General features: G+C 45.1%; 5 protein-coding genes across 9 annotated transcripts in view; all 5 read right to left on the bottom strand.

Moving 5' to 3' along the window:
- TAF10 (TATA-box binding protein associated factor 10) overlaps nucleotides 1-872 on the bottom strand; it is a 1,474-nt gene extending 602 nt beyond the window's left edge. Inside the window, exons 1-3 of the mRNA XM_069555173.1 lie at nucleotides 550-872; nucleotides 257-411; nucleotides 1-20 (exon numbers count right to left, since the gene is read on the bottom strand). The exon at nucleotides 1-20 is cut by the window's left edge and continues 45 nt beyond it. Coding sequence (XP_069411274.1) covers nucleotides 1-20; nucleotides 257-411; nucleotides 550-781 — 407 coding nt within the window. The 5' untranslated portion in view covers nucleotides 782-872. The remainder of the gene's footprint in view (nucleotides 21-256; nucleotides 412-549) is intronic.
- Nucleotides 873-1,672: 800 nt separating this feature from the next.
- TPP1 (tripeptidyl peptidase 1) lies at nucleotides 1,673-9,585 on the bottom strand. Its single transcript, XM_069555166.1, has 13 exons — nucleotides 9,468-9,585; nucleotides 9,283-9,354; nucleotides 8,898-9,037; nucleotides 7,483-7,633; nucleotides 7,145-7,272; nucleotides 6,809-6,987; nucleotides 6,444-6,642; nucleotides 6,108-6,296; nucleotides 5,793-5,862; nucleotides 5,203-5,323; nucleotides 4,960-5,118; nucleotides 4,666-4,791; nucleotides 1,673-4,465 (listed from the first exon to the last, which is right to left on the bottom strand). The coding sequence occupies exons 1-13, from the start codon at nucleotides 9,509-9,511 to the stop codon at nucleotides 4,325-4,327; spliced, it is 1,719 nt and encodes a 572-aa protein (XP_069411267.1). The 5' UTR covers nucleotides 9,512-9,585; the 3' UTR covers nucleotides 1,673-4,324.
- Nucleotides 9,586-10,332: 747 nt separating this feature from the next.
- DCHS1 (dachsous cadherin-related 1) lies at nucleotides 10,333-47,675 on the bottom strand. The gene is made up of 21 exons (XM_069555605.1): nucleotides 47,453-47,675; nucleotides 31,170-33,080; nucleotides 24,404-24,592; nucleotides 24,081-24,312; nucleotides 23,742-23,978; nucleotides 22,391-23,416; nucleotides 21,976-22,169; nucleotides 21,669-21,765; nucleotides 21,407-21,564; nucleotides 20,337-21,201; nucleotides 20,009-20,248; nucleotides 19,787-19,912; nucleotides 18,770-18,979; nucleotides 16,162-17,040; nucleotides 15,924-16,037; nucleotides 15,544-15,755; nucleotides 15,301-15,455; nucleotides 14,972-15,102; nucleotides 14,573-14,856; nucleotides 14,082-14,220; nucleotides 10,333-13,407 (listed from the first exon to the last, which is right to left on the bottom strand). The coding sequence occupies exons 2-21, from the start codon at nucleotides 32,958-32,960 to the stop codon at nucleotides 10,796-10,798; spliced, it is 9,891 nt and encodes a 3,296-aa protein (XP_069411706.1). The 5' UTR covers nucleotides 32,961-33,080; nucleotides 47,453-47,675; the 3' UTR covers nucleotides 10,333-10,795.
- An 18,498-nt stretch (nucleotides 47,676-66,173) lies between these two features.
- MRPL17 (mitochondrial ribosomal protein L17) lies at nucleotides 66,174-69,055 on the bottom strand. Its single transcript, XM_069553395.1, has 3 exons — nucleotides 67,442-69,055; nucleotides 67,063-67,131; nucleotides 66,174-66,733 (listed from the first exon to the last, which is right to left on the bottom strand). The coding sequence occupies exons 1-3, from the start codon at nucleotides 67,613-67,615 to the stop codon at nucleotides 66,458-66,460; spliced, it is 519 nt and encodes a 172-aa protein (XP_069409496.1). The 5' UTR covers nucleotides 67,616-69,055; the 3' UTR covers nucleotides 66,174-66,457.
- Nucleotides 69,056-70,194: 1,139 nt separating this feature from the next.
- On the bottom strand, nucleotides 70,195-137,627 carry LOC138420282 (interferon-induced very large GTPase 1-like). 5 transcript variants are annotated; one of them, XM_069553389.1, is made up of 4 exons: nucleotides 128,492-128,619; nucleotides 116,984-117,131; nucleotides 111,871-111,940; nucleotides 90,715-98,256 (listed from the first exon to the last, which is right to left on the bottom strand). In XM_069553389.1, the coding sequence occupies exon 4, from the start codon at nucleotides 97,800-97,802 to the stop codon at nucleotides 90,987-90,989; it is 6,816 nt and encodes a 2,271-aa protein (XP_069409490.1). In that variant the 5' UTR covers nucleotides 97,803-98,256; nucleotides 111,871-111,940; nucleotides 116,984-117,131; nucleotides 128,492-128,619; the 3' UTR covers nucleotides 90,715-90,986. The 5 variants fall into 5 exon arrangements, 4 of the variants coding, with proteins under 4 accessions (XP_069409490.1, XP_069409492.1, XP_069409491.1 ...); XM_069553391.1 differs by lacking the exons at nucleotides 116,984-117,131; nucleotides 128,492-128,619 and adding an exon at nucleotides 137,473-137,627; XM_069553390.1 differs by lacking the exon at nucleotides 116,984-117,131.
- Nucleotides 137,628-141,855: the final 4,228 nt, after the last annotated feature.

Raw genomic sequence — 141,855 nt, 5'->3', positions numbered from 1 at the left:
CCAGTCACTGCATCAGGGATCTGAGAAATCAATTAGACGACTGTAAGCGTTAGCCCTGTGTACAGCGGGGCTGAGAGTCGGGGTAAGGGAAATGGAGGGCAGGCCTGGCTATCAGGAAGCTCCCAGTTTGGGTGGGCAGAAGGGAAAAATCACAAAAGCTAGGAAGAGAAACACAAGAGGATGCTGCAAATCCAGATGGTGTGGCAGAAGCTGGCGTGACAGCGAGTCATTAGCCTTGTTCAGGCGGGAAGCCCACCGTAGGCGTGTAATCCTCCAGCTGCATCAGGAAGTCCACTAGAGGCGTGCTGGACACCACTGGCTTCACCTCTCCGTTGGCCGCGCTTGGCAGCACGTAAACCCCGTTAGACATGGCCCCCTCCGGGGGCGCCGCGCCGCCGGTCGTCACTGGAGCTGGAGGAAAACCAGCAAACTGAGACACGGAGGTGGGAGGCTCGAGGGTTCCGCTAGGTGTGTCTTACCCTCTGCCCTCACCCGCCGCTGGGCCCAGCCCAAAGCGCGGCCCTCGCCCTCACCCGTCCCGGCCCTCACCCGCCCCGCGCCGCTCGGCAGGCTCCCCGGCCCGCGCCGCCACGGCTCCAGTGCCCCCTGCCGCGGCTCCAGCCCCAGGCCCCCCTGACGTCCCCGCGGGGCTGGCCTTGTTCTCCGCGGCGGTGCCGGCGGGCAGCGCGGCGGGGGCCGAGACCGCGGGCGCCGGGCCCGGGGCCGAGGCGGCGGAGGCCGGCGCCGCCTCGGGGTCCGCGCCGGAGCCGCTGCAGCTCATCGGGCCGGTGGGAGAGGCGGCGAACAGAGCCGCTTCCGCTTCCGTTCACCTTACGCACACACCAGGGGTGACGTCACGCGCCCCACGACTCGTTCCTCCCACGCCACGTTCGCTCCTCCCTTAGGCCTCCTTCCTTTATTCCCCGCCCATCCAGCCGCTACCTGACAAAGGCGGGAGGGCGGAGACCAAGTGTTGCGGAACTGGGCTGGCGCGGACATTTCGCGTCCGGACCCGCGGTTCTCCAGTGTGGATCCGCTGGGATGGGAACCCCTCAATGTCGAGGATTCTCTTCTATGGGCTTGAGGCCCCCTCACCCAGCCTGACGTCTAAAATCCTTGCTTTGAGGCTCATCGCCCCGACACCTCTCTACTGTTGGTCGCCTGCGTGTCTGCATCTTTTCTAAGTTCCTTTATCCAGCCTTTTAAGGGTTTGTAGTGGAGTTGAATAGCCTCTTTCCCCGCCAGCTGCCCAAAGTGAAGGTAACCGGACAGCTGACACAGTGCTGCTGCAGATGGGGAGAGAGGTACAGTCCACCGTCCGTATAGGTGGTGAAGGGTTGGTAGGATTGGTTCCGGGACTCCCCCGACTCCCGTCCCCAACCCATGTATACCAAAATCCGTGGATGCTCAAGTCCGTTATATGAAATGGCATAGTATTTGCACTGTATACTCTATATAATCTCTAGATTGCTTATAATATCCAATGCGATGTGAATAGTTTACTGGTGCATGGTAAATTCAAGTTTCGTCTTTTATAATTGGAATTAAAAAATATATATATCTTCAGTTCACGGTTGGGTGAATCTGTGGATGGAGAACCCGAGGATACAGAGGGATGGCTGTCTTTCAGTCTTAATAAACAATTTATGTAAAATCACGGCTAGTGAAAGAGTGGGGTTTTCAACACAGCAAAAATTTATTTTTGTCAGTCCTGAGCTAGGGTCTGCAAATACAGAGTCAAGTAGGAGAAGGTTCTACTCCTCCGGGCACCAGTGGTCTTGCAAAGGGAGGCATTAACAGTTAAACTTGCCATTTCACCAATATATGGGAGTTAAAATACTGGAGGTAGACACAGGGTGTGCAGTGCAAGGGAGGAAGGGAACTAATAGTTGCTGCCTACATCTGTGTGTTAGGCATTCCATTAAGTTTATTCCACTTAATGATTTCCTGAATATTAGAGGCAGGTATCAATATCCTCACTTAACAGATGAGGAAAAAGTCTCCAAGAGTTGAACTTACTTCCCCCAGCCTCTCTTTAGTCTATATCAGAACCAAGAATCTAGGACTTTTCTGTCATACCCACATCAACTAGCTTCAGGGAGCCAAAAGATTCACAAGAGGTGAGCTGAGTTTTGAAAGAATTCTGGACCTCAGCCAGGCACAGGAAGCCAGGGGTAATGTTAGGGCAAAGAATATCTTGAGCAACAGTGAATGAAAGTGCATGGAGGGGAGTGTGGGGAGACCGGGAAGGGTAAACAATTTGTTACTTGGAAACAAATAGCAAGTAAAGAGATAGGTTTGTAAGTCATGATAAAAAGCTTGACCTATATCCAGTAATCTTTGAAGGCTCTTAATTAAGTAGATGACCTCATGAGATTTGCTCTGATAGTTGGTTTTGGGGCTTCCCTTGTGGCTCAGTGGTAAAGAACATGTCTGCCAATGCAAGATACCCATGTTCCATCCCTGGGTCAGGAAGAACCCTGGAGAAGGAAGTGGCAATCCACTCTGTATTCTTGCCTGGGAAGTCCCATGGACAGAGGAGCCTGGTGGGTTATAGTCCATGGGGTTGCAAAAGAGTCAGACACAACTTAGTGAATAAAGAACTGGTAGATGGTTTAGGGAAAGGCAGGATGTAAGGGCACTTCTTGCAAGGGCCTCAATTCAGAGGAGCGGGAATATGGCTCACAGCTCATGTAGTAGCAGTGGAGCTGGAGAGAAGTAGATGAATTCAAGATACACTTTGGAAATATAATTGGAAGAACTTTTGGGTTGATAAAGATGTATTTAAGAGATAGAGTCAGTAGGACTTGTTGACAAGGAGATGATGGGAGGAGGTGAAGGAAATGGGAAACTTGGATGATACTTTAGGTTTCTGGCTCAGTTGGAAGTGTCAAGCATAGTGTTATTTATAAATAAGAAAAGAGAACAGTTTGGGATTGGGAAGAACGGAGATGAACTATTGAGAATTACACATCTTGCTTTTGAGGTATCAATCCCTGTAGGATGGAAAGTCCGATTTAGTGAGATGGTGATGGCTGTGGATGCCAGTCATTGATTTGTTTCAGTGGACAATGAGTCAAGTGAGAAGAGCAAAAGACAAAGGATAGAGCAAGGATACTACATGGATTAGGTATGATTAGCATTTACACAGTTGTACCAATGCAAATCCTGTATGCAGCTCAGACAAAAATAGAATTGTATCGAGAGGACAAAAGAATGGGTGGTGCGGATTTTGAGTGATTGGGACAAGGAAGAAGAATGATCACAAGCTAATAGGAAGTCAGTAATGGCTATAATTGGGCAGGGGGAAATCAATAAACAGCAACATAAGCATGTTATTTAGAGATAAACTAGTGGTGGAAAACATGCCTGCCAATGCAGGAGATTTAAGAGATGCAGGTTCCATCCCTGGGTCAGGGAGATCCCCTGGAGGAGGGCCTGGCAACCCACTCCAGAATTCTTGCCTGGAGAACCCCAAAGACAAAGGAGCCTGGCAGGCTACAGTCCATGGGGTGACAAAGAGTTGGACACGACTGAAGCGACTTAGCACACACTAAAGAATCATCAGAAACAGTTGAAATGATTGCCTCAAGTAGCAGGAAATGGGGGTAGATATATAAGGCGTGGCTATTTTTTAGCAGTAAGACTTAAAGAAGTATTTGACAATGTGCCCATATACTTTGATAAAATAAAAACCAAGAGTTATAAAATTTTACAAAAGGATAGAGCAACAAAATACAACAACGTTTAATGAGGAAGCAGAGAAAGAGAAGGAGGGAAAAGGGAATGAAGGAGGAAGAGGGAGTGGTCAGAGAAGAAGTTAAGCCCTGGAAGCTAAGAAAAAAGAGGCAGTAGGCTTCTATGACAGAGAGCTCACAAAGCAAAGGTTGGGAGTATTTCTTAGGGGGAAGGAAAGAGTAAAACAGTAAGAGTAGAGGTCTCATGGCAATGAATTGAGGAATGAGGATGCAGTGAAATAGTGTACACAGTGTAGAAAACACATTGGAAAAGCCTGGTTGAAAAGAAAAGAAACGGAGCAGGGGGCCCTGGGGGGTGGGGGTGAGAGTGGTTGTATGCAGGGGATCCTCCCAAATAGTGCTGGTTATGGCACCTGTTGAGGAACCTGGGGCAGGGGGACCTGAGTATGATGGAACAGGTAGGGTTGGGAGTCAAGTCAAGCTCACAGCATTTCTGGGTTAGGGAGATAAGCTGTTTGTGGCAGTCAACGGTTGAGGGTTCAGCAGGGCCTCCAACACTGCAGAATAAGGGACCCAGCCACCTGCTGTGGGGCAGAGGACAGGCCAACCCTTCTAGCAGGAGAGGGTCAAGGGTTCATTAGTGTCTTCAGCAGAGCTGGGAAGTTGGGTGTTCCCCAGCCTGTCACAGGATCCCAGCCAGGGCCAGAGCAGAAACCTTGACCCTCCACCTCTTCATTCAGACAGGACTCATGGCAGCCACGGGTTACCTAGGGAGAGGGTGGGCATCAGATCTGGACCTGCTGATATTAACAGACTATAGCCCCTTACCCTGTATTCACAAATCCCAGAGGCTATCCCACCCCATCAGAATTGCCCTCAAGTTCATCTCAGCACTCAACATACTCTTAGGAGTATGAACGTTGTTATTTCATATGAAAATGGCCACAACCCTTCCTTCCATACTCACATCAAAGAGTCCTGCCCCACGCTGCTGGTAGAGCCTTGGGTTGAGAAAACCTAGAGGGGGTAGCCCTCTGAGGATTCTGTGTTCATTTATCAGGGATAGGAGTCCCCCAAACACTGGAGTAGAGGCCTGCAAGGGTGAGCGTGCAAGTAGAGGTTAGGGATTCATAGTGGTTGGATTTTTTGGGAGGGATGGGTAGGAGGTCTCTGAGGAGTCAGGGGTTCTGGGTGCAAGGTCTTGGGGTTGGAAGGTAGGGGTATTCGCTGGGTGGAGGTTTGGAGCCAGACTGATTCTCACCGAGGTACCAGACACCCATGGAATGGGCACATGATTGCTGACCACCCAGTAGCCATCAGAGAGTGCAGCCACGTCTGGGTAGGCGCGGCCACTGGCATTGAAGTAACTGGATGGTGGCAAGTGGGGACTGGAGCTCAGGTACCGGGTTACAGCTTCCTCCTGAAAGACACTCTTGAGTAAGTACCATCTGCTGAACTGAGGATTCCACCCATCTCTCCTCCACCAACACAAACACACACATACCTGGTACGAAGGCTGTGGGAACACATTGCTGAAGCCGCCACCACTGATGTAGTCAACAACCTCATCTGTGATTCGGAAAGGGTTTTGGAAGGATGTTCCTCCCACCGTGGTGACATAGGGACTGAGGGAAGAAGACACCACTCAGAATGTAGCAGTTCTAAGACACCTCCCAAATGCATAGGGCTGGGTGAGTGTGGCCTGGGTCTTGCTGGAGGGACTGGGAAGGCACTCTGGTGAAGTATGTACACGGGGAAGACTGAGAGGTTTGTGGCCCTCAAGGCATGGTCTGAGGTGACTGTGCACACTTCTCCCTACAAAACATCCACCAAATCTCCCACTAAAATGCCTGTGGACCGAGGAAGCAGAATACTGGGATCTCTGTCCTACTCAGGAGATTCGGGGCCTGGGACCTTTGGGAAGAAGTGGGGGCGGGGGGGGGGGGGCGTGCAGGAACCAGAGGAGAGACTGAAAATACTGCATGATCACAATCAGAGCAGGTACGACTGAGTGCTGACCCACAGGAGCACCTGGTGGGGTCAAGGCAAAGGTTCTAGACCATGAAATCACAAGTGGTGGGCTTGGGTGTTTACCTGGAGGCAGGGAAGCTGGGACGGAACTGGTGTCTGCCAGAGACAGACCAACACCCGGCCCCACTGTCACCTGGGAGAGAGACCAGGTTTAGCATTCAGTTTCATTGGTCAGAGCTTGGAATGTAGGTTCAGATGTCAGAGAGGAAATTTACATGTTATTACTGCAAGAGGTCAGAGTTGAGGTCAGGTCAGTGGTCTAGGTTGAGTTCAGATTATGAGTTAGAGATCAGGTCCAGGAGTTACTGTGGGGTCAAAGTTCTCATCTTGAGTGGGCAATGGGTGGTGGGGGGGTCCAAGTATAGAGTAGGAGGTCACCTGAGGCAAAGAGCAGGGTAAGACCCCGAGCCGCCGCCTTCATGAGCTCAGTGTTGACCCGCTGGATGTAGGTGCTGCTGAGGGAGTCCTCGTCATCGCCGTAGCTCACGGTGTGCACGTATGGCAGAGCTGACTCATTACTGAGCAGCAGAAGCCACTGCAGGAAAGGCTCCTGTGACTCATGCCGGCCTGGATATTTTTTGGAGAAGAGGGCAAAAGGGCAATCATTTGGGAAGTTATCAGGATCTCCTTCTATCTCATGGAATTCCCTTGAAGGCGCAAAGATCACTACTCCCCCACAATTCTGTCCCCACCAGTCAGTCCCCTAGGCAGTACCAGGGCTACTGTAGACCCAGGTAGAGATGTTGGCACCAGCACTCATGAGGTACTCCACATCAAGGCTGGCCTCAATCCCAGCCCGGCCTCGGCCCTGTTGTCCGACCACACGGGCTACGGATGCCTGGTGTGCAAAGTCCCCACCGAAGAGGCGCATGAACTCAGCCAGGTCTGAATCGTGGAAATACTGCTCCAGGAACTACAGAGGGAGTCAGAGGAGATTCATGGGTCAGAAAACACAGCCCCAAGGGTCAGGTCGGGGGATGCTGTTCCAGATCACAGGATTAGAGTCGGAAAGTCAGCCCCAGGCTGGTCAGGCACCTTGAAGAGGCTGCAAGGATGCTGAGGCTCCCTGCATGGCTCACCTGAGCACAGGCTTGACTGTTGTTGGTTGTGCCAGAGCCCACATCTTGTGCCGTCAAGTTGTAACGCTTACGGATCACGGATGGTGTCACTCCCAGGTGGAGGCCAACAGTCCCCGGCACCTGTGGCTCAGGGCGTTGCCTCAGAGTTGATGTAGGGGGAAAACGATGCAGCCCCCCAACTGTGGGGAGGAGTCAGGCTTGAGGAAGAGATCTTTTAGACTCCAACCCTCATTTTACCACTGTGATCCCACCCACACTCACACCCCCTGTGGCACCTAAACTTCTCCCATCCCTGGCTCTGCCCTTCCAACCTCCACCAGCCCCACGGGGTGTTACCAAAGTCCACATGTGGGGCCAAGGCCTTTGGGAGCCGGTAGGGATGTGGCGACCTCACAGCATGGGTCTCCGCAGGTCCTCCCACATAGTGATGAAACTCAGCTCCAGGGAGCAGCAGCTCTGCCTGTCTGGAGGTAAAGAGTTCAGAAAACACAGGTCAGAAAGCATGAAGCAGAGCAGAAGAGGCTGCCTGAGCATCACCGGGTAGTTAGTTGTTATCTTCCCATGCATTTTCACCCGCAGCACCTGCAAACTCTCAGCTCCCTCCCCCTGGTAGGGAGACAAATCTCCCTGATGGGGTGATCAATACCCTCTGTGAGGCAATTATCTCCTCTCACCGGACACTCAGCCAGCAAGTCAGAAAGTCCTGTGTGGTCACTGAGTGGCAGTTCCGGGCCCCAGCTGCCAAAAGCCATTTCTGGACCGTGTGGAGGGTCAGTGGTGATGGCCGGACCAGTTCAGCCACATCCTCTAGGGTCAGGTACTTGCCTGCAGGGGGTTCAGTAGAATTGCCTTCATTCATTGCTTTTCCAAATTGCTCGTTTTGGACTTCAACCAGGAGGCACTGGGACATCCTAGGGAAACTGGAGTAGGGGCTTGAGGGATGGGTGGGAAGCTTCTAGTAAAAAGGCAGGCCATACAGGTGTAGGCTCAACTTGGGGGAATATGGATTTATCCTAAAGGAGAGTAGGTTGCAAATACCGCATGATCATGAAAAACAAATGAGATTAATAGATTAAAATGTTCTTTTGGGGGTTGGGGGGCGTGCCACACAGCTTGTGGGATCTTAGTTCCCCAACCAGTGATAGAATCCAGGCCACAGCAGTGAAAGCACTGAGTCCTAACCCCTGGACTGCCAGTGGAATTTTTTTAAAAAAAGTTCATTTTAAGTTTATTTCCAATAAAAGTTTTCAAAACTTTCACGACCAGTTATAAGATGATATCTAATTTAGCTCAGATCTTCATACTTACTGATTTTAAGCTGAACATGGTGAGTCACTGTTCTGCATGGATCATGCACACACCTCCTGGGTGAACCTTAGATTGCCCCCTCACACGCTTACCACTCCCACTCCTTCCCCACCACAAGGGGCTTCCTCGGAGGAAGCACACGGTCCAGCTTGACCGTTGGAGCAAAGCACCGACTCTTGGAGGAGACTGTGAAGTTTAAAGGGAGTGGACTGGAGGGGAAGAGATGGCAGACCAGCGAGGTGGGGTGGGCAGCAGTCCAGGTGAGAGAGTAATCAGCTGAGTTGGTGGCAACAAGGAATGATGAGAGAGTGGACTGTTTCAGAGCTGGAACTGACAGCTTTAGGGTTTGAGTGGAGGAGAAAATGAGAGTGAATTTAGCAGGGGTTGGAGGTGAAATCTGAGGTAGTGAGCTAAATTTACATGTACTGGATGCCACTTCCCCACTTGTCTGGCAGCTGGCAAGCAGTAGAGTCATAATTTAAATTCAGGTTTGATCACCAAGCCTGTGCTCTTAACCATACCCACTTTGTTTTTTAGCCTGATGAACAAAGGTGGAAAGTTTTGGAGGGAAGAATGTGAATTAGTTTTGGACAGTACTTCCCATTCACTTTTTTATTCAGAAACTCTTCAGTGAAGGTCACTGCCATTCATCTGTCCTATATCGCCCCCTCCACAGGCCCTAAGAGCACGCCCTTGACATGACCTGCACTGTCCCATGCTCAGCCCAGCCCCGTGTCCCTCCACTGCATCCCACATCCTGCCCCGCGGTCCCGCCAAGCACCGTAGTGAGGAGAGCCAGGATCCGACACAGCCTGCAGCAGCTCGGACAGTCTCTTCACGTTCTGCTGTCTCAGGGCAAATGTAAGACTCAGCTCCTCCTCAGGGTCCGCACGGCCCAGGGACACCCAGCCAGGGGGCAGCCTGCAGGGTCAACGGTAACACAGCCTTCATTATTAAAGTGGGGATGGGAAGGTTCAGAATTAGACCTAGATTTGGAGGAAGATTCAAAAGCAGATTTGAATCACAGGAGATGGATGATCAGACTGAGCCTGGGAACTATGGAGGGGGCTACCAGGAGCTGGTAAGCCAGTGAGGGAGGCTGGAACCAGGATAATAGGTGCAGGACAAGCCATGGGGAAGGGGCGGTCAGTGCTAAGTCAACTCACCTTCTCTGCTGGTCAGGCTCCGGGCTGTAACTGCATTTGCCAGTGACAAAGAGGGCAAAGAGCCCTAGGAGGCTGCAGGGACAGCACATGGGTTTCAGCAGGAGCTGGACTGTTGCTGTTCCCACCCTCCAACATAAACTCCCTCCAGCGTGATTCCCTTCTCCCGGAGCCCCCCCGTTTCTCACCAGGATCGAGGTCCCATTCTGCCTTTCCTCTCGTCTGCTGTCATGTGACAGATCACATGAACCCTGTAGTCCACAACCACCTCTGCCTAGGAACTAGTGACGTGCTGGCCCCGCCCTCAAATGGGTGGTCCTGAATGCTGAAGAAGCCGTGGGGCGGCCACTCAGATGCTCCCTCTGTGGACTGTGAAACACTGGGTGAGCCCAGGCTCAGCTCAGTGTAGGCGGTGCTTAAGAAAGGGGCTCTGGAGGCCCATAGACCCAGAGATCCAGGTCCTTACAAGATAAATGATATCAGGAAAGTCACAGCTTTTCGCAGCCTTGGTTTCTTCATGAAGAATATGGAGACTGTTAGGTTAAAAGTGCTCTGCCTCAGCAGATTGCACTGAAAATTTACAGAGATAAAGCAAACAAACCCCTCAGAGAGCCTCACATGGCAGAAGCTCAACAAATGTGAGCTGTTATTATATATGAATATATTAGAGTATATATAATGACCCCACAAAAAAACAAACCACTTGGCTGCTCTTGTATCCACCCCCACCTCTTTGAAGACCCTCAAGCCTAGAGCTGGTCATCTCCAAGTTCTCCCCAGTCAGCCAATTCCTCTCTGGATTGCTGCCACAAGCAAGCTCCTGCTGTCTGCCTTCATCTGGCCTCCTGCCCATGTTAGAGGGAAAGGTCAACTGCAGAGTGATGTGACAGCCTCAGGCTAGGCTTGGGTTCCTAGTGCCATCCCCACTCCCCCACCCTAGGACACCCCTTTGTCCATCCCACTCTGTGCCTCCTGAGGTGTCTACAAGGTGTCAGGAGCCTTTCCATCACTGCCCCGTCCCTATGGGCCCAGAGAACAGATCCGGACACTGGATACAAACTGCAGTTTATTAAGGCTCCAGAGTGAGAATTGGCACTTGATTCTGGGCAGGGGCAGGGGTGTCAGTGGAACCCAAAGGAGCTGGGCCCGAACAAAGTTGCAGGGGCTGCCCCCACTCCCCTACCCCCCAATAAATAAAGTCTCAGCTCCATCTCAGGGTGCTGGCACAGGGCAAGAGGCCCTCACTGAGGGGAACCCTGGGGCTGCTGCCTCCTTCCTCATCTCTCTCCCTGCGTCGGACCTGGCCATAGGTCAGTGCCCAACTGGGCCTCGTGGTACTGGGGCTCTGCCAGGGCTGGGGCAAGACGTGAGACTTGCCCCTACTGGAGGACTCTGGGGTGGGGAGCTGGCCTCCCCCGTGGCCAATCACAGTCCGAGGCTGCCCGGGCAGGCTCAGATGGGGCCTGCATTGGGGACACTGTGCGCATCCCAGGTCGGGGCCCGGCCCGGGCCACACCTAGATATGGAGCTCGGTGTCGTCTGGTGGCTCCAGGCCAGACTCTGCGCTCAGAGCTGAGGCTGAGGGGCCCTGGGCCACCCCGAACGGTGAGACGACAGGTGAGCGAGCGGCCAGAGGAGACAGTGAAGGTGAAAAGCTGGGGGACATGGCCGCCGAGGACAGGGAGCCTTCGTGGCTGATGGGGGAGCGGTGAGAGGCTGGTGGGAAGACGGCCCGGGTTGCGGCCGTGCTGGCTGGTTTGGGGGGCACGGACTTGGCTCCTGGGTGGGCCACGGCAGTGATGAGGGGCGGTGGGTCAATGCGGGGTGCCGGGGGACACGGCCGAGCTTCATCCTTGAGCCGGGCAATCTCTGTGAAGACACTGGCCAGCGGCTGGAACTGAGGGCACCAGCTCAGCAGGTAGTCCCAGTTGTAGCTGCCACGGAGCTCCTCCTCACCGGCCACAATGGCCGTCAGCGCTCCCGCCACACAGGGCTTGCCATCTGCTGGAAAGCCGTAGTCCCCGGTGGGTGCGGGGCTTAGGCCACAGCCCCCCAGGAAGGTGGTGGCAGTGGCTGGGGGGCCGTCTTCTCGGTACAGAGTGGCTCCTGCACCCGGTAGCAGCAGCCCTGCCTTACGGCCCTTATACCAGGTGTCGGGGGCAGGTGGCTCACAGGAGGTGTCACTCAGTCCGTCTGCATCCTGCTGGATGCCGGAGTCAGGGCCGCGGGCAGCCAGAGAGGAGGCCACACTGGCCACTCGGGGGAACTCGTTGATCATGCGGATCTCGTCATCTTCCGCAGCCTCTGCTGAGCCTCGGCCACTTGAGTGTGAAGGGTCCAGGGAGCCACCGCGGGGGTAGGGTCCTCCAGCTCCTGGCCCACCGTAGCTGGGAAGAGTCTGGTGATACAGGTGCTCTGAGGGCGGTGGGCTGGGTGGCTCTCGGCCCAGTTTCTGCAGCGAGCCGCTAGCCAGGGGTGCCGCCTGGGACATCGGGCCAGGCGCCGCCTCAGCTTTGCGGCTCCGGGCCCGCACCAGTCCCAGGACAAGGGCTGCCAGGGCAAGCACCACCACGACTCCCAGAGAGGCCGCCACAGCTCCCACCAAGAGCAGGTTGAGGTCAGGTGCCAGGCCCAGCGCAGTGTGGGTGATGTCCACAGTCACGGGCACTGTGGCACTCCGAGAACCGGGCAGAGGCCCCCTTGCCACCACCTCCAGCCTCAGCTCCCGTGGCGCCTCACGTCGGGTCCGGCCCCCACCCCCGGAGGTGCCTGTTCCGCTGCCTGGTGCCTGGCTGTCCACCCGCAGGTACAGGGCACCTGTAGTCTGGTTGATACCAAAATAAGGGGATGAGGCAGCCAGCGAGTACAGCACCAGGCCGTCGGCACCTCCATCCTCGTCTGTGGCCTGCACGTGACCCAGGCTGTGGCCACGCCGTGCACCTTCTGGCACCTGAAAGTGGAAAGCTGGAGCCAGGAACACTGGGTCATACTCATCCTCACCGGTCACCAGCACTGACACGGTGACTGAGGCGGACAGGTTCCCAGCATCTGTAGCTCCCACCAGCAGCTGGAAGCTGCCAGTGTGCTCGTAGTCAAAGGCCACTCGTGCCCGCAACTCCCCAGTTGAGCTATTCAGCGCAAACGCCTCACGGCCCTCAGGCCCCGGCCCAGCCTCCAGCAGGCTGTAGTGGAGCCTTCCGAAAGCCCCGGCATCCCCATCAATTGCGTGCAGGGTGGTAACGAGAGTGCCTGGAGGCTGGTTCTCAGCCAGGCTGGTGCTGAGCAAGCTCAGAGGGAAGGCGGGGCCGTGGTCATTCACGTCCTGGACCTCAATGGTCACTGGTGCCAGGGCAAAGTGTGCCCCGGCGGGGTCGGCAGCCTGCACTACAAGCTGATGTCGAGCCTGGGTCTCACAGTCCAAGGGGCGGGCCAGTCGCAAGTCCCCGGAGCTCTCATCCAGCTCAAAGAGCCCCAGGGGGTCGCCTGAGCTGAGGGTGAAGCGCACAAGGCCATGGGGGCCCGGATCAGCGTCGGAGGCCTCCACGTGCAGCAGCTCGGCTCCCACAGGCGTGTCCTCAGGCACCGCCACACGGTAGGCCGCTCGGGTGAAGACAGGTGGGTTGTCGTTGACGTCCAGCACGCTGACGGTGACTGGCACAGCCGAACTTCGAGGTGGCTGCCCCCGGTCAGTTGCCGCCACAGTTAGGTTGTACTGGGTTAGGCTTTCAAAGTCTAGAGGCTCAAGCAACACCAGGCAGCCCAGGGCCCGGGGGCCTAGTCCATCACTCTCCCCAGCCTCCGCCAGCCGGGGTTCCAGCTGGAAGACTCGGCCCCGATTGCCACTGACAATGCTGTAGTCCACGGTGGCGTGGCTGCGGCTCCCGTCAGTGTCTGTGGCCTCCAGGGTGAGCAGGGTGGAGCCGGGCGGCAGATCCTCAGTCACAGCCACGCGGTAGTGTGGCAGCGTGAAGCTCGGGGCATGGTCGTTCTGATCCTGAAGCTGCACGTGCACTGTGGCGCGGGCGGCCCGACCTGGCACTCCGTGGTCTCGGGCTTCCAGCACCACGTCCACCATGCCTGGCCCTTCATGGCCCAAGGCCACTGTCCCCACTGTTGTGAACAGGGTCCCTGAGATGAAAACAGAATGAAGAGAAATATGCCATCAGCAGAGACCATGGGTGAGCAGAATGACCCTCCGGGGATGGGGAATTAGCCTTGGAAGTCAGATTCCAGGGAGTGGCCTGTGTGCTGGGAGATTATGGAAGCGGCTCCAGGATTCAGAGAATGGCTTCCAGACATGCAGTCAGGACAGTGCTTAAAACAGAGACAAAGGGGGACTTCCCTGGTGGCCCAGTGGATAAGAATCCACCTGCCAATGCAGGGGACACAGAAGGGTTTGATCCTTGGTCCAAGAAGATCCCACATGCCGCGGGCAACCAAAGCCTGTGCGCCACAGCTACTGATCCTGCATGATGCAACTACTGAGTTGCATGAAGCCTGAGTGCCTGGAGCCCATGCTCCACAATGAAGGAAGCCACCACAATGAGAAGCCCATGCACTGCACTGAAAAGTAGCCCCTGCCCACTGCCACTACACAAAGCCTGCGAGCAACAGTGAAGATGCAGCACGGCCAAAAATAAAAATAAAATAAAATAAAATAAAAAAAGATACAAAAGCAGGGAAATGTCCTCCCTAGGTCAGAGATCTAGGAGTCAGGACTTCAGGCAAGAAATTCTAGGGATGAGGTCAAAATATGCCCCAGCACAGTCAAAGATAAGGGGTAGATGCCAGGAAGGACACACCGTTGTTAGGGTCAATGCTGAAGCCCTCAGCAGGGGAAGCCAGGTGGTAGGAGACGTGACCGTTGGCGCCCGAGTCCCGGTCAGTGGCCGAGACGGAGAGAATGGCACTGCCCGGGGGTGTGTGCTCAAGCAGCATCACCTGAGGTGTAAGACAGAAGTTTACGGCTGAGCCTCTCAGCTGCCTTGCTGCTCACTCAGCCTCTGTTCTGCAGCTTGGTCCCATGAGCTCTGCAGGGCACCCATTCCAGCTTGGAGCCCTTACACCTCTTAATATTCAAATTGCCGCCCTTCCCCCATTTCTGGGCCCTGAATGCAGAACCTGGACACACTTCTTAGGACTGAGAAGGCTGGTTTGAGATGGGACCTTTATATCCCCCAAGCTCTGTCCCCAAGTCAGTTCCAACATACAGCCCACCGCAGCTCCTTCTAGCATTGTCACTTCCCTCCATCATGAGCAGCCCTGGGCCCGGGGCGGGGGTGGGCACTGGCACCTGGTAGAGAGTCTGTGAGAAGGCAGGGGCGTTGTCATTGACATCCTCCACGAGCACCGTGAGGTTGGCTCGGCCCTCGTGAGGCCCGTCGTGTGCCAGGAGCTGTAGGCAGTAGCGGTCGCGCTGCTCAAAATCCAAGGGGCCCGTGAGGGAGAGGCGGCCTCCATAGCGGCCGACACTGAAGGGATCCTGGGGCCCAGAAGGGCTCAGAACATACCACAGCACTGGTCCTGAGTCCACATCATTCCCTGTTACCTGTGCGATCTCCGAGCCTAACAGTGCATCTGCAATGCATGGCACAAGTGTGTCTGTTACAGTTGCAGACAGTCCTGGAGCCCCATGGTGGGCAATAATGCTTCCCTACCACCCATTACACCCCTCACTTGACCCAGTCCTCACCTTCTGACACTCGGAGCTCCCAGGGCTGGGGGATGGTGGGGCGATTGTCATTGGTGTCGATGACCATCACCGTCAGGGTAGCTGAGCCCACCAGGGCTGGGCTTCCTCTGTCTGTGGCCATCAGCACCAGCCTGAACACAGAGCACAATCAGGGGGTGGGGCCTGGGATAAGCAAGAACCCTGGGCAGGGACAGGAGGGCTCAGGACAGGTAGCAGAGGGGAAGGGGGGAACTCAGGATGTGGCCTAGGGATTGAAAGGGATTTAATGCAGGACTCGAAATTGCATGGACCCAGGAAAGAGTCTCAGGGTCTACAGAGCCAAGCTTCACCGTGTTTCGGCCCATATCTCGCGGTCCAGGATAGCTGTGGTGGTGATAGTGCCCGTGGCTGGGTCTACATGGAACAACCCCCGGGCTGGCTGGGATGCGGCCAGACTGTAGGAGATCTGTCCACTGGGGCCTTGGTCCAGGTCATCTGCTTCCACCTGGTGGGAGTAGGAGGCTGCTGGCACTGGCCTGGTGGCAGACAAAGTCTGCCCAGCCCTACCCCCATCTTCCTATCACACCCCACACCTGCAGCAGGGGTCCCTCCAAGGGCCTGGACTCTGGCAGGAAGGCCACGTAGTGGGGCTGCAGGAAGCGGGGCGCATTGTCATTGGCATCTTGCAGGGTTAGGGTAAGCACAGAGAAGGCATAGGCTCCTCCACTCTCCGCCTGCAGCACCAGTCGCAGCCGTGGGTTTGCCTCAAAATCCAGCCCCTCTGCTGAGCGGACTGTGATGGCTCCTGGGGGAAGACAGAATGGATCACTGCCAGACCGCCTGCTTGCCCTAGCGCCTCTGTCTCTGAGGCTTACCACTGCAGGGCGGCCCCGCCTCAACCGAATCTCCTGGGGCCCAAAGAGGAGCGCCCCCAGGAACCTGTCCTCCAGAGCCCCCTGCTCCTGCCCCTTACCTGTACTAGGCTGGATGGAGAATGTCCCTTTCTCATTCCCACTGAGAATGCTGTATGTGATGGGTCCACTTGAGCCCCCTGCATGGATAGCCTTGGGGGAGACAACGGGAGTCCCTAAAGAGAGGAGGGCCATGGTTGAAGTGTGAGCACTACACTGAGGGAGTTTGGGAAGCATTTTCAGTGAGCAACCCCAGCCCATCCAGGGATACAAAGCTGGGAGACATGGTTAGGGACTCACCTGGGGGTGCATTCTCACGGAGCATGGCTTCACTACTGGTCCGGGGAAAGCGCGGTCCATGCTCAGACTCCCCTTGCAGCCCAACAATGACCACACCAGTGGCAGAGCGAGCTGGACGGCCAAGGTCAGTTGCCACAATGAAGAGGACACGATCTCGGGGGCTCAGAGATACAGGGGAGCGGGACACACGGATTTCACCAGTGTAAGAGTCCACGGTGGTGCCAGGAGGTGGCGTGCCTGCTAGCCGGTACAGGATGGAGGCATTGGCACCAGCATCACGGTCTTCAGCTCGCAGAGTGGCCAGAGGCAGAGTTGGAGTGCTGAGGACAGGGCCTGGGCGGGGCAGGCGCAGCCTCAGGGGACTGGTGGGGAAGGTGGGCGCATGGTCATTGACATCACGCACTGTGATGGTGACGGGCACTGTGGTGCTTAGGGGCCCAGCAGCTGCACTGTCCACTGCATTCACTGTAAAGGCATAGCTGGGACACTGCTCTCTGTCAAGGGTGGTGGCTGTGCGCAATTCCCCAGAGCTGGGCTCTAGCAGGAAGGCTCCTGCTGCACCTGTGCCCAGGTAGTAGGTCACACGACCATTGGCCCCCGCATCAGGATCATGAGCCTGCAGCTGCAGCAGCAGGGCCCCTGCAGGTGCGTCCTCAGGCACCTCCACAGAGTAGGAGGGCACAGGGAAGGCTGGGGCATGGTCATTGGCATCCAGCACTGTCACCGCCACAAGCAGCGTAGCGCTGAGAGCTGGCTGGCCTCCGTCCCGGGCTTCTATCTGCAGCTGGAATGCTGGCTCCACCTCCCGGTCCAGTGGCCTCATGGTGCCAAACTCCCCAGAAGCTAGGTCCAGGACAAAGGCTCCTGAGGGGTCCCCATCTGCAGAGAAGGGCATGCACACAGGAACATACATGTGGCAGCCCATGGGAGAGAGGGTTATTTACAGGCAACAGGGAAGAAAGAGAGAGAGGGAAAGAGAGAGGGAGAAGGGCAGGAGAGGGAAAGTGGAATAAAGGCAGAGAAACACAGAAGGTAAAGGAAGAAACTACAAAGTAGTTTTTCTCAAAGTGTGGTCTGGGGGCCCCAAGAATCCCCCTGAGACCCTTTTGGGAGTACATAAGATCAGAACTATTTTCATAGCAATACTAAGACATTATATGACTTTTCCATTCTCATCAACTCACAAATGCAGAGTGGAGTCCAGATGCTACATGACATATGATGATGTCATAATTTGGATGGTTAATGGAATGTGTGCTTATGTAATGGTGTGATTTCCAGAATATTCTAGGTAGAAAGTTTAAAGCATAAATGTGTTTTCATAGATTCACTCAGCTTTTGTTAGCTTGTGTTCAATCATACTTGCTTTAATCTTTGCAACCTCATTATTGTCCAACAAAATGGACAGTAAATCTCCTTGGGCCTGTGCAGAAATACAGCAAGTGGTATGCTTCATCAGCTTGTTTTGCAGTGATATTTAAAAATGTTCTCAGTTTTAATACCAAATGTGGTAAATAATGGTATGTGTTTATTATATATTTTATATGTTCAATTATTATATCATATTTTATTACATCAATAAATGCTGATATCATATAAGCCAAAGTTCTTTACAGCTCTTAAAAATTAAGATATAAGGGTTCCTCCATCCTACACTGTTGGTGGGAATATAAACTGGTATAGCCGCTATGGAGAACAGTATCGAGGTTCCTTTAAAAACTAGAGATACCATATGATCCTTCAATCCTATTCCTGGGAACATATCTGGAGAAAAATATAGTCCAAAAGGATACACGCATCCCTCAATGTTCACTGAAGCACTGTTTACATTAGCCAAGACATGGAAGCAACCTAAATTTCCATCCACAGATGAATGGGTAAGAACATGTGGTGCATATATACAATAAGATATTATTCAGCCATTAAAAATGAAATAGCGCCATTTGCAGCAACATGGATGGATCCAGAGGTTGTCATACTGAGTGAAGAAAGTCAGACAGGGAAGAGAAATATATATCACTTATATGTGGAATCTAAAAAGAAATGATACAAATTTATTTACAAAACAGAAACAGACTCACAGACTTAGAGACCTTAAAGGGGAAGGGTGGGGAGAAGGGATAGGTAGGGAGTTTGCAATTGGCATGTACATGCTACTGCATTTAAAATGGATAACCAACAAGGACCAATTGTATAGCACAAGGAGCTCTACTCAACATTATGTAATAACCTAAATGGGAAAAGAATTTGAAAAAGAACAGATTACATATATATGATAACTGAATCACTTTGCTGTACACCTGAAACTATCACAACTGTTATAGTTAATCAATTGTACTCCAATATAAAATAAAAAGTTTAAAAAAATAATGTTAAGGTTCCTGAGATGAAAAGGTTTGAGAACAACTACTCTACAGGGAGAGACAATCAAGAAAGAAAAGATACAGGAAGATAAAAAGAGACAAAGAGGGAGATCAAGTACTGGAGGGGCATAGAAAGAGATGCTTGGAGACCCAGAAACATAAAGAGAATGACCCAGGCACACTGGGTTTGGGACACAGGCCAACAAGAAGTAGCCCTGGGCAAGTAGGTACAGGAAGGTTCTCACCCAGGATGCGGTACTGCAGCTGCCCGTTGGCTCCCACATCCGGGTCAGAGGCCCGCAGCGTGGTAAGGGTCTGGGGGTCCTGGCCCTCGGGCACCTCCAGGGAGAGATGGGCACTCCCAAATGCTGGGGCATGGTCATTCTCATCCTCCACAGCCACTCGCACTGTGACATGGGTCAACAGTGGAGGTGAGCCCCCATCCCGGGCATATACTGTTGGGAAGCAAAGTCAATGAGATTTATCCCGCTCCCATGGAGGAGTCCACACCACATGTGTTCACCAGGTACACACAAAAATCAGAATATGTCCACCTTTTCACACCCACAAGCACACAGGCACGCATACATATATGTGGTGGTATAACAGGAAAGGCACTAAATGAGATAACAAGAGATCTGGGTTCAAGTCCCAGCTCTGCCACTTCCAAGATGTGTTAGCCTGAGCTAGCCTCTTTGGTACTCAGTATCCATATGCTGCTGTTATTGCTGCTAAGTCGCTTCAGTCATGTTCGACTCTGTGCAACCCCACAGACGGCAGCCCACCAGGCTCCCCCGTCCCTGGGATTTCCCAGGCAAGAACAATGGAGTGGGTTGTCATTTCCTTCTCCAATTCATGAAAGTGAAAAGGGAAAGTGAAGTCACTCAGCCGTATCCGACTCTTGGAGACCCCATGGACTGCAGCCTACCAGGCTCCTCTGCCCATGGGATTTTCCAGGCAAGAGTTCTGGAGTGGGTTGCCACTGCCTTCTCCATATGAGCCTCTGTTAAATGGCTACAGTGTAATCTGAGGGAATCCTAGAAGGCACAGCTGTGACATTATGTATTTGAGAGTTAGTATAATCACAGTGGTGACAGCCTAGAAGTCAGTTCACCTTGTACTCTGACAAACTCCCCCAAAGGATTAAAAATACAAGCTGTGCTGTAAGAGGTAGAAGTTTCTTGAAGGTACTTTGGGGGTCCTGCCCATGTAACACTGGTGTTTATGCCACCTCAGGCTTTGGGGAGCCTGTCAGTGTATACCTGTCAGGTTGATCTCCTCCTGCTCCTCCCGATCCAGGGCCCGAAGAGTGGTAAGGACCCCAGTGTCTGGGTCCAGGGAGAAATTTTCGCCAGAGATGCCTCCATAAGTCACTTGCCCGTTGGTCCCTGAGGAGAGCCAGCGTGGGGTAAGATCACGGGGTGAATATACCCTTTCTTGACCCAGTCCCTCCCTCTTCCAACTCATCCCCTCCTCACGCTTACCCAGATCGGGGTCGGTTGCCTGCAGAGTGAGCAGAGATGTTCCAGGCGGGCTGTTCTCCCGCAAGAGGACGCTGTACTCCAGCTGTTGGAAAGCGGGTGCCTCGTCGTTGACGTCGGCGACACTGACAGTCAGAAGCTGCGTGGCCGAGCGCGGTGGGGAGCCGTGGTCAGAGGCCACCACAGTCAGCACGTACTCAGCTCGCTGTTCGCGGTCCAGAGACCGCACCACGGACAGCGCTCCTAGGTGAGCGGTGGGCAGGTTGGAAGGAAACACTCGCTCTGTATTAGCATCCTCCTCGTCCCCATCCCTCCTAGCGGTCCAACTCACCGGTGCTGGGGTGTAGCCGGAAACAGCCGTCCGCGCCAGCTGCCAGGCGATAGGACACCCGTGCGGCCTCGCCCAGGTCGGGGTCCCGGGCTACCACGTGCAGCGCCGTGGGCCCGGGCGGCTGATCCTCAGGGAGGCGCACACGTGAGGGCGAGGCAAAGACTGGAGCGTTGTCATTCTCATCCGTGACAAAGACGCGCGCGGAAACGCGTGCTGTGCGGCGGCGGCTGGCGTTGGCGGGCCGGTCAGTGGCTTCCACGAGCAGCAGCAGAGCGGGAGTGGTCTCCCGATCCAGGCCTCGCGGGGCGCTGAGCGCCCCGGTGCGCGCGTCCAGGCGAAGCGCGGGCACAGGCGGCTCCTGGCGCAGCAGGCGGTAGCGCACATCGCTGTTGGGGCCAGGGCCATCGGCGTCGGACGCGCGGAAAGTGTACAAGGTCGCGCCCGGCTCGGGGTTCTCTGGGAGCGCCAGCGCCAGCGGGTCGCGCGCGAAGGCCGGCGCGTGCTCGTTCTCGTCCTGGACGCGCACCTGCACTCGCAGCAGCCGCGCGCCCGCGCCTCCCGGCCCCTCGGCGCGCACCGTGAGCGCGCGCCAAGCCGGACCCGCCTCGAAGTCCAGGGGCCGCGCCAGGTACAAGCGCCCAGTGGCCGCGTCCAGCGCAAAGGTGCCCTCTGGGTCGGCGCCGCCCACCAGTGTGTAGGTAAGGGCGCCCACCCCTGCCTGCTCCGGCGGCGCCACAGAGCCCAACAGGGAGCCGGGCCGGAGCCCCTCGGCTGCTGTCACGGTCAGCACGACAGGCACAGGCGCCACCGGGTCTGGCTCTGAGGGTTCCGGTGGAGGCTCAGCCGAGCGAGTGGAAGGAAGCACCTGTTGTGGACCCGGGAAGGAGGACGGAATCAGGGGGACCCAAGTAAAAGGGAATCTGGGCTGGCCTACTGAGTAGCAGGAGGGGCGGTCAGAGTAGCCTGTCTACAGGAGAGGGCACAAGGGCTTAGGAAGATGGTGCTCTGGGCAGGGGGGCCCACGTTGGTGGCAAGGAGACCGGGATAGATTGGAGGAAGGGCAGCCATACCTGCACTAGCAGCTGGAGGCTGGAGCTCCGAGGGGGGCTGCCTTGGTCATGAGCGCTCAATGTCAGCACGTAGTGTGGCCGCTCTGCTCGGATCAGGGGTGCTGCCGTGAGCAGCTCTCCCGAGTGAGGGTGCAGAGAGAAGAGCTCTGAGCCAGGACCTGGGGACAGGCGGAGCAAGGATGAGGGCTTCCATTCCAGAGCTGGGCATATTATGAGGACAGGCTATCCACCACCAACTCCCTTCTTTCCACTCCCCATATACCAGTTAGTATGTACAGGATGGTTCCATTCTCCCCCTCATCTGGATCCTTGGCCTGCAGAGTTGTCACCAATGTTCCTGGAGGCACACCATCTGGTACCTGTGGGAACACACAACTCATATACAGTTGTCTCCCTCCGTTCTTGAGACAACCCAGGATACATTCCGCTAACCTCTGTGCAGACAAAGCCCCCTTTCTACTCTCACACCTGTTCCAAGATGCAGTTTCTTTTACCTCTATCTACAGTTCTAAGCAGACACCCACATTCTCTCTTACTTCTTCGAGGCAGGGCCCTGCAGCTTCACATACCTGTATGGGGAGGCCTCCACCAGCAGCCCCTGAGGCCTGCAGAAAGGTGGGGCTGTTGTCATTGAGGTCAAGCACTGCGATGTGCACGGTGCCTGTGGTGCTGCGCGGTGGGCTCCCTGCATCCTGAACCTGCACCAGAAGCTGGTAGCTGCTTTGCCGCTCGCGGTCCAGAGTTTGTAGTGTGGTCACCTCTCCTGCAAATGCAGGATAGACAGAGAGCATGTATGGGGTAGCCAGAGATGAAGAGCCTGGGGTCTGTGAGAGGCTGGGGTTGGGGGAGTGTGGAAAAGAATGCCTGGGGAAAACTCTGGGCTCAGTCCTGGTCCCCACGACCAGACTCCGGGGATCGTGTCTGGGTGTTCACCATTCTGAGGATGAGGCTATGGGATCTCAGATTTTGGGTCCCAGTGCTCACCAGTCTGAGGGTGGATGCGGAAGGCCTTGCTGTCTTCTGACAGCTGTCGCAGGCTGTAGGTCAGACGTCCATTGAGTCCTGAATCTCGGTCAGTGGCAAAGACCCGACCCACGCTTGTCCCTGGGGGCTGGTTCTCAGCCACAGCCAGGAAGGTGGGCTCCTCAGACAAGCGGGGACTGTGGTCATTCTGGTTGAGGATGCTGACCCTCACGGTGGCCGTGGCTGTCTGCTGCCCCAACTCAGCTTTGGATCCAGACACTGCCATTACTTTCAGTGTGTACAACTCCTGGGCCTCATGGTCCAGTGCTGCCCGCACCCACAGCCATCCACTCTGTGGTTCCAGGCCAAAGGGGCTGCCTGGCCCATCTGCTGCAAGGTGGTAGGTGACAGGGCCCCCATCTGGTGCTCGAGCCTGCACTTGTAGGACTTGAGTTCCAGGGGTGGTGCCTGAGGGCAGGTCTACACGGTAGGTAGGGCTGTCAAAGTGGGGAGCCAGCCCACGGGTCCCCAAGTCCTGTACCACCACCCGTAGTCGAAAATGGCTGGTGCGAGGTGGGGAGCCTCCATCCCGGGCTTCCAGCTCCAGTTCATGGGCTGGCCCCCCTGGAGGCCCCAGAGGTCCCATAAGCCGTATGTGGCCTGTGGTGGGGTCCACAGTGAAGGCCCCACCACCGCCAGCAAGCAGGGTAAAGGTGACTCGACTGTTAACTCCTGAGTCGGGGTCCAGAGCCCGCAGTGTGTAGATGAGGGTCCCTGGGGCAGTGCTCGATGGCAGCAGCACTGTGTCTTCAGGCGCAGGGAAGGCAGGGGAGTTGTCGTTCACATCGTCCAGCAGCACGCGCACTCGAGCTACAGCGAACGCCGGCGGCACTCCACTGCCTGCCTGCACCTCCAGCTCCAGCACTGGTCCCAGCAGCTCCCGGTCCAGAGGGCGAAGTGTCTGTAACAGCCCAGTGGCTCCATCTAGGGAGAAGAGTCCTCGGGGATCACCCCCCGATAGGGCAACGGTCACAGGTCCCAAGCGACCTAGGGAAAAGAGAGCAGTCAGAAAAGAGATGGGGACACCTTCTAAGTTGGAGCCCAGACTCTGATCCCCAAAAGGGCTAGGTAGTGTCCACATCCGGGCCTTTCAAAGTATTAGAGGAGAGGCAGGTGTTGGCAGAGAAGCTGGGTGGCACTAGGGTGATATTCGTGTACCTGGGGATGAAGCAGAGTGCCTGCACCATGCCTAAGGAGGTGGCGGGGACTAGAACCAGAGTGTTTTGTATTGGGACTGTCAGTGGTGTGATACCCGAGGGTTACATTGGGGTGTCTGGGTATGGCACCACGTGGATATAATGATAAGGGATACCTGGTGGATTGTGTGCCTGGACTACGCCCACACTGGTGCCTGGTGCCACATCCTCTGGCACAGAAAAGACATACTGAAGCTGCTCAAATACTGGTGGTACAGGAGTTCCAGGCACAATGCTGATGTTGACTCGGGCACTGGGCTCTGCCTGCAGGCCACCTCCATCCCGAGCCCCGATCTCCAGCTGCACCATGGAACTGGCCCGTCTGGCCAAGGGCCAGGCTACCGTCAATAGCCCTGGGAGGAGGGACAGAAGTGGAGATGCATAAGGAAACAGAATATCACTGGAAGGGTTGGGGTGGGGGGCAGGTGGGGCCCTGGGAATGGGAGGATCCTTACCTGAGTGCTCGTCCAAGGCAAAGAGCGGGGGGCTGTTGCCAGCCAGGATGTGGTAGGAGAGTCGCCCATGGGGTCCCTGATCAGGGTCATGGGCACGTACCCTCAGCACAGCTGTGCCTGGTGCACTCTGGGCGCTCAGACTGGCAGCATACTCCCGTGGATAAAACTGAGGTGGGTTGTCATTCTCGTCTGACACAAACACCTTCACATATACCATAGACTTGAGGCCTCCCTAGTGAGACACGCAGCCATTAAGTCAGGTGGGTCTTGATTGGCCCTGCTGAGTACCCTCCCCCCAACCTGCCCACAGTGTGCCCACTCACCCCATCCACAGCTGTCACTGTGAAGTCAAAGCTTGAGGGCCCCTGATCACGGTCCAGGGTCCGGGTCGTGCACACATCGCCACTGTGGGCATCGATGCGGAACGGGGGAGACCCTGAGGTCCCAAGTCCGGCACCCAAGGAATAGGAGAGGAGGCCAAATGGGCCACTGTCCGCATCTGTGGCTGTCACCTGGGGAGAGGCTGGGGTGAGTGATGCCCCATCTTTTTGGCCAGAAAAGCCATAGTTAAGTAGCAATTAGAAGGAGCAGACCCTTGGCCAGTTGGTGCCCAGAGTCTTTGGATGGTGGATACACAGAAGGGACTAGTAGGTTACAGGCTAAACTCTAAACCCAGCTCAGATCTCACCACTTGCGTTAGCTTCCTATGAGCCTCTGATCACAACATTTTTGTCAACTGATCGATATATAACTTTGTTTTATGTGTGTTTCTGTTTAAAGGCACCTTATTTAATATATATTGTTGGCTGACTAACACTGAACTCAGGGCTAATGGCACAATTCATATCTAAGTGAAACTGACATGTATTTTCTCTATAAGGGACAGCACAGCCCTCTTGCTTTTAAGAACACAGACAGCACTTCAGCACTACAGTTGGGGACGATTTTAAACAGCAAAATCACCAAACAGAAAGCACAAAAATGTGAAAAATGTGGCACCAAATAGACCACGAAAAGGACCCTTGTTTACAACATAAGAGCTGAAACATGAAGGCAGGGCATTGCCTTGTTCGACCTCAGCCGGAATGTGCTCATCAAGAGACTTGAATTTTCCATCCTTCTGCACATGTCCGGGAATGACAGTGAAAACTCCAAGAGTGTGGATTCAGGGGATGAAATTTTAGACAGTTGGCGAATTCACAAATACAGAATCTGCAAATGGATGAGGAAAGCAAAGTGCTAAGGGCTGTGACAGCAAGTTCCAGGTGGGTCACAACAAGTTAATAAACATCACCAAGTCTCAGAATCACTCCAAGCAGAGAACTGGCTGACCTACAGAGTTATTCAGACTGCTGTCATAGGCCTTCTCTTTATTGAGTTTGGTCATTAAGTGGGATCTGACTGATCGCTGGGCTGATGAGGGTCTGCTCTGTGCATTTATGGATGTGGCTTATGCACCCTTCACATCCCTCTCGAGCCAATCTCACTGGAAATGAGAGACAGAGAACTGCAGGTCTATAGGACAACATTCAGGTCATTAAGTTCCAGGGGCTCCTCCAAACTAAGAAATAGGGAAAGGCTTTCTTGGTGACTTCTCAGACATCTCCCAGTTTGGCTCAGGTAAGGTTTATGATTGGACACCAAAGTCAGGAGCCTCTGAACATTTCAGAGTCAGATCAGCGGGAAACGCCATTCCAAAAGCTTCAGAGCTTAAGACAGGGCCAGGTGCGCAGTAGGTACTCTATGTAAATTTGTTCATTGAGTAAACAGACATTTGGATTGCCCTGCCTTACAACAAAAGCTTCTTTCAAAGCAAGTTTTATAAATTGGGTGCACATTAGGCCCTCAACAGTGGGTTAGCTGGTGCAGACTGCTGTAGCTGTGACAAAGTACTCTTTGTGGCTATGAGGGCCTCAGGGTCATGATATGCTATGGAAAGGAAGCTGGAGAGTTCCCCTTTCTTAGCCAGAAAATGTTGCTCAGAGAGAAGCCGAGCCAAGGACTTCTGATTGTTGCCCAGGCCCTTGACAGAAGTGATTTGTGCCATTGTTTACCCTCCTGAGAGACACTAAGACCTTGCCATGCTGAGCCCTGGAAACAGCTCCTGCTCTAACTCTTTACTGTGGCCATGGGCCCGGATATCCCAGGAGACAAACTTCCCCTTGCATCCATCTGGTAGGCAGCAGCACAGCTGCGGCACCATCTCCAGAAGCTGTTAAAGACCTCTGCCCTCTGACTCGCTGCAGGAAGAAAGCAATAAATAGTGGTCAAGGAGGTTGTCAGGAAGTGACCCCAAAAGGCACAGGGGCCAGTGACTGGAAATGACCAAGGCAGAAGTGAGTTTTCTGGCCTCTGCAGCCTCTGCTCAGAGGTTTCACTACAAAGGCACAGCCTTCATTGTCAGCAGGCTCTCAGCCCCTCTTCAGAGTCCAACCTTGGTCAGCTCCCTCTCCAGCTCTGCCTGAAAGCTGTAACTAACCTTACCTCTCTCTTGTTTCCACGGCCCCCCTCTCCCACCCCCAGCTCTCATCAAATGCAATAATGCAAAGAGGAAATAAAGACCTTCATGTGTGAACTCTCTAAAATTCCTTCTAGACCACAAACTTACTGCATCTGCTCCATGCTGACTTCCTTCCCAGGAGTCTCTCCTGCTTCTCCTGCCACTGCTTCTCCACTGCCCAGCCTTCCTCCACCTTGCCTTACTCTGTCTGTTATACACTGTTGTTCCCTGGAACCTTTCCTTGGCATCTTCTTCTACACATTCTCTGAGTGCCTTCTCTTCGACTGCTGTGGCTCTGATGATGATCTGTACTTTGACCGAGACCACTCCTCTGTGCTCCCAACCTGTACATCCAGATGCCTGCTCAACATCTCCACTTGGATGTCCCACAGGCACCTTAAATCCAACCTGTCCTAAACTAAACTCATGATCATTCCAACCTTTCTCTAATGATTCTTCCATCTACGCAGCTGCTCGAGCCAGAAATCTGTTCTTCCCTTTTCCTCTGCCGACATATCAATCAACTGGGGACCAAGTAAATTCTCATTATCCTTCTTATTTGTCTATTCCTCTCCATTACCATTATCGCTGTTCTGACTCAGGCCTGAGTCGTCTCTCCCCTGGGCTACTATAGTTCCGTTTTGATAGATGTCTAACCCTCCAGTCTTGTCCCCTCCACCAGGACTTCTCAACCTCTGCATGACTGACATTTTGGACCAAACATTTCTTTGTTGTGGTGCTGTCATGTGCATTTTAGAATGCTTGGCAGCATCTCTATCTACTAAATGGGCTTCCCAGTTGGCTCAGTGGTAAAGAATCTGCCTGTTAATGCAGGAGATGCAGGAGACGTGGGTTCAATCCCTGAGTCAGGAAGATCCCTTGGAGGAGGAAATGCAACCCACTCCAGTAATCTTGCCTAGAAAATCCCATGGACAGAGGAGCCTGGCAAGTTGCAGTCCATGGGGTCGCAAAAAGTCAGACACAACTGAGCGACTGAGCTTGCACGCACACAATCCACTAGGTACTGATCGATCCCGCCAGTTGTGATGATCAAAAATGTCTTTAGATGTTGACAAATGTCTCCTCCAGAGGGCAAAATCACCAGCTGTTGTGAACCACTGTTCTGCACTAACAAAAGCATCTTTTGAGAGAACAAATATGATCAAATTATTCCTCTACTCAAAAAGCTTCAATGTCCTTTAAAGAAAAATGCTCACACTCCTTGGCTTGGCTTCACTCCTTACTGTCTGGCCTCCTGCAGTCTCATCTCCCACTCTTCCATCTCACACCTTAAACTCCAGAGACACTAAGCCACTTATAGGCTCTTGAACAAGCATGTCACCTCTGTATGGAACCTTGCCCTTATCTGGTTCCCTCGTCAGCTCCTGCTTATCCTTTGTCTCAGCTCAGAAGTCCTTTTCTTTGGGAAAGCATTCACACTGCCCATCTGTAACTCGTATATATCTCCATATGGAAGTTTCCTTTATCGCAGTAAAACCGTTTCTTTGCATATGAATCTCCCCTCTAAACTGTAAACTCCATGAATTAGGTAGCAGTTACTCAATCATTACTGTATTCTGTGTCCCTAATGACAGATATTCAAATGAATATTGAATGAGTCAAATATTAAGCCTTCTTATAAAGGTTATGAACACCCAGTGGTCATTTTCACCCCTGCTTCCCTAAGATTACTACTAGTAAAAACTCCAGGAAACCACCTGGAGAGATGCCCTCTTGCTTCAGGCACTAGTGAGGAGGGAAGTTAGAAGCCACAGCCCACTGGTCTTGGGCCAAGAGGGAGAGTAAACACATGGGAGAGTGGGTGGAAGCTGGAGAGCAGTAGGCAGGCAAGCAGCCACAGTCTGGCCAAACGGGAGGTCAGCCAGGTCCAGGCACTGGCCTGAAAGTCTAGGCAAACAGCAGCTCCTAGAAGATGATCAGGGGTCTTCTGAGACACAAACATTTCCTCCTAAGAGATCTCCCTGCCTCTAGTCTCCTCTCCTGCATCCACAATTCTGTGGGAGAGCCAAAGCAATCTTTCCAGAAGACATATCAGATTCACCTAGAACTTCTCGTTGGTTCCCTGTGATTTTTAAAATAAAGTCAAAGCTGCTGATCCAACCCCTGTCTACTCTCGTCTCCCCATAACTCTCTCATCAGCACAGTTGAGGCCAACCTGAACAATGCTGCCCTTGAACACATATCATGGTGCCCTGTAGCTTTTTCTGTGGGCTTGGAATTCCCGTCCATATACCCCATATTATCCCCTTGGCAAAGTATCACCGCTTTTGCAAAGGTCTGCCTCTAGGCTTTCATAGCGCTTCATATGCCACCTGATACATCACTAGCTACTGGTGTATCTCCTTGCCTAGACTGTGACCTGCCTGGGAACAAGACTGTCTCCTTTCTTTGTTCTCAGGACCCAGCACAGTGCCAGGCCTACAATGCTAAGTTTTCAGTGTATTACTTACCATTGATCTAATCTATTTTCACCCTTAAAGCAAGTTAGCTTCCAAACTAACTAACAAACAGACAAACATAAAACATGGGATTTCCCTGGTGGGTCAGTGGTTAAGACTCCATGCTTCCACTGCACGGGACATGGGTTCAATCCCTGGTTGGGGAACTAAGAGCCCACATGCCACGTGGTACAGCCAAATAAAACCCAACGACAATAAAAACAAACAAACAAACAAACAAAAACACAATGCTGGAGAGGGTGTGGAGAAAAGGGAACCCTCTTACACTGTTGGTGGGCATGTAAACTAGTACAGCCACTATGAACAACAGTATGGAGATTCCTTAAAAAACTGGAAATTGAACTGCCTTATGACCCAGCAATCCCACTGCTGGGCTTACACACTGAGGAAACCAGAATTGAAAGAGACATGTGTACCCCAGTGTTCATCGCAGCACTGTTTATAATAGCCAGGATATGGAAGCAACCTAGATGTCCATCAGCAGATGAATGGATAAGAAAGCTGTGGTACATATACACAATGGAGTATTACTCAGCCATTGAAAAGAATACATTTGAATCAGTTCTAATTAGGTGGATGAAACTGGAGCTGATTATACAGAGTGAAGTAAGCTAGAAAGAAAAACACCAATACAGTATACTAACACACATATATGGAATTTAGAAAGATAGTAACAATAACCCTGTATGCGAGACAGCAAAAGAGACACAGATGTATAGAACAGTCTTTTGGACTCTGTGGGAGAGGGAGAGGGTGGGATGATTTGGGAGAATGGCACTGAAACATGTGTAATATCATATAAGAAATGAATTGCCAGTCTAGGTTCGATGCAGGATACAGGATGCTTGGGGCTGGTGCACTGGGATGACCCAGAGGGATGGTTTGGGGAGGGAAGTGGGAGGGGGGTTCAGGATTGGGAACACGTGTATGCCTGTGGTGGATTCATGTTGATGTATGGCAAAACCAATATAATATTGTAAAGTAAAAAAAAAAAAAACAATCTGTAGTTGAGGAGGGAAGGATGAGGGGAACAGGATTTTTAGGGCAATGAAACCACTCTCTGTGTGTTATACTGTATGTCATTATATATGTCCATTATACACATACAATATACTTTTATCCAAACCCATAGAAGGTACAACACCAAGAGTGAACTCTAATGGACGCTATGGACTTGAGTGATAATGATGGTTATGTAGATTCATCTGTTGCAGCAAATGTACCACTCTGGCGGGGGATGCTGACAGTGTGAGTCGGGGCAGGGGCATATGGAAAATCTACACCTTCCACTTAATAGTGCTATGAATCAAAAACCGCCTCCCAAACATAAAGTCTTAAACAAAGAAAAAACCATCTGATCTTGCCTTTTCTGGACCAAAGAAGTTCAGTGACCCTCTCTGCCTTCCAAGTAAAGTCCTAACTCCTCACAGCTTGGTGTCCAAGGACTTCTGCAATCTGGCTTTGGCCTGCCTTTCCAGTTGCATGCCTCCCCACCCATCTTGTCCAGGCCTGACTTGCAGGAAGTCTGTGGCTCTCTCAGCCTGTCCAGGGTTCCTGCCCTGTCCTCTGAGAGGTCTTCCTGGACATTGGGTTCTCACTGAATACTTCCTGTTATCTCTCATCCCTGTGCCTGATCCCAAGTCGCATTAGGGCTCGCTCCAAGGGCATGGACGGGTGTATCTGCCAGGACAGTCAAGCACTGGACTAGGATTGGAGGGCTCTGTAAATGCTGGCATCTGCCCTGGGGAACAGGAGCCACATGGGTGAGCAGAATCGCCATCTCTGCCCTTGCAGAACAGCTCTGAAACTTTAAAGAGTCCCCTCTCACTTCCTCACACCACAAGACACATTTCTCTGTATCCAATCTTAATTCTCTCAACCCCAAGATTGCCTGGCCCAGCTCCTGCACCCTGCTTTCTCATCTTCTCAGTAACCCTCACCTTCTGCAGAGACTGTGCAGCTCACTGAGTAAGACTGAACCCTCTGGCAAATGTCACCATCAACAGCTAGCACCTCCAAGGCTTGGTTCCTGCTCTGAGGTCCCCTGCGACCCTCTGATCCATTCCCACCCACAGCACCACTCCGCTGTGTGTTGGGGGGCTTACCCACCTGCAGGAAGCAGGTTCCCGGCTGAGTGCCCTCAGGCAGCGAGGCGTTGTAGAAAGTCCTCTGGAACTGCGGCTCGTTATCATTCACATCTTGCAAGACCACGCTCACTGTGGCGGAGGAGGAGAGAGGGGGCAAGCCCCCATCAGTGGCCACCACGATTAGCTGTGGCTGAGGTTCCAACTCATAGTCCAACAAAGCAGCCGTAGTGACAATGCCTGAGGTGGGGTCTATGGAGAACCAGCGGGTGTGGGCGCCTGGGGCCAGGCTGTAGGTGACCTGACCGTTGGTGCCCTGGTCAGGATCCCGGGCCGTCACCCGCACCACGAAGCTGCCAGGCAGGGCAACTTCAGGCAGAGGCTCGGGTCGGTAGAGCTGGCGGTCAAAGGCAGGCGCATTGTCGTTGACATCAGTGACATGTAGCACAAAGGCAGCCTCGGCCCGCAGTGGAGGTGAGCCTGAGTCCGTGGCGGTAACTCGCAAGTTGTAGGCATCGCGCTCCTCCCGATCCAGCCGCCGAGCCACACACACCAGGTAGATGACGCTGTCCTGGGTGCTGAGAGCAAAGTGGCCCTCTCCACCCTCCAGGGACACATTGACATGCGCAAAGTCACCGTCATCTGGGTCTGACACAGAGATTCGAGCAACAAGCTGGCCTGGGGGGGCAGCCTCAGATACACGGGGGGAGCCATCTGCACTCAGGAAGATGACAGTCATGGAGGGCTGATTGTCATTGGCGTCTCGCACATGCACGGTCACAAAGGCCGAGCCCAGCTCAGGGTGAGCCCCTCCATCCCGAGCCTGCACCACCAGTTCGTGGACCCGACGTTGCTCAAAGTCCAGCGGCCGCTCCAGCCGCAGCAGCCCCGTGTGCGCATCAATGGAGAAGGGTCCGTCACCCTCGCTCTGCCTCCGGTTGATCTCATAAGTTACAGCCCCATTGGCACCTGCATCGGCATCAGAGGCATACACCTGCAAGACCGGACTGCCGGGGGCCAGGCTCTCGGACACTGCAGCATGGTAGCGGCTCTGATTGAAAGCTGGGGCGTGGTCATTGATGTCTAGCAGTGTCACGTCCAGTAGGGCCTGGGCCCTCCGAGGGGGTGAACCACCGTCGTAGGCCTCCAGTTGCAGCATGTAGTGTGAGCGGTTCTCTCGGTCCAGCTCTCCGGTAACTACCAGCTCAGGCACTGGGGCCCCATCCGGACCAGGGCGTGTCTCCAGCCGGAAGGTCTCTCCAGCCCCATCACCAGACAGGGCATAGCCCTGGGTTCCCAGGTGGCCAGCGTCGGCATCACGAGCAGGCTCCAGTGGGTAGCGGGTGCCAAGTGCTGTATGCTCAGGTATCTGCAGGACAGCCCGAGCCTGTGGGAAAGCCGGAGCGTGGTCATTGATGTCAGCCACTCGCACAGTAACTTCCACAGTGGCGCCGTCAGGAGTGACTGCAGTGAAGCGGTAGCGATCCCGCCGCTCGCGGTCCAAGACACGGGCTGTACGGACCACCCCACTGTGTTCATCGATGGCCAGGTCCGTGCCCACCCCACTGCCCTCCTGGGCAGAGATGAAGTACATGGGAGGTGCTGCTGTGCCCGCTGGAAGCCCTGCACTGATGTCCCCGATCAGCGTGCCCGCTGGCTGCTCCTCATCAATCTGCAGGTCCAAGCTCCCAGCCTGACCCCAGGCACCTGGCGCCCCCGCCCCCAGGAGCAGCAGCATCAGCAATGATAGCAGGGGGAGGGGCCTGGGGATCTGCATGCCCGGGCACGAAGGTGCAGTGCCCCGCTCCTTCTGCATGGCAGGGCCAGTCCAGCTGTGCCTTGGGATCCAGCTCCAGGCCAGGCTCCAGGAGCAGCTTGATCTCAGGTTTTGGATCAGGCCCAACTTGGACCCTGGCTCCAGCTCACACTCTCTGACCTGGGAGAAAATCAGAAGGAAAAAAGTCATGATGGGGGAGGAATCAACAGTCCAGGGAGGCTGGGGTCCAGGCCACACCAGTACTGAAGTGTGTTCAGCTCCCCGTAGGGCCCTCATGCTACCTCGTACCATCTTGGGCCCAGGAAACTCCTCAGGATCCACCACAGCTTTTAGCTGACAGGTCCTATCCATCCTGATTCCTGTCCCCCACCTTCCCCCAGCAGATTGCTTTATTCCTATTGTTCAGGTCTGAATGCCTTCAGATTCCCTTCTTTCCATCTCTAGACTTAAACATGTGGCCAGTTCTTTCTCATTTTTCTTCTCATTCAGGACTAATACCTCAATAACCATGTGCTTGGCAATGTCATCTGAACCTCAACCTTTTCCTCTCTGCCAGTCTTCTATTAACATTTAAATAGGTTGAAGTCTCTCTCTCTGTCTCCTTTTCCCTCTCCCCCATACACACATACACACACACCCCTTTGGCTCTACTTCCCTCTCTACTCTATTCAACAACAGATTGAGTACCTGCTATGTAGAGAAACTGAGGACATACTAGTGAATAAAGAAAACAGTCCAGGAACTGGACAAGTAATTAGCAGTGTGATGTGGGCCTCGAGGGAGAGGTGCAGGAAGCTGTGAGAGCAAGGAGGGGCTGATCACAGTCAGGAGTCAGCAAGTGCTTCTCTGAGGAATAGGTGTTAGCTAGACAACGGTGGGCAGAGAAGGGGAACAGAGAAATGAGAGAAGACTCAGAAGAAGGAACAGAGAGGGAGGCTTAGAGTCTACTGTCAAGAAAGGGCTGAGAGTGTCTGGGGGTAGGTAGGGCGTGTGTGTGAGGTACAGAGTGCTGAGGCAGAGGGTATGAAATGGGGCAGGGGCTCAGAGGCCATACTGATGATTTGAACTCTATGCTGAGGACAAATGGTAGCCATGAAAGATTCTAAGAGAGGGTACTGCAACATGACTTACATCTTGTGAAAATCACCACTGCTGCCCCTTTGTAAACACAGGATCACACAGATGGGGAAGTTATCTTAGGACAGGCCTCAGGACACAGCAGGCCAGGGTATGTCTCTGATGGAGACTTGGATGAGTGTCAGCAATGAACATGGGGAGAAGTGGATAGCTCTGTGGGAGGTTTAGCAGGTAGAATGGCCAGGGCTTGATGACGGCTTGAAGGCAGAGGATGAGGGAGTGGGAAGAGTCAAGGATGATGGGCAAATTTCTGGCCCGAACCATTGGCTGAACAAAGGCATCCTTAACTGGCCAAAGAGAGAGAAAGAAATCCAGGGAAGGGTGGTGCCAACAATGCTAAGGGAGACAGCGTTTCAAATACTGCTGATATTCAAGGAGAAGGAGGCCTAACGTCCCAGGAAGGCCTTTAGTGACTGAGAGCAGAATCAGTGGAGAAAGGTTTGTTCACTTCCCCCAGTTTCTCACTTCTCACATCCTCCTCCATCTACGCAGAGAGGCTTCCTCTCCCATGACACTGCTTTCACTAAGGTTCCAACCATCGCTACTCTGCATCCAATGGACACTTTTTCATCTTGTTGCATCATTCTGAAATACTGAGTCACTGATCACTGGCTTCTTGAAGCCTAGTCCTCTTCGCGTCACACGGTGACACCCCACCTCTTGCTTCCATTGTGCTTCTATGCCCACTCTTCAGTCTCCCGGGCAAGTTCTTCCTCTGCCCTAAAAACTGGTGCCCCTCAGGACTCAGTCCAGGGCCACACGCTTTCCCACTTTTCACACTGCCTTGGTGGTCTTATCCCCTCCCACGCCTTCAATTAAAAATGTTATCAGCCATTTTGTTTTCTTTGTTGTTCAGTTGCTCAGCTGTGTCTGACTCTTTGTGACCCCATGGACTGCAGCACTTCAGGCTTCCCTGTCCTTCACTATCTCCTGGAGTTTGCTCAAACTCATGTCCATTGAGTTGGTGATGCTATCTAACCATCTTATCCTCCTGCCCTCATTCTTTCCCAGCATCAGGGTCTTTTCCAATGAGTTGGTTCTTTGCATCAAATGGTCAAAGTATTGGAGCTTCAGCTTTAGTATTGATCATTTTATGTCTGTTTGCTGATGACTTTGCAATCTCCAGCTCTGGAGAGTGCTGGAGACACGTAACCCCCCAGAAAACAGACTCCCTTACAAGGTATTCCTAACCTTCACCTCAACCTGATTTTCTTCCTCCCTTCCCTTTCCTGCGAACAGCATCATCACTCAGAAACTCTCCTTGCTTTCCTTGCTCTTCTTCAGTCAAAACCTGACTATCTCAGTGAGACACATCTCAAGCCTGCACTTTCCCGTTTTCACACTGCTGCTGTCCAGGTCCAAGCACTGTCATCCCTCCTTTTGATTCCTTCCACGGTCCTTTATCCTCCCTGTGCCTCCTGGATTGGACCCCTTAATCCATGTCCTCCTGACTGGAGCTATCCTCACAACTCTCACCAAACCACCCCTGACAAAAGGTTTCCACTGGTTTGCCGTTACTGATGGCAGAAAACCGCTGCCCACTCTGGATAAAAAGAAAGCAGATGCATACACCCAAATTGTGTCTGCAGTTTTAAGGGTTCATGGACACTAAGTATAGAATGTCTATTCACAAGACAAAGCCCAACCCCCTTAATATACCTTCCTGACCTGAGCCCTGCCATCTCTCCACTCTGCCTCACATTCACTTTCCCCCACTGCAGCCTGCGCTCCTACACTAAACCCCTCACCTGTTCCCCCCGCAACTTCTTGCCTTGTATGAACTATGCTCTCGTCCTGGGATATCCTTTAAAGATCCTGTCCAACTGGCCATCTCCTGCTCGAACTTCAAGATGCTGTCTTCTGTGGATGTTTCTATGCCATCTCTTTGACCTCCCTGCAGTGCCTACTGAGTAGCCTACTGGGCTCTCACTGCTTTGGGTGCACACTGACAACAAATTGCATAGCAGCCCTGTTTTGCTCATGTGTCTGCCCAATTCTCCTCTCCTTCCACGCTGAATCAGAAGATCCCTAAGGGCAGCAGCTTGAGGGTCTTAGTCTCAGGTTCTCCAGCCTTTGGTAGAGGTATCGTGAGAGCAGGCAATCAGTGCAGAATGAATGGCCAGAATCTCATAACTGCACACCACCGCCTTCACCTACTGACAGAAGGGGAAATGTCCCTGGACATGCCAACTCTGTCACACACAGATGCGCCTGAGCCTGTGCCCCTGAGGCACCACGGTCAGAAGTGTGGCCACAGAAGTGGCTACTGAAGTGTGTTCTTTGGTTTTTTGAGATTTGCTCTGCTCTAGGACTTCCTGTCATCCCCAGGGATAAGAACTTCTGACCCTCTACTTATACTTCCAACCCCATCTCTTCCATCTGTGTGAGGCAACGAAAAGAGCTGGGACCCTGAAGTTTCAGTCCAGTCTGAATGTTATTTTCCTAATCCATATAACGGCCATGGTAATGCCTAGTATCTGCGGTTTTGTGAAAATCACAGGTGATGGAAATGGGAGCCCAGAGTTGGGCACTTTGTAGGTGCTCTCGCCTGGGTTCCCAGCACCATCCCTGATGAGGCTCCTCATCCTGGCTTCAGAGTTGGAGGGTTCACTAAGACCCCTCTTCCCAGAACTCAAGTCTGCAAAGCCTAAGGAGCTGCCACATGGAATAACAGATCAGAGGAACTGAGAACAAGAAGGGCGGAGTGATCACAGGCCTGACCAGAGAGGGGAGAGGCTCAGTGTACAGAGGTGGTGCACCAGCCAGGGTCGGGGATCTAGGCCTCCAGACTGGGGTAAGGGTCAAGGGTTAGGAACGGGTCCTATTCATTTAATCAGTCAGTGCAGAGAAAGCAGGGTGGGCAGAGATGATAACAGACAGTGAGGTCAATGTACTTCTTACATTCTGCATTAGGGTTCTCTGCACCCAGAGACAGAATGTCAGCTGTTTGAGGGCCAGGACTGTATCTTAATCACTGTTTTGTGTAGCACAGGGCATGGCACATGATCAGCATGTTGTCTGAATGAAAAGATGCATGAGTGGTGTGAGGTAACTCTCAGGTGAGTGATCAGCGTGAGGAGGCATCCAGGCCCAGGCAGATGTCCCTTCTCCCAAGTCGTGCAGACCTTGGTGCCCTCCTGGTGCCCTCCTGGGTCCCTGTCCAATGCAAACTCCCGCATACACCCTCACAGTGGACGCACAAAGGTGCCTCCTCATGAAGTCACAGGCCCACACATAGCCAGGCACACAGATGCACAGACTTGAGTATGGGCAGACCGGCACACTCCATACACACTCACACTCACATAGACAGTCTACTCTTACATATACAGAGATACCCTTCCTCACACATACAGAGAAGCAGGTTATCACATACACACACGTTCATTCACCTGGAACCTTCCTCCACTATCCACACATGCAGGCACACACAGGCATGCTTTTGTCCACCTAGACACACACACACAGAAAGACACCTTCCCACAGGCCTCACGTAGACAAGCACGCGCACACACACACACACAACACCCTTCCTCTCATGGACACAGGCAGATCACATTCACCCCTGCGCAGACTCCCGCTGGCAGACCGACCCACACGCCGGCACGCTCTCACACACGCTGCCGGGGCACTCGTGGTCAGCTCTGCGGCTGCAGCTGTGACCTTGAGGTCCCTGGGGCCTGTCTGGACTGTGCCTCATCACTTCCTCCTCCAGGGCTTCCAGCTCCAAACTCGAACTCCAGACTCTCTCCCGAGACTGTCTCATCCTCTCTCCAACTCTCTTCTCAGCACCATCTCCCCATCTGTCCAGGGTTTTTCACTGCTTCTTCCCCAAGACTTGCTCCTCCTCCCTGTTCCTGTTTCTTTCCCTCTCCAGGTCTGTCCCACCCCTTCCCCCAGATCTGGTCTAAACCATCCATCTTGTCTGTTTTCCCAGTCTGTCCTGCCTCCTACCCAGATCTGTCTTCTTTCTCCCCCTAGACTGGTCACAGTGCTTCCCCCGCCCAGATCTCCTTGCTACATGCCCTCGCCCCGTCCCGGGTCTGTTACTCTGTCCTCTGGCTCCATCCTGCTCTCCCCCTCTAGCCCCACATCTGGGCCTCTGGAACCACAGCTGGTTCTCATTAGGAGGGGGAGGGGCAAGACTGTTCATTGGGGCCTGCAATGTGATGTCAATCCACACCCCACCTCCCCAACACACACACACAGCCTGTGTGTCTACAGGACCTGGGAGCAGGGGGAACATGGGAGAGGAAAGAGGTGGGCTGTGGGGGAGTCGCAGGGGGACCATAAGGGAAGGGTGCTCCAGGAGGAGGAAGAGGAGTGGCCCGAGGTGCAGCGGGGAAGCAGGCTGGGGGAGCTGGCACCTCGCAGGCCTCCTCCCTCAACTTCCTGTCCCAGGGCCAGGAAGGGGCAGGGACCAGAAAGACAACAGGGTGAGGAGGGGGCTGCAAAAGGCAGACTGGCCCAGAAGTGGAGGAAGAAGAGGGCAGCCTTGGGCAAGAGGTGGAGGTACAGGGCCAGGCAAAAAGGAGAAAGGAAGAGAGGCGAGAGTTCTCACAGGGGATGACTGGGAGCAAGACTCGGGGAGAGTGAGTGTGTGTCGGCAAAGGAAAGAGTGAGGAGTTCACACAGAAAGGAGAGGCAAGTCAGAGACGGGAACAGCTGGGCTGGAGTGAGGCGGGGCATAAGTAAAGGAAGGAGTTAGGGCTGGGGAGCGGGTGTGGGGAGCAGAAAAGAGGAGAGGAGGAGTGAGGACAGGAGGGAGAGGAGAGGGCTGACAAGCTGGCTCCCCTGGATGTCCCCTGGACAACCTCATGGATGGGCAGCTGGGCAGTGCCCGGGCCTGGCTCTGTCCCTCCCGAGGACTGGTTCCCATTAGGTGCCTCAGGGAGAGGCCGGGACGGATGTGAGCAGAGAAGGCAGAAGGAAAATTTCTTTTCTGAGCTGTTAGTGTGCTGGCAATTCATAGACGGTGCCTTATTTAATCATCTTAATCATCCTAACAGCCCGGGTCAGGGAGGCGTCCCACCTTTCAGTGAGGAAACTGGGGCTGGGCGTGAAAGAACTGTCCTGAGTCTACACAGCCTTCTCTTTTTTTAAAATAAAACATGTATTTATTTAACGATTACTAATCTAGTTGTAGATTGTACCCACTCCAGCTGCATGGCTTCCCCCTCCCCCTGAAAAGTTACTCTTCAGAATCAGGTTTTTATCATTTCTAGTATGTCTTTATCACTTCACTGGCTTTAAAGTTCCCTATTTCTTGTGGTTATCTTTACAGTTTTAGCATCTAGACTTAGCTTACCAAAACCTGAAGTGATTATTTTTGTCCTCCTTCTGACATAGCCTTGCTCTTATCCCAGGAGTATGCACTCCACATTGCCTGAGATTCACGGAGAAGAGAAAGATGGAGTGAGGCAAAAATTACAGGGGAACTGAAGGGAGAGACTTAGCAAGACAATGGAGACCTGGAGAAGAGGACCCACAGGAGGAGGGGCACCAAGGACAAGGTGTTTGTAGCCCAGGTCAGTAGGACCTGGGACAGGGTAGACACAGAAGAAAAATGTGAGGAGGTGAGGTTGACAAGACTTGGCCACGGATCCTTCAGGAAGGGTGAGGGAATAGAAGAGCTCTAGACTGACTCCAGTTAGTGCTGGTCTGATGACTAATGTGGGGCTATTAGGATACCACAGAGGAGAGCCATTTTGGGGGTGCCTGTTGGGGTCTTGTCATGGGGATGTCCCTCACACAGTTAGATTTGCAGGTCTGGAGCTGAGGAGAGAGGTCTGTTTGGAGATATGGATTTGGACCAACCAAGGAGTAACTGAGAGCCATGGGTGCAGAGACCCATCAGCTAGGATGTGTGGAGAGAAAAAAGAGACTAGGACAGAACCCTGGGGAAGAGTACGTTCAAGGGGCAGCCAAGGAGAGCTTGATTCTTCTTGGAGAAGAAAGAGGAGGCCGTACCTCAGACATTAAGGAGACAGCATTTCAACAAGGATGGAGGGGTCGGAAGTGTCCAGTGCTGCTGAGAGGCCAAGTAAGATGAATACTGAGAAATGACCATTGGTTTTAGCAGTAATAAGGTCACAGTGACCTTGGGGAGAATCATTTCAGGAGACTCCTGAGGGAGCAAGCCTCCTGCAACGGGAAACGACAGGGAATGAATGAACTAGCCATAGACAAGATGTCAGCACAGATTCATCCTTCAACACGTGCTTACTGCACACCTAGAAAAGAGGCAATGTGTCACGGTTAGGAAGGAGAGGACAGTGCCGAAGACTGGACTTGGGCCAAACCACTCTGGGATTTCTCCCCAGCTTCTCACTTGCTAGTTATGTAACCTTTGGTGAACCATTTAAATGTTCAGTGCTTCCGTTTGCTCGTTTATAAAATAAGAAAATAATAACACTACAGTGTATTTGCAGTTAGAACAGTATGTGGCATAAAGTAGGCATTTTATAAGCGCACTGCTGCTGCTGCCAAGTCGCTTCAGTCGTGTCCAACTCTGTGCGACCCCATAGATGGCAGCCCACCAGGCTCCCCCATCCCCACAAGCATGAGCTATTACTACAGTGGTTAGGAAGATGGGCTCTGCTGAGTCAGATTCAGACTCTGCTGCTTATGGTGTAATCCTGGGAAAATTGTTTAATCTTTCTAGGCCTGAGTTTTCTCTTTTGTAAAATGGGGATCAAAGTTCCTGCTTTATATAGTTGATAGGGGAGTTAAATGAAAAAATGCCACAAAAACTTTAGCATGGTGGCTGGCACACAGTGAAGGCTCAATAAATGTCGGCTGCTACTGTGTGCCAGACATTCACAATAACCCTGGGATAAGTGTTATTCTACAGGTGAGGAGACAAAAACTCAGAGCAGGTAGCAGGGAAATATCTGGAACACAGCTCCGACAGACTCCAAAGTTAGTGCTTTTTCATCTACAACATTGCTTCTCTGCTGGAGGACCTGGAACAGCCTGATAAAGGGTCATGGAAGTGGCCAGGCAACCGAACAGGGAAGGTGCCTGAGGAGAACTCTGGGTAGGAGAGTAATTCCAGCGTGTGTACGCGGTGGATCAGAGGTGATCAATGACAAGGCAGTTACGAGACCAGGTTGAGGGTCAGGTAGGCGTGAGTTCAGAGGGGAGAGGTGATGAGAGGGGAAATGACCAGAGGAGGCTTGGATGTTTCTAGAAGACAAAGGGAAAAATAGGAGGGATGGGTCCAGGGCATGCATGTGCAATAATTCATTGATACATTTATTCAATTAGTATCTACTGAAGACCTACAATGTGTCAAACACCATACTAAGCAGTAGAGACAGCAGTACCTGGACAGATCACATCCCTGCCTTCACAGTGTTCACAGGTTGGGAGGCGTGGGCAGGGATGGGCAGGGCAGGGTGAGGGAGCTAGGGGTGGTGGGATGAGCAGCAAGAGCCTGGTCTTAAGGTCTAAGTCTCACAAGGAGAGTCCAGGCTACACAGGAGGCCAGTGAGAAGGCAGAGAAGTTGGAGATGTAGAGGGAAGAACGAGTTTGGGGAAATGAGATGTTGAGAAGAAGAGTAGCAGAGGGACTGAGATTGTGGAAGTAAAATGAACTAAATTAAGAGTTAAACATTTAACAGCCATTTTCTTTCTCAATTCTCAACAACTCCACTGTTACCTCCATATTCAGCTGAGGAAAGGGAAGCTCAGAGAAGCTAAGGTGATCCAGGTGACAAATGGTGTGACTGGAAGGTGTGAAGTACGGCCCTCCTTTCCTGCTTCCTTGCCTCCCTTTCCTCCTTTCTCACCAAGAATATGAGAGTGTGTTCCAGGCTCTGAGAAGAAATAGCTCCCACCATTGAGCAACTTAGACAGAAAAACGTAAACAACAGGCCTGGGGGTTCTAGGTGGACTGCCAGGAAGAGATGCCCTCTCAACAGGGGACAGAGGAACTGAGAAGCCCCTCCTAAGTGGCAGAGGCTGAAATGCCCAGAAGGAAGAGGATCACTTGGAAACACAGACACCGGAGCTGAAGGGAGGGGCAGGCAGCAGGAACCCAGGAAGGCGAGGGGATCCAATAGCTTGAACCCATCAGGGGGGCTTTTGCTTGCAGGTGCCAGGGCATCAGAAAGTCTGATCTTACTTCTGTTACTACTGACAGGCAGAAAAAAAGAGGAAGATGGCACACGTATCTGGGAACCTGATATGGGGAAGGGTCTGGGTGCCAGGAACAGGAGGGCACAGCATGGTATGTGTGAGGGGGCTGTTAGCAGAAGGGGCAGCCTGTGACACCTCCTAGGAAGGGGGCCTGGTGGAGGAGAACAGATGGAGCAGCACCGTAGTCCTGTGGCCTGATAGCATGTCACAGCCTCCTCGGCTTCCACTCCCTCCAAGAACCCCAACAACCACATGGTCCAATAGATTTGGATCTGCAAATTTCTGGTGTTTATTAGATATTTGGCAGCTGAATGAAAGAGAAATAAAGTACAGACTGGGGGAGAGGAAGAGGGTCCAGGAGAAGAGAAGCCCAGGTGAAAGAGAGAGAAGAGGAGAGTGTAGGGGCAGGAAGGACAGCTTGTTGGGGAGGGGACTGGAACGTCTCTCCTGGGTAAGTGGGCATGTGTGGAAGTGACTCTATAGTGCGGGCAGCTGAGACCAGGAGTCAGTCTTCTGAAGAGTGAATGAGCATGAGGGAGGTGCTGTGAGGTGCCTCATTCCTTCATTTGTTCATTGCCAAGCGTCTCTAGAGGAACCTGGGGATGTGATGATGAATAACATGCAATCTTGCCATTAAGGATGCCCCAGCCCAGGCAGAGAGAGAAAAAGTAAAGAGGCAATGACAACAGTGAGACAAGAGGATTCCAAGCTGGTCTGGTGGTCAGGAGAGGGAGAGTCTGAGAAGAGAGCTGAGGATGGGAAGGGGTCAGCCAGGAGACAAAGGGAGTAAAGGGCTTTTCAGGCAGAGAGCAGTATGTCTAAAGGGCCAGAAGCATGGAAGAATGCAGCGTCTTTGGAGAAAGACAAGGAATTCAGTATGGCTGGGACTTGTAATGTGAGGGAACTATGGAAACGGGACAGGCTATGAGGCTGGGGAGGAAGGGGGGAGTCAGATCGTGACAGATCTCTGAAGCCTCCTTAATGTGGAAATCTCACCCAAGATAGTGTAAGGATACTGAAAACCGCAAGCAGGGAATGCTATGGCTGGATCTGCATTTTACGGAAAAGATTGGATTGGAAGAGGGAAGAGTAGACTAGGAGTAGACTTGTCTAAGGAGACAAGTTAGGAGGCTCTTGCTGTAATTCATGTGAAAAGATGATGAGATGAAGGCAGTAGCTGAGCCCATGGATAAAAGGGGATGGCCCATCAGAGAAAGCTGGGAAGGAAGGAGAACCAACAGGTTCTAGGTTATAGGATATATAGAGAAGAGAGTGGCTACAGTTAATTTCTGGCTTTGTAGCTTGTTAACTGAGTGCAGACAGTGGTTTGGGGGAAGAAGGAATGATGAGATCAGGTCTGGGACATGTTAGGGGACTCTATAGTATGGGCTCAACAGTAAAAATCCAAAAGGAAGCAAGTCTGCAGGTCTGGGGGTCTGAAGAGACATCTGGAAGAAATAGTTATTTGGGAGTCATCAGCTTATTCAGATGATAATTAAAGCCCTGGAAATGAATGCGATAGATCACCCAGAGGGATGTATACAGTGAGATGATAAGAAGGTCCAAGTCAGAACTTTAATAAATCGTAACACTTAGGGGTCACTCAATCACACATAGCGTGCATGCATGCTCAGTCCCTCAGTCGTGTCCAACTATTTGCGACCCCATGGACTGTTGCCTGCCAGGCTCCTCTGTCCATGGGATCGTCCAGCCAAGAATACTGAAGCAGTTTGCCATTTTCTCCTCCAGGGGATCTTCCTGACTAAGGGATCAGACCTGTATCTTCTGTGTCTCCTGTATTGGCAGGTGAGTTCTTTACTACTAGCGCCACCTGGGAAGCCCTAGGTGCCACCGAAAGGAGCCCCCAAAGTAAACAGAGAAGGAACAGTTAGGAGGTGTTTTGAGAGAGGGATGCACAGATCCCACCCTACTGTACCATCATCTGTTTATTTGCCTGTCTCCTTTGCTGAGGGCAGAAACAGTGTCTTCCATCATCATATTCCCACCACCTAGTAGTGTGGCTGGGACATGAGAGCTCATCAAATGTTGACAGAATAAAATAGTCGTTCAAAAGGCATAAGACATGAATGAGTCAAAGAGGAAATAACAGTCAACAATGTTGGACCCTGCCAAGAGGTCAAGCAGCTGAGGACTTTTGAAAAAAGCCCCTAAATCTGGCAAACGAGAAATCATGTTCTCTTAGGGAGAGCAGTTACATAGATGGGGCAGGAATAAATGGGAGGTCAGGAGGTGGGAACAGGTTGGTGCAGAAGAGCTTTTCACAAAACGTGGCAGTGAAGCAAAGCGAGAGAGTGTCTTAGCTAGTCAGGTATTTCAGAGTGTAGGAAAGTAGGACAGCCCGGAGGCTCTTCATGCGCTCACAGGAGGAACGGGCGCACAGGGAGAAACCAGACACATGGATAAGATTCAAGAGTACTTCGTCGCGTGAGGTGTCCCCTGAGGCCGAAGTGGATGGGATCTGCAACAGCCGAGGGAATTCAAACTGGATGGCCTCAACTTTCCGAGTGGCCGGCAGACCAGGTCTGTCTGTCGTGTCCGCTCTTCCTTCCTCCCTCTCCTTCAGCCCCCACATCCATTCTGTCACTGAGTCCTTCTGACCCCACCGCTTAAAGAATTCTTGAAGCTACCTACTATCTCAAACTCTTCTGCCATTCTTCCAGTTCAGCCCAGCATTATCCCCTCCTGGGTTCCTACAACAGCCAACTATCCCCTTCCTTTCAGATGCCTCCCTCTAGTCTCCACACTGCTGTCAGAGCGGTCTCTGTAAGACGGATCTGATCATATCACACCACAGCTTCAAATGATTCAGTGACTTTCAATTATCCCTGGGTTTAGTAAGCCCTCATGTGACCTACAAGAAGCACACGACCTAACTAACCCTTCTTCACCTCTCCCAGACTCTCTGACCTACCCTCATGTCGTGCTATCAGTTCCAGGCTCATTGGATTGCCTTCCCCCTCAGACATACAATACTTTCTTAATGTGGGTTTTCCAGTGCTGCCCCCTTGGTTTGGCATACTTTCCACACACTCCATCTCACCACCACCTCTCTTTTGCTTGGTAGCCTCCTACTTACCTATCAAGCATAAGCTTCCATGCCACTTCCTCCCCAAACGCTCTTCCAGTTCCCCTTCAAGGGCCCGGGTTGGCCTGCTACGTGCTGCCATGCCAGCGTGCTCACCTCATGGCCTGTAAGCTCCGTAAGGGCAAGGACCATGTCTATTTTGTTCACCCTTGTAATGCTAGTGCCTAGCACACTGCTTGGCACACAGTAGGTGCTTAATAGGTGTTCGCAGAATAAATGATCCAGTGGGTTGACTAATTAATCTGCTGAAGACAATGAGGGATGTAAGGTGAAGGGATGTAAAAAGCTAGAAAATATTTCATCTATTTGTTTATTTATGGAGGGCCCAGTTGAGGGTGCAATTTATAGAAGCGTGAATTTATAGAAGCGTCACTTGGTGTGGTTGGGAAATGATTCTAGCTGGGTTGAGACTTTGTGGGACGGGTGGGCTAAAGACAATAACAGTGGAACAGAGTGGTCAAAGAGTGGGTGAAGTGATGGTCTTGGACATATAAACTGGAAGGAGTATAAAGCCAGAAAGAGAAGATTAGGAAAAAGCAAAAAGGTCAAGGGCAAGGGATCACTGTGAGGCTGAAGGGTAAGTAGAATGGGAGTGAGGGCATCAGGGAGCTCAAAGGAGTCAGGAGGCTGTGGGCAGAGTGGAATGTGGGTACAGAATTTCAGAGACAGACCAGTTGCCCTGAGTGGTCCTGGGAGAGGGGTCGGCAGTAGGAGCTGAAGAACTCAAGACTGTGAGGCTGCACTTGGAGGGACACTTAGAACCACGGCAGGGTACGGGGTGAGGGAAAAACTGATCTAAGTCCCCAAGTTTTCAAGGAACCAGAGGGTAACCCTGGGAGGTCTAGGGGTGAGAAGAAGCCTTGGTGTGAGCATCATAAGTTAATGGGAGTTTATTCAGCAGTTGGGACCGCTCAGTCTGTGGCATGTGCGTAACACCTAAAAGTGTTTCTTATGGGATGTACAAGGTGTTGGTAAGAGTGACTGCAACACAGCATCCTGTTAGTGTCAGGTCTCTGAGACACCTGCTATGTACAGACAGCCCTGAAGTACAACCTAGATGTTGGTGGGCTGTGACAGGTTCCCAGTGGATGCATGTTGCTCCGGCAGTGTCTCAGGAAAGGTGCTGGCAGCAACCGTGTCTCCCATGCTGTGCGCTGGCTTTGACAGAGGTCCTGTGGGAATGTGTTGGCTGCACCATTTCTGCTGTGGGTGTGCACTATTCTCAGAGCACCTTCTGTAAACGTATGTTGGCTCTGATAGGGGGGCGTGTGATGGCTGTGAAGGCATCTCTTGTGGACGTGTGACTGTGTCCCCTGTGGGTATTTGAGGAGCTGACATTAGCAACAATATTTTTCTGGCCTGTGACCCCGTGGCTGCGGGCCCAGCCCACGCCACACTGAGTTCATTGTGCTTCTGGACCTCCCCTTCCCCACCCCCTCCACGTGGGCCGAGGCTGGTGGTGACCTCCCTCTGTCCCCTGTGCGGGATTCTGATCTAGGCAGCCTGGACCCAAACTGAACACAGTCTGGGTGACGGGCCTCCAGCCTGGGCTTGGCCTGTCTCTTCTCTGTTTCTCTTTACTTCTCCCCCCTCAGTTTCTTTGTCTCAGTTTGTCTGTCACACACCCATCCTCCACTTTCTGACACATGGCTCCCACAGAGGCGGGCAACACACACACACACACACACCACACACACCCACACACACACTCCCTCACAAGGACTCTCTCACCAGACACACACTCACTCTGACCCACACCCCATCATAGTGACACGCACGTACACACGGCCAGACACATACACGCAGACACACAACTTCCCAGTGACACGCACTGACTCACACTAGGCGATGCACTCCCGCTCACACTCACACTCGGAGGAGCACACACACACACCCTGCCCACACCCCCAGCACACTCACGCCGCCACACACCCGACGCGATGACACACGCAGCACAAAGACCCCCAGCCCTGCCCCCACGTTCACGTTCACGCTAGCCCTCGTCCCGCAGGCCCAGGCCCCCCCCCTCCCCCATTGTCTCCGGCTCAGAACAAAGCCCCCGGCTCCGTGGCCGCCACCGCCGCCCGGGAGAGGCCGGCGGGCCGGCGGGCGCGCCCGGACGGGCCGGGCAGCCGCGGGCACTAACCTCCGCGCGGCGCGGGCTCCCTCGCCCGGTCCTGGGGCGCCGTCCGGCGCGGTCAGCCCCCGGGGCAGCGCCTGCCCGCGCGGGGCCTGGGGCTGCGCATCGTCCGCCGCCGCTGTCTCTCAGTCCGCGAGCAGCTCCGGGCGACCGGCCGTCGGTCCGCGCGCCCCCGCCCGTCGATCGGTCCGTCCGCCGCCGCCGCCGGGGCGCCGCCTCCTCCACAGCCGCCCCGCGGAGGATGCGAGATTCGCCGCCGCGGCCCCGCGCCCCCTCCCCTCCCCTCCCCCGCCCTCCGCGCGGTAACCCGAACCCCCGCCCCTCCGCCCGCGAGCCCCCGCCTCCGCCCCCACCCGCGCTCCGCGCCGCGGCCCCCCCGGCCCGTCCTCCCTCCGCCTCTCGACTTCCCGGCCCCATCCCCGGCCGGATCCGGCCCCGGCGCCGCGCCGTCCCCGCGTCCCCGCTCCCTTCCCTTCTCCCGGTCCAAGCGCCCGGTCCCTCTTCCCCGTCCCGTTCTCCGCCTCCCCTCTCCGCGTCCCCGTCTCCTTCTCGTCCGACTCTTCCATCTTCTTTCCCGCCCCCTATTCCCCCACCGTCCCCTCTTCTCCCTCACTGTTCTATTCTCCTCCCCTCCGAACCCTTTTCTCTCCGTTCCCCTCTCCCTTCTTCCCATCGTCTTCCTCGTCCCATCTCTCCGTTCTTTCCTCTCCAGACCCTTATCCTCCATCCCTTCTCCTGGATCCTCTCTCCTCACCTCTTCACCGCACCGGTTCTCCCCATGTCCTTTGCCTGCCCTTCTCCTTTCCCGTCTCCCCACCTCTTTTTCCCCAACCGCTTCTCCTTGTCCCTTTCTCCGTGTTTCCTCCCCACATCCCCTTACCTCCCAATTTCCTCTGTCATCTCTCTTTCCCCATCCTCTTCTTCCTTGTGAATCTCTCCATTCTCTCCGATCACTTCTGTTTATCCCATGCTCTTTATTCTTTTCCCCATTTTCGTCGCCTACTTCTCCCTTCCTCGCTTCCTCTTTTATCCCAAAGTTGAGGCTCCAGATGGAAGGGACTGGAACGAGGGGATTTAGGATGGGTGTTCTCACTCAGGGTATATACTTCTCAGAAAAGGAAAGCGAGATGGAAACTGGGCAGGGAGGTGGGAAGGGTCTTGAGGGGCCAACTGGGACAGAAAATGAAAATAAGTCCATCAGATGGAGGCGTGGAAGAGTTTTGATCCCTCTTCTCTGTCTTTCCTTATGACTGAGTGTAGGCTGTTAGGTATTCTGGACTTGAGACTTGTGCAAGTGGTATAAAGAAATCAGGAGCTTCTGGGGAGAGAGATAAGTTTCGATGAAAGCAGAAGGGAGTGTGATTTTTTTCAAGAGGAGTGAAGAAGACGCTGGAATCCTTGATAGCATCCAGGTTTCTGGCTTGGGCAGCTGGGTTTGGTGGTGACATTCACTGCGTTGGACAAAAGGAGGAGGAGGAGCTTGCAGAAGGCTGATTTAGGAAGATGATGACTTTTGATCTGGGCTGCTGACTTTGAAGTGCCTGTTGGCTAGGTAGGTCTGCAGCTTAGAAGAGCGGTCTGGGATGGACATAAATATTTGGGAATCATCTGCAAATACCATATAAGCTTGAATATAGGGTGAGGTTTTTGCTGTTTTGTTTTTCCAAAATCATACCAAAGGAAAGAGGGAGTAACCTTATACTTGAGTCCTTACAAAGTCTCTCATATTACAGGGTTTGCTCTCATTTACTTTATTTTGAACAACAAACCACTGGATAGGGCAGTATGGTATGGTGACTAAGCTTGTGGACTCTGGAGCCAGACTGCCTGACTTGGGGTCCAGACCCTGCCATTTACAAGCTGTGTGGCTTTTAGAAATTCACTTAACCTGTCTTTGACTCAGTTTTCTCATCTACAAAGCAGGACTTAGGGTTAAATTATTTAATATATGTAAATATACTTGGCACATAGTAAGTGGTCCATAAATGCTATCTATTTTTACTGTTTGGCCAAGACCCATTAACCTGAAATGTCCTCAATAATGGTTGCCTGTATAGGTCACTTGCCACAGAATTGATAGTCCCAGGTTTAATAACTATTCCTGGTAATACAGCCTCATAGTTGCACGTGTTGGGTGTTTCTAAGGATGTTTTATAAACAGTGCTTTAAAAAGCAATACTGTAGTATTTGGGAGGGGTTCTAGGCTGCTGGAGATGTTCTCTTTCTTGGCCTGATTGATGCTATATGGATGTTTTACTCTGTGACTATTCATTAAGACAAACACTTATGGATTAGACCATTTTCTATATGAATATTATACTTCAGTAAAAAAATAAATCTAAAAGGTTATTTTTAAAAGGCCAAAAAATTAAATGATTTTTAGAGGTCATGAATATACTCTTGCAGGATGCAAGCCAAACACTAACTGCCTTAGCGTGATGCAAATGGGACCTGTAACTTGGGATAAAGTTTCTAATGACTGCATTACATGTGGATTCAAATTGTGCTGTGTCCTCGCCCAAATTCTGCACTTAGACTGAAGAGAAGGTCATCTGTTTTGGAAAATAGATAAAATGGCTGCAAAAGTGACCTTAATAATAAGGAAGATACTGCTTTGGCTAATTCATGTTATAAGATGCATTAAATTGTTTATTGAACTAGGAATATGGAAAGAAAGGCATATTTATAAATCAATGTATTAATCATAAATATTTATATTTCATGATGATCCTGTGCTGTGCTCAGTTGCTCAGTTGTATCTGACTCTTTGTGACTCCATGGACTGTAGCCTGCCAGGCTCCTCTTCCCATGCAATTTTCCAGGCAAGAATACTGGAGTGGGGTGCCATTTCTTACTGCAGCAGCCCTTTCTTACCCAAGGATTGAACCTGTATCTCTTGTGTCTCCTGCATTGGCAGTATTCTGTACCTTTAGCATCACCTGGGAAGCCCTTTGTGATGATATATGAATTTAAACATATGTATAATAAGGTCCATTAACTGATAGAGGTAGAATTTTGGCTGTTTCAGCCTCATCCTTGAAGGTACACATTTTCAGTTTGGTCAAAAAGCTTTCTGGGTTTTCTCGCTGGGAAAATGAGAAATCATCTTAGGTTTGGGTTGACTTATAGGGGAAATGTGGTAAATGAAGCTAAGGGAGTGAATAAGATTTCCCAGGGACAGAATGTACATTGGGAAGAGAAGGGGGCCTGAGACAGACCCTAGGAAGTTCTAGCGCTTAAAGGTTGAGGAGAAGAATCACAGTCTTCAAAGGAGAGTGAGAAGAAGTGGCCAGAGAGGGAGAGGCAAGGGAAGAGGCAGTGCCAATGAGGCCAAGTGAAAGGCTATGAAAGAAGTCACGAGGCAAGGAGTGCTGATCAGGGTTGGATGACACAGAGGAGGCCAGGGAGGCAAGGACTGAAAGGCATCCATTGGATTTGCCAGAGGGACAGCACTGGTGACCTTGGGGACAACAGGGTAGGGGAGTAGTAGGGGTGGAAACTAGTCAGCACTCAGGAAAGGAGCTGGGTAAGGGAAGAGGAACTGCAGAAGCGCCGTGCAGCCTGTTCTTTCAAAAGGCTAGACTACAGGGAGGAGGGAGTCTATTGCAGGGGCAAAGGGCAGGTGTGTTAGGGGGCCAGGGAGTTTGTCAAATAAGAGAACCTAAATTTTCTTACCCCTGTGTATTGAAGATACATATTAATGGCCACTATGTGCCAGCTTCATGCTTAGGATACATTGTTAGGATATGATAAGGAGCATTCAGAAGCTGTGAAGACAGATCTGTACATTGGCACTGTATAGTGTAATGACAGAGGAAAGCATGGGATTGCAGGCATAGTTCAGCGCAGTTCAGTCGCTCTGTTGTGACCAATTCTTTGTGACCCCATGGACTGCAACACGCCAGGCCTCCCTGTCTATCACCAACTCCCGGAGATTACTCAAACTCATGTTCATTGAGTCGGTGATGCCATCCAACCATCTTATCCTCTGTCATCCCCTTCTCCTCCCACCTTCAATCTTTCCCAGCATCAGGATCTTTTCAAATGAGTCAGCTCTTTGCATCAGGTGGCCAAAGTATTGGCGTTTCAGCTTCAGCATCAGTCCTTCCAATGAATATTCAGGACTGATCTCCTTTGGGATGGACTGGTTGGATCTCCTTGCAGTCCAAGGGACTCTGAAGAGTTTTCTCCAACACCACAGTTCAAAAGCATCAATTCTTTGGTGCTCAGCTTTCTTTATAGTCCAACTCTCACATCCATACATGACTACTGGAAAAACCATAGCCTTGACTAGATGGACCTTTGTTGGCAAAGTAATGTCTCTGCTTTTTAATATGGTGTCTAGATTGGTCATAACTTTTCTTCCAAGGAGTAAGTGTCTTTTAATTTCATGGTTGCAGTCACCATCTGCAGTCATTTTGGAGCCCAGAAAAATAAAGTCTGTCACTGTTTCCATTGTTTCCCCATCTATTTGCCATGAAGTAATGGGACCAGATGCCATGATCTTAGTTTTCTGAATGATGAGCTTTAAGCCAACTTTTTCACTCTCCTCCTTCACTTTCATCAAGAGGCTCTTTAGTTCTTCTTCACTTTCTGCCATAAGGGTGGTGTCATCTGCATATCTTAAGTTATTGATATTTCTTCCAGCAATCTTTATTCCACTTTGTGCTTCCTCCAGCCCAGCATTTCTCATGATGTACTCTGCATATAAGTTAAATAAGCAAGGTGACAATATACAGCCTTGACATACTCCTTTCCCAATTTGGAACCAGTCTGTTGTTCCATGTCCAGTTCTAACTGTTGCTTCTTAACCTGCATACAGATTTCTCAAGAGATGGGTCAGGTGGTCTGGTATTCCCATCTCTTTCAGAATTTTCCACATAGAGGGGAAAATGTGGGCAGAGAGGGGACTCTAAATCCAGTCCAGGGTTGGGATGTCAGCATATAGTGTCACAAAGATGACGCTGAAACTGGATTTTGAAAGATGAGTAGAAGCATAGCAGAGGGAGAAGTTGGAGAAAGGACTTTCAGGCAGAATAAATAGCACCATGTTCAAATCAGAAGGGTATGAACAAAAATGGCCTTTGGCTAAGGAGGTTGGTATACAGGTGGTAAGTGTTGATGGTTCCTGAGTACATTGACTTGGCTGGAGTGTAAGGCATATGGGCTAGTTCGAAAGGAGAAAACAAGAAAGGTAAATGGAGCCAAATCATGGAGGATACTACATTTTATGTATATAGTACAGGCTCTGAGCCATTATAAAGTTTATTTAATAAGGAAAATAAAAATGATCAGGTGATGAGACATCAGCATCATTTTGGCTGCACTACTGAGGATCAAAAGAGAATGGACAAGAGTAAGTTTCAATTGCCTGGCTTGTCAGTTCAGTTCAGTCACTCAGTTGTGTCCGACTCTTTACGACCCCATGGACTGCAGCACGCCAGGCCTCCCTGTCCGTCACCAACTCCTGGAGTCTACTCAAACTAATGTCCATTGAGTGGGGGATGCCATCCAACCATCTCATCCTCTGTCATCCCCTTCTCCTCCCACCTTCAATCTTTCCCAGCATCAGGGTCTTTTCCAATGAGTCAGTTCTTCACATGAGGTGGCCAAAGTATTGGAGTTTTGGCTTCAACATCAGTCCTTCCAATAAATATTCAGGACTGATTTCCTTTAGGATTGACTGGTTTGGTCTCGTTGCAGTCCAAGGGACTCTCAAGAGTCTTCTCCAACACCACAGTTCAAAAGCATCAATTCTTTGGTGCTCAGCTTTCTTTATAGTCCAACTCTCACATCCATACATGACTACTGGAAAAACCATAGCCTTGACTAGATGGACCTTTGTTGGCAAAGCCTGGCTTGTAGTGAGGATCTAAACTAAGTTAGTAGTAGGATTAGAAAAGAAGAGTGAGAAATGAGAGAAGTTTTAGAGACTACAATTCCTTTTTACTTTTTAAAATCTTTTATTTTGTATAAAGATATACATATATAAAATATACATATACATATATAAGATATACATATATATAAATTATGTACATATATAAAATCAGTATAGTCGATTAGCAATGTTGTGATAGTTCAGGTAAGCAATGAAGGGACTCAGCTATACATATACGTGTATACATTCTCCCCCAAACCCTCTTCCCATCCAAGCTGCCACATAACATTGAGCAGAATTCCATGTGCTGTACAATAGGTCCTTGTTGGTTATTCATTTTAAATATAGTAGTGTGTACATGACTATCTCAGACTCCCTAACTATTCCTTCTCCCTGTCAACCATAAATTAGCTTTTTAAGTCTGTGAGAAAATCTTTATTTACTTATTTGGCTGCACCCAGTCTTAGTCGCGGCACCCCGGATCTTTGCTGCAGCATGTGGGATGTAGTTCTCTGACGAGGGGTCAAACCCAGGCGCCCTGCATTGGGAGCTCGGAGTCTCAGCCACTTGACCACTAGTGAAGTCCCCTGGGACTACATTCTTGATGGCTGACCAGAAGTGAGGAGTGCTGGTGTAGGAAGAGTGTAAGATGACTTACATCTTCCTGGTCTGTACCTTAGTGATGTTACTCACTATGTTTGGGAAGAAAAGGATGAGCATGTTTGAGAGGAGAGAGATATGATAATGAATTTGGTTTTGGACATGATGACTTTAATATGTATGTGAGATATCCCGGTGAAGATATGTAGGAGGTGGTTGAGTATAAAATTTGGAATTCAGGTAAGTTGAGGAAAGATATTTTGGAGACACCAGTCTGTCAGTATGTAGTGGTTAAGTGGAATCATGAGAATGGATGTGGTCACCTGCAGAGAATATGTAGTGAAAAGAGTGCTTGGGCAGTATTAGGGTGGATAACGAAAGAAGAGCCATGAAGGGGATTGGGAAGAACTGGCCAACAGGATAAGAACTGAGCAAGAGAATAGTGTCCAATGTGCTATCATAAAAGCCAAGGAAGGAAACAGCTTTGAGAGTTGTCATCAGAGAAAAATTACCACACTTAGATGAGGTCTCATAGGTCTCTGTTAGATTTTGAAATTAAGATGTAGCTGATGATCTTAATGATTCAAAGGCAGAGGAAGAACGAAGCTGGAGGCAACACACCTCCTTATTTCAAACTGTATTACAAAGCTGTAATCAAAACAGTATTTCTGCATAAAAGCAGACATACAGATCAATGGAACAGAATAGACAACCCAGAAGTAAACTCATACATTTAATTAATTTCATGTGCAAACAACCTAAGTTTCCATTGATGGGCAAATTAATAAATAATATTTATTCATGCTGAATATGGGCTTCTTTGGTAGCTCAGCTGGTAAAGAATCTGCCTGTAATGTAGGAGACGCCGGTTCAATTCTTGGGTAGAAAAGATCCCCCGGAGAAGAGATAGGCTACCACTCCAGTATTCTTGGGTCTCCCTGGTGGCTCAGATGGTAAAGAATCTGACTGTAATGCAGAAGACCAGGGTTTGATCCTTGGGTTGGAAAGATCTCCTGGAGGAGGGCATGGGAACCCATCCAGTATTCTTGCCTGGAGAATCCCCATGGAGAATCGCCATGTTGCCTGGCGTGCAACAGCCTATGAGGTCACAAAGAGTCGGACAGGACTGAGCAACTAAGCACAGTATATGCTGACTATAAGAAAGAATATAAAGATTCCTTCCAGAATAAAGAAGGAATGCTGGTGAGACAGCAGGATGAAGAACTACTACTACTCAGTGAGCGCAGCAGGGAACGAACGAGAAAGGATAGTAACATGAGGCTGAGAGGAGGCGTGGGGAAAAGAAGGACCGAGGAACAGTTGCTGGGAAGTAAGCAGCAGGATCACATTTAACACCGCAGGTAAAAGGCTAATGGAGGGGCAATGGCTAGTGGAGAAAGGTCCCAAAGAAGAGAGGCAGGTGTGAGGAATTAACCATGGTTACTGGAAGGAACTGGTTTTTAACCTTGAGAGGTACTTCTTCCTTCAAGACTAAAAGGGAAGATGGGTGAGGATCCAGATAAGTGCATGTATAAGGTTATAATGGCAGTAGGGATGGAGGGTTGACATGGGAATTTCAGGCCATTGTACCTGGTGATCCCATTCTCTCTGCAGAGCAGTTGGTGTTTGTGAAAAATGGAACACGAGGGAGGCAGAATGTTAGGGATTTTGAGGAAAGTGTTAAAGGAGGGGAGACACTGTTAAGAGGAATGATGGCTGTTGGCCTTATAGGCTCAAAGGACCAAGGAGTTGAGGATGCTAGCAAGAGAACAAAAGATACAAGGACAGCTACACGTAAGCCTCTGATGAAGAAGAGAGGTCATTTCATGACAACACTGAGTAGGGTAGAGGTTTGAATAACAAGATGATATGATTCTCAAAGACTGGGAGGAGATATGGAGAAGTGCTTGTGTGTGTTTGGGCCTTTGGAAGCCCGGAGAATGGAGACAACTTCCCTCTCTATAGACATGTGGAAGAATGTGAAGAAATGATGTACTTAAACAAAGCCAGCTCTCTCTTGGAGGAAGTGGATGCTCAGAGGTATATAATGGGGCTGAGAATTTTGGGATTTCAGAACAGAAAAGATTGGGAGAAGAGTCCAAGATAGAAAGGGCTAACTCTGGGAAGCAGTGAAAGGGTAAATTAACCAGGGGCAAGGAAGGACAGATTAGTGTGTGGAAGACCACATGGGAAAGGAAAGATGACCCCAAAGGCCTGCCTTGTAAATGATGATCCTGAAAGACAGGATGGGAGGCTATCAATTCTTGCTGGCTCTATTAATCATTTGTTCCTTCTTAGTGAGGGAGGAGGCACTGGGTAGCATCAGTGCTTAGTTGTTAGACTGCTCTGAGACTAAGCCCCCGCTCAAATGCTCATGAGAAAGCCACAATTATTAGCGATCTTCAGTAGAGCCCAGCCCTGGAGAAAGTGAGCAAGAGTATTAAAAAATGGCCAGAGTCCAGCACTGCTTGAGTTGGGCTCTTCCAAGAGTGAGTATGTTTTTCAGGCTCTGAAGGATTTCAATTCCCTGTAGAGACTCTAGGGAAGAAAAAAGGAGACTCTTGATTCTCTCCCACAGAGCAGGAGCCAGAGAAGGCAGAACCAGATGGAATCTAGAACACAGGTGGAGGGATTAAACGTGAAGAGGAAGGACTCCTGTCCTCTGGGATAGGAAGTGAGGAGAGCCAGTTCTCTAAATTTCAGTTCACAGAGCGATCAACTTGCTGAAATTCACCAATTTTGCCAATTTACCAAAATTTTATTTAATTATGTGTAAAGTTTACAACCATTTGTATGGCTGTATGGATTTTAACTAGTTTTGAAGATTACAAAGTGTAATTTGAAGTGTAGTTTAGCTCAGTTTTAGTTTCATTTGCAGCTGTTTCCCTGAAGTCATTTTTGCCAGGGCTGGCCTGGCCAAAGTTCAGTGTAGTCTAAATTTTTACTTACTTTGAATCTACCACTTTTGAGAGTGAGAATTTCTTGTGTATTTTGTTCTGTAACTATTGTAAAATGACTTAAATGTCAAATATAAACAATCTTGGGGGGTTTCTGTCTTTCAACATTTTCAAACTAATAATTTGTTTTTTTAAAATACTTTTTTGTACATTTATAATTTTAATAGGTATGTAGATATGGGCTGAAATATGGCCATATAATATTTCCTTACTTATTGGTAAATGGTATTAATAGTTACTACAGTAAGTGATAAAATTAATTATATATTAGTTCAAGATAATTATTCTTGGATCTCATGATGACCATGAATAAATGGGCCTCCTGCCATAGTGACACTGAAGAAACATTTGTAGAATTTCTGCTGGTCCCATTCATGTCACTATAGGAAGACTGTACTTTAGGAATATCTCTGCTTATCCCTATCCTTGATTATGTAGTTACTTCTTCTAAATAAAGTTTTTACTCTGATTTTTTTACTTAAAGTAACAGTTTTATTGGGATACAATTTCATAAAGTTCATCCTTTTAAAGTGTACAGTCGCTTTTATCATATTCAGAGTTGTGTATCCATCAACCACAATCAAATTCCAGAATGTTTTCTTTGTTCCAAAAGAAACCCTATATCCACTAGCAATTACTTCCCGTTTCCTTCTCCCTTCAACCCCTGGCAATGAATAATTACTTTCTGTTGCTGGAGATTTGCTTGTTTTGGATATTTCATTTAAATGGAAACATATAGTAAGTAGCCTTTTGCGTGTGGCTTCTTTCACTTAGCTTATTTTTGAGTTTCATATGTGTTGTAGCATGCATCAGTATTTCATTCCCTTTTATGGCAGAGTGATATTCCATCCTATGAATATACCACATTCTGATTATTCATTCATTAGCTGATGGACATTTGGATTTTTTTGTTCTTTTTGGCTGTTATGAGTAATGCTGTTGTGAACATCTGCATACAAGTTTTTGTGCAGACACACCCTTTCAGTTCCCTTGGGTATATACCTAGGAGTGGAATTGCTGGTATGATATATAGTTAACTGCATATTGTAAACTATGCTTACCATTTTGAGGAAATATTGGAGGAAATGGGCCAAGTTTTTCTATAGCAACTCTGCCATTTTACCTTTATTCCAGGAATGTATGCTGGTTCCAATATATCTGCATCCTTGCCAACACACTTTGTCTGGCCAAGATGCTGGGGGTAGCTCCATGTTGATTTCTCAGTCATGTTTGGAATTCCTGATAGTCTGTCTATCTGCTCTAGCCCATCCTGCTAAGTTTGATTCATTTTGTGACTAGCTCTGGGCTACACACTGCATGTTTTCTCCTCAAAGGCAGACATGTTCAACATGCAGCCTTGCCAATTGACTTGCTGTGCACAGGAAGTGGGCCAGCAGGTGCTTTAGGCATCCGCTAGCAGTTAAAGCCAAGAACATCAGGAGGAGGTGGTACAACCAATGTATTGAGTTCTAAGAAAAGAGGCTTTACATAAAGGTGGTGGAAGCCGCAGTAGGGAATGAGAAAGATCTCCTCCAGCCCCTTTGCCCTCAACACAAGATTTTGCACTTTTCCCTTAAATTTGTCTAAATCCTTAAGTGTCTATCCATCTCCATAACTAAGGCCTGGCAAAAGTACTCATTATAAAATTGTCTTAGTCTATTTGGGCTATTATTACAAAAATACCACAAACTGGGTTATTTATAAACAATAGAAATTTATTTCTCATCGTTTTGAAGGATGGGAAATCCAAGATCAAGGTACTGGCATGGCTGAATTCTAGTAAGGACCCTCATCCAGTTTCATAGCTGACATCTTCTCACTGTGCCCTCTTTATAAGAACAATATTCCCATTTGTGAGGCTTCCACCCTCAAAACCTAAGCACCTTCCAAAGGCCCCACCTCCCAATACCATCCAATTGGGCTTAGGAGTTCTTTCTGAAACTTGTTTTACTTATTTATTTGCATTGGTCTTTGCAGCATTCAGGGTCTTAAATCTTCATTGTGTCATGCAGGGTCTTTAGCTGGGGCATCTTTTTTAGTTGTGCCATGAGAGCTCTTAGTTGCAGCATATGAGATCTAGTTCCCTGATCAAACCTGAGCCCCCTACACTGGGAGTGTGGAATCTTAGTCCCTGGACACCAGGGAAGTCCCTGGGCATTAGGATTTCAACATAGGAATTTGGGGGCGGGGGCGCGGACACATTCAGACCATAGCAAAAGATCAATTCACTGATCTTCAAAATTTACTTTTTAAATCTCCTTTCCTCTCAAGTTGCTGCTGTATCTCTGTTCTATCTTCCCCAACTCCTTTTCTTAAATCTTTACTGAATTTGTTACAATACTGCTTGTTTTATGTTTTGGTTTTTGACTAAGGCATATGGGATCTTAGCTCTAGGACCAGGGATTGAAACTGCACTCCCCTCCCACCTGCCCCCAGCATTGAAAGGCAAAGTCTTAACCATGGAACTGCCAGGGAAGTCCCTGTCCTCCCTTTTCACTGTCACTACACTTTTCTAGCTGTTTTTATGGTTTCTGCTTTTGCCCCTCTCAAGAAACTGGTCCATTAGCGGTCAACAGCGAATATCCTTATTTTCAAGCCGGATGGCCAAAGATACTCATTATAATAACTACGATTTGGAGCCTGGCCAACATTAGGTTCTGAGAATACAAAAATTATCTAGTGTCTGTCCCCAGAAGCTCAGAATCTGAAGATATTTCTGACCCCACATCCCCTGGATTTTGAGACACCAGTGTTCTAGCTGCAGTTCTTTTCACCCTCCTCAGAGGGCTTCTTTTTCTGTGTGGCCTTTGAATGTTGACTCTGTCCTTTTCCTTTTACTCTATATTTTTTGAGGGGAATCTCATCCAGTCCAGTTGCTTCAGTTTCTACATATGTGTGTGATTCTCACATGTGTATTGCTATCTTATATATCCTCTGAACTCCAGAACAACCCTTCATGAGATAGCTCTTAACATGAGTATGTTTACAAGGAAGCTCATCTCAGATCTGCTTCTCCTCTGCCGTCTTCATTCTCTGTCAATGGAATTATTTCACCCAGCTGTCCAAGCAGTAATGTGGTATTGTGCTTGACCCTTAACTTCTTCCTCTACCTCATGAAACACACGTGATATCTAGTCTATTCTATCTCCTCTATACCTGTTTGATCTGTGGGCTTCTCTCCATTCCCTCTGCTTCTGTCCTAGTCTAGTCTTCCCTCAACTCCCCTTGGATTCCTTAACTAGCCTCTTATTCGATTTCCTTGCTTCAAGTCTTGTCCCCTAGCTCATCTTCCGGTCTGATGCAAGAATGATCGTTTTGAATTTTAAATCTGATCCCTTTTCTCTTCATTTAAAAATCCTTCAGTGGCTTCCCCTTGTCTTCAGGATAAAATCCAAGCACTTTATCATGTCTTACAGGGCCCTTTGTAACCTGATCTTGCCTGGCTTTCTCGCTTCATTTCCTCCACTTCATCCTTAAAACTAAATCCCAGATGTACCAAATTACTTACTTGGAATTTCTCAACCACTCCATTCTGTTTCATAATTCAACACACTTCTACCTGCAGATCTTGCTGCCTGGAGTGCCCTCCCAGGGGACTTTGCTACCCAACACTTGGTGAGTGCCTACTCGTTCTTCAACATTCAGCCCTAGCACTGTTTCCTCTGAAAAGTTCCTTACTGATCTCCTCCTTTCTCAGTACTCCAGTATGCCTCGTGCACACCACGTTATTAGCTATCCATCTTACTATCTTGTGCTTATTCATGATTTGTCCCTTCAAATGGCCTGTTGGGCCCTGGAGGAGTCATCCCTGTATTCTCTATACTAGCACCGTGCTTTGAATGAAGGAGGACTATGTTTGCTAAATTCATTTGGTTATTAATTTTTGAGTCTCTCCTATGCACAAGGAAGACAGTGTACTGGGTACTGTGATGAATTTTGCAGGTTCTCTTTCCTCTCTGAAAGGCAATTTCTCAGTCTCCTTCATATTCTGTATCCTGTCTGTCCCCTAATGTCTGACCTCAGTCTCCTTTCCTTCTACATATATACCCTGAGTCATCCCATCCATTTCCTTAGCTTTAACTGCCAAGAACTCTCAAATCTTCTTTCCCAGGGAAGAACTCTTTCCTAAACGCCACACACTCTCAGGCATCTCAAACTCAGCACATACAAAACTGAACTATTTTTCTTTTCCTTTGTTCCATGTGAGATAAAAGGAAAGGTTAATTGTAGGAAACCTTCTGAGACCAGTTTAAGAAAGAGTAGTTAGAAGTTAAGTCAGGGCAATGGGATTGAGTTGTCAGTTACATCTCTAGGTACAGCTTTCGTGTTTTCATCTTCTTGAAGTGAAGGGCAGTAAAACTTGAATGCTTTGGCTTTTCATGCTGGGCCACACAGTGGTGTGCCAAAGTATACGTGAAGCCACAGTGTAAAGAGTTCATCTTCCTATAGCATCAATTTTGATAGAATTAGTATGTGTGTGTGCAATGTACAATATTTAACTTGTAAGAACTAAAACCATTTTTTAAAATTAAACATATCTATTGTGGAACAGAACACAAAATGTCACAAAAGTTGAAACTCCTTGTCTCAAAATAAATACACAGACCACTTAGGAATCAAACCTAGATCTCCCACATTGCAGGCAGATTCTTTACCATCTGAGCCACCAGGGAAATCCTTTTTATTATTAGGACAGCTCAAAGTTAACTACCAAATTCATGTTCCTGAGTCAGAGCTACAATATGCCCCCACATTTAAGGGCACAGAGGAAAACTTCATGGGTACGGACATTATCCAGTAGTGAACAATGGGGAATCAGCATCGCAGGAAGTTCATTTTCAGATGAAGTAAGAGGAAACTGGGGAAGGGAGGAGTTAGGAAACTTAAAATGCAGAACTTGGCTGAAGAACTTAGTACAATATGTTGACTCAGTTGAGGCATTTATAGATGCCTATTTTTCCCAGGTTCTCTACTGGGTGGCCCAAGAGTTGATTAGGCATCTCCCCTACCCTCTAGGAATTCATCAGCTAGTGATGGGTGTTGAACAATGTAACTGTGCCATTGCTACAACGAAGGGTGTACCATGAGAAACTGGACCACTGGAAAAGTCCCTAACTTAGCTTGCAGAATTCAGTGAATACTTCTTAGAGTAGGCAACAGATCAGCTTCTGGCTACATCTTGGAATATGTACAGGCATTTTCTGTCTGTAGGTAGGTTAGAAATATTTCAGGAAATTGAAATATGAAATGTGTGGGAAATCAGAGTTAGACACAAGTTTACATTCTTGATTGTCATTATGAACACCTAAGTCCCTGCAGAGGAAGGAGCCCGTTTCTTCAGCTTTGGTATCTTCAGCAGTGTAGCTCAGCACTGTCCCTGCAAACATTACATTTTTGGTTTTGTAAAGCTGAGCCAGAGAGCTGATTATGACAAAGACAACATGTAGCTGACGCCTCCTCATTTAAAAAACATATACTGAATTTAGGTTCAACTGTAGGCACAGAGTTATCCAGAAGGGTGAATCCCAGCTCCTGGCTTTGGGTGCTCAGCTGAGTGAAGGAGTCAGCCAAGCAGACAGGCAACTATAGTACAGCGTGAGAACGCTTTGACAGCCATACCTCAGGGCTCTTACTGCACCCAAGAATGGACCTATTCCCTTATGGAAGGTGATGTGAAGTTGGCCTCAAAAAACTGACTTTGGGTAGAGATTTGAATGACATGTAGGAGGTAGCCTGCAAGAGGGCAAGCACTACACTAGAGGCACCATCATGCAGAAAGGTATGATACACTTGGAGAATAACAAGTTAACTATAGGATTAAGGTAGGAGACAAGTCTGAGAGGTGACAGGCCAGGTCATAGAAGGCCTTTGTGTCAGGATACAAGCTTGGATTTTAACCAGCAAAGCTAATGCTGAATCACTGTAATGCTGGCTTAAATCAGGTATTTCAGAGCTAGGTTGTAAAACATTACTGAGTTGTAGAATCAACTTGGTGAGTTGGGACCCTCATTTTAAAAAAGTAAACTAGAAGAGACTAGACAATATCAGTGCACATGACATTTATAAATAATGTTTTGTGATGCTTTTGTCTCAATAATATATATGTATATATACACACACATCAATATTGTGTTCTGATATAAATGTACTTTGATCTGTGGTAAAAAAAAATTTGGAGAAACACTAAAAATTCAACACTACAAAACAATAGATCAGATTACTTTTGGTAGCAATTCATAGAAAAAACTCAGGCACAAATGGGAATAATCACTAAAGATTCTTACTCTATAGTATCTTTTAGTTTGTCTAACCTACCATTCTCAGTATCATCTTCAGCCTTGAGCCAGTTCCCTGTTTATCAGAATAATATGTATTCTGACTGTTACAGAGCCTAGATTCTCACTGCCTCAAATTATTTAAGACCTGTCTATCTTTGAACCCATCAATAGCCAGGGGGTGGAAGTACCATGACTGCCTTTAGACTAATCTGGGGTGTTTGTTTGGGAATCAACCCACTGCAAGGAACTGTAACGCAATGTGGTGAATTCAGTGCATTACGGAAATACCGTAGTGGCACCTAGGGTCACTAAGTAATAAACTTGTTTGGAGATGGTCAGAGCAGTCACCCAAGAAATACCAAAAGTGTGTGTACAAGTCAGGTAGGTAAAAGGCAGGGAGTTCTCTGGGTGGTAGATGAACAAAATGTATTAAGGAAAGCCATGCACAGGGAAGGTGCTAAGTGTGTCTGACTCTTTGTGATCCTATGAACTGTAGCCTGCCAGGCTCCTCCATCCATGGAGATTCTCCAGGCAAGAATACTGGAGTGGGTTGCCATGCCCTCCTCCAGGGAATCTTCCCCACCTAGTGTCTCTTGTCTCATTGGCAGGCAGGTTCTTTATTTACCACTAGTGCCACCTGGGAAGCTCACATATAGGGAAATGGTCAAAATAAGGCCTTCCATGACTCTGGAACATAAAATTAGAGACAAGAGAAGTTGGAGCAATGAGCAGATGCCTACTCACTGAGGAGAGTCACAGTAAGGAAGCTGGACTCCTTCTCTATTGGAAAAGAAGAGCAGAGAATTAAGACAGCAGATCCCTATCACTATGGCTGCAGCGTGCAGGGAAGAACATTAGGGGACTATTGGAGTAATCCAGGATAGAGAGGTCTTGGATTTCAGACTAGGGAGGTGTGTGTACAGATTTGAGAAACACTATAGAAATAAATTTCACATGACGTGCTAATTTTACTGCAGATAATGAGTGTAATATAATAGCCTGACTTTTGTAATAGTTTCCTTTGGATTCTGGGCTTACACTGCCATTGATCTATTTAGACTAGAGTAAATTTGTTACATTTTGAGGAGAATGGGCATAACTTGTGAAGCTAGAGCCTGAACAGAGAAACTTTGCAAGTAGGAGGGAATTTTTACTATATATGGGCCTCGCTTGGGAGTTTGGAATTTATTAAATAGGTGCCAGCATGGATTTGGGGGCATATTCCACCTATTTAGGTGAAGTCTTGCCATTTATAGGCCTGATTAGTGAAACTGCTATACTGTTATTTCCCTGGTGTTATCCCAGTGTTTATATTCAGTCCAGTCCAACTCTGTGACCCCATGGACTGCAGCCCATGAGACTCTCTGTCTATGGAATTTTCCAGGCAAGAATACTGGAGTGAGTTGCCATTTCCTACTTCAGAGGATTTTCCCAACCCAGGTATTGAACTCGTCTCTTGCATTGGCAGGGGAGTTCTTTACCACTGCACCAATCCCTGAGCCTTTAGTAAATGCTTTAGGGTTCACATACTGTATCTGTATAGGCAAAAACATTAAAGGGGATGCAGTGTCTCTTGAGACCACTGTGGCACTGGACATGGCCCATCAGGCTGTGAGCTCCTTAATGGCACAGGTTGTTTCTTCTCAATTCTATATCCTAACGTGTAGCCCAGGGCCCAATATATGGCCGACACTTGTTAACTAGGATATCCCTAGTGCCTAAAATGATGCTGGGTACTAGCAGATGCTGAATAAAACACTTGGGGAACTAGTGAAAGCCCCAAAGGAAGGTATATTTCTCGGGCCTAAGAGGAAAAGATGTAAGAGTCCAGTCATAATCCACCTGATACCAACACTTAGAGATGTGGTTTTAATTTTAAAGAAAGTGCTTTTTCTAGGAGTCAAGGCTGACTCTAAGATATCTGGCTGAGGGGAATGAGTTAGTGCCAAAAACGCAGAACGGGAGCAAATTTTTTTTGAGGAGCATTCAGAGTTAAATGTTAGTCAATAAATATTCTAAGTGTCTACTATATGTCACTTAAAATATAATGTCAGAAAAAGGTTTTTTGTAACAGTGCAGAAGACCAAGAGATCTCTGCAGAAGAGATCTCTGTCAGGGGGCAGATCAGTTTCTCACTTAGGCAGCTGACCTGAAATGAGACCAGAGCAGCTGGCACTAAGGCCAGTATCTGTCTGCTAGACTGGGGAGCCCTCCACCCGCACCCTTATTATCTCAAACAGTGTATGGGTTTGGTGGGCCAAATACCCTCTGAAGGTCTGCCCTAAGATAAAAATCTTTTTTTCACTGTACTAGAAATCTGGGATCTGCTAGGCCCTGCTATCCCGTATTCGTGCAGGGATGATAGCTCCAAGACTTCCCATGACTATCTCCCAAGTGAAGCCTGTGAGTGTGAGGGATGGGCAGCCTGGCTGGGCCCAGTCTGGCTTCGCAGTTCCTAGTGCACATAAAGGAACTTCCTACTTCTCACATCCTGACCATTCTGAAGACGGATTTCCTTCTTCCGAGTTCCCAGAGAGGGCCAGATTTGACAACAATGAAAACTTCCAGGAAATTCCCACGTATTTAACGTTCTAATCTTTCTTCCACTTCCACCCTCTTCTTCACCCCTCCATTCCCACCCTCAAAGGAAGGAGCTTATCCTGCAGTCAACATCCCCTGCTAAATGCTTCCACTCTCCTGGCCAGGTTGATGGTCCTCTCCTCTGAAGTCCGTTCAGGGTTTGAAGGGAGCACTTGAGGGTAACTCCAGAAACAGAGGACTGGAACCTTGAAGGTTCCTGGGGTGCCAGATTATTACAGAAAGTTCACTTCTAGATGTTCACCCTCCAGCCCTTCAGGAAGTAATCTTTTAAGAAATCCCAGGGGCTCAGTCTCTGTGCTAGATAACAAAACTCAATCACCTATGGGGGCCAGTTTGGAATTACAGAATACATGCCCCATATAATCAGGCATGAAGAAAAACAAAACCGTGTTAATTCAACACAACCCAGATTAAGAGCCAGAAACAGGCCATGAATTTACTGCCTCATACAGACCGAGGTAGAGTTCTCATTCTCCAGAAATCAGAAGGGGGGAAAACAATCAGTTTACATACATACAACGATTTTTACCTATTGTGCAAAGAAAAGGGTATCTGGCTCTCAGAAAGTTCTGGGCTCCAGACTCCAATCAGACAGTCCATTTTACAACTCAAGCTCCAGTTCTTAGAGCTGAATAGAGCTCCCAAGGCCTGTGATCACGGGCACTGATGAAGGCCACATGCCCTTTGGCTTCAGTTAAACCTCTGGTGTTTGAGCTGGGTGGGAGCTGTGGGTGCTTGCTTCCTGGTCCTGCCGCAGCCCCTGAAGCAGCTGGTTTAGGAGTGTAAGGTTGCTGTCTCTGCGTGGCAGGGGCAGGGGCGGGAGACAGTTCCCTCTGTACTCAATCACTGCCATTTTGGCCCGATCCTGCTGATTCCGATTTGGGATCTGCAGCATTCTCGTGTAGCCCCCATTCTGACCTTGGTACCGAGGGGCCAGTACTTGAAACAGCTTTGGGATCAAGTCTTTCTCCTAGAGGGGGAGAGTTTTCCAGGAGAGAGCAGAGTCAGGCACCATCACCGAGACATTAACTTTCAGCATCCCCAAAGGTAGGGTTCAAACACACACACACCCACATCCCTTCCCTCACCCTCTGACGTGGCATTATAAACTGATCAATTACGGGCAGTTGTGTAGACTGAGATTCACGTTGAACTCAACGTAGGACATATATCTCTTACTTAGTTCACATTTGTCCGTAAGTGCGTGCCTTAATTTCGCCCAATTCCCTTTCCTCTAACAACTCCCTTCCACTTAGGAATCAAAGGATAAGATCTGGGAAGTGGACAGGATGCACTCACCGTGAGCCAGAAGTCCGCCATGCGCATGGCTCGTTCGTTGGTGTCTCCCAGCTTCCCGTAGTCAATGAGCTGTGAGGACACAACATCACTCACCAAAATCCGAGCAAGAAAGGAGGCGTCAATCTTAATGCTCTAATGCCAAATTGCAACCTATTCACTCCATACTCTAGCAAAGCATGTCGCTAATTCGGGCTACCTCTAAACACGCTGTTCTAATCAGGTCTCCATTTGAGGGGCCACAGGAGTAGGTTCAGCTCATGGTAATAAGGAGACTTCCGGCACTCTTTACCAGGGCGGTCCCAATTCTCCCCCAACTCCAGCCGGATCCCGCCCCCTCAGGTCAGACCTAGGAGAGGCACAAGAGGGTCACGCCCCTTACCTTCTCGGCGTAGCCCCTCAGCTCGTCCACGCGTGCCCATGACGCCTCGATGCGTTCGTGGCGCACCAGTCCCGTAAGCAAGTTCTGCAACAGGTGAATGCGGGACTCGGGACCAAGGCCTAGACGGCGGTATACGCGGCCGTGGGAGATCGCGGCGGCGAACGACAGCCGCATGTTCCCGGCTGCTCCCCACCTCTGTGAGGCCGGAACTGGAAACTCAAAGACGCGGCCGAGAGGCGGAGCTTAGAGGACCCACGCGCCTTACGTAGCTGCGTGGTGGACGTGTTTGCGCATGTGTATCAGAGCCTGCCTCGTTGGCAGCCTTGGGGAGGGCGGGGACGGGGCGTTGACCTCGTCCGGATGAGGAAAGATGGGCGGAGTTTGGTCTTTCGAGCGCGGCTGGTTTGCCCGGGAACCAGGCGCCCCCTGGTGTGGGATGAACAGGCCGACGGTTTCTCTGGTGCTGCGACAGTCGTCATGGGACCCCGCGCTGGGAAGCTCAGCTTGGAGCTGGCTTGTAGCGTGAGGACCTGAAGAGGAAAGTGCTTGGCGGTGTGCCAGTCCTTCAGGCCGGCGGACCTGCTTTCTGAGGCGCGGGGCGTCTGACACGCTGAGCGTGTCATTTTGAAAAGCAAATTATTTTCAGTAGTAATGGCGAAATGAATGGAATAACAATGATAGGAAAGAAATAGAGATGGTGAAAATTTTCTTTCCTTGAAGTTGTTGACTGGGAAAAAAAAAGCACAACGTAAAAGTTGAGAGTTGTTTTACCTAGCAGACAAAACTGAGGACTTGATCCCACGACACAGTAGCTAAGATAACTCTGAGAGGCTATGGTGGCAGAGGGGGGTTGTAGAAGGGGTTTGGAGTGGGTGGGGGGCAGAAAATATAAGAGATTTTGCAGGGAAGACAGGGTAGTTGGAGCATCAAAAGATTATCTTAAAGAAAGCCAGATATCTCAAGGGATTTAGTGCTTTTTCATGTATGAGAAGATGGAAGAGTCTAGGCTCACTGAGATCATTGTTTTGATATGCATCCCAGCTATTTGGGGCTAGTGTGAGTGAGTTGGTGATGGACAGGGAGGCTGAGCGTGCTGCAGTTCATGGGCGACTGAACTGACTGACTGATCCTGTTTTCTCATCCCGAGTCTCCTCAGGTTGCTCCATTCAGTGAGTGGCTGCAGTGTCTGATGATTCACTGGGGAGGGTTATGTTTCTGTCCTGAGTTTTTTTGGGGTTTACTGTGGTGGAGAGGAGGGCCTGCACTGGCTGATGGCTGCAACATCGTTTCTTTACTGATGTGGCAGGTGACATTTTTAATCCACAAAGCACATCTAAGTATTAGGTAGGTAGAACAGGGGAAAGGAGTCCAAAATGGCGGTGGCTACAGACAAGGAAAGGAAAAGCCCGCGAAAATGAAATAAAAGGTCCGAGGACTGGAGTGAGGACCTCAGGTAAAACAAACAACACTCCTGGCTGGCCCAATTTACATAGGACAGGCCCAGGGAGAGATAAACATATAAATAGAGGAGCCAGAGCCAGCTGTCTCTCTCTCCTGCGCTCTGGGGCGCTCTTCTCATGTCTTTAGATTAACGTGCCCTCACACCTCGAAGATGGATTTTCCTGCTATCTTCTAAATAAAATAGAGCTGTAACACTGATTTGTTTAAGAGCTATAACACGGTTCATTTGAGACCTGAGAGCTATAACACGGTCTATCCAAGACCTGAGAGCTGTGACACGCCGAGGGGGCTTTAATATCTGTCACTCCAAATCTTTGTTGTGACAAGACAAAGAATCGAGGAACATACACTCGCGTGACATAACCATCCTAGTTGAAGAAAAAGTGCTGTGCTCAAAGAAAAAGTAATGATTTAATATTTTTAAATTCAGTTCATTTCAGTTGTTCAGTCGTGTTTGACTCTTGACAACCCCATGGACCACAGCACGCCAGGCTTGATCCTGGCACTCCATCACCAACTCCGGGAGTTTACCCAAACTCATGTTCATCGAGTCAGTGATGCCATCCAGCCATCTCGTCCTCTCTGGTCCCCTTCTTCTGCCCTCAATCTTTCCCAGCATCAGGGTCTTTTCAAATTAGCCAGCTCTTTGCATCATTTTTTTAAAAATTACATCACTGTGTTTTGTATCTTAAAAGGGGAAAACATACGTATGCATTTATGTGTTAAATAAATGAACAAACGCATTATAATTTCTGGTTTTGAGCCTTTGTGTCAGCTGATTTGCAATGACTTAGTCAAAATTGTTCCTTGTTATGTATTCAGATGTGTCCCCCCCGCAAAAATTATATGCTAAGTCCCACCCGACCCCCCACACCTCCTGTATCTCCTTCACCCAATACCTCAGGATGTGACTTTCTGTGGAAATAGAGTGCTTGCAGATGTAATTGGTTAAGATGAGGTCATGCTGGACTAGTTCAGTTCAGTTCAGTCGCTCAGTTCAGTTGTGTCTCACTCTTTGCAATCCCATGGACTGCAGCTGGACTAGGATGGATGCCTAATCCAAAATGGCTGGTGTCCTTATAAAAAGAACACTTGTGAAGAGACAGAGACACACAAGGACAATGCTATGTCACCAGGAAGGCAGAGATCAGAGTTGTCTAATACAAGACAAGGATTCTGGCAAACATAAGAAACATAAGCGCAACTGAAACTGTCAAGTGTCCTGTTGGGAGGCTCTGAAGAGTTGTGGTCCTTTATGTCTCAGTGCAGAAAGAATTCAGCGAGAGGCAAAGTGCTAGATAAGAATTGATTTATTAGGATAGGACACTTGTGAGACGTACAAGCAGGCAGACGAGAGGTTGCTGCACTCGAAGAACTTACTGGGCTACAGTTTTATAATCCAAAAGTGTGGAGGAGGAGAAGAAGACTTGTCATTCTTGAGTAGAGGTCATGCTTCCATCATTTGGTCCTCCTCCAGGATGGGCAGGGGAGTTTTCTTGTCCCTATGTGGTCAAGCTAGGTTTAGTTTTGAAAAATTTCCTTAGTTGGAAGCAACAATTATGCAAATATGAAAAGTATTTTTTTAGGAACATTCTTAAAGATATGGATATGTTGGCAGAAAATTATACAAACCATAGTTCACAATAAATTCCAGAAATTGCAATATTCTCTATGTCTCAGGTATTTGGAATTAATTCTTATAGCTTTCAGTTATCTCCACATTATACTATAACATCATCATCAAAAAATTCATCCTAAATTTCTACTGGTAAAAATTGGGTAGATTTTCTTCTTTGCAAAATTCAGGGAAATTGAATACTGACACTGGTGTTATTTGATCCATTGCTTTAAAAAAGGAATATCCACATGGTGAAAATGTACAGCATCAAACATTGTCCTTATTTGTATAGGTTGGTGCAAATGTAAATGTAATTGTGGTTTCAGATCACAAATTTTAAGTCATTGTAACTAGGCTCAAACACATCTTTATTAATCAAAATATGAACCAATACAATCAACACGTTTTTTCCAATGAGGAAGAAGTTTGTTTATTCCTGTAGTGTAAAAAATCTGTGCTTCAGGATTGGTCAAACTCCTGGAAAGCATTTTCTGCCTCCTGCTGGTTGTGGAAGCGTTTTCCCTGCAAAAAGTTTTCAAGATGCTTGAAAAAGTGATAGTTGGTTGACGAGAGGTCAGGTGAATATGATGGATGAGGCAAAACATCACAATCCAATTCATTCAACTTCTGAAGCATTGGTTGTGCAACATGTGGTCAGGTGTTGTCGTGGAGAAGAATTGGGCTCTTTCTGTTGACCAATGCTGCATGCATTGCAGTTTTGGGTGCAACTCATCTATTTTCTGGAAGGACTGATGCTGAAGCTCCAATATTTTGGCCACCTGATGCAAAGAACCAACTCATTAGAAAAGACCCTGATGTTGGGAAGGATTGAGGGCAAGAGGAGAAGGGGACAACAGAGGATGAGATGGTTGGATGGCATCACTGACTCAATGGACATGAGTTTGAGCAAGGCCCAGGAGGTGGTGAAGGACAGGGAAACCTGGTGTGCTGCAGTCCATGGAGTCTCAAAGAGTCAAACATGACTGAACAACAAATCAATTTTCTGAGCATGTTTCTCAGATGTCATGGTTTCAGTGGGATTCAGAAAGCTGTAGTGGATCAGACGGACAGTAGACCACCAATCAGTGACCATGGCCTTTCCTTGGTGCAAGTTTGGCTTTGGGAAGTGCTTTGGACTTCTTCTCTGTCCAAGTACTGAGCTGGTCATTGCCAGTTGTCATATAAAATCCACTTTTCATTGCATACCACAATCTGATCGAGAAATGGTTTGCTGTTATTGCATAGAATAAGAGAAAATGACACTTCAAAACATCAATTTTTTTTTGTTTGTTTTTCGGTTAGCTCACGGGGCACCCACTTATCGACTTTTTTCACATTTCCAATTTGCTTCAAATGCCAAATGACTGAAGAATGGTTGACGTTGAGTCATTTGGCAACTTCTTGTGTAGCTGTAAGAAGACCAGCTTTGATGATGGCTCTGAATTGATCGTTGTCAGCCTCTGATGACTGGGCCATACCCTCCTCATCTTCCATGCTCTCATGTTCTTTGCAAAACTTCTTAAACCACCACTGCTCTGTACATTCGTTAGCAGTTACTGGGCCAAATACGTTATTGATGTTGCGAGTTGTCTCCTCTGCTTTACCACCCATTTTGAATTCGAATAAGAAAATCAGTCGAATTGGCTTTTTGTCTAAAATCTTTTCTGTAGTCTAAAATAAATGTAAAATAGTAAGTAATGTCATTAGCAAAAAACCATAAAGCAAGAAATGCACATTAAAATGGTACCTAACATAACCACATTTATTTAAGAATGTATTCCAGTATCAAATGGTAAAGTTCAACAGTGCAAACCCACAATTACCTTTGCACCAGCTTAATGGTTTTTGGCTGTATGAGACTGTCATCTCTTGTTTGTTCTCCTCACAGTACTCATACTTTGATTCCTTTTGTCTATGTCACTTTCCTTACATTATGTTGGTGCATAGTTAACGGCTTTCTATACAATTTTGTGGATTGATGTTCAAGGAACAGTTTTAAACCTTGGTGTCTTACTGGTGTCCAAGGCATATTCTGGCTGTTTGCAGATACTTTTGTGTCTGACTTGACCTCATTTGAAACTTCATCTCAAAACAAAAAATAACTCAGGAGATAAAAATCTTACATGACTAGGGTTATTTTAAATTTATAGTTTTAGAAGCAGGGCTATGTTCTACCACAAGGGTTGGAGGAACAAAATGTGCCTGATGTGAGCTCTGGGAGATCGTGGAGGACAGAGGAGCCTGGGTGCTGCAATGCATGGGGTTGCAAAGAGTAGGACATGACTTAGCAATTGAATGACGAAAGGATCATTTGTTTAGCACTTAGAGAAACAAAAGATTTTTCTTTGAGAGTTATTGTATCACTAACATTGTTTAGCATAGTGATGCAATGTGATGAAAGTCAGATTGACTTTCTTTCAGTCTTATTACTATTTTAAAATTCTTTGCAGATGATTGACCTGCTTATGCTTATACTGGGCCAGGCTATGTCTACCTCCCAACCCTTGCTACTCACTGTCTTTGAAAGAGTTTGAGAATAGAATTGCTTTGGGGTCAGAAGAGTTGTAAACGGAAAAACATGCCTTTTCCTCTACTCTGAATGACTGCATCTTATTCTGCTGATGCCATCATGAAGCAATGTCCTGCAGCGTGTACAGGATCAAGTGTTCAATAGGGGATTTAGTGATGATGGTGAAAAGGAATTGATTGGATTCCAAGCCAACTTTTGATTCTGTCCCTAGAATCCTGAATGTTGTGAAGTATCATAGGGACTACCTCCTTCTGGATTTTCTTTTTCCTCTTAGGTCAGGGTCTTCACACCTTTCTGAATCAGTCCAGTGTTCTAGGAAGGATTGGACAAAGACAGAGCTCATCTCTGTTATCAGATGGAATTGTGATCATATTGGGCTTAGTTAAAATGAGTTTCCCAAATTTGAATCATTGGAATATTGAAGAATATAATTAATCAAAACATCCCAAATGAAAACAAGAAATCTTGTAAGCAGTTGAATTTAGGAAAATAAGTCACTAAAGTTGAAGTGATCCAGGGCTATAGAGGGACATGGAGTTTGGATAGAAATCAGCATAACCCTCTGTGGTGACATTTCCCTCTGGAAATGATGACTATTGATAATTCCAGCTTGGCTTATTCTCCTCATGTGTGTTCTTTCCCCTCTCTGCTTCATTTCCTTGCATTGTGAGATAAAATGCCTGCTGCTGAAATTGTAAGGTCCTTTAAGGTCAGAAAAGGACTGTGATTCATGTATCCTATCTCCTCTCCCTGCCTACCTCCAATCTAGTTCTGTGCTGCTCTCACCGCCTCCCTGCAAAGTCTTTCAATACAAGTTTGTAAAAAAATAGAACTTGGATTTTTGTTTGTTTGTGTCCCTTGATGATTTCACTTTTATATCAATTGTTTATCTTCCCCTTTCTGTTTCACCTGATTGAGAATATTTGTTGAGAATTTACTATATGGCTTTGTACATTGCTTGTTAGCTACCTTTCATCACAGTTCAGTCCTCACTTGTGTCCGACTCTTCGCAATTCCATAGACTTCAGCATTCAAGGCTTCCCTGTCCGTCACCAACTCCTGGAGCCTACTCAAACTCATGTCCATTGAGTCGGTGATGCCATCCACCCATCTCACCCTCTGTTGTCCCCGTCTCCTCCCGCCTTCAATGTTTCCCAGCATCAGGGTCTTTTCCAGTGAATTGGTTCTTCGCATCACGTGGCCAAATTATTGGAGTTTCATCTTCAGCATCAGTCTTTTCAATTTTCAGGATTGATTTCCTTTAGGATTGACTGGTTTGATCTCCCTGCAGTTCAAGGGAGTCTCAAGAGTCTTCTCCAACACTACAGTTCAAAAGCATCAATTCTTTGGCGCTCAGCTTTCTTTATAGTTCTCTAGTGCATTTCTTCTTATGAATCTGAACTCACACACGTCACTGACTGTAGTATTTGCAGTGTATCTGACTTGCTTTTGGTTTGGGTCTGTCTCTTACCCTAGCTGACATATTTCTTCATCACTGGGAGTTGGAACTTTCTGTTATAGTCCGTGGAATTCTCTAGGCCAGAATACTGGAGTTGGTAGCCTTTCCCTTCTCCAGGGGATCTTCCCAACCCAGAGATTGAACCCAGGCCTCCCACATAACAGGTGAATTCTTTACCAACTGAGCCACAAGGGAAGCCCAAGAATACAGGATTGGGTAGCCTATCCTTTCTCCAGGGGCTCTTCCCGACCCAGGAATCAAACCAGGGTCTCCTGCATTGCAGAAGGATTCTTTACTAACCGAGCTGTCAGGGAAGCTCACCCTTTTATTCCCTACCCACTGTCTTAGAAACCCTTAAGCCAGATAAAAGTTGGACAGTCGACCCGTTGGAGGAGATAATAGCTATAAACTTCATCCATTTGAAAGAAACCTTGCTGATTATCCAGCCCACCTGTTCTTAACCTTTACTGTGCCTTTTGACCAAGAATGATGAATTCTGTTCTTCTGAAAAATAGTTTTATAATGTGAAATGAATTAAAAATATTATAAAGGAACCAATTATTAATATATTAAAACACCTCAAAATATTTATAAAACTCTCCAAATTGCTTTACAACCCATTTTGAATTCAAATAAGAAAACTGCTAGAATTTGCTTTTTGTCTAATATAATTTCCATAGTCTAAATTAAATATAAAATACACAGAAAGTAATGTATTAGCAAAATAACATAAGTAAGAAATGCTCTTTAAAATGATGTGCAATATAATCACACTTATTTAAGAATGTATTCCAGTATCTAAAAACAGTAAATTTGAGCAATACAAAATCACCTTTATTAATAGCTTCTTTCTTTACTGATTTCATTTATTTTGTGTCTATTTTTTCTTCCTTGATGTGTTTCAGTTCAGTTCAGTTCAGTCACTCAGTCGTGTCCGACTCTTTGCGACCCCATGAATCGCAGCACGCCAGGCCTCCCTGTCCATCACAAACTCCTGGAGTTCACTCAGACTCACGTCCATCAAGTCGGTGATGCTATCCAGCCATCTCATCCTCGGTCGTCCCCTTCTCCTCCTGTCCCCAGTCCCTCCCAGCATCAGAGTCTTTTCCAATGAGTCAACTCTTCGCATGAGGTGGCCAAAGTACTGGAGTTTCAGCTTTAGCATCATTCCTTCCAAAGAAATCCCAGGGCTGATCTCCTTCAGAATGGACTGGTTGGATCTCCTTGCAGTCCAAGGGACTCTCAAGAGTCTTCTCCAACACCACAGTTCAAAAGCATCAATTCTTCAGTGCTCAGCTTTCTTCACAGTCCAACTCTCACATCCATACATGACGACAGGAAAAACCATAGCCTTGACTAGACGGACCTTAGTCGGCAAAGCAATGTCTCTGCTTTTGAATATACTATCTAGGTTGGTCATAACTTTTCTTCCAAGGAGTAAGTGTCTTTTAATTTCATGGCTGCAGTCACCATCTGCAGTGATTTTGGAGCCCAAAAAACTAAAGTCTGACACTGTTTCCGCTCAATTTTATATCAACAGAGAACTAGCTTAGTTTCATTGATCTTTTCACTTGTTTTTCAATATCTATTTCAATTATTTCTTCTCCAAGCTTATTATTTTTCTTCTACGAACTTCAGGTTTTGTTTGCACTTTTTATTCTCATTCCTCTAGGTATAAGGTTAGTTTGTTTATTTGAGACTTTTTTGTTTGTTTGTTTTCTTTAGGTAGGCCTATATGTACCCTTGCCTGGGAAATTCCATGGACAGAGGAGCCTTGTAGGCTACAGTGCATGGGGTCACGAAGAGTTGGACTCAACTGAGCGATTTCACTTCACTTCAGGACTGTTTAAAATAAAGCTAATTAAGTTTACCTTTTAAGTAAAGTAAGCTGGTGCAAACACTTGAATTTAGCTTCTCTGTTAAGAGGATACCTTTTCCTCAGATATTGAACTGCCTTTGATGATAGATTTAAGTTTTTTATCTCTTAAATGATCTGTTCTGAAATCCCTTATTGTTTCCTTGGCTATGTGAATAGTATTGTTTCACAATGACCTATAATCCTATCTGACTGAGTGTTCTAAACCTTTTTGATATTTGTTGACATAGCTTCCTAAATCATTCAAATGAAGATTTCTAGCTAACTTTGGGATGCTTCAGAGGATCCCTGAAACATCCCAAAGACAGATATTACACTAATTAGGTTAATTTTGTATACAGAATAATATGGGAGTATTGTCAAATGAGTAATAAGTCTCGGGTTATATTGTATGGTAAATGTTACTAATATCAGAGAAGGCAATGGCAACCAACTCCAATACTCTTGCCTGAAAAATCCCATGGACAGAGGGGCCTGGTAGGCTGCAGTCCATGGGGTCGCCAAGAGTCGGGCACGACTGAGCGACTTTACTTTCACTTTTCACTTTCATGCATTGAGAAGGAAACGGCAACCCACTCCAGTATTCTTGCCTGGAGAATCCCAGGAACAGAGGAACCTAGTGGGCTGCTGTCTATGGGGTCGCACAGAGTCAGACACGACTGAAGCGACTTAGCAAGATATTACTGTATACCTCCCTGTTAGAACTTCTTTTGTTCTGCCTCATAGGTTTTGGAGCATTGTGTTTTCATTTTCAATTGTCTTGAAGTTGTTTTTTAGATTTTATCTTTGATTTCTTCAAGGAACCATTTGTTGTTTAGTAACATGTTGTTTAGATCACAAGGCTATGGTTTCCTAGTTTTCTTTGGTTATATTCTTGTTTTATCCTGTTGTGGTCAGACAAGATAGTAGATACACTTTTAGTTTTCTTAAATATACTAAGAATTGTGTTGTGGAGTTGCATATTGTTTATTGTTGAGAATGTTCCTTGGGCACTTGAAAAAAATATGTATTGTGTTTTATTTGAATGAAATATTTTTTGTGTATCTAATAAGTCCACCTGATCAAATGCATTATTTAAGGCCTATATTTCTTTATTAATTTTCTGCCTGGATGTAAGTGAGCTCTTAATTTCCTGTACTTTTATTGCATTACTATTCATCTCTCCCTTTATACCTATTAATTTTTGCTTTATGTGCTTAGGGGGCACCTGTACTGGGTGAATTGATAGTTACAAGTTTGGAAATAAGAGCTGGATCCATAAGAAATCAATTGACATTCAAATTTCAATTTTATGTACTTTTTTTTTTGGTAGAGAAGTCAGTATGCAACACATACATCTGATAAAGTGCCTACATGCAGAATATGGAAAGAACTATAAAATCACCACGAAATGAATATGGATGAACGACTTGAGTAGACAGTTTATAAAAGTGAATATTCGAATAGTCACAAGGAGTAAAGGAAGTCCATTCTCAGTAGTAATCAGGGAAATGCAAACTATAGTGAGTTATTAATACTACATAGTCCAGAGTGGCTAAAATGTAAAAGAGTGATAATAGTGTTAATAAACATGAGAAGCAACTGAAAGACTCATATATTGCTAGTAATGTTATAAATTTGTATGGCTACTTTAAAAATTGGCTGGTATTTTCTCCTAAAGTTGAAGAGATATCTAGATATGTAGATAAACTATGACCCAAAAATTATTCTCCTGGTATATACCTAATGGAAATGTGTGAGTAAATGCAAAAAAAGACATGTGCAAGAATTCTTAGAGCAGCAGTATTTAAATAAACACAAGCTGAAGAAAATTCAAATGTTTGTTAGTAGTATAATGGATAAATGAATTGTGATATATAATAGAATATTATACAATGATGTAACAGATAAATTCAGGAACAGATAAATTTCCCAAACATTGTTGAGTGAATGGAAGTCAGAAAGAAAACAATTACACTGAATCATTCAATTTGCCTCTTCAAAAAGAGAACTCATCTATGGTGTTGAACCTCTGGAATAGAGAGGGTATAGTTATTAGAAGAGGACATGTTGTGAGGGAGATGATTCTAGGAGGTTGGTGATGTTCTGTAACTTTTCCTCCATAGTGTTTAAATTGATGTGTTTGTTATGGAAATATTCCATGAGCTGTACACGTGTAATTTGTGTTGTTTTTTGTTTCTTTTGGTGGTATAACTCTTGTATTTCAGTTAAAAATAGGTTTTAAAAAATCACAGCTTTTATAGCCTCCTGACTCTCCAAGAGTTATTTCTCTTTCATTCTATGAGTAGGTGTGATATAATGAATAAAGGACCTCCCCCAAAAGATATCCATTTTCTAATGCCCTGTGAATATATGGCTTTGTATGGCAAAAAGAATTTTTCAGGTGTGACTAAGATGTTGAGATTGGGAGATTATTATGGGTTATCCAGTTGTGATGAATGTAATCAGAAGGGTCCTTATGAGAAGGAGGTGTGGGGGTCAGAGGTAGAGTGATGTTGCATGGGGACAACTTGACTGGTCACTGACAGCTTTGAAGATGGAAGGAGATTGTGAGCCTAGGAAGGAGGGCAGCCTCTAGATGCTGGAAAAGGCAAGAAAACAGACTTTCCTTTAGAGCCTCTATTAGGAATGCAGCTTTGCCAATAATTTGTGTTTAGCCCCATAAGACCCAATTTTGGACATATCACCTCTAGAACTATCAGGGAATTAACCTGTTGTTTTAAGTCACCAAATTTGTGGTAATTTTTTACAGTAGCAATAGGAAACTAATATTGGTAGTTCATGGGCAGTGTACTCTGACAAGTACAATGTCAGAGTACACTGTCCGTAATAGGTGCTCTGAAAATTGTACTGAATGTACGATCAAGCTTCAAAAGTGTCATTCCTCAGTACGGTAAGGGGATTTTTGAAATAAATAAGGATGTTGAGAATCCAAGACCAGTATGATGTGATGAGATATGACCAGGCAGTTTCTACCAGTCCTTTTCCCTCTAATCTTCAGACTTCCTTAAACGTGAAAGGCTTAGAGTCTGGAGGTGAAGGAAAAGAGCACAGGGTTTGTAGTTATCAGGCACAACAAAATTGGAGATGAGGATGCAAATGAAGATGGCATGATTAGGACTTTCCCTTAGTCTGTGAAAGGCATTTGTTGTCGAGAGGGAGATTAGAATATTTTACAAAAGAAATGTATAAAGAAATAAGGTGGAGGTAATAATGCTCTTGACATCCCAAATGGATTTTGTTGGTGTAGTTCAACCACTCAGTTGTGTCCGACTCTGCAATCCCATGGACTGCAGCACGTCAGAATTCCCTGTCCTTCACCATCTCCCAGAGCTTGCTGAAACTCATGTCCATTGAGTTGATGATGCCATCCAACCATCTTGTCCTCTGTCGTCGCCTTCTCCTCCTGCCGTCAATCTTTCCCAGCATCACAGTCTTTTCCAGTGAGTTCGTTCTTTGCAACAGGTGGTAAAGAATTGGAGCTTCAGCATCAGTCCTTCCAATGAATATTGACAATTGATTTCCTTCAGGGGTGGCAGCCGAGAGGAGCTATCCCATGTTTGAGGTCAGGGTCGGTGGCCGGGAGGAGCTACTCCATGTTCAAGGTCAGGAGGGGCAGCGATGAGGAGATACCCCTCGTCAAAGGTAAAACAAACCCAAGTAAGACGGTAGGTGTTGCGAGAGGGCATCTGAGGGCAGACACACTGAAACCATAATCACAGAAAACTAGTCAATCTAATCACACTAGGATCACAGCCTTGTCTAACTCAAAGAAACCAAGCCATGGCCGCGGGGCAACCCAGGACGGGCAGGTCATGGTGGAAAGGTCTGACAGAATGTGGTCCACTGGAGAAGGGAATGGCAAACCACTTCAGTATTCTTGCCTTGAGAACCCCATGAACAGTAGGAAAAGGCAAAATGATAGGATACTGAAAGAGGAACTCCCCAGGTCAGTAGGTGCCCAATATGCTACTGGAGATCAGTGGAGAAATAACTCCAGAAAGAATGAAGGGATGGAGCCAAAGCAAAAGCAATACCCAGCTGTGGATGTGACTGGTGATAGAAGCAAGGTCCGATGCTGTAAAGAGCAATATTGCATAGGAACCTAGAATGTCAGGTCCATGGATCAAGGCAAATTGGAAGTGGTCAAACAGGAGATGGCAAGAGTGAACGTCAACATTTCTAGGAAGCAGCAAACTAAAATGTACTGGAATAGGTGAATTTAATTTAGATGACCACTATATCTACTACTGTGAGCAGGAATCCCTTAGAAGAAATGGAGTAGCCATCATGGTCAACAAGAGTCCAAAATGCAGTCAGTCAGTTCAGTTCAGTTCAGTCGCTCAGTCGTGTCCGACTCTTTGCAAACCCATGAATCGCGGCACGCCAGGCCTCCCTGACCATCACCAACTCCCAGAGTTCACTCAAACTCACATTCATCGAGTTGGTGATGCCATCCAGCCACCTCATCCTCTGTCATCCCCTTTTCCTCTTGCCCCCAATCCCTCCCAGCATCAGAGTCTTTTCCAATGAGTCAACTCTTTGCATGAGGTGGCCAAAGTACTGGAGTTTCAGCTTTACCATCATTCTTTCCAAAGAACACCCAAGGCTGATCTCCTTTAGAATGGACTGGTTGGATCTCCTTGCAGTCCAAGGGACTCTCAAGAGTCTTCTCCAACACCACAGTTCAAAAGCATCAATTTTTCGGTGCTCAGCTTTCTTCACAGTCCAACTCTCGCATCCATACATGACCACTGGAAAAACCATAGCCTTGACTAAATGGAGCTTTGTTGGCAAAGTAATGTCTCTGCTTTTCTGCAATGCAGCACTTGGATGCAATCTCAAAAACGATAGAGTGATCTCTGTTTGTTTCCAAAGCAAACCGTTCAATATTCCAGTAATCCAAGCCTATGCTCCAAATGGTAATGCTGAAGAAGCTGAAGTTGAATGGTTCTATGAAGACTGACAAGACCTTTTAGAACTAACACCGCAAAAAGATGTCCTTTTCATTATAGGGGACTGGAATGCAAAAGTAGGAAGTCAAGAAACACCTGGAGTAACAGGCAAATTTGGCCTTGGAATGTGGAATGAAGCAGGGCAAAGGCTAATAGAGTTTCGCCAAGAGAACGCACTGGTCATAGCAAACATCCTCTTCCAACAACACAAGAGAAGACTCTACACATAGATATCCCCAGATGGTCAACACCGAAATCAGATTGATTATATTCTTTGCAGCCAAAGATGGAGAAGCTCCATACAGTCAGCAAAAACGAGACCGGGAGCTGACTGTGGCTCAGATCATGAACACCTTATTGCCAAATTCAAACTTAAATTGAAGAAAGTAGGGAAAACCGCTAGACCATTCAGGTATGACCTCAATCAAATCCCTTATGATTATACATTGGAAGTGAGAAATAGATTTAAGGGCCTAGAGCTGATAGATAGAGTGCCTGATGAACTATGGATGGAGGTTCGTGACATTGTACAGGAGACGGATCAAGACCATCCCCATGGAAAAGAAATGCAATAAAGCAAAATGGCTGTCTGAGGAGGCCTTACAAATAGCTGTGAAAAGAAGAGAAGCAAAAAGCAAAGGAGAAAAGGAAAGATATAAGCATCTGAATGCAGAGCTCCAAAGAATAGCAAAAAGAGATAAGAAAGCCTAACTCAGTGATCAATGCAAAGAAATAGAGGAAAAGAACAGAATGGGAAAGACTAGAGATCTCTTCAAGAAAATTAGAGATACCAAGGGAACATTTCATGCAAAGATGGGCTCGATGAAGGAAAGAAATGGTATGGACCTAACAGAAGCAGAAGATATTAAGAAGAGGTGGCAAGAATACACAGAAGAATTGTACAAAAAAGATCTTCACGACCCAGATAATCACGATGGTGTGATCACTCAGCTAGAGCCAGACATCCTGGAATGTGAAGTCAAGTAGGCCTTAGAAAGCATCACTACAAACAAAGCTAGTGGAGGTGATGGAATTCCAGTTGAGCTCTTTCAAATCCTGAAAGATGATGCTGTGAAAGTGCTGCCCTCAATATGCCAGCAAATTTGGAAAACTCAGCAGTGGCCACAGGATTGGAAAAGGTCAGTTTTCATTTCAATCCCAAAGAAAGGCAATGCCAAATAATATTCAAACTACTGCACAGTTGCACTCATCTCACATGCTAGTAATCTCAAAATTTACCAATCCAGGCTTCAGCAATATGTGAACAGTGAACTTCCAGATGTTCAAGCTGGTTTTAGCAAAGGCAGAGGAACCAGAGATGAAATTGCCAACATCCACTGGATCTTGGGAAAAGCAAAAGAGTTCCAGAAAAACATCTATTTCTGCTTTATTGACTATGCCAAAGCCTTTGACTATGTGGATCACAATAAACTGTGGAAAATTCTGAGAGAGATGGGAGTACCAGACCACCTGACGTGCCTCTTGAGAAACCTATATGCAGGTCAGGAAGCAACAGTTAGATCTGGACATGAAACAACAGACTGGTTCCAAATCAGGAAAGGAGTACATCAAGGCTGTATATTGTCATCCTGCTTATTTAACTTATATGCAGGGTACATCATGAGAAACGCTGGGCTGGAAGAGGCACAAGCTGGAATCAAGATTGCCAGGAGAAATATTAATAACCTCAGACTTGCAGATGACCACCCTTATGGGAGAAAGTGAAGAGGAACTAAAGAGCCTCTTGATGAAAGTGAAAGAGGAGAGTGAAAAAGTTGGCTTAATGCTCAACATTCAGAAAACAAAGATCACGGCAACTGGTCCCATCATGTCATGGGAAATAGATGGGGAAACAGTGGAAACAGTGTCAGACCTTATTTTTTGGGGCTCCAAAATCACTGCAGATGGTGATTGCAGCCATGATATTAAAAGACGTTTACTCCTTGGAAGTAAAGTTATGACTACCCGAGATAGCGTGTTCAAAAGGAGAGACTTTAACTTGCCAAAAAATGTCCATCTAGTCAAGGCTATAGTTTTTCCAGTAGTCATGTATGGATGTGAGATTTGGACTGTGAAGAAAGCTGAGCACCGAAGAATTGATGCTTTTGAACTGTGGTGTTGGAGAAGACTCTTGAGAGTCCCTTGGACTGCAAGGAGATCCAACCAGTCCATTATAAAGGAGATCAGTCCTGGGTGTTCTTTGGAAGGACTGATGCTAAAGCTGAAACTCCAGTACTTTGGCCACCTCATGCGAAGAGTTGACTCATTGGAAAAGACTCTGATGCTGGGAGGGATTGGGGGCAAGAGGAAAAGGGGATGACAGAGGATGAGGTGGCTGGATGGTATCACGGACTTGATGGACGTGAGTCTGAGTGAACTCCGGGAGTGGATGATGGACAGAGAGGCGTGGCATGCTGCATTTCATGGGATCGCAAAGAGTCGGACACGACTGAGTGAGTGAACTGAGCTGAACTGAACTGAGGATTGACTGGTTTGATCTCCTTGCAGTCCAAGAGACTCTCAAGTGTCTTATCCAACACCACAGTTCAAAAGCATCAATTCTTCGGCACTCAGCCTTCTTTATGGTTCAAGTCTCACATCCATAATACTGGGCTTCCCTGGTGGCTCAGAGGGTAAAACGTCTGTCTGCAATGTGGGAGACCTGGGTTCAATCGCTGGGTAAGGAATAGCCCCTGGAGAAGGAAATGGCAACCCATTCCAGTACTCTTGCCTGAATAATCCCATGGACAGAGAAGCCTGGTGGGCTATAGTCCATGGGATGGCAAAGAGTCACACACGACTGAATGACTTCACTTTCACTTCTTCACTTTCTCACATCCATTTATGACTACTGGAAAAACCATAGCTCTGACTATAAGACCTTTGTTGGCAAAGTAGTGTCTTTGCTTTTTTAAAAAATGCTGTTTAGGTTTGTCATAACTTTTCTTCCAAGGATCCAGCATCTTTTAATATCATGGCTGCATTCACCATCCACAGTGATTTTGGAGCCCAGGAAAATAAAGTCTGTCACCGCTCCCATTGTTTCCACATCTATTTGCCATGAAGTTCTGGGGCCAAATGCCATGATCTTCCTTTTTTTGAATGTTGAGTTTTAAGCCAACTTGTTCACTCTCCTTTTCACTTTCATCAAGAGGCTCTTTAGTTCCTCTTCACTTTCTGCCATGAGGGTGGTGTCATCTGCTTTTCTGAGGTTATTGATATTGCTCCCAGCAATCTTGATTCCAGCTTGTGCTTCATCCAGCCCAGCATTTCACATGATGTACCCTGCATATAAGTGAAATAAGCAGGGTGACAATATACAGCCGTGACATACTCCTTTCCCAATTTTGAACCAGTCCATTGTTCCATGTTCCGTTCTCACTGTTGCTTCCTGACCCGCATACAGGTTTCTCAGGAGGCAGGTAAGGTGGTTTGTTTTCCCCATCTCTTTAAGAATTTTCCAGTTTGTTGTGATCCACAGGGTTAAAGCCTTTAGCATAGTAGATGAAGAAGAAGTAGATGTTTTTCTGGAATCCCCTTGCTTTTTCTATGATCCAGCAGATGTTGGCAATTTGATCTCTGGTTCCTCTGTCTTTTCTATCCATCTTGAACATCTGGAAGTTGTTGGTTCATGTACTGTTAAAGCTTAGCTTGGAGAATTTTGAGCATTTCTTTGCTAGCGAGGGAGATGAGTCCTATTGTACAGTAGTTTGAGCATTCTTTGCCATTGCTCTTCTTTGGGATTGGAATGAAAACTGACCTTTTCCAGTTCTGCGGCCACTGCTGAGTTTTCACATTCGCTGGCACAATGAGGGCAGCACTTTCACAGCATCATGTTTTAGGGTTTGAAATAGCTCAGCTGAAATTCTGTCACCTCTGCTAGCTTTGTTCTAAGGTCTACTTGACTTAGCACTCCAGGATGTGGTTCTAGGTGCATGATCACACCATCCTGGTTATCTGGGTCATTAAGATCTTGTATGTCTAGTACTTCTGTGTATTCTTGCCACCTCTTCTTAATATCTTCTGCTTCTGTTAGGTCTATACCCTTCCTGTCCTTTGTTGTGCCCATCTTTGCATGAAATGTTCCCTTGGTGTCTCTAATTTTCTTAAAGAGATCTCTAGTCTTTCCATTCTATTGTTTTTCTCTATTTTTTGCACTGATCACTTAGGAAGGCTTTCTCATCTCTCCCTGCTATTCTTTGGAACTTTGCATTCAAATGGATGTATCTTTCCTTTTCTCCTTTGCCTTTAGCTGCTTTTCTTTTCTCAGCTATTTGAGAGGCCTCCTCAGACAACTGTTTTGCTTTTCCGTATTTCTTTTTCTTGGGGCTGGTCTTGATCACTGCCTGGTGTACAATGTCACAAACCTCCATCCGTAGTTCTTGAGGCACTCTATTTATCAGATCTAATCCCTTAAATCTGTTTGTCACTTCCACTGTATAATTGTAAGGGATTTGATTTAGGTCTTACCTGAATTGCTTAGTGGTTTTCCCTACTTTCTTCAATGTAAGTCTAGTTATAATTAAAAAGATATATTCCCAACCATAGAACACTTCTGACACTAAAAATGTGGGTTTTCCCTACCAAACAGTTCTCAAATTCTGTACACATATCAGCTGTGTGTCCTACAATTTTATTCAGTTGTGACACTAACTACGTGGAGTTAGTTCAGACCTCACTGGTTAAGGGCTCAGCCCCACAAGACTGCCCTCCCACTTCAGATAGCAATTGCAAATATTGGGTCCCTAGTTACCCACAATTTATCTGACTTGTCTTAAAATTTGGGATTCCCATGACCCCCTCTTATAGTTTGATAATTTGCTATGACAACACATGGAAATCAGGGGCTTTTCTTATTTACAGCTAAGTATATAATCTTGAGAGTCTCTTGGACTGCAAGGAGATCCAACCAGTCCATTCTAAAGGAGATCAGTCCTGGGTGCTCTTTGGAAAGATTGATGCTAAAGCTGAAACTCCAATACTTTGGCCACCTCATGCAAAGAGTTGACTCATTGGAAAATACTCTGATCCTGGGAGGGATTGGGGGCAGGAGGAGAAGGGGATGACAGAGGATGAGGTGGCTGGATGGCATCACCGACTCAATGGACATGAGTTTGGGTGAACTCCAGGAGTTGGTGATGGACAGGGAGGCCTGGCATGCTGCAATTCATGAGGTCGCAAAGAGTCGGACACGACTGAGCGACTGAACTGAACTGATCTGATGTATATGATATATAGTTTTGTATCCTTATAAAAGATGTTAGAAAATACATAAATGAAGAAGTTGATTAAGAGGCAAATAATATGAGGTACAGAGGTTACCCACAAATTATCTGACTTGTCTTAAAGTTTGGGATTCCAGTGACCCTCTCTTCTAGTTTGATAATTTGCTATGACTGCACATGGAAATCAAGAACTTTTCTTATTTACAGCTAAATATATATAGGATATATAGTTATGTATCCTTATAAAGGATGTAGTAAATATATGCATGAAGAACCTGATTAAGAGGCACATAATATGAGCTGTGGAAGTGTCCTGAACACAAGGGCTTCTGTGACTGTGGATGTTGGGGTACACCACCTTTCTGCATGTGGGGGTGTTCACCACTCTAGAAGCTCTGCAAACCCTTTCCTTTATGGTTTTATGGAGGTCCCATGACATAAGCATGAGTAAATCATTGGCAACTCTGGATTAACTCAGTCTCTATCCTATTTCCCTCTTGGAGATCTGAGGGGATTTGGAGCTGAAAGTTCCAACCCTCTAATCACATGGTTTCTTTGGCAAGCAAGTCCATCCTGAAACTGTCCAGAAGGCTCATGCAGAGTCACCTCATTAACATAAACTCAAGTATTCTTGACAGGGACTTTTTAGGAGTAACAAAAGAGGCTCCTCTCATCCCTATAACTCATGAAGTTTCAAAAATTCTAGGAGCTCTGCTCCAGCAACCTGGACAAAAACTGGATATATCTTTATTATTATATCACAATATTGTACTAGTTAATAATGAGAAGTAATTGAAAACATCTCCTGGAAGCAGCCCCTTCCTTTTCCAGAAGAGACTCATCTGTGTTGCCAGTTTATTTCTCCTCTTGCCCCTCTTCCTCATTTTCTTTCATCTGTGTGTAACCTGTTTATTGAATGCGCAGGACTCAGTGGTGTATAATTGGATATTCCTTTATTTATCTCTGCCCTTGCTTGCCACCATGTTATTTTGGTTCTCCCCTCCCACATTCCTGGTAATAATCTTGGAAAAGTGACTTTTTTGTCACTTTTGGTATTAGAATATCTAAAGTCTTAGGCATTAAAAAGTTTAGTCCTATCTACTGTCGAAACTTCCGTCTCTCATTAAATCCTAAGCTGGCTCTTTGACCACCTTTCACCACCTCCATCAAGTTCAGGCCTGATTTACAATTTCATAGAATAGGAGGGAGTAAACTGAACTGAAGTGTGTCATGGCCTGTTTTCACTTTCTCCTTTCTTTATTTCCTTTCCTGCTACTCTCATCATTTGGTTTGATGGATGAGAGCTGACGGGTAGCTGTGGTGCTACCTGTGATTTGTCTTTTAGTTGTTGAATATCCAATAGCTGCTGCTTGTGGTTGTGCTTTTGTGGAGTCTTCAGAATGCCCTCATACACTTAATGACCTGATAATGTACTGTTTGCTGACCTGTTTTGCTGACATCCCAGGGTAAGCTCTTTGACTTTCCCCTCATTCTTGCTTCTGGCAGTATATTTCCAGTTGTCTCTGCTGAAGTGGACAGTGGGAGGGGTGGGGCATGGAGGGGGGGGCGTGAGTGGGGCATGGGAGGAGTGGAGGGTCTGGGTGGGCAAGGTGTGGGAGAGGTGGGCGTGGATATATAAATGAGGGTGGGAGGGGTGAGGAAATTCTGTTGGGCAGAGCATCCAATCTATATCCCATGGACCTTGGAGAAATTCAGCATCTTATTCAGGAATAGAGGACACTAGTGATCATGAGCAGATAGCCCCAGCTTCCATGTTAACTACTATTATTGCTGTTTCCAGGAGGTTGCTCAAACTCAGTGATGCTATCTAACCATCTCATCCTCTGGTGCCCTCTTCTCCTTTTGACTTCAATCTTGATATCTCCTCCAAATGAAAAGAGATATAAGTCTGTCTTACATCCCTATGGATTTACGGATGACAGAAATAATTAGACTGTAATAGTCCCTAATTCACTTCATTCACTTACAGACCTAAGTGAAAATCTCCTTAGTGCAAATTTCCATCTTTTTAAAAGCATGTGCTGGTGCTCAGTCATGCCCAACTCTTTGCAGCCTCCTGGACTGTGGCCCATCAGGCTCCTCTGTCTATGGAATTTTCCAGGCAAGAATACTGGAGTGGGTTGCCATTTCCTCCTCCAGGGGGTCTTCCCAACCGATGGGTTGAACTTGGCCATCTATTTTATCTCCTGCATCGGCAAGTGAATTCTTCACCATTGGTGCCACCTGAGAAGCAACTCACATCGTATTTTTATTCTCATTCTTGTCCAAGAATCCATCACTCTCCCAGCCCCATTCCTGCAGGATTTGTCCTCTCTTGCTTAAATCACTCTGGAAATTCCCTACGTCTATTGACATGGTGTCCCCCAATAACTTTGTTTCTGTGATCCACATTTTCAGTGACTCTGAGAGACTTTTCCTATTGATCATGTGACCCTTACTTCCAGTGACCTTACAATGCCATCTCTTATATCTGTGACCTACACTGGGCCCAGGATCTCCTGCTTTTCATGACTATATGATTCTCATTCCTATGAACTCTATCACCCTACTCCAGTGTTCCTAAGATCTTCCTCACTGACCTCAACTCATTGACACTTTGATCCTGACCCCACCTTGATGGCACTTTACTCTCCTCTACTATCATAGAGAACCACATCCATATGTTTCCATCTACCCTCATTCCCAGCTCATGTCTAGCCATTTGTTAGAGAACTCTTGGCACTGTCTCTGAATTACATTTAGTAATCATGCTCCTTAAATGCCTGAGGAATTGATAAAAAGTTATTTGTTTATACATAAGAATTTTGCCTGAAAATCAAAGTTAATTATAATGCTTGTTAGTTAAAAGTTTTAATGGACTTACTGAACAAAAATGAAAAGCACTGAACAGATGTTAACATGGCACAGTTAGCAAGGATGCAGTGATGTCAGAGACAGGTGCTATATTGTGCATACGTTCTGTTTTATCACTATTTCAACTTTATCCTATTCGGAGGCTCCTCCAACTCTCAGTGAGACTATTTTTAAAGAACAAAAGGAAAATCCATCTAGTCAAGAACATCTGCTTTCTATACAGTTTTTCTGTTTCATGATTTCTTCTGGAGACATGGTCATTTGACCTGAAACTGAAGAGTATGCTTGGGGCACAAAGATAGCAGAGTGAGCACTCCTATCTCCCGACTCTGAAGATCCAAGTCCTTTGATTGTTCTTTGTACTGTATGTTTTCACACAGGCTGTGGAGGGGTAGAGAGTGTACCCTTAAAGGGAAGCCGATGAATGGCCCTATGTCAGACATGAGTAACTTTTTTCTTTGCATCAGGATTCCTTCAGATCATCAGCTTTGAGAACCTAGCATAAGTCATTGTTTCAGAAGGTATAGGTTTGCAGAACGGAGATTTCCTCCCCTCTCAGGTCCTTCGTTGGCTTCAAAATGCCCTTCATTTTTATTTCTGATCATGACTCTATGGCTCAAATAGTGTGAAAAGTCACAAAGATGCTTGATTGGAGATAAGCATTTTCTTACATTTTAATATTCAGAAACATTTCTTATTGAATTATCACTATGGCTTAGTGACTAAGACATGTCCAACTCTTGTGACCCCATAGATTGTAGCTAGCCAGGCTCCTCTGCCCATGGGATTCTCCAGGCAAGACTACTGGAGTGGGTTGCTATTTCTTTCTCCAAGGAATCTTCCCAACCCTGGACTCGAACCCGGATCTCCTGCATTGCCGGCAGACTCTTTACCGACTGAGCTACAAGGGAAGCCCCGATCTGGTTCACAGATCGGGGTTATTTTTTATTCCTATAATAGAATAGCTCTAAATGGCATTATATTTGAGAATTGCAAATCTTGAATTTCCTATGAGTGTTTTTGCATTGAAACGTTAATAACTCTTCCTCACAATTTCAGATAATGAAAAAAAAATATACTTAGTAATGAAAAGAATTTGTAACTTCCAGTCAATAACTGTATATTGATAAAAATATTCATATAGTTATTCTATAGATTTTGAAACAGTCTACAACGATTTTAATTTCCCTCTATGAAAATGACTTTCTTGAAGTTTTATATAACATTACATATTTAAAAACAAAAACATTCAGAATAGTAATATAAAATATGCAGTTGGTATATTAAATGGACTTTATTTGATTTTATCATGTGCTCATATATATCAGTTATCTGTTTTTAAAGAAGAAGGAATTGAGGCAAAGAAAAATAAGGTTCTTACTCAAGAAATCTTTAACTCTTGCTATGATTGATTTAGTTTTAGATGTTTCAATTGAAAAAAATTGATACAAGGAAGGTTTTCATTCTGAGTGGGTGGTATTTTAGGCTTGTTCTGGTAATGTGCCTTCTTTGTTTAGTTACTGGAACTCTTATCTGGTCATTGAGTATTAATGTTGTTTCAAGTCATCAAGCACCTCCTGCTTTGTGATTTTCTTCCAGGCATCAGGAATTTTACCTTCATTGATAAGTCTTTTGTCATATTTTTCTTCTAGCTTTGATCTGAAGTGACAGACAAACCATTTCCAGTATGGCTGGGTGGATGTGTCTGGGGTGATGCTCCATGTGGCATATTCCCCTCCTGCTTGTCGGTAGGTCTTATATGGGATTCTCCTGCCATCATTCGAAACAAAATTACAGTCACTTGCTACTGCACTAGTACAGAAATTAAGGGTACAATGGTCTGTTTGATGCCATCCCCATCCACCGAGAGCCTGTGGACGATGGAAGGGAGCACTGTGGTCTCCTTCATGGGTAGGGATTGTGTTGGTACAAATTGCTTTACAGAAGGGACACTGTTTCCAGCAGCCACAGAGATGTTCAGAGAGCATTTTCTGGATTTCAGGAATCATTTCTTCTACAAGTTCAGACAAACAATTCTGTTCTACCTTCTTCATTTCTGGATCCAAAGCTTTACTCATGGCCTCTTTGATAAACTCGATATCTTTTATTTCCCGGTGTTCAATGCTTATCAAGCCTTTTTGTGGAGAGACCAAGGTACTCCCCAGGTGATCACAGAACAAATTTAACCACCCAGACACTGTGCTGCTTTTATCTTTAGCTATTGCTGTAGATGTATGCAGAGCTAAGAGGATGGCATTCTTGATGTCATCTAAACTCATTTGTAGAAAAGTCTTTATTTTTTCACTTCCTGTGTCAGAAAAATATCTTTTAATATGGTTTTCAATGTAATTCTTAAAAAATGATTCTGGATTATGAAGGTACTGCCAGTAGTCATCAAAATTTTCCTCTTCTGCCAGAGAGATGAGAATATGTTTCTCCAGGTTAGCTCTGTTTTCACTGAATGCCCGGCAGATGGTTCGAATGTCCCCAGCAATTTGGAGGGCCATGTTTTTCCTTATGGTGCTGGAGAAAGCAGGTGTGAGTTTCTTCCACAGAAAATCAACAAATGTTTTAACTGAAGTTGCTTCTTGACAAGAGATCTTAAAGCTCATGAAGAAATCATCTTTCTTGCTTTGCAGATAGTTTACAGGATCATTTGCCCTCTTGAATGCCTTGTGCATCTCCTTAAACTTCACTGATGCTCTTTGCAATAAGAACCATGATAGATCTATTTTATATTTTCTTGTAAATGTGTATCTTTTCTGAGTGGTTGCAGACTTCACCTCCTCTTCTATTATTCTCAGGATTTCATAGAAATAAGTTGGATTGTAATCATGCTTTTGCTGAGATATTTTGTTAACAGTTTCATTAACTTTTGAAATAATGCAGTCAGTACTCATATTCATGGAGTCTATATCTTGGGGCTCTATTGTCATTGTAAAGAAACTCCAAGATTTCCTGTTCAACTTAACATGTTTTTCATAGTTCATTTCAAACATTTCTCCAGAATAGTTCTCCAGTATGCTTCTGATGTCTTTTTCCTTTCTGAAATGCTCAAAAAGGATGTCTTCACAATCCACTTCAATTGTAGGCTCTGTGGCTGGAGGGATACTTGAGGACATATCATAGACCCATTTTTCCCAAAGTAGGTTGAATTTCTCATGGAGCTCTTCCTCGCTCAATTCGGTGTCATTCAGCAAAAAAGCCAAATTCCGGCTTTTTTCCAATAATTCCTTTTCATAACCTGACTTTTTCTTATCCAGTTTTTCTTGAGTTTTTTTAAAATGAATAAGTTCTATGGCTTTTCTTTGGACATCTAAAATTAGTGCCTCTTTAAGGGTTATGAGTCTATTTTCAAAATTTCCTTTCCACTGAACCAGCACTTCACTATCTGGGTCTTCATTAAAATATTTTCCCAGTTTTTGCTTGATGGCTTCATATATCTCTGTAACTGGAGCCTCCAGGGTATATGTTTTGAGTGTCTGGATTTTTCCATTCTGAATCTGGTTGATCAGCTGGTCCTGTAATCTCTGCACATGACTCCTCAGCTCCCATGTCCAGGAGTTATACATGGTTTCCAGTTTGCTCATGGCCATGACTTCTTGAGTGTTCTTGAAGCTGAAAATAAAGTTCTCATTGAGCAGGGCTCTCCACAAATCTTGAACTCGGAATTTTACGTCTGATATCTTCATGATGCTTCCCCTAGATTCCTGTTGGGCAGTCACAAGAATTCTGCTTTTGAGTTCCTGAACATTGTGGCTATAGTGAGGATTGGGAGGAGCCATTGGGGGATTGCCATCCCAGAGGTGAGCAAAGTAGTAGACGTGGGTATTGGCATCAAACCTAATGACATCACTAAAGCAGGTTACGTCGGAGCACTGCTCTTCCTCAGCTGCTATTGCTGCCATTTTGTCCAATGTCTGCTCTAGCCGCCTTATTCCTTCCATATTTTGGTCTTTAGCTGTAACTTCCCCCACGTTCTGATGGACAAAGAGGCAACTGGGAGAAATTTTTACTTGTTTCATTCTCAGAAAAGCTTGGACAACTATTTGTAAAATATCTTGCATTTTGGATGGATTTTCCCCCATAATATTGATCAGAGTCAAGTTTCCAAGTCCGATGACAAAGGTTGCCAACCGATTGTCATGATTCAGGGACTTGTTGCTGAGTTCTGGGGCTCGAAGTCCCTCTGTGTCCACCACAAGCACAAAGTCAAAGCCAAGTTCATCTGTGAATGTCTCCTCCACTTTCAGAAGCTGCATGTAGGCCCCCCGGGTACACCTCCCATCCCTGACAGTGAACTGCAGCCCAAAAAGGGCATTCAGCAGGGTGGACTTCCCTGAACTCTGCAGGCCAAGGACAGAGAGAACAAAGAGCCGCTTGTTTCCAAGTTTCTCGGAGAGCTTGTCAAAAATAGCTGCCACCCACCTCAGGGGCACATATGAAACATCCCCATCCATCAGCTCAATGGGAACACCAGATATCATCAGATCTGCAGCAATGTTGGGAAGGGAGAGAAAGAGGGTGTCTTTCATGGGTGAAGCTTCTTCCAGAGCTTCAAAGATCTGGCCTGCTTCTCTGAGAATGTGCTCAATTCCCAAGGTACAGTCATTAATCTTTCTGGAAATAGCTTCTATCTCTTTTTGCCAGTCTTTCAGAGAGCTACTCTCTGTGGCCTCTTGCTTTTTTTTTTTAACCAATGCCTTTTTCTTCTCATTTAGATTTTCCAAGTGTCCTGCAGTCAGGTTGTCCAAAGCGACATTCAGCCACTGGAGGAAGTAGAGTTTGGTGTGAGTTTCTGAATGATTGTGGAGAATTTTAAGGACAGAATGCATTAAAGCATTGAGAGGAAAGGCTTTTCTGAACTGTTTCCGTCTTATCATTTGTTTTTCTGCCTCAGTCTCACTTTTGCGTTGTTCAGTGCTGCGATTCCCCCTTTCTCTGAGATGATAAAGTTCTTTGTCCTTTGTACACCAAAGCTGCCACAGTTTTCCCTGAAGAGGTAGTAAGTATTCCTTGACCTGAGGTATTTCCATTTCTCTCAGTAGGGTCATTAGATTCTCTGCCTTTTCTTTGGCTTCCTTGCAATCTCTCTGGTCTTCATCAATAAGCATTCCTTGCTTGCGAGCAATTTGGGCACAGTGCTCCAAGCTGAGTGCAGTGTTAGAGAGCTTCAGCAAACGTTTGATTGTAGTTGTGAGCTCCCCTATTAATTCTGCCTCATTTCTGTTCCTGATCCCAATTCTCACTCTTGAGCTAGATTTATTGACTGTGACTTTTCCTTTATCATCAAGCAAAAAGATTAAAGGTTTTGATGACTGACACATGTCACGGACTATTTTTCGGTTTCCTTTATTGTCATCAGAAGTTGACATGAGGATCACAGTTATGGAGGAGACTTCCTGCAAAAAGGTGAGTTGCTTCTCATATTCCTTTGCATCTCCATGAAGATTGGTAAAGGTCAAGCAGTTGTCAAATCTGTCCTGCTCTTCCCCCCCAGGACAGAACCAGGTGACTTCCGCCACTCCTCCCATCAAGAGACAGTCTCTGCTGCTGCCTTTGCAATGTCGGTGAAAAAAGACATCATGTTTGCGTTCACTGAGAAGACTGTTCATGATCTGCGATTTGGAAGCAGAGAAGCCAGTTCCAACTCTAATAAAGGACACAATGGGGGCAGAGAAACAACACATCTGTTGATTCTTGTAATTGTCCTTCTCTTTTAGTGATTTCCCTACTTGCTGCCAGCTCCTTCGAATTTGTCTGAGAGACCAGAGAGAGAATTCAATTTGAGCATTGCAAGGATTAGGTATGAGAAGGGGGAGGGCAAACTGACAAATGGAAAGTCTGTCCAAAATATATTGTCTGGCAAAATCATCTGCACAGTGAAGAATTGCCATCTGAATATCCATAGGGTGAACATAGGGTCTGACATTAGTGGCTGCTGAGGGCTTAGTAGGACTAACACTTTCTTCAAGTGTATCCTCATATGGATCAAAAGCCTCCCTTTCTTGATTTGAGGTGCTTGAATAGACTTGGTTCTCTGTGTATTCTTCATGTTTGATGATCAGGTATCTCAGCCCATAATCCAGCATCAATAGCTTCTGCAGGAAATAGAAGGGAAGTTCTCTTTCAGAACAGGGCTGGGTGTTGTTGTACACAGAAGTCTTGTGGATCAGTTGGAAGTTAGCTCTGCTCATTTTTCTTGGGTAGTAATGTTCTAGGCCTAGACGCTGGAGTAAGTCTTGGAAGGCTCCATTTTCTATGACTTCTTCCTTTTTCTTTTCGTTATCGTGTGGTTCATGGCGCTCTTTCTTTTCATGGAAGACACTTTGCAATTGTTTTCTCACCTCCTCCACTTCCAATGAAGAGACAGGCGCCTCGTAATTCCCATAAATGAGCAGTCTCAAGTCTTTTTCTAGGTTTTCCCAATCATGATCTCCATGTTTGGTGAGGACATATACAACTTCTGTAGTCAAAGATCGTCCCATGCGATGTTTGATCAATGCCAAGCGTTGTGTTTTCTCCTCTGGAGAAACAGCTTTGATGCCCGCTGTTGCTGTCAGACCTGTGAGCACCAGGAATGCCTTAGCCCTGCAGTTGGAAATATTTTTGAACTCTTGGTATTTATTTTGCGCAGTTTGCATTTTATCCAATAGAAAGTCTAACTCATCATGCCCCAGGAGATGCTGAAACATATTGTGAACCACATGATATCCTGCACCAGATGCTATCAAAAGTAGCAAGATGTGTGTGTCTATCTTCCCTGTTTCTCGGAGGTATTTCAAGAAGCACCCAAGAGACAAGCTGACCTCATAAGTCAGCTTTCTTTGAGCTTCTTCCACCATGTCTGTGGATTCAGAGTTGACCTTTACTTCCCTAAGGTCATTCTGTGTTTTTTTAAGTATTTCAATTAACTCAGAAAATTGAGTGATGTGGATATTGTCTTCCTTTGGTTCTGACTGAAATATCCACTGCATAATGGATTGAGCCTGAGGAAAGTTTGTTACTGTATAAATGTGAGGATCCAAAAGACGGCTCAACTGAGATTTAATAAATTTAGTTTCATAAATGGATGCTGTTTTGCAAAAGTTGACCATGTTTACCAGAAAATTCTGCAGACCCCTGTCTTTAAGGCATACGTTTGTCCAAGTGGTATAACTTTCAGTTATTTGACTCAATCTTTGCATGAAATTTATCAGCCTTTTAAGCTGTTCTTCAGGATGAAAAACTTTCCAGGATTTCACATCCTCTAGGAAAATCCTAGCCTCCTTCTCAATACTCAGTAATTCTCCCTCCTGGATCTGGGCAGTGAGTTCACTGAGAATAGTATAGTTGTCTTTCAGGCAGTTAGCTAATTTATGAGGATCCTTAAAATCACTTCTGTGGCTAGAGAGAACAATGTCCCAAACAGGTACCAGCTGAAGTCCACGGTCAATGACACACCAGGTTTGATTATTGGCAACTAGACCAGCTTTCCAGTCAAAAAAGTCATTTGCTTCTGGTGGGCCACCTGTCTGGGCCACAGATAACTGGACTTTGGTTTGGAGATTTTGGAAGGTTGTTTTCTGAGACGCTTTTTTTGAGTGAGAGTCTGATATATCCAGACCTGTTTCAATGTTCACGCTAAAGCTACTGTAACCGCCCCTTACGCAAATATCCAGCATCTCTGATGCTTGCTGTTTCACTTCTGCCAGCTGCTCTTTTTGGAAACCCTCTGAAATGGCTTTCCACCAGTAGATTCCTCCCAGGTGCAAAGGGCCCTGGTTAGCATGAGACCCAAACCTCTGGAAGAAGGCTTCAGCCTTATGCCTCAGCAAGCGTAGTTTGCCTGGGTCTTCTGACTGACCCAAAAGGTCTTCAGTGTATTTTAATTCCTGGAGAGCAGCATTGGAAAGTTGGAGCTGGTCAATGGGAAAGTGGAAGGAGGCCAGTGGGATATAGCTGAACTTGGTTGAGCAGAAATAAGAGTGTGTAGAATGTGACTGTTGTATTTTTTTGGATTCTGAATGCATGCTCTGATCCATACCAGCTTCCAGGCTAATTCCCCAACCTCCACCCTTTGCTAAGGCAGTTACACTGAAGCCCAGCTTCTCTAACATCTGAGTGAACTTGGATTCTTCTTGAGAAGATGTAAATTCCTTTGTCTCCAACCGTGTACCCTGCTCAGGGCCACGGAGTACAAACTCCCTGGGGACGCAGAGTAGCTCCTCTTTCTTCTCTATAATACACCTTTGGTCACTGGTTTTGTAAATTCCCTGTAGGGCTAGTCCTCCAGATGCATGTCTCACCAGTTCTCTATCTGGGAGACTTTTCCTGTGAGACAGTGCTCCCTTTACGTTAAGTTGTCTCTGCATGTCTTCCATGACTTCTCTTAGGGCTTTTCAGGAGCTGGACAGAACTCTTTGGGGATCTCCGTTACCTGCCTCAGCTACACTTTTTCCATTCTGCCTCATCCTATCACTGCCTCCCTTCTGACACATCTCTTTTAATTTCTGCAGTGCCCATTCTGCCTTCTTCTGCCTTTACTGATTCCACATGAGGCTCCTATAACTCTGAAAGAGTATTTGAATATGACTGGTTAAGCAGTTTCTCCAGGGGCCTTTTCTCCCACGAATGTTGCACCTGGCATTTCAGTTTCTGGAGGTCTTTTTCTTCTAGATATTGTAAGGCATGGTAGAAGTCACATCCAGCTGTTCCTGCAGCTTTGGCAACTAGTATTCAACTGTGAGTCCTACTTCTCTGAGCATCTCTTGGAGATCTTGCCCATTTTTCCTCTGAGCAGGGGTTCATTGGGCATAGACTCTGCTGTGTACATGGCTGTGTGAAGATAAGACACTTAGTTAGCCTGTGGCATGTTAATATGCAGAATTCTCTGATTTTTTGCAGAAATCTGTTGCTTTTTACACTAATACACTTCATACACTAATAATGAAGTATCAGAAAAAGAAATTCAGGTAACAATTGCATTTATGATCACCCTATAAAGAATAAAATACCAGGGAATAATCTTAACCAAGAAGGCGAAAGACCTATACTCTGAAAACTATAAACACTGATGAGGGATTTTGAAAATGATGAAAAAGAGTAGAAAACATGCTGTGTTCCTTGATTAGAAGAATTAATATTGTTAGAAATGTCCATACTATCCAAAGCAATCTATAGATTTAATGCAATCACTATCAAAATACCCAGGACACTTTCACAAAAGTACAGCAATATGATTCTAAAAATTTTTTTGGAACCACAAAAGGCTCAACTGCCAAAGCTGACCGGAGAAAAAAAATAGCCAGATGTATCATGGTCCCTATTCAGACTATACTACAAAGCAACATTAATCAAAACAGCATGATATTGGCATAAAAGCAAACACGGACCAATGGAACAGAATAGAGAGCCCAGAAATAAACCTACACATTCATGGTCAATAATCTATGACAAAAGAGGTGAAAAAACAATGGAAAAAAGATAATTCCAATAAGTGGTGCTGGGAAAACTGGATAGCTACATTAAAAGAATATTAGGAAAAAATAGGCAAAGAATAAATAGATGTTTCTCTAGAGAAGACATACAGGTGACCAACAGGCACATGAAAAGTCTCTCAACATTGTTAATTCTTAGGGAAATGCAAATCAAAACCATAATGAGGTATCACCTCAAACCACTCATAATGGCCATCAACATATAGTCTACAAATAATAAATGCTAGGAGAGTGTGGAGAAAAGGGAACCCTTGTGTACTGTTGCTGAGAATTTAAGTTGGTCAGCTACCATGGAAAAGATTGTAGTTTCCTCAAAAATGAAAAGTAGGATCACAATATTACCCAGTAGTTCCACTCCTGGGTATATATGCAAAGGAAGTGAAGACAGGATATTGAAGAGATATATATACCCCCATGTTTTCTGCATCATTATTCACAATAGCCAAGATGTGGAAACAGCCTAAGTGTCAGTCCATGGCTTCATGGATAAAGGATATGTTATACAGCATGCACACATATGCACACAGACACAGACACAGACACACAATGGAATATTACATAGTCTCGAGAAAGAGGGAAGTCCTGCCATGTGTGTGTGACAACACGGATGGACCTTGAGTGCATTATGCTAAGTGAGATAAGTCAGACCAAGCAAGAGAAATTCTGTATAATATCACTTACATGTGGAATCTAAAAAAGGCAAACTTGTAAAACAGAGTAGTAGAGTAGTTACAAACCATTCAATATCACAGTTATCCAAGTCTATGTCCCAACCAGTAATGCTGAAGAAGCTGAAGTTGAACGGTTTTATGAAGACCTACAAGACCTTTTAGAACTAACACCAAAAAAGATGTCTTTTTCATTATAGGGGACTGGAATGCAAAAGTAGGAAGTCAAGAAACACCTGGAGTAACAGGCAAATTTGGCCTGGAATGCAGAATGAAGCAGGGCAAAGACTAATAGGGTTTTGCCAAGAAAACGCACTGGTCATAGCAAACACCCTCTTCCAACAACACAAGAGAAGACTCTACATATGGACATCACCAGATGGTCAACACCGAAATCAGATTGATTATATTCTTTGCAGCCAAAGATGGAGAAGCTGTATACAGTCAATAAAAACAAGACCAGGAGCTGACTGTGGCTCAGATCATGAACTCCTTATTATCAAATTCAGACTTAAATTGAAGAAAGTAGGGAAAACCGCTAGACCATTCAGGTATGACCTCAATCAAATCCCTTATGATTATACAGTGGAAGTGAGAAATAGATATAAGGGCCTAGATCTGATAGATAGAGTGCCTGATGAACTATGGAATGAGGTTTGTGACTGTACAGGAGACAGGGATCAAGACCATCCCCATGGAAAAGAAATGCAAAAAAGCAAAATGGCTGTCTGAGGAGGCCTTACAAATAGCTGTGAAAAGGAGAGAGGCAAAAAGCAAAGGAGAAAAGGAAAGATATAAGCATCTGAATGCAGAGTTCCAAAGAATAGCAAGAAGAGATAAGAAAGCCTTCCTCAGCGATCAATGTAAAGAAATAGAGGAAAACAACAGAATGGGAAAGACTAGAGATCTCTTCAAGAAAGTTAGAGATACCAAGGGAACATTTCATGCAAAGATGGGCTCGATAAAGAACAGAAATGGTATGGACCTAACAGAAGCAGAAGATATTAAGAAGAGGTGGCAAGAATACATGGAAGAACTGAACAAAAAAGATCTTCACGACCCAGATAATCATGATGATGTGATCACTAATCTAGAACCAGACATCCTGGAATGTGAAGCCAAGTGGGCCTTAGAAAGCATCACTATGAACAAAGCTAGTGGAGGTGATGGAATTCCAGTTGAGCTCTTTCAAATCCTGAAAGATGATTCTGTGAAAGTGCTGCCCTCAATATGCCAGCAAATTTGGAAAACTCAGCAGTGGCCACAGGATTGGAAAAGGTCAGTTTTCATTCCAATCCCAAAGAAAGGCAATGCCAAAGAATGCTCAAACTACTGCACAATTGCACTCATCTCACATGCTAGTAAAGTAATGCTCTAAATTCTCCAAGCCAGGCTTCAGCAATACGTGAACCGTGAACTCCCTGATGTTCAAGCTGGTTTTAGGAAAGGCAGAGGAACAAGAGATCAAATTGCCAACATCTGCTGGATCATGGAAAAAGCAAGAGAGTTCCAGAAAAACTTCTATTTCTGCTTTATTGACTATGCCAAAGCCTTTGACTGTGTGGATCACAATAAACTGTGGAAAATTCTGAAAGAGATGGGAATACCAGACCACCTAACCTGCCTCTTGAGGAATCTGTATGCAGGTCAGGAAGCAACAGTTAGAACTGGACATGGAAGAACAGACTGGTTCCAAATAGGAAAAGGAGTACGTCAAGGCTGTACATTGTCACCCTGCTTATGTAACTTATATGCAGAGTACATCATGAGAAACGCTGGGCTGGATGAAGCACAAGCTGGAATCAAGATTGCCGGGAGAAATCTCAATAACCTCAGATATGCAGATGACACCACCCTTATGGCAGAAAGTGAAGAGGAACTAAAAAGCCTCTTGATGAAAGTGAAAAAGTTGGCTTAAAGTTCAACATTCAGAGAACGAAGATCATGGCATCCGGTCCCATCACTTCATGGCTAATAGACGGGGAAACAGTGGAAACAGTGTCAGACTTTATTTTTTGGGGCTCCAAAATCACTGCAGATGGTGACTGCAGCCATGAAATTAAAAGCTGCTTACTCCTTGGAAGGAAAGTTATGACCAACCTAGATAGCATATTTAAAAGCAGAGACATTACTTTGCCGACTAAGGTCCGTCTAGTCAAGGCTATGGTTTTTCCTGTAGTCATGTATGGATGTGAGAGTTGGACTGTGAAGAAGGCTGAGTGCCGAAGAACTGATGCTTTTGAACTGTGGTGTTGGAGAAGACTCTTGAGAGTCCCTTGGACTGCAAGGAGATCCAACCAGTCCATTCTGAAGGAGATCAGCCCTGGGCTTTCTTTGGAAGGAATGATGCTGAAGCTGAGACTCCAGTACTTTGGCTACCTCATGAGAAGAGTTGACTCATTGGAAAAGACTCTGATGCTGGGAGGGATTGGGGGCAGGAGCAGAAAGGGACGACCGAGGATGAGATGGCTGGATGGCATCACGGACTCGATGGACATGAGTCTGAGTGAACTCTGGGTGTTGTTGATGGACAGGGAGGTCTGGAGTTCTGCAATTCACAGGGTCACAGAGTCTGACACGACTGAGCGACTGAACTGAACTGAACTGAACTGAACTGAACTGAATAGTAGTTACCAGGGGTTGGAAGGTGTAGGAATTGGGAAGATACTGTTTAAAGGTACAATGTGCCGTCAGTAGATAAATAAGTCCTAGACATCTAGGCTTCCCTGGTGGCTCAGATGGTAAAGAATCCACCCGCAATGCAGGAGACCTGGGTGTGATCCCTAGGTTGGGAAGATCTCCTGGAAGAGGGCATGGCAACCCACTCCAGTATTTTTGCCTGGAGAATCCTTATGGACACAGGAGCCTGGTGGACTACAGCATGGGGTCACATGGAGATGGAGACGACTGAGCGAATAAGCGCAGCACATAGCACACATAGGGATTATAAACAATACACGGTATTATAAACCTCAAAGTTGCCAAGGGACTGTATCTTAATTGTTCTCACCACAATAAAGAAATGATACTGTGATGAGATAGAGGTGTTAGCTAACTCTATCTTAGTAATATGGCAATATAAAAACGTATCATATCAGCACATTATATACCTTAGACTTATGCAAGGTTATATGTTAATTATATCTCAGTAAATAAAATGCACTTCTTAGGTGGTTTACACTTGTCACCCACTTCTCACTCTTCCTCTGACACTAGTTAATATATATATTTTATATTATAAACTATATATGTATAATCAAATCCTCTTTATCTACTGAAGCCATCTTAATGTGTCTATGTAGAACCAAATACTCACATATTCAATGTTTTCTCATGTTATATCTTTAACACCACTATCTTTGAGACATGTTATATGAGATGAGGTTTCACGTTTCACCTTCACACATAATTCAGGTTTCCTCTCTCCTTGTATTTCCTGTCCTACTGAATGTCACTGTTACAATCCTATGTATCCTTCTTCCTCCTAATATGAATGTAATTTCATGTCTTTTCAAATTACCCTTTTCAATCTCTTCTAAATCTCAATTCTTTTTAATCCCCTACCAGCTCTCCCTTAGATTTTCCCTTCATTTTGTCTCTACGGAGTCACTCTAATTGTCATCTCATCTTACAGTCATTTTGACTTTGTGGTTTCCATCTTCACCAGTGTCACTAACATTTAAATCTAAATTTAATGGCAGACTCAGTAATTCAAAAAACAGCTTTTCTGGGCTTCTCGGGTGGACAGTGGTTAGGAATCCGCCTTGCAATACAGGGAACACTGGTTGAATCCCTGGTCCGGGAAGATCCCACATGCCATGGAGCAACTAAGACCGTGCACCACAACATCTGCGCCTGTGCTTAGAGCCCACAAGCCACAACTACTGAGCCCCTGTGCTGCAGCTACTAAAACCCGTGTGCCCTCGGGGCTGTGCTCCACCATAAAAGAAGCTGCCAGGATGAGAAGCCCTGCGTGCACATGCAAAGGAAGTGAAGACAGGATATGGATGAGATGTATGCAGTGTGCACGGCAACTAGAGTAGCCCCCACTTACTGCAGCTAGAGAAAGCCTGCGCACAGCAGCAAGGACCCAGCGCAGCCAAAACATAAATTAATTAGAAAAGAGAACAACTTTTCCAAGTGAGTTATCTAAAATATCTAGATAAATTTTAAGACAAATTCTTTGCAGTCTCAAGGAAATTAACAGATGGTGAAATAATATCTGATGGAAGAGGTAAATAAATTTGAAGCAAGTGAAACACTTCCATTATAAATTAAAGACAACATTTACATGGAATATTACTCAGCCATTGAAAAGAATACATTTGAATCAGTTCTAATGAGGTGGATGAAACTGGAGCCTATTATACAGAGTGAAGTAAGCCAGAAAGAGAAACACCAATACAGTATACTAATGCATATATATGGAATTTAGAAAGATGGTAATGATAACCCTGTATGAGAGACAGCAAAAGAGACACAGATGTATAGAATGGACTTTTGGACTCTGAGGGAGAGGGAGTGGGAGAGGGTGGGATGATTTGGGAGAATGGCATTGAAACATATACTATTATGTAAGAAACGAATCACCAGTCTATGTTCGATACAGGATACAGGATGCTTGGGGCTGGTGCACGGGGATGATCCAGAGAGATGATATGGGGATGGAGGTGGGAGGGGGGTTCAAGATTGGGAACTCATGTACACCCATGGTGGATTCATGTCAACGTATGGCAAAACCAATACAGTATTGTAAAGTAAAATAAAGTAAAAATAAAAATTAAAAAAAAAACTACAAAAAAAAGACAACATTTACGATACCTTGCATACACCTCAGAAGACAAATAAAAGAAATTCACAATTAGACATGTCATAGTGAAACTGCAGAAAATACAATAGGAAAAGCAAAGCATTTGGAGAAAATCAGATTTTTAAAAATTAATGTATTTTAATTGGAGAATAATTACTTTACAATATTATGATGGTTTGCCATACATCAACATGAATCAGCCATAGGTATATAGGTGTCCCCCACAATTCTGAACCCCTCTTCCCACCTTCCTCCCCACCCTATCCTGCGCTGTCCCAGAGCACCTACTCTGGATGCTCTGCTTCATGCATCAAACTTGCACTGCTCATCTATTTTACATATGGTAATGTGCATCTTTCAGTGGTATTCTCTCAAACCACCCCACCCTCACTTTCTCCTGCTGAGTTCAAAAGTCTGTCTTTCACATCTATGTCTCCCTTGCTGGCCTGCGTGAAGGACCATCGGTACCATCTTTCTAAATTCCATATATATGTGTTATATACAGTATTTGTCTTTCTCTTCCTGACTTACTTCACTCTGTATAATAGGCTCCAGGCTCATCCACCTCATTAGAACTGACTCAAATGCATTCTTTTTAAAAGCTGAGTAATATTTCATTGTGTGTATGTAGCACAACTTCCTTATCCATTCATGTGTCAGTGAACATCTAGGTTGCTTCCATGTCCCAGCTATTGTAAATAATGCTGCACTGAACACGGGTACATGTGTCTCTTTTAATTCTGGTTTCCTTGGAGTGTATGCTCAGCAGTGGAATTACTGGGTGGTTCAGTTTCAGGTTCAGTCCCTCAGTCGTGTCCGACTCTTTGCGACCCCATGAATCGCAGCACGCCAGGCCTCCCTGTCCATCACCATCTCCCAGAGTTCACTCAGACTTGTGTCCATCGAGTCAGTGATGCCATCCAGCCATCTCATCATCTGTCGTCCCCTTCTCCTCCTGCCCCCAATCCCTCCCAGCATCAAAGTCTTTTCCAATGAGTCAACTCTTCGCATGTGGTGGCCAGTTTTTTAAGGAATCTCCGCACTGTTCTCCAGGATGGCTGTACCACTTTGCATTCCTACCGACAGTGTAAGAGCATTCCCTTTTCTTCACACCCTCCAGCATTTATTGTTATAGACTTTGATGATGGCCATTCTGACCAATGTGAGATGATACGTCACTGTGGTTTTGATTTGCATTTATCTAATAATGAGTGATGTTGAGCATCTTTTCATGTGTTTATTAGCCATGTGTATGTCTTCTTTGGAGAAATGTCTTTTTACGTCTTTTGCCCACTTTTTGATTGAATTGTTCATTTTTCTGGTATTGAGCTACATGAGCTGCTTGTATATTTTGGAAATTAATTCTTTGTCAGTTTTTTCATTTGCTATTACTTTCTCCCATTCTGTGGACTGTCTGAGAAAAGTGGATTTTATCTTTAAATGATAATTAGAGAGAATGATGACCTCAACAGCACTGATGGAAGCCAAAAGGCAGTAGGATGGAGTTTTAAACCTACTGAAAGAAAATAGCTGATAAAGTAGGATACTATACAGAGTTAAAAATATCCTTAAAGAATTATGGCAGAAGAAAAACATAATTGAAAACAGCACAGTAACAGAATATGCTATCTGGAAATGCACATTGAAAGAATTACTAAGGCATATTTTTCAGGAGAAGGAAACTATCACCAGTGAATAGTCAGAGATGCAGGAAAAGATGGTGAGCAACAAATGAATAATTATATGGAAAAATCTAAATGAATGCATAAAACAGCGGGGTTTAAAATACGTGATGGCAATTGTATTTATTCTGGAGTGTGCAGCCAAATAGACTTAAAGGACCCTCAGTTCTTTGAGGTATTTTAGAGGAAGGTCAAAGATTCTATTGATTTTGTAGAATATATGTTGCAATTTCTAGAACAATCTCAAATATGAGTCGAGAATATATAACTGTCAAACTAACACAGGAAAAAAATAAACATTTGATTATACAACTTATCAAAATTTGTGGGCTACAGTGAAAGCCGTACTTAGAGGGAAATTTTCATTGAATGTATACATAACAAAAGAATAATTATATGAAAACAATACGTTTCCATCTGAGGAAATGAAGAGAAAATTAAATCCAAATAAGCAAGAGTAAAGAAATAAGAACTAAAAAGCCAATAAAATTGAAAACAGGGAATCAATAGAAAAAAATCTGTAAAAATATAACATGATTCTTTGGAAATACCAACAAAACTAACTCAGACTGTGAAAATAGGGAAGATACAAATTACTAATAGCAGAAATAAAATAGGGGTTATGGATATGAATTCTATAGACATTGAGGATGAAAAAAAGAGTACTATGAAAAACTGTTTGCTCTCACATTTGATAGCCTAGATAAAATGTATCAATACCTTGGAAGACAATAAACTATTAAGCTTACATGAGAGGAAATAAATAATCTGAATAGGCCTGTGTCTGTTAAAAAAATATTGAATCAATATTTAACAACCATCTGAAATAAAAATCTCCAGTCCCAGTGGGATTCACCGGTGAATTCTACCAAACATTTAGGGAAGAAACTGTACCAAATATCTACAATCTCTTCCAGAGGACAGAAATGGAAGGAATACTTCCTAATTTAGTTCATGAGGTCAGTGTTACCCTAATACCAAAACTAGTTAAGGACATTACAAGAAAGAAAACTGAAACCTATATCTCTTCTGAAAAAAAAAATCAACAAACTAAATCTAATAATGTAAAAAGGAGTTATATACCACAACAATGTAGGATTTGCTTCAGGTAAGCAAAGTGGATTCAACATTCAGAATCAATTCATGTAATATACTACAATGAACTAAGAAAACCACATGGAGAGAACCCATTTGACAAAATCCAATACTTACTCATTATTAAAACTTCCAGCAAGCTAAGAATAGAGGGGAACTTACTGAACTTGATAAAAGACATTAACAAAAGCCCTACTATTAACATTTCACTTAATAGTAAGGACCTAGAAGCTTTCCTCTTAAAGAAAAATAGGTTAAGGATATCCCCTCTCATCACTCCTATCACACATTCTATTGGAAGCATTAGTTAATAAGATAAGGAAATAAAAATATACTGATTGGGAAGAAATAAATAAAACATGTCTTTGTTTGTAGATGACACTGTGTTAAAAATGTCAAAGAATCAGCAAAAAATCTCCTGGAAGTGATAAGTGAATACAAGGTTGTAGAATATAAGGGTTAGAATACATAAACTATTGTTTTTAATATGCTAGCAGTAAGCAATTGGAATTTGAGATTAAAAACACAGTACCGTTTAAACTAGCACTCTTGCAAAATAAATACTTAGATATAAACCTGATAAAATATGTGCAAGATGTATATAAGGAAAACTACAAAACTCTGCTGAAAGAAATCAAGGAATATCTATATAAATGGAGCGATATTTATGTTTAATATTGTTAAAGCATCAGTTCTTCCCAACTTAATTTATAGAGACAGTGTCTTCTTCAGCACCACAATTTGAAAACATCAGTTATTCAGCATTCAGCTTTCTTTATGGAGTTTCAGCTTCGGCATCAGTCCTTCCAATGAATAATCAGGACTAATTTCCTTCAGGATGTACTGGTTGGATCTCCTTGCAGTCCAAGGGACTCTCAAGAGTCTTTTTCAACACCACAGTTTAATACATCAGTTCTTCAGCACTCAGCTTTCTTGATAACCCAACTCTCACATCCATACATGACTACTGGAAAAACCATAGCTTTGACTAGTTGGATTTTGTTGGCAAAGTAATGTCTCTGCTTTTTAATATGCTGTCTAGGTTGGTCATAACTTTTCTTCCAAGAAGCAAGGGTCTTTTAATTTCATGGCTGCAGTCACCATCTGCATTGATTTTGGAGTCCCCCAAAATAAAATTCTGTCACTGTTTCCACTGTTTCTCCATATATTTGCCATGAAGTGATAGGACCAGATGCCATGATGTTAGCTTTCTGGATGTTGAGTTTTAAGCCAGCTTTTTCACTCTCCTCTCTCACTTTCATCAAGAGGCTCCTTAGTTCTTCTTGGCTTTCTGCCATAAGGGTGGTGTCATTTACATAACTGAGGTTATTGATATTTCTCCTGGCAATCTTGGTTCCAATCTGTGCTTCATTCGGCCTGGCATTTAACATGATGTACTCTGTATATAAGTGAAATAAGCACGGTGACAATATACAGCCTTGACGTACTCCTTTGCCAATTTTGAAGCAGTCCATTGTCAATGTTCAGTTCTAACTGTTGCTTCTTGACCTGCATACAGATTTCTCCGGAGGCAGGTCAGGTGGTCTGGTATTCCCATCTCTTTAAGAATTTTCCACGGTTTGTTATCATCCACACAGTCAAAGGCTTTGGCATAAGCAACAAAGCAGAAGTAGATGTTTTTCTGGAACTCTCTTGCTTTTATGATGATCCAACAGATGTTGGTGATTTGATCTCTGGTTCCTCTGCCTTTACTATAACCAGCTTGAACATCTGGAAGTTCACGGTTCATGTACTGTTGAAGTCTAGCTTCGAGAATTTTCAGCATTACTTTGCAAGCATGTGAGATGAGTGCAATTGTGTGATAGTTTGAGCATTCTTTGGCACTACTTTCTTTGGGATTGGCTGAGTAATATTCTGTTGTATATATATACCACAATTCTCTATCTATTCATCTGTCAATAGACATCTGGTTTGCCTCCATATCCTAGCCATTATAAATAGTGGTGCAGTGAACAGTGGGGTACAGGTGTCTCTTTCAACTACAGTTTTCTCAGGGTATATATAGCCCAGTATTAGGATTCTTGGGTCATATGGTAGTTTTATTTCTAGTTTTATAAGGAAACTTTATCCTTAAAATGATAGGAAGGCCTGTTTTTGTGCTTGATTCCTTCACCTTTTAATCTTTCTGAAGGTTTAGGGAAAAGTTATACAATCATAGTAAACAGAGATTAAGACTGTGAATCTCTAATTCTTACAGATGGTGAGAAATTTCAAAATCGTAAGGTCTTGGTTTCTTTTTGTGTAACAGTTCTTTCCTCAATCCTCACACATATTATCATAAATAGAAAAAAGAATTCAAGAGTCACTTTTAAAACTTTACTTGGAAGTCTCCTTAAGTATAAAGCCAACTTTTAAATATTTTCTTGAACATAACTCCAGGATATAATTTTGCTAAGCTTTTTGTCACCTTGCAACAAGAATCTTCCTCCTTCTGTTTCTAGTAACATGTTCCTCAGTTTCTTCTGAACTCTCACCGTGGCATACTTAAAGATTAGATTTCTACCAACAGACTTTTGAAAACATATAGGCTTTCTCTCAAAGTTCTTATAGTCTCTGCTCACTTGACTGACTTCAAATCTATTTCCAAGGTTTTAGGTACCACTTCTAGGCATCAAAATCTGTATTATTTTTATATTGTTTTATCATGGATTACCACAAAATTAGTATCTCAAAACAGAGATATATCCCAGTTTCTGTCAGGAGTCTGGCATGACTTAGCTGGGTGCTGTACTTGAGGTTTTATAAGGCAGCACTCCAGATGTTGACTGAGCTGTATTTTCATCTAGAGTTTGAACTAGAAAAGCTGCTTTTAGCTTATATGTATTGACAGAATTAATTTTGTTGTGATTTTTGTAGGAGACAGGAAAAAGAAAAGAAAAGCAGGCACTGGCAAGGGCCACAAAAGAAATGTATAACTATTGATAAACTGGATGCTATAAGGCATGACTCTTGGAACAAGTCCAGAGGGAACAGTTCATAATCTTGAAAACAAGATATGATCCTGGAGTCAGTTTTCCCAACTGGCATCTCAGAGTCACATGTTTTACATATCTGCTGGAAAATCTATAGATAAGAATATTAATCTTTGTTACTGATTTGTTATTGATTACAGTTTCCTAATTACTCAGTGGTTAATGATCATTTTGTTTTTTGGCCCTGAATGCCACGTGAGTTATAATTTAACTCCCTGCTTATTCTTTCATTCACAGCTGAAAGTATAATAAAGCTGGCTTGGATTCAGTTTCGGCACCTTCACCTTGGAGCGGTGTTGGTCCCTGATCCTCACTTTTCTCTGAATTCTTGTGTCTCGTGTCTCACTCTCTCACCATATCGCACTTTTGAAAACCCTGCTTGTCAAGCTAGTCTCGACAATTTTAGGACTGTTCACAGTTCCTGGCCACATTATCTTTTCCATAGGCCTTCCTTCAACATGATAGCTTACTTCTGTAAGTCACCGGGAGGGGAAATTATCTCTAGAGAAGGGCTGAGTCTCTTTTTAAGGCCTTTTGCCTGATTAAGTTGAGCCTATCCAGGATAATCCTCCTTTTGGTTAAAGGAAAATCAACTGATTTGGGACCTTAATTCTATCTGAAAATTCCTTCATCTATGCCACATTCTATTGTTTAGCAGCAAAGGGAGGTCATTAGGTAGGCCTTGAATCATGGAGCTACCCTCATCTGCGTGCCAAGTGGTAAAGTATGTAAAGTCCTCAGTCCAGTATTGGACGTATACTAAGAGCTCAATAAATGTTAACACCTCCTATCTTTCGATTTTTCTAAAGGCTCTGTTGTAACTGGAGTCTCTGTGGCCAGAGGGATGTGGGACTCAAAGAGGTAAATCCCACCAAAGGGGAGGAGGATCGAAAGGAGTTTGCCACCACCTAGCCAAAGGAGAATCAGATTCTCTTACTTATGAGAGCATGCTTCACAGTTTAGGAAAATCTGGAGAGAGGAACTGTTAGTGGAGACTTGAAAACCTAAACCAGAGAATTTGGAGGCAATGCATATACAGATCAGGTTCCAGGGAAGTTTTCAGTGCATCAAGGTAGAGTATAGAAAGGAATTAAGAGAGAAGCATAGCCCAGGGAGTGTATGCCATCCAAACAACTATGATGGCTGTTATATGGAGATACGCATAGCCTTCAAGATATCTTTTTAGTTGACCAAAGGGACTTGGAGTTTAGGTGGTTTAGGATTATAAATGAGCTGTTTTGTACGTGGAATTCATTTGGTGCCTATACCTATTCCAGGTGGAAGGGGCAAATTTTAAGAGACGATATTCAGTTAAGATTGGCCTATGAACTAAAGTAACACGAAAAGTGGCAAGAGTATCAGGGAAAACATCATGAAAAGAGAAAAGCCTGTTTGAATGGGATGAATAAATTCCAAGGACTAGAGCATCCTATGGGACCAAGAATGGAAATTAGGAAAAAGAGACGCTCCCCAAGGTAGAAGCAGGTTCCAATCTCCAGGAGACCATGAAGACTGAAAGTAGAATATCAGGCCCACCACTCTAGGAAAATAAATATAGCATTTAATGATAATATGTCAAGTCCAGTAAAGATTGGGAAGCTTACATACATTGGAGAATGTAAGGAAAGATCAAGACTTAAGGGTCTGAATTAAGACCAAGGTTTTTTGTTTGTTTGATTTTTACTTTAACTAGAAACTACATACCACAACTGCAGACAGGAACACTGATCCTGTAGGTTCTCTTTCAGAAGTGACTTCCCATCTCCTGAAGCTTCTGCCATGAGATAATAGAAAATAATAGTTACGGAAATTGCTACAACATGGAAAATAACTTTCAACATTTTGGTATAGACTGAAAGTTAATGGAGATGCTGTGTATCCTTTCTGCTAATGTTTTAGCAATTGTGTTATTTTCTTGTTGTCTCAAAATGGGGAGATGCTTTTCTTTAGGAGATATGGGAGACTGTAACCCAAAGAAGGCCTCTTCAGGGTTTGAAATCACATAGTCATTGACCTCCATATAAGTTAGGAAGGAACAAAAAATGTAGGACAGTAGCTCTTGCTACTTTTTCCTTCTAAGACTTTAAGTCTACTGACCTAGAATTCTCAGAGCTGTCAGTTCGAGAACACAGCCAAGACACATATAGAGAAGGGTAGACTTCTCAAAGATTGTCTCCACTGGATGATCTGGTTCAGATTTGGACAGATATTGCTGTGACACTGGAAAGCTGGGGAGTCTGTCTGTCCTGTTACACTGTCAGGCTTCTGTCACTCTTCATTCTGCATGAGTAACTGTGCTGACAGTTGAGTAGCAGTTGAATGTGTCAGAAGACATTTTTTCAAGATTACCTTCCCTGAAGGGAACTGGTACACTATGGATATATCCCCACATTAGGAGATGATCTGCCTGTGATTTGAGAACATTGGTTTATACCCCAATGGACACAACTTTGACCACCAAGATGCATGGTAAAAGTAAGCTTTTATATTGACTACAGAAAGAGTAATGTGGAAATCAATCCATATATTTAATTCTTGTTAAAGACTGAATCCTTGGTATCTATTGTAACCTAACAAAATGATCTCTGCTGAAGATGAATGCAGAAGCCTGTACTAGGCATATGTAGGTCCAGAACATAGTAGTATTTTCCTCAAGAGTAAATTAGTTTTACAGTTAAGTTGTATACCAGGATCCCTCCTTTCTACCTATAACTAGAGTGTCTGGGAAGAAGTCCTCTGAAGTCACATAAAAATCAAGTTTGTCAGTTCCAACAAGGATCTAGTAATAGTCATAGAACTATTATCGTCATTGAAAATTCTGTTTTGTCTTTCACTGACTTATTCTCTAAGAAAAACACATATAAAATAGTGTGTATATTGAGGACTTGTATATAAGGCACTTTTTTTTAAAATTTTTTTTTATTTTTTTTTTATTCCCAAACATGAACCCCCCTCCCACCTCCCTCCCCATAACATCTCTCTGGGTCATCCCCATGCACCAGCCCCAAGCAAGCTGCCTCCTGCGTCAGACATAGACTGGCGATTCAATTCACATGATAGTATACATGTTAGAATGTCATTCTCCCAAATCATCCCACCCTCTCCCTCTCCCTCTGAGTCCAAAAGTCCGTTATACACATCTGTGTCTCTTTCCCTGTCTTGCATACAGGGTCGTCATTGCCATCTTCCTAAATTCCATATATATGTGTTAGTATACTGTATTGGTGTTTTTCTTTCTGGCTTACTTCACTCTGTATAATCGGCTCCAGTTTCATCCATCTCATCAGAACTGATTCAAATGAATTCTTTTTAACGGCTGAGTAATACTCCATTGTGTATATGTACCACAGCTTTCTTATCCATTCATCTGCTGATGGACATCTAGGTTGTTTCCATGTCCTGGCTATTATAAACAGTGCTGCGATGAACATTGGGGTACATGTGTCTCTTTCAATTCTGGTTTCCTCGGTGTGTATGCCCAGAAGTGGGATTGCTGGGTCATAAGGTAGTTCTATTTGCAATTTTTTAAGGAATCTCCACACTGTTCTCCATAGTGGCTGTACTAGTTTGCATTCCCACCAACAGTGTAGGAGGGTTCCCTTTTCTCCACAGCCTCTCCAGCATTTATTGCTTGCAGATTTTTGGATCGCAGCCATTCTGACTGGTGTGAAGTGGTACCTCATTGTGGTTTTGATTTGCATTTCTCTAATAATGAGTGATGTTGAGCATCTTTTCATGTGTTTGTTAGCCATCCGTATGTCTTCTTTGGAGAAATGTCTATTTAGTTCTTTGGCCCATTTTTTGATTGGGTCGTTTATTTTTCTGGAATTGAGCTGCAGAAGTTGCTGGTATATTTTTGAGATTAGTTGTTTGTCAGTTGCTTCATTTGCTATTATTTTCTCCCATTCAGAAGGCTGTCTTTTCACCTTGCTTATATTTTCCTTTGTTGTGCAGAAGCTTTTAATTTTAATTAGATCCCATTTGTTTATTTTTGCTTTTATTTCCAGCATTCTGGGAGGTGGATCATAGAGGATCCTGCTGTGATTTATGTCTGAGAGTGTTTTGCCTATGTTCTCCTCTAGGAGTTTTATAGTTTCTGATCTTACATTTAGATCTTTAATCCATTTTGAGTTTATTTTTGTGTGCGGTGTTAGAAAGTGATCTAGTTTCATTCTTTTACAAGTGGTTGACCAGTTTTCCCAGCACCACTTGTTAAAGAGATTGTCTTTACTCCATTGTATATTCTTGCCTCCTTTGTCAAATATAAGGTGTCCATATGTGTGTGGATTTATCTGTGGGCTTTCTATTTTGTTCCATTGATCTATATGTCTGTCTTTGTGCCAGTACCATACTGTCTTGATGACTGTGGCTTTGTAGTAGAGCCTGAAGTCAGGCAAGTTGATTCCTCCAGTTCCATTCTTCTTTCTCAAGATTGCTTTGGCTATTCGAGGTTTTTTGTATTTCCATACAAATCTTGAAATGATTTGTTCTAGTTCTGTGAAAAATGTGCCTGGTAGCTTGATAGGGATTGCATTGAATTTGTAAATTGCTTTGGGTAGTATACTCATTTTCACTATATTGATTCTTCCAATCCATGAACATGGTATATTTCTCCATCTATTAGTGTCCTCTTTGATTTCTTTCATCAGTGTTTTATAGTTTTCTATATATAGGTCTTTAGTTTCTTTAGGTAGATATATTCCTAAGTATTTTATTCTTTTCGTTGCAATGGTGAATGGAATTGTTTCCTTAATTTCTTTTTCTACTTTCTCATTATTCGTGTATAGGAATGCAAGGGATTTCTGTGTGTTGATTTTATATCCTGCAACTTTACTATATTCATTGATGATCTCTAGTAATTTTCTGGTGGAGTCTTTAGGGTTTTCCATGTAGAGGATCATGTCATCTGCAAACAGTGAGAGTTTTACTTCTTCTTTTCCAATTTGGATTCCTTTTATTTCTTTTTCTGCTCTGATTGCTGTGGCCAAAACTTCCAGAACTATGTTGAATAGTAGCGGTGAAAGTGGACACCCTTGTCTTGTCCTGACTTTAGGGGAAATGCTTTCAATTTTTCACCATTGAGGATAATGTTTGCTGTGGGTTTGTCATAGATAGCTTTTATTATGTTGAGATATGTTCCTTCTATTCCTGCTTTCTGGAGAGTTTTTATCATAAATGGATGTTGAATTTTGTCAAAGGCCTTCTCTGCATCTATTGAGATAATCATATGGTTTTTATTTTTCAATTTGTTAATGTGGTGAATTACATTGATTGATTTGCGGATATTGAAGAATCCTTGCATCCGTGGGATAAAGCCCACTTGGTCATGGTGTATGATCTTTTTAATGTGTTGTTGGATTCTGATTGCTAGAATTTTGTTGAGGATTTTTGCATGTATGTTCATCAGAGATATTGGCCTGTAGTTTTCTTTTTTTGTGACATCTTTGTCAGGTTTTGGTATTAGGGCGATGGTGGCCTCATAGAATGAGTTTGGAAGTTTACCTTCCTCTGCAATTTTCTGGAAGAGTTTGAGGAGGATAGGTGTTAGCTCTTCTCGAAATTTTTGGTAGAATTCAGCTGTGAAGCCGTCTGGACCTGGGCTTTTGTTTGCTGGAAGATTTCTGATTACAGTATCAATTTCTGTGCTTGTGATGGGTCTGTTAAGATTTTCGATTTCTTCCTGGTTCAGTTTTGGAAAATTGTACTTTTCTAAGAATTTGTCCATTTCTTCCACGTTGTCCATTTTATTGGCATACAACTGCTGATAGTAGTCTCTTTACCTCCCCACCCGGCCCGGTGGTTCCGTCCGCCCCACGCTCCGCCCTTCCCGCCCCCCCCGCCCCGCCCCAGGGAGCTGGCCGGCCCGCTCCGCACCCCGCCCCGGGCAGTGCAGCAGCCCTGCCGTCACCAGGCCCTGTCCTCCCTGCCTGGGTGGTACCGCCCGTCCCGGGGAGGTAGCGGGCCGCCCAGCCTGCTCCTCCTCCCCGGGCCCGACAGGAGTCAAGCCAGCCTGCGCGCGCCTCAGAGCGCCCGCCCTAGCAGGGAGGGGAGGAGGGCTGGGTAGGTCTCGCAGACGACTGCGGAAGCATCTCCCTGACCGGGCCCCCCAAAGCTAGGGTTCGGGTCTTTCCTCAACCTGACATGCCAAGATGGCGGCGGCACCACCAAGGCACTTTTTCTAATAGTTTCCAACGTCAATGAGTCATTCCTTGTAGCTTTATGTGCCTCAGAGCTGATACTGGTGTTGTGTCAATGAAAGAGGAGCAGAGATCTGTGTAATAGGAAGAAGGTGAGGAGAAGAAAAGATTCTTTTAGTTCTTGTCTACTTTGCTGTTGCCTACAGTGAAGGACTTTTGGGCTAGAGGTAGATTATTTACCCATTCTTTGTGGTGCTGGAAAGATTTTATCAATGATTTCTCTACCTTGCTTATCATGTGAAAATGAAGTGGAAGTGTTAGTCTCTCAGTCAGTCATGTCTGACTCTTAGTGACCCCATGGACTGCAGCCTGCCAGGCTCCTCTGTCCATGGAATTCTCCAGGCAAGAATACAGGCTGCTGCTGTTAAGTCACGTCAGTCGTGTCCGACTCTGTGTGACCCCGACTCTGTGAGTCCACCAGGTCCCTCGTCCCTGGGATTCTCCGGGCAAGAACACTGGAGTGGGTTGCTTTCCTGCTCCAATGTACGAAAGTGAACATTGAAAGTGAAGTCACTCACTCAGTCCTGTCAGACTCTTGGCGACTCCATGGATGGCAGCCTACCAGGCTCCTCCGTCCATGGGGTTTTCCAGGCAAGAGTACTGGAGTGGGGTGCCATTACCTTCTCTAGGGAGTCTTCCAAACCCAGGGATCAAACCCAGGTCTCTTCCACTTCAGGTAGATTCTTTATCGTTTGAGTCACCAGGGAAGTATATAGTTTTGGTCTATTTGAGTGCCAAATTATAGAGACATTTAAAGAAGGCAGGAATCTATTCAAAAAAGGCAGAAATTGCAGCAAATTAATGCAGGTGTTAAGGATTGTAATGTCCTCACTCTTCTGACTGATTGAACTTGACTTGATTTTAAACCCATTTAAAGTTAAAAACATGAATTAATCTTTCAAAGTAGTTGTCCTCAGACTTTATATTGCATAATAATTACCTGAGGATATCTTTAAAATGTGGATTCCTGGCCCCACTCACAGAGAATCTGACATGGAAGGTCTAGCTTATTGCTCAGGAACTATGGTTTTTATAAACACCTCAAGTTTCATTTTACAAATGCTGCCAAGTGGTAAATCACATTTTGAAAAAACACTCTATTCTAAAAAACCATCTTTTAGTGGAGAAAAGGTGGGAGTGTAAAAAATAAATTTGCCATTTCTGTTGGCCTGACCATGATGATGTATCATTTGACTCTCTTTACTTCTTAGTTTCCAGTTGAGGTACTCTTTCTGTCTCAGTATTTGAAAGCATACACATGAAAATTCAACTGCTGTGCTAGAATGTTCAACTGAGTTAAATTTTTTAAGACTTTAACTTCAAAGGATAAAGAAATGGAGAGGCTTGTGCAGAGATATAAAGCTTTTTAAGGAGACAGGTAGGCTAGATCCAGAAATGCTGCTGACATGTGACTGAGCCTAATATAGTCAGAAAAATTACCTGAAATTTCTGATAATTTCAGAAATTATCAAAGAAAAAAAATAGACTACTTCCCAGAGCTGTAGTAGGACTGATTGACCATAATGAAAATTTAGATCAAATGTTGTATGAATTTAACAAAAACAACAGAAAAAACTGTTTAATAGATCCTGGAAATACTCTCCTATTCATAGAATAGATAGTGAGGAGTTTGAATATTAAACAAATGAACAATCTTGGTTATTTACACATATGTTATTAATAAAAGCAGACAGATGTCAGAGTTCCCAGTAGAAACATGGTATTGCTATGATTTTTTAATATTAAAAATTTCACTATTTTTAATATTCTTAAGGAATATCATTTTGATCCTAAGATTGTCTGTCAACCAAATTAGTAAAGGAAAAAGTAAAGCTACTAGTGTCAGTGATTTTTATTGTATAAGGTAAAAATTAAAACAGTTATAATGAAAATTCTCGCTAGTTCATACAAGCAATGAATGCTTGAGAGGGTATGGAGAAAAGGGAAACCCCTTGCACTGTTGGTGGGATGTAAATTGATAAAGCCATTAAGGAGAACAGTATACAGATTCCTTAAAAAACTAAAAAGAGATCTAAAATGTGACCCAGAAAACCCACTACCGGGCAATTACCCAAAGAAAACCATATTTCAAAGAGACACACGCACTCCTGTGTTCATTGCAGCACTATTTACAATAACCAGGATATAGAAACAACCTAAATGTCCATCAAGAGAGAAATGGATAAAGAAGTGTTACATATACACAATGGAATATTGCTCAGATATAAAAAGGAATGAAACTGGGTCACTTGTAGAGATGTGGCTGGATCTAGAGACTTATATACAGAGTCTCTTAATACAGAGAATTAAGTCAAAAAAAGAAAAACAAATACATGTTAATGCACACATGTGGAATTAGAAAGAATTGGTATAGATGATCTTATTTATGAAGCAGAAATAGTGGCACAGATGTAGAGAACAAATACTTAGGTATCAAGGGGGAAAGGAGGATGGGATGAATTGGGAGGTTGGGACTGACATATACATACTATGTATAAAATAGACAACACATGAGAGCCTACTGTACAGCTCAGGAAACTGTACTCAGTGCTCTGTGGTAACCTAAATGGGAAGAAAATCCAAAAAAGAGAGGATATATGTACTTGTGTAGCTGATTCACTTTGCTGTACAGTAGCAACTAACACAGTATTATAAAGCACCTATACTTCCATAAAAACTTTAAAAATTCCAGTTAGCTCAATACAGGATGAGATAACATAGGTGAGGATACTCTGTGTGTGTGTGTGTTTGGTGGTAATGAGAGTGAAAATGTACCAAGCTGGTAAAAATTTACTTTTGAATGTGACAGTTAAGAATGAAAGTTAGTAATGACATAAAAGGGTGATTATTTCTCTGTGTGTGTGTGCATGCTCAGTCATGTCCAACTTTTTGTGACCACATGGAATGTAGTCCCCTAGGCTTCTCTGTCTATCATCCTAACGAAATAATAAAATGAATAAAGAAATCTCAATTGGTATCAAAAAAGTAGATAAGAAAAAATTCTAAAGAAGAAATTATGGGTACATATAAATAAGTGACAGGAATAAGTCAAGTTTTCCATCCTTATGTATATGCCAGTAGAACTCTGTTTAAACACATATCAAGACATAGCCACCAGAATGTTCATAGCACCACTATTCATAAAAGTAAAAAATTGGAAACCATCCTGATGTCCTTTCACATTCACATGGTAAATAAAAAGTGACATATTCATACAATAATAAAAACAATACCATGGTGATACACAATAATATTGGTAAGTCTCACAATTTTAAGATTTCAAATAAGCCAAATACAAAAGAATACATATAACATGGTCCCATATACAGAAAGATGAATACCTGCCAAAATGAATTTATAATATCACAAGTCTGAGTAATGACTAGTGTAAACTGTTACAAAGTAGAGAGATTAATGATAAGAGAGATTAATTAAAAGAGATTAATGATTAAAGCTAAGAGTATGAGACAATGTTCTGGAATATGGGCAGTGTTCTAATACTCCATCTGGCCATGCTTATGTGGTCAGTTTGGGATACTTCACTAAACTATAGACACTGGTAGACTCTAATCTCATGGCATGACCTCCCCTATGGTTTGAGAAGTCATTGGTCAGTGGAGGAAGGATCAAAGAGACCAGGAGAAAAGACCAAAGCAGTCTTTGTTCCATCCCAGGAGGATTGTCAAGTTAATCTGTGCTGTTCCTAATCAGGGTAAAGTCACAGGCATATGTTTTATGGTTCAGTTCAGTCACTAAGTCATGTCTGACTCTTTGCGACGCCATGAATTGCAGCATGCCAGGCCTCTCTGTCCATCACCAACACCCGGAGTTCACTCAGACTCATGTCCATTGAGTTGGTGATGCCATCCAGCCATCTCATCCTCTGTCGTCCCCTTCTCCTCCTGCCCCCAATCCCTCCCAGCATCAGAGTCTTTTCCAGTGAGCCAACTCTTCGCATGAAGTAGCCAAAGTACTGGAGTTGCAGCTTTAGCATCATTTCTTCCAAAGAACACCCAGGACTGATCTCCTTTATAATGGACTGGTTGGATCTCCTTGCAGTCCAAGGGACTCTCAAGAGTCTTCTCCAACATCACAGTTCAAAAGCATCAATTCTTTGGAGCTCAGCCTTCTTCACAGTCCAACTCTCACATCCATACATGACCAGTGGAAAAACCATAGCCTTGACTAGGTGGACCTTTGTTGGCAAAGCAATGTCTCTGCTTTTGAATATACTATCTAGTTTCATCATAACTTTCCTTCCATGGAGTAAGCATCTTTTAATTTCATGGCTGCAGTCACCATCTGCAGTGATTTTGGAGCCCCTCCAAATAAAGTCTGACCCTGTTTCCACTGTTTCCCCATCTATTTCCCATGAAGTGATGGGACCAGATGCCATGATCTTAGTTTTCTGAAAGTTGAGGTTTAAGCCAACTTTTTCACTCACCCCTTTTACTTTCATCAAGAGGCCTTTTAGTTCCTCTTCACTTTCTGCCATAAGGGTATAAGCCATGCGTGCGGCCACCCAAGACGGGCGGGTCATGGTGGAGAGGTCTGACAGAATGTGGTCCACTGGAGAAGGGAATGGCAAACCACTTCAGTATTCTTGCCTGGAGAACCCCATGAACAGTATGAAAAGGCAAAAAGATAGGATACTGAAAGAGGAACTCCCCAGGCCAGTAGGTGCCCAACATGATACTGGAGATCAGTGGAGAAATAACTCCAGAAAGAATGAAGGGATGGAGCCAAAGCAAAAACAATACCCAGTTGTGGATGTGACTGGTGATAGAAGCAAGGTCCAGAGCTTCCCCGATGCTGTGAAGAATAATATTGCATAGGGACCTGGAACGTCAGGCCCATGAATCAAGGCAAATTGGAAGTGGTCAAACAAGAGATGGCAAGAGTGATTGTTGACATTCTAGGAATCAGCGAACTGAAATGGACTAGAATGGGTGAATTTAATTCAGATGACCATTATATCTACTACTGTGGGCAGGAATCCCTCAGAAGAAATGGAGTAGCCATCATGGTCAACAAAAGAGTCTGAAATGCAGTACTTGGATGCAATCTCAAAAACGACAGAATGATCTCTGTTCATTTCCAAGGCAAACCATTCAATATCACAGTAATCCTATTCTATATCCCAACCAGTAACGCTGAAGAAGCTGAAGTTAAACGGTTCTATGAAGACCTATGAGACCTTTTAGAACTAACACCTCAAAAAGATGTCCTTTTCATTATAGGGGACTGGAATGCAAAGTAGGAAGTCAAGAAACACCTGGAGTAACAGGCAAATTTGGCCTTGGAATGCAGAATGAAGCAGGGCAAAGGGCAATAGAGTCTTGCCAAGGGAGCGCACTGGTTATAGCAAACACCTTCTTCCAACAACACAAGAGAAGACTCTACACATGGACATCACCAGATGGTCAACACTGAAATCAGATTGTGTTTATTCTTTGCAGCCAAAGATGGAGAAGCTCTATACAGTCAACAAAAACAAAACCAGGAGCTGACTGTGGCTCAGATCATGAACTCCTTATTACCAAATTCAGACTTAAATTGAAGAAAGTAGGGAAAATTACTAGACCATTCAGGCATGACCTAAATCAAATCCCTTATGATTATACAGTGCAAGTGAGAAATAGATTTAAGGGCCTAGATCTGATAGAGTGCCTGATGAACTATGCATGGAGGTTCGTGACATTGTATAGGAGACAGGGATCAAGACCATCCCCGTGGAAAAGAAATGCAAAAAAGCAAAATGGTTGTCTGGGGAGGCCTTACAAATAGCTGTGAAAAGAAGAGAAGTGAAAAGCAAAGGAGAAAAGGAAAGATATAAGCATCTGAATGCAGAGTTCCAAAGAATAGCAAGAAGAGATAAGAAAGCTTTCTTCAGTGATCAATGCAAAGAAATAGAGGAAAACAACACAATTGGAAAGACTAGAGAACTTTTTACGAAAATTTGAGCTACCAAGGGAACATTTCTTACAAAATGGGCTCAATGAAGGACAGAAATGGTAGGGACCTAACAGAAGCAGAAGATATTAAGAAGAGGTGGCAAGAATACACAGGAGAACTGTACAAAAAAAATTTTCATGACCAAGATAATCATGATAGTGTGATCACTCACCTAGAGCCAGACATCCTGGAATGTGAAGTCAAGTGGGCCTTAGAAAGCATCACTACGAACAGTATCTCTCCATTTTCTCTTCCCTTTTCCTATCTCTCCATTTTCTCTTCCCTTTTCCCTGAAAATCATTATTCTATTCTCTGTTTCTATGAGTTTGTCTATTTTAAGTACTTCATACATGTGGGATCATGCAACCTTATTCGCAGTAGCGAAGATGTGGAAGCAACCTAAATGTCCATCAATAGATAGATGGATAAAGAAGATATGGTATATGTATGCAGTGGAATATTATTCAGCCTTAAAAAAGTAGGAAACCTGCCAGAGGTGACAGCATGGATATTATGCTGAGTGAAAGAAGCCAGTCACAGAAGGACAAATGCTGTGTGATCCCACTTTTGGGGTATTTAAAATGGAACGTGTTTTATAGGCAAAAGAACACAGAGATAGAGGATATTGGGATAAGAACAAGGATGTTACTCACCAAAGAATAAGTCATGGGACTTTATTTAGGTAGGAAAGTATTTCAGGTTAGGTGTTGATGATCAGAATTATTCTCAGAAAGCCAGATTTGGAGCAGCTCTCCAAATTACCTGTGGAGTTTGGTGCTGTTTATATAGCCAATTAAAAAAATAGCTTGAACTCATATAACCTGCTAAATGTTGATGCTGAAAAATGGAGGTTCTGCATCCCAAAGAAATTAGATTAACAAACGTAATACAGAAGAAATAGAATAAAATGGAGTCAATTTTGTCTGGAGACTATAGAGATAATGAAGAAATCTAGCAACTGATACTACTGATGGTAGAAAGATAAAGGTGGGTAAGAGCAATAAGTTAGTTACTTAGATACTCACCTTTGAGAAAGATAGAGATACCAGGTTTGTTTGATATGAACATATACCAGTAAGTAGATAAGAGTGAAAAAAAATATGATTTTATTAAAAAAATCATCGAACACTTACTATTAGACATAGGAAAAAATTTGTGAACAGAAGACTTGTTCCTGCATTTGTGAAACTTAATCTAATGGAAAAACTGACATTAAGCAAAATAAATTTCATAAGTAATTGCAACTGAGATCATAGGAATCAGGTCAAACATAGGGAGTGCTATAATAACATACACTAAAAATAGTCAGAAAATATGAATTTAATTGGATTTATATTGCTTACGAGCTGGCAGACATTGAACAAAATATCCATGGTTACATGCATGAATAACAGGGCATCTCAAAATCTTAATTTTACTCATTCTTCATCATATGCATACTCCCCTCTATAATCAATCACTATCCCTTGAAGTTTCACACAAAATGAAAAACGATAATATTCAAACTGTCACAGATTATGATGTGATGAAATTCCCTTTCTCTAAATAAACATTTTGCTCAGTAATTATATTCAAGTATATTGATTATCTACTTCTACTGTATGCCGAGTGTAGGTACTGGGACAGATAAAAAGAACTACAAAATACAATCCCTCTCCTGAGCTGCTTACAGTCCAGAGGAAAATATAATTGTAACTAAAATATCATAATGCATTGTGTGAGTACTATTCTTAAGCCAACCATAAAATGTTAAGTTGCTATTTTGGCACAGAGAAAATTGTGCATTTCTCCTGGTGTTTCAGTATGGTGTTGCTGTGTCAATGAAACCTGTAGAAAGATGAAGGGCTGGAGCTGCACTGATTTCTGTTAGAATTAGATGGATTGGGAGGTAAGGATACTTACAGAAGGAGATCAGGGGCTACAAAGGCCTTTTTGAGAGTTCAGGGAGTCAGAAGGTGGCTGATCGCTGAGTTTCTCTCACAGCATTTTATTTGTTGTTCGGCTGTGCTGGTGGCTGATTGCTGCGTTTCTCTCACAGCATTTTATTTTGTGTTTTTGTTGTTCGGCTGTGCTAGGTCTTCACTGCTGTGCCGGCTTTTGTCTCGTTATGGAGAGTGGGTGCTACTCTTTAGTTGCAGAGCAGTGGCTTCTCACGGTGGTGGCTTCTCTTATCTGACTGCGGGGCATGGCCTCTAGGGTACATGGCCTTCAGTAGCTGTGGCACATGGGCTCAGCACTTGTGGCTCCTGGGCCCTAGAGCACAGGCTCAGTAGTTGTAGCACACAGTCTTAGTTGCTCTGTGGTTTGTGGGATCTTCTCTGATCAGGTATTGAACCTGTGTCTTTCTCATTGGCAGGCAGATTCTTTACCACTAAGCCACCAAAGAAGCCCTCTCATTAGCATTTTAAAATTTTCATCAGACATATCTTTTCCATAGTTTGTTAGATTAATATGTATTTTGCTTTCCTTTGGGACAATTGCAAGTGACATTTTATTTTAAATTTCAGATTATACTTGTTTCTTCTACATGTATAGAAGTAAAATTAATTGCTACTTGTTGATTTCCTATAACCGTTCTGAACTCATTTATTCTAAGAGAATTTTCTTTTTGTTGATTCTTTCAGATTTCTTGTGTAGATAATCATGTTGTCTACAATAGACACAGTTTCATTTTTCCTTTATAGTTAATATGTTTTTTCTTTCTTCTTTTTTGTTTTGCCTTATTCCAGTAGCTAGACAGCCAAGAGGAGCTACCCTGCATCCGAGGCCAGCGGCGGTGGTCGGGAGGAGCCACCCTGCGTCTGAGGCCAGGGGCGGCAACCGGGAGGAGCAACGCCAGGTCCAAGGAGCGGTGGCTGCATGGGTGCAGGAGGGCCTGGAGGAGCCATCCCATGTTGAAGGTCAGGAAGGGCGATGGTAAGGAGATACTTCTCATCCAAGGTAAGGAGCAGCAGCTGCGCTTTGATGGAGCAGCCATGAAGAGATACTGCACGCCCAAGGTAAGAGAAACCCAAGTAGGATGGTAGGTGTTGCAAGAGGGCATCAGAGGGCAGACACACTGAAACCGTACTCACAGAAAACTAGTCAATCTAATCACACTAGGACCACAGCCTTGTCTAACTCAATGAAACCAAGCCATGCCCGTGGGGCAGCCCAAGACGGGCAGGTCATGGTGGAGAGGTCTGACAGAATGTGGTCCACTGGAGAAGGGAATGGCAAACCACTTCAATATTCTTGCCTTGAGAACCCCATGAACAGTAGGAAAAGGCAAAATGATAGGATACTGAAAGAGGAACTCCCCAGGTCAGTAGGTGCCCAATATGCTACTGGAGATCAGTGGAGAAATAACTCCAGAAAGAATGAAGGGATGGAGCCAAAGCAAAAGCAATACCCAGCTGTGGATGTGACTGGTGATAGAAGCAAGGTCCGATGCTGTAAAGAGCAATATTGCATAGGAACCTAGAATGTCAGGTCCATGAATCAAGGCAAATTGGAAGTGGTCAAACAAGAGATGGCAAGAGTGATCGTCGACATTCTAGGAATCAGCAAACTAAAATGGACTGGAATGGGTGAATTTAACTCAGATGACCATTATATCTACTAATGCGGGCAGGAATCCCTCAGAAGAAATGGAGTAGCCATCATGGTCAACAAAAGAGTTCGAAATGCAGTACTTGCAATCTCAAAAATGACAAAATGATCTCTGTTCGTCTCCAAGGCATACCATTCAATATCACGGTAATCCAAGTCTATGCTCCAACCAGTAACGCTGAAGAAGCTGAAGTTAAACGGTTCTATGAAGACCTATGAGACCTTTTAGAACTAACACCTAAAAAAGATGTCCTTTTCATTATAGGGGACTGGAATGCAAAAGTAGGAAGTCAAGAAACACCTGGAGTAACAGGCAAATTTGGCCTTGGAATGTGGAATGAAGCAGGGCAAAGGGCAATAGACTTTTGCCAAGAGAATGCACTGGTCATAGCAAATACCCTCTTCCAACAACACAAGAGAAGACTCTACACATGGACATCACCAGATGGTCAACACTGAAATCAGATTGTGTTTATTCTTTGCAGCCAAAGATGGAGAAGCTCTATACAGTCAACAAAAACAAAACCAGGAGCTGACTGTGGCTCAGATCATGAACTCCTTATTACCAAATTCAGACTTAAATTGAAGAAAGTAGGGAAAACCGCTAGACCATTCAGGTATAACCTAAATCAAATCCCTTATGATTATGCAGTGCAAGTGAGAAATAGATTTAAGGGCCTAGATCTGATAGAGTGCCTGATGAACTATGGATGGAGGTTTGTGATATTGTACAGGAGACAGGGATCAAGACCATCCCCATGGAAAAGAAATGCAAAAAAGCAAAGTGGCTGTCTGAGGAGGCCTTGCAAATAGCTGTGAAAAGGAGAGAGGCAAAAAGCAAAGGAGAAAAGGAAAGATATAAGCATCTGAATGCAGAGTTCCAAAGAATAGCAAGAAGAGATAAGAAAGCTTTCTTCAGTGATCAATGCAAAGCAATAGAGGAAAAGAACAGAATGGGAAAGACTAGAGATCTCTTCAAGAAAATTAGAGCTACCAAGGGAACATTTCATGCAAAGATGGGCTCGATAAAGGACAGAAATGGTATGGACCTAACAGAAGCAGAAGATATTAAGAAGAGGTGGCAAGAATACACAGAAGAACTGTATAAAAAAGATCTTCATGACCTGGATAATCACAATAGTGTGATCACTCACCTAGAGCCAGACATCCTGGAATGTGAAGTCAAGTGGGCCTTAGAAAGCATCACTATGAACAAAGCTAGTGGAGGTGATGGAATTCCAGTTGAGCTATTTCAAATCCTGAAAGATGATGCTGTGAAAGTGCTGTACTCAATATGCCAGCAAATTTGGAAAACTGAGCAGTGGCCACAGGACTGGAAAATGTCAGTTTTCATTCCAATTCCAAAGAAAGGCAATGCCAAAGAATGCTCAAACTACTGCACAATTGCACTTATCTCACATGCTAGTAAAGTAATGCTCAAAATTCTCCAACCCAGGCGTCAGCAATACGTGAACCGTGAACTTCCTGATGTTCAAGCTGGTTTTAGAAAAGGCAGAGGAACAAGAGATCAAATTGCCAACATCCGCTGGATCATGGAAAAAGCAAGAGAGTTCCAGAAAAAACATCTATTTCTGCTTTATTGACTATGCCAAAGCCTTTGACTATGTGGATCACAATAAACTGTGGAAAATTCTGAGAAAGATGACAATACCAGACCACCTAACCTGCCTCTCGAGAAATCTGTATGCAGGTCAGGAAGCAACAGTTAGAACTGGACAGGGAACAACAGACTGGTTCCAAATAGGAAAGGGAGTACATCAAGGCTGTATATTGTCACCCTGCTTATTTAACTTCTATGCAGAGTACATCATGAGAAACACTGGGCTGGAAGAAGCACAAGCTGGAATCAAGATTGCCAGGAGAAATATAATAACCTCAGATATGCAGATGACACCACCCTTATGGCAGAAAGCATAAGACAAAGACCCTTTAAATTCCATTCTTTGCCTCATGAAGCTTTCACTGAGCTGTTTGTCCCCCTGATCAACTGGAGTGTTTGAAACTAAACATTAATTAAACTTCTCTCCTTTTTAGCCCCCTTAACGTTGACCCATCCATGTTCTGATCCAGCATACAACCCCTCCTTAATGATCCCTCCAAAGAATAAAAATATTTCTTTTTTTACACTCCCTCTATTCTGTGTTCATTCTAGCCTGTTGACCTTTCCCTGCAAATAAAATTCCTTTTTGCCTGTCCTTTGAGTTGCTTGCAGTTCTGTTTGAATTGTTTTCTCTATTACAATAATCTCTTTCCCCTTTATTGCAATAATCCTTTCAAATGAAGTCTCTTTTATGTCAGTTTAGATTTATTTTTATTTAATAATAGAAGTTAGCAAATTGTTTGTCTCTTTTGATAATGTGCTCCCTTTCCCTCAGATTTGGAGCTGTTTATTGGAACAAAGAGAATGTTAGGTTCATATTTGTGTTCTCATCATGCCTTAATCTGCCTTGATCTCTGCCTGTCCCTATTCCCGTTTCCATCAATTTCTGTTTTTATTTTAGTCTCTGAGTATGTTGTTGCATCTCTCTGTCTACCCAATTCTCTCCTTTTCCTTCACTTACCTGTCTCCTTCAGGCCAAGCTCCTGTCTTCAGTTTGCTCCAGAGAGATGAACAACAAAGCAGAACAGGTTCCTTTCCCGAGTCTGGCAGTTTTCTTATTTATATCTCCAGTCTAAACTTCACCTCCCTCTGTGGTAAAAGGGCAAGCAGGAAGTGAAAAACTGGTTTCACTTTTGGGTTATTTTCCCCCTCTTTAAAAGATCAGCTGATTTTAAAGTATCCTACTTATTCATTCATTCATTCATTCATTCATTTATAATTGTGATTTATATTTGTTTATATAATTGTGATTTACAATTGTGTTTGCATTGTGATTCCTGGGTGTTAAGGTTATTGCAAATGGAAAACTAATGTTGGGGGGGAGCGTGTGTGTGTGCATGTTTATTTATGGTGCCCTAGGGTGAGCACCAGATAAAGAACATGGGAGATACAGGATAGGGAAAGAATTCCGGAAAAGAGACAAGGGCACATTAGAATGTCTTCCTCAGGGAACTTGCTTTAACTGCTTTATTGTTCTAGCTGTGTGGTTGAGTTGAAAATTAACAAAGTTTCAAAATTGTATTAGCTGATTTGGATGATTGAACACTAACATGAGCTAATGGAGGAAGGTCTTACTTATCAAAAGAGAATTTACTTTGGTCATCTTTTTGGGATAATAACTTTCCAGAGTAAGCTACTTGATCAAGTCAGGAACGTGTTGATTTTGCATTGTTTCTTCCTTATTATTGACTGGATGAGTGTCTCTGTGAGAAGAAGCAGTTTCATTGGGTGTTTTCTTTGACTTAATTTGAAAGATATTTTTAAATCTCTAGAAAGAAAAAAAGACAATGATAATGGCTGTTATTTCTCTATGTCAAAGGGGTTCATCATTTTGTCATTGTTCATCATTTTTGAATACATGCCTATATTCTTTCCAAAAATAAATCGAGTCCTTTTATGTGTGAAGCAGTAGGATGACCCAAGGAATGAAGTATAAAACAGGGTCATGCCTTGGAGGGCTTAAAACTTACAATAGAGTTTGAGAGAGATGAGTAAGTAGTTAATTTTATGGCCCCACAATACAAGTCTGAGGCCATAAATGGTATAAAGTTCAAAGTGTACTGGCAACACGGGTGTACCTATTCTTTTCCAAATTATTTTTCCATTTAGGTTATTACAGAATATTCAGCACAGTTCCCTGTGCTATACTGTAGGTCCTTGCTGGCTAACTATTTTAAAAATAGCAGTGTGTACATGTCAGTACCAAACTCCCAATCTATCCCTTCCCTCCATTTTCCCCTGGTAACTGTAAGTTTGTTCTTTAAATCGGTGAGGCTCTTTCTGTTTTGTAAATAAGTTCATTTGTATAACTTTTTTTTTTTTTTTAAGATTTCATACACTATAGCCCACCAAGCTCCTCTGTCCATGGAGTTCTCCAGACAAGAATACTGGAGTGGGTTGCCATTTCCTTCCCTAGGGTTTTCTGGTACAGGCCCTCTATACAGTCCACATCTCATGTAAAAGCATTTTGTTTCACTGATTATTATCTTACGCCATGATTTAATTCATTATAATTTTGCCTGTAAACAGTACCGCCTGCTCCATTGTTCCTCTGTTTCAAGCTGTGTATGTCTGCACATGTCTTCTTGGAGGAGAACCTCATGCTCATTTTCCCAGGACCTCTAGAAATGCTACCCAGGTCATCTCGTATTTCCCCTTTCCACTCCCGGTGCCCCTGTGCGTCTCCCCTACACGGGCCTGGACTGAGCTGTCTGTGCTGCTCTCAGAGCCCTGACTCCACCTGCGATGCCCCGTCACAGTGTGTGCACTGCAGCTGCTGCTCATCTGCCTCATTTCTCTCATCCCCCAGCCTCAAACACCCCACCTCCCTTTGTTCCTCCCGATTGTGGGGGATCTGTCTTATTCATCTTTGTATCCCAAACGTAGTGCATGAGCCAGATAGATGAACAAAACGTCATGATTGAATAAGAAAACGATTGGTCTGTTTGAGCCTGTGTCTTTACTTATATGTGAAAATATTAACAGTGATTTCAGTGAGTGACATGAGACACGAGGAAGGTATAAGAAGGGCTGGAGTGGTACCCGTCCAATAAGACTTCCCTTTTCCTGCTTTTAGAACAGGAATGAAAATGTTTTCTAGTAGGCCAGAGTTTAAATGTCAGCATATGGTTTAAGTCCAGGATCCAGCAGTTCCTAGCTATATTTTCTTATGAGTGTGGAGAGGGTGACCTAAGTAATGTTCGTTAAACAAATGTTCACAGGTCAATCTAGAGAGAATGCGACACAGAGAGGACTTCGATCAAACTGGCCTCGCTAAGTTCCTCCCTGTTTAGCACACCTGGCTCATAGTTTACTATAGTTATCTATAGTGTTGCATAGTTATCTATAGTGGTATATCTCTCCTGGAACAGGCTCTATATTCTAATCTCTTAGGCAGTTATGTGGAAGTTCAAAGGCTCTTTCAGAGTCTTTTGGACCTTCCTTACCTTCAGGTTGAAATAATCTACACACCCAAGTGGCACATCTTGGGGCACCTGTACTGTATCCCATCAAAAGAGAGGAAGAAGAGGAGGAAATAATCAGACAAACTTGCTGTTCAAGGAAAAAAAAAACAACAACAGTTTTCCTTTGTTTCAATGTGTGTGGAGCTTTCCCTACAACAAGCAATTCTGTAGCACTAGCCAGGTGTCTTACAATTTAATCTGATTCTGACACAATGTATCTTTCTGAATGTACTGTCAGGTCCCACAGTTTAAGGGCCCAGTCCCAGGAGACTGCCACTGGCTTCACATGTCAATTTCAGGCAGTAGATCCCCAGATTACCCTCAACTTCTGTATGACTTGGCTATAAATCAGAAATTCCAGAAAACTGCTTCTTCAGGATTGATGTGCTTGCTAGAGAAACTTCTAAAACTCAGGAAGACTTGTGTTTGCTAGTTTAGTAAAGAAGGTGATAAAGGATACAGATGAACAGATGGAGGAAGAGATACATAGGTTGAGGTCTGGGTGGCTTCTGTCCCTGTGGAGTAGGGGTCCATCCCTCTCTTGGTATATGTAGATGTGTTCACCAAACTGAAAGCCCTTCAAACCCCATGCTATTGGGATTTTATGTAGGCTTTCTCACATAGGATTCATCTATTTTTAAGTTAATTTCCAGCCCCACTCTGGAGAATGGTAAGTGGAGGCCTGAAAATATGAAACTTCTAATCATGGCTTTGTCTTTCTGGTGACCAGCTCCCATCCAGGGGCACAACCAGAGTTGCCTCATTAGAATAAAAGTACTTCTACCATTCTTATTACTTAGGAATTTGTAAGCATTTCAAGAATCTGTTTTATGAACTGGGACAAAGATTACTATATATTTCTCATTATAAGTAACAATATTACACAGGGAAAGACACAGAGACATCAGATCCTCCTTTCAGTGGATTTCTCCCCCTACCTCTCAGGGCAGTGGCCAGCTGCAACCAGCAGGGCTTTGCTAGCCCTAGGTAGAGGTAGAAAGAAGAGCATCCTTCTCTGTGAACCCTGAGATTCTCTGCTTCTGCTCTCTGATCCTACTTCCAGTTTACTCCCTTTAGAAAACATGAATTTCTAAGCAAATACTTAGGTGGCATTATCCTTGCAGATGACAGGGATATAAAAATTGGGGCTGATTTGTCAAGTTTAGGGATGCCTATCTGTACTAGTCTCCTTAAAGGTATGTATTTACATGGAAAGCGGACCTGAACTCCATTGTTGTTACTTTCTAATTATGCAGACTTTGGTCACACATTTAATCTTTCTCAGGTTTTCAGTAACTAAGTTGGACCCTATAGGGCTTTCCCTAAACCAAACTGCCCACCCTCCCATGTGCTCCATCTGCCTCTTTGTAGAAAAGCTTTAGTCTCCCAGGTCTCTCCTGAATCACAAATGACTGACTCAAGACTTGATTTAAAGACGGTGAATTTGTAGTAACAAAAAATAGCAGCTGGGCCAGGAGAACTGGTAATAATTTAAACAACAGATCAGCCATATAGCAGTCATAGGATCTTTAGTTTCTTCCTGAAGTACATAGATAATGGTGTCTGATACAACTTCTTGAGTTGTTTTCCAAATACTATAAAGCTTCCACCAGCTGTAAGAAGTTAACTGCATTATGACTATGAGAACATGGCCCCCAGAGTGATTGGAGTCTGAGGATTGTTGGTTTAACTGCTATGACACCAGCTTGTTATATCACTGTCAACCAATCAGAATTATGCACAAGCTGATCACACAATTTTGATTCTCTCCCTTACTTTGCCTTAAAAAAAAAAAAAGGCCTTTTGTGAAATCTACTGGGGAATCTGGACCTTTTGAGCCCATGTGACTCCTTTTATGGCTCTCTAATGAGTGCAGCATGTGTCGTAGCTCAGCTGGTGAAGAATCTGCCTGCAGTGTGGGAGACCCCGGTTTGATTCCTGAGTAGGGTAGATCTCCAGGAGAAGGGATAAGCTACCCACTCCAGTATTCTTGGGCTTCCCTGGTGGCTCATCTAGTAAAGAATCAGCCTGCAATGTGGGAGACCCGGGTTCAATCCTTGGATTGGAAAGATCCCCTGGAGAAGTGAACAGCTATCCTGTTCAGTATTCTGGCCTAGACAATTCCATGGAGCGTATAGTCCATGGGTACAGTCTGCAAAGAGTCAGATAGGACTGAGTGACTGTCACTTGCAGTTTCCTTCACCAAAACTTGGTGTCAGCAGATTGGCATTACATGTGCTAATGGACTCAAGTTTATAAAAGTTCAGTAACATTTCTTCTTGTGACTTTTCATTGTGTTGATGAAATGAGAATTCCAGGGCTTAACCTGAGGTAGGGGCTCAAAATATTAGTTCTTTCCATCTCTTCTTCCCATTTAAGTTCTGCTTAAAGGAATCTCCAGTGTAAACTCCATCTCAGTCTCAGACACGGATACTGAAACTGATTGTGCAAATCTGAAGGTTGCTCAGAGAGTAAAGAATCCACTTGCAGTGCAGGAGTCCTGGGTTCGATCCCTGGGTCAGGAAGATCCCTGGAGAAGGGAATGGCTACCTACTCCAGTATCCTTGCCTGGAGAATTCCAAGGACAAAGGAGCCTGGCAGGCTGGAGTCCATGGGGTTGCAAAGAGTTGGACATGACTGAGCGACTGACTTTCACTTTCACACACCGTGAAACAGAAAATGGAATTCAAGGAATCTTCCACCACCAAGCCAAGGGGAGAACTTACTATGCCTTTCTAGACATTAGGATAGGTTTTATAATTGATGAATTTGAATACTTTAGACTCCAGGGTAAATATCCATCAATGTGAATCCAGAAGAGCAAATGTAGAAAATTTACAGTGGTTGGGGATATAGAGTGGCCCCTGTTTCAGAAGAACCTGAGGGATTTTCAGAATAGCCAGGAAGAATGCAAAGGGAAATCATGTCAGAAGCTTAATTTAGAGTGTCCACCATGGAAGTGGTAAGAATGAACTTAGGGAAGAGCTCCCAGTAATATGGGAGCAGTCATGGATTTTGCTGGCTCTGAAAGGGATTTGGTTGCTTTCTGGCACCACTCATGAATATTGAAAGCTTTAGAAGAGATTACAAATTACTAAAGGTATCTCTCAAGTTTGGGGTCAATATGAGGGGGAAGCAGATCCAGGTTTTTTGATAATTTGATCAAATAGAGACTTGGAGTTGACATAATTTGAGATACCATTTTAGGGGAATATTTTTGAACCCTCAATCTGATTATCACAGACATGTTAGAATATATACTTTTGAGTCCTAAAACATGTGCTGCTTCGTTCGTCCAGGATCTAGTAGTTACTAACTATATTTAGATGTGTGTGGGGGGCTATCTAAGTAAGAAACAGTCGAGTGGTAGAATGATTTTCCAGTAGCACTAGCTACTTCACATCACATTAATGAGGATAAATGAGATAGATCAGTCCCACCCAGTGCTTGACCTGAAGCAGGTATTCAACTATGAATTCTTTGTTCCCCCAGCACATAGTTTGTTTGAAGAACAAATGTGTCCGAACAAGAGATATCAAATAGAGTGTCTTCAGCTGCAGTGTTCCTTCAGTGTTTACTTTGAACCTGAGTATTTCTATACGAGTGGAGTTCTTTTTTTTTTCTTTTTGCACTCAGTGCTGGGCCTTGTATCAGTGCCTGTGTCTTCTCTATTGCTATGCTGTGGAGAGATCATGGAATCTTTGTCTGTTGTACCTTAGATTCTCACAACATCAGCACATTTTCTATATGTGATAAGATTTCAGGAAATGATAAATTAACTAGGGGGTAAAGCAATCCCATGAACTCAAAATCAGATTCACAAACAAGTTTATTTCACTGCATAGCTGCTGCTTGTTACTCAGGTCCACTCCCAATGCTGAGACAGACTTTTGGTTTCATTTCTCAGTCTGATGTCAAAGTCCCAGAAACTTTTTTAAGATAAATGTTTGTTAAGTGATTAGTAAAGGATTTGAGGAGCCGTGTGTCAGGAACGAGAATGAATATCCATTTCTTATTATAAATCACAATATCACACCAGGGAAAGACACAGAGGCATTAGATCCCGCCTTTAGTGGCCTTTTCTCCCTCTCAGGGCAATGCCCAGCTGCAAACAGTAGGGCTTTGCTTCCTGGAGGAGGTAGAAAGGAAGAGCATCCTATTCTCCTGTGAACCCTGAATTTTTCCTATTTCTGTTGTATGATCATACCTCCATCCTACTCACTTCAGAAAACATGGAGTTCTGAGGAAATTATCAGGTGGCATTACGCTTGCAGATGACAGGGATCTGAAAATTTGGGCTGATTTGTCCAGTTAAGAGATAGCTATAATCATTAGTCCCCACTTTTTTCTCATTACTTTCTAACTCTGTGATCTTGGATTTCATCTTTCAGTTTTTCTCTCCTCTTACCATTTTAAATTGGGTTAATCAAATGAGATAATTTCAGTGCTTTATCTGAAGCAGCGACTCGAAAGTTTAATTCTTTCCATCCCTTCTTCCCATTTAAATCTTGCTTAAAGGACCCTCCAGTGTAAATTCCATCTCAGCCTCCTGTGGGGATGTAAAACAGAAGATGGAATTCAAGGAAGCTTCCTCTGGCAAGCCAAGGGGAAAACCTTATACATTTCCAGACACCGTGCTGTGCTGTGCTAAGTTGTGCCCAACTCTTTGTGACCCCGTGAACTGTAGCCCACCAGGCTCCTCTGTCCATGGGGATTCTCCAAGCAAGAATACTGGAGTGGGTTGCTATTTCCTTTTCCAAGGGATCTTCCCAACCCAGGGTTCGAACCCAGGTCTCCCACATTGCAGGTGGATTCTTGACCATCTGAGCCACCAGGGAAGCCTATAATTTCCTATAATAGATGGTATTGAGCACTCTAGGATCCAGGATAAATATTCACCAAGGAGGATCTGGAAGTGTCACTGTAGAGAACTCGCAGTGAATGGGGATTTAGGATGGCCCCCATTGCAGAGGATCCTGAGGAATTTTCAGAATGGCTGGGTAAAGGACAAAGGGCAACTGAGTCAGAAGACTAACTCAAAGAGTAGCCACCAGGGTAGTGGTAGGGATGGACTCAGGGAAGCACTTCCAGTAATATGGCAGCAACTGTGGACTCTGCTGACTCTGCAGGGGTTCACTTACACTCTGGTAATACCAGTGAATATTGAGAGCATTAGAAGAGATTGTTAATCACTAAAGGTACTCCTGGGGCTTGAGGTCATATTTGAGGGAGAAACAGATCCAAGATTTTGTTAGTTTAGTCAAATAGAGATTTGGATTTGATGTGATTTGAGATACAATTTTAGGGGATCATTTTTGAACCTGGTTTATTGTTTACATATCCAATTCAAGCAATTATTTGATCTAGCATGAAATGTATTCTGGGAGAGATCAAGGTGGCAGAGTAGGAGGATGTGGAGCTCACTGTTCCCAATGAACACAACAGAAATTAATATACATGTGGAATAATTCTCACTAAAACGTAACGTGAAGTTGGCTGAAGGAATCTTATATAATCAAAGCTCTTAGAAATATCTCATGTTATCAGGTAGGTTGGGAAGAAAAGTGATTGGGTTGGGACCTGTGCCCTTAGAATGGAACTCAGATGAAAAGGGAGAGCCCACAGGTGGCATCCACTCTTGGTCATGAAGAGGTTGAGTCACAGACTTGCCATCCTAGTCTTGAGGTCCTATGCATAGGGGACAAGCCCCATTGGCTGCTTGGAGAACTTTGAAGAACAGATAAAAAGGCTACAGAAACCTCAGTTCCACTCATGAACCATTCCTCTCTCAGGGTGGAAAGACGTCTGCCCTAACAGCCGCCTCACCATACTCCTCAGGCCCAATTGGAGTGAACACCCTGGCCCCGTGCATTTTAGTTCACAGAGTGGCACAGAACCTAGGGCTTTCAGGACCAGGGAAAATACTCAGCCTTGCAATGCAGAGGCCATCCATTCCCAAGGCAGAGCACCAGTGGGTAGGTGTCGGCCATTGCTGGCCCTTACTCAGGCAGTGCCCCACAAGCAGCTCAGACTTCGGATTGCAGTGCAGCTGCCAGGATGCTCATGACTGTCTCACTGTGCATCCCAGTTCCAACCAAGCAAACGCTCCATCCACTTACTCTACACTTTACACGTGGCATTAGATCTGGGGTAGCTATGACAGGGGAAACTGTAACCATGGGCTGTATCTGCATGGATACACAGATGCCTACAAAGGCAGAGCATAGGACCTCCGGAGGTGCATAAACCCCACTTACTTCCTCACTCCTTCCCTTTTTGGCAAAGGGTCTGAAACAGGGAGAAAGAAAACATAACTTTAAGGGGACAGAGAAAACACAAGACGGGCCCTAAGTTCTTCCATATCAGCAACTTGGAATCAGACCCCACCACTGGTAGAGAGAAGTCCCACAAGCAGCGAGGAAGTTCTTATAGCCTGCAGAAAGACTGCAGGCTGTAGCTCCACCATATCTATTCCCACCTCTACAAAGGTGATAGCTGCCAGTACACGCTGAGGAAAGGCGGCTGATGTCCATGTCAAATTCAGCTTCTCACCAAAGGCACTGGACACATTTAATATGTATAGATGTTCTTCCAGAAAAGAATACCCCTTCAGGACCACAGTAACTGTTTCACCTAAATTGACAGAGGCAGAGAATGTTAAGCAAAAATAAAAAAACAGAAGAACTACTCTCAAATGAAAGAGGAAGAGACAACTCTAGGAAAAAAAAAATGAATAAACAATTTACCAGATAAAGATTTCAGAAGTTGGTAAGAAAAATGTTAATTGAATAAGGGAAAATGATTGATCTAAATAGCGATCATTTCAATAAGGAACTAAATTATATAAAAAGACCCAATCAAAATTAGATAATTCAATATCTGAGATTAAAAAAAAAACACTAGAAGGAATGAATAGCAGACTAAGTGGTTCAGAAGAACACACACATGATCTGGGAGACAGAGTAATGGAAATCACCCAATCAGAACAGCAGAAATAAATTCAAATTAATAGACAATGTTAGCAATCTATGAAATCTCTGGGAAAGCATTAAATGTGCCAACATTCACATTATAGATGTTTCAGAAGAAGAGAGAGAAGAAAACGGAAAGTGTATTTGAAGAAATTAGGCCTCAAAAACAACCCAAACTGAAGAAGAAAACAGATATTCAGGTATAGGAAGCACAGAGGGTCCCAAACAAGAGAAACCCAAACAGACCCACACCAAGATAAATCATAATTATAATGGCAGTAATTAAAGAGAATTCTAAAGGCAGCAAGATAAAAAGTTATATACAAGAGAATCTCTCTAAAGCTACCATCTGATTTCTCTGCAGAAACTTTGCAGGCCAGAAGCAAATGGCATAATATAGTCAAAGTGGTGTAAGGGAAAACCCTGCAACCCAGGGTCCTCTATCCAGTAAGACTGTCATTTAGAATAGAAGGAGAAATAAAGACGAACAACACTAAAATAATTCCACAATAAGAGACCTACCCTGAAGCAAATGCTGAAGGGTCTTCTCTCAGTGGAAAAGACCTAAGAGTCATAGGGAAAGGAAAATCCCAACAGGAAAGACAACTGTATAGTAAGGATTGAAGATCACTTCAACAAGCAGGTACACAGACTAAAAAAAAAACCCAAAAAATTGGCCAAGCAGTATTCCATTTTATAGGTACCACACCTTCTGAAGTAAGTCTGAAAGAGAAAAGCAAGTATAGTAACACACACACATATATAGATGTAATTTAGAAAAACTGTCCTGATGGGCCTATTTGCAGGACAGAAATAAAGATGCAGGTGTAGAGAATGGACTTGTGGACACATGCGGGGAAGGAGAGGGAGAGAGGAGTTAAGAGAGAAGCACTGATACACGTGCATCACCATGTGCAAAACAGAAGCTGCGGTGTGACACAGGAAGCTCAACCCAGTGCTCTCTGATGACAGGGAGGGGTGGGGTGTGATAAGATGACAAAATGAATTTTACAAACTCAGTGCCATCAAAGGCCAAAGCTATATGTCTGGCTTTGCTCTAAGGAAAAAGTAAAATCTGTCATAACAAAACCTGGGAGTTCTTCAAAAGGCATTATGCTTACCAGTTATCCACTGTGGTCATATTTCCACAAGGGAAAAATATATATAAAATAAATTTTTAGGGAATATAAATAACTTTAGGAAACTCCCCAATATTATGGGCTTCCCTGGTGGCTCAGATGGTAAAGGATTTGTCCGCAATGCAGGAGACGTGGGTGAGAGCCACAGGAAAAAATACATATGTAAAATAAATTCTTAGGGAATATAAATAGTCTTTTAGGAAACTCTCCAATATTATTAGGTTGGTGCAACATAATTGTGGTTTCAGATTGTGAATTTTAAAGCATTGTAACTCGGCTCAAACACATCCTTATTAATCAAAATAGGAACCATTACAATCAATACGTTTTTCCCAAAGAAAAATAAGTTTATTTATTCCTGTGGCGTAAAACTGCGTACTTGGAGGTTTGAAAAACTCTTGGAAAGATTTTTCTGTCTCTTCTGGTTGTGGAAGCCTTTTCTCTGCAACAAGTTGTTGAGATGCTTGAAGAAGTGGTAGTCAGTTGGCAAGAGTTCAGGTGAATATTGGGCTTCCCAGGTGGTGCAGTGGTAAAGAATCTGCCTGCCAATGCAAGAGACGCAGGTTCAATTCCTGGGTTGGGAAGATCCCCTGGAGTAGGAAATGGCAACTCCAGTGTTTTTGCATGCAAAATCATGTGGACAGCCCACTGGTGGGCTCCAGTCCATGGGGTCACAAAGAGTTGGACACGACTGAGCACATATGGAGGATGAGGCAAAGCTTTGTCGTCCAATTCATTCACCAGTTGACTTGTTGGCTGTGCGACATGCGGTTGGGCATTGTCTGGAGAAGAATTGGGCCCTTTCTATTGGCCAATGCTGGCTGCAGGCATTGAGGTTTTCAGGTTTTCGGTGCATCTCATCAATTTGCTGAGTATACTTCTCGGATTTACCACTGGTTTCGCTAGGATTCAGAAAGCTGTCATGGATCAGACCAGCAGTGGACCATCAAACAGTGACCATGACCTTTTCTTGGTGCAGGTTTGGCTTTGGGAAGCGCTTTGGAGCTTCTTCTCAGTCTGACCACTGAGCTGGTCATCACTGGTTGTTGTATAAAATCCACTTTTCATTGCACATCACAATCTGATTGAGAAACGGTTCGTTGTTATTGCATAGAATAAGAGAAGCTGACACTTCACAACAATGGTTTTTTAAGATTTCGGTCAGCTTATGAGGCACCCATTTACTGAGCTTTTTCACCTTTCCAATTTGCTTCAAATGCCAGTCAACCATATAATGGTCGATACTGAGTTCTTTTAACAACTTATGCATAGTTGTCAAGAGGATCAGCTTTGGTGATGGCTCTCAATTCGTCATTGTCAACTTCCAATGGCCAGCCATTACTCTCCTCACCTTCAAGGCTCTTGTCTCCTTTGGAAAACTTTTTGAAATACTGCTGCACTGTACATTTGTTAGCAGTTCCTGGGTCAAATGCGTTAATGTTGCACGTTGTCTCTGCTGCTTTACAACCCATTTTGAATTTGAATAAGAAAATTACTAGAATTTGCTTTTTGTCTAATATAATTTCCATAGTCTAAAATAAATATAAAATACATAGAAAGTAATGTGATTAGCAAGATAACATAAAGTAAGAAATGAGCTTTAAATGATGTGCAATATAACCACATTTATTTAAGAATGTATTCCAATATGTAAAAACAGCAAAGTTGAGCAATGCAAAACCAGTTATTAATAGGTTCTCTTTCTTTACTGATTTCACTTATTTTGTCTCTCTTTTTCTTCCTTGATGTATTTCACTAGAGGTTTATCAATTTTGTCTCATCAAAGAATTAGCTTTTCACTTGATCTTTTGATCTTTTCACTTGTTTTTCAGTCTCTATGTCAATTATTTCTTCTCCAAGCTTATCATTTTTATTTTATGATCTTCAGGTTTTGTTTGCACTTTTTATTCTCATTCCTCTAGGTATAAGGGTGGTTTGTTTATTTGAGACTGTTCTGTTTGTTTGTTTTCTTTAGGTAGGCCTATATTCCTATACACCTCCCTGTTAGAGCTTCTTTTGTTCTGCCTCATAGGTTTTGGAGCATTGTGTTTTCATTTTCAGTTTTCTTGAGATTGCTTTTTAAATTTTACCTTTGATTTCTTCAAGGAACCATTTGTTTTTCAGTAGCGTGTTGTTTAGACCACAAGATTATGGTTTTTCTAGTTTTTTTTTTTTTGGTTATATTCTTGTTTTATCCAGTTGTGGTCAGACTAGATAGTTGATATAATTGTAGTTTTCTTAATAATACTCAGACTTGTTTTGTGGAGTTGCATATGATTTATTGTTGAGAATGTTCCTTGGGCACTTGAAAAGAATATGTATTGTATTTTATTTGAATGAAATATTTTTTGTGTCTCTAATAAGTCAATCTGATCAAATGCATTGTGTAAGACCCATATTTCTTGATTGATTTTCTGCCTGGATCATCTGTCCAGGGATGTAAGTGGGCTTTTAAATTCCTGTACTTTTATTGTATTACTGTTCATTTCTCCCTTTATACCTGTTAATTTTTGCTTCATGTGCATAGAGGGCATCTGTATTGGGTGAATTGAGAGTTACAAGTTTGGAAATAAGAGCTGGATCCATAAGAAATCAATTGACATTCAAATTTCAATTTTACGTACTTTTTTTGGTAAAGAAGTCATTATGCAACACATACATCTGATAAAGTGCCTACATGCAGAATATGGAAAGAACTGTGACATCACCATGAAATGAATATGGATGAAAGACTTGAGCAGGCAGTTTATA

The sequence above is a fragment of the Ovis canadensis genome, chromosome 15, assembly GCF_042477335.2.
Source record: "Ovis canadensis isolate MfBH-ARS-UI-01 breed Bighorn chromosome 15, ARS-UI_OviCan_v2, whole genome shotgun sequence".
In the NCBI taxonomy this organism is placed as follows: Eukaryota; Metazoa; Chordata; class Mammalia; order Artiodactyla; family Bovidae; genus Ovis; species Ovis canadensis.
The sequence above is the reverse complement of the archived record's forward strand: the minus strand, read 5'-3'. Positions and strand labels throughout refer to the sequence as shown.

Excerpts from the sequence above, each read along its gene's own strand:
- MRPL17 (XM_069553395.1), bottom strand. The coding sequence starts at position 67,615 with ATGCGGCTGTCGTTCGCCGCCGCGATCTCCCACGGCCGCGTATACCGC. Across the intron at positions 67,132-67,441 it reads TGAGGGGCTACGCCGAGAAG|CTCATTGACTACGGGAAGCT; the intron begins GTAAGGGGCGTG and ends GTGTCCTCACAG. Across the intron at positions 66,734-67,062 it reads TGGCGGACTTCTGGCTCACG|GAGAAAGACTTGATCCCAAA; the intron begins GTGAGTGCATCC and ends CTCCCCCTCTAG.
- TPP1 (XM_069555166.1), bottom strand. The coding sequence starts at position 9,511 with ATGACAGCAGACGAGAGGAAAGGCAGAATGGGACCTCGATCCTG. Across the intron at positions 5,119-5,202 it reads TCCCACAGCCTTCGTACCAG|GAGGAAGCTGTAACCCGGTA; the intron begins GTATGTGTGTGT and ends AGTGTCTTTCAG. Across the intron at positions 4,466-4,665 it reads GTGGGGCAGGACTCTTTGAT|GTAACCCGTGGCTGCCATGA; the intron begins GTGAGTATGGAA and ends CCCTCTCCCTAG.
- LOC138420282 (XM_069553391.1), bottom strand. The coding sequence starts at position 97,802 with ATGGAAGACATGCAGAGACAACTTAACGTAAAGGGAGCACTGTCTCAC.
- DCHS1 (XM_069555605.1), bottom strand. The coding sequence starts at position 32,960 with ATGCAGAAGGAGCGGGGCACTGCACCTTCGTGCCCGGGCATGCAGATC. Across the intron at positions 24,593-31,169 it reads CGGGAACCTGCTTCCTGCAG|GTGACAGCCACAGATGCGGA; the intron begins GTGGGTAAGCCC and ends GCCTCTCCCCAG. Across the intron at positions 21,766-21,975 it reads GTGGAGGCCTCCCCATACAG|GTACCAGATGGTGTGCCTCC; the intron begins GTATGTGAAGCT and ends GTGTTCCCACAG.